The 104989-nt window shown below is 46.0% G+C and overlaps 9 protein-coding genes, 1 long non-coding RNA gene and 1 pseudogene across 13 annotated transcripts; 5 read left to right on the forward strand and 6 right to left on the reverse strand.

Moving 5' to 3' along the window:
- The first annotated feature begins 365 nt into the window (after positions 1 to 365).
- On the forward strand, positions 366 to 13860 carry snrnp200 (small nuclear ribonucleoprotein 200 (U5)). The gene is made up of 44 exons (XM_086207404.1): positions 366 to 660; positions 861 to 1024; positions 2489 to 2660; positions 2759 to 2951; positions 3069 to 3124; positions 3231 to 3329; positions 3440 to 3592; positions 3694 to 3793; positions 4009 to 4145; positions 4231 to 4308; positions 4638 to 4811; positions 4908 to 5045; positions 5135 to 5290; positions 5384 to 5554; positions 5659 to 5852; positions 5957 to 6080; positions 6594 to 6743; positions 6852 to 7094; positions 7175 to 7363; positions 7462 to 7659; positions 7748 to 7900; positions 7989 to 8069; positions 8193 to 8276; positions 8576 to 8682; positions 8775 to 8893; positions 8973 to 9127; positions 9209 to 9398; positions 9473 to 9646; positions 9760 to 9920; positions 10015 to 10242; positions 10331 to 10522; positions 10626 to 10804; positions 10871 to 11022; positions 11099 to 11207; positions 11290 to 11398; positions 11476 to 11665; positions 11756 to 11920; positions 12010 to 12131; positions 12215 to 12358; positions 12449 to 12625; positions 12707 to 12867; positions 12986 to 13067; positions 13195 to 13287; positions 13367 to 13860. Exons 1-44 carry the CDS (start codon positions 616 to 618, stop codon positions 13511 to 13513), a joined length of 6408 nt encoding a protein of 2135 aa, XP_086063530.1. The 5' UTR covers positions 366 to 615; the 3' UTR covers positions 13514 to 13860.
- Positions 13861 to 13952: 92 nt separating this feature from the next.
- ciao1 (cytosolic iron-sulfur assembly component 1) lies at positions 13953 to 17013 on the reverse strand. Its single transcript, XM_086207405.1, has 7 exons — positions 16605 to 17013; positions 15844 to 15992; positions 15663 to 15774; positions 15493 to 15581; positions 15215 to 15416; positions 14866 to 14935; positions 13953 to 14367 (listed from the first exon to the last, which is right to left on the reverse strand). Exons 1-7 carry the CDS (start codon positions 16741 to 16743, stop codon positions 14133 to 14135), a joined length of 996 nt encoding a protein of 331 aa, XP_086063531.1. The 5' UTR covers positions 16744 to 17013; the 3' UTR covers positions 13953 to 14132.
- Positions 15570 to 21295, forward strand: tmem127 (transmembrane protein 127). The gene is made up of 5 exons (XM_086207406.1): positions 15570 to 15798; positions 15872 to 16007; positions 18581 to 19405; positions 19484 to 19648; positions 19734 to 21295. The coding sequence occupies exons 3-5, from the start codon at positions 19168 to 19170 to the stop codon at positions 20042 to 20044; spliced, it is 714 nt and encodes a 237-aa protein (XP_086063532.1). The 5' UTR covers positions 15570 to 15798; positions 15872 to 16007; positions 18581 to 19167; the 3' UTR covers positions 20045 to 21295.
- A 202-nt stretch (positions 21296 to 21497) lies between these two features.
- gatd3l (glutamine amidotransferase class 1 domain containing 3, like) lies at positions 21498 to 24700 on the forward strand. The gene is made up of 7 exons (XM_086207407.1): positions 21498 to 21763; positions 21843 to 21895; positions 21971 to 22084; positions 22213 to 22344; positions 22422 to 22514; positions 23681 to 23846; positions 24344 to 24700. Exons 1-7 carry the CDS (start codon positions 21647 to 21649, stop codon positions 24476 to 24478), a joined length of 810 nt encoding a protein of 269 aa, XP_086063533.1. The 5' UTR covers positions 21498 to 21646; the 3' UTR covers positions 24479 to 24700.
- A 1067-nt stretch (positions 24701 to 25767) lies between these two features.
- igsf9b (immunoglobulin superfamily, member 9b) lies at positions 25768 to 57368 on the reverse strand. 4 transcript variants are annotated; one of them, XM_086207411.1, is made up of 23 exons: positions 57307 to 57368; positions 50186 to 50276; positions 48181 to 48276; positions 45784 to 45990; positions 38527 to 38673; positions 36660 to 36811; positions 36426 to 36543; positions 35951 to 36092; positions 35391 to 35536; positions 35158 to 35300; positions 34942 to 35082; positions 34657 to 34773; positions 34417 to 34567; positions 34207 to 34318; positions 33504 to 33679; positions 33159 to 33397; positions 32870 to 32954; positions 32559 to 32729; positions 32340 to 32376; positions 28130 to 31483; positions 27820 to 27977; positions 27437 to 27648; positions 25768 to 27213 (listed from the first exon to the last, which is right to left on the reverse strand). In XM_086207411.1, the coding sequence occupies exons 3-22, from the start codon at positions 48239 to 48241 to the stop codon at positions 27449 to 27451; spliced, it is 6057 nt and encodes a 2018-aa protein (XP_086063537.1). In that variant the 5' UTR covers positions 48242 to 48276; positions 50186 to 50276; positions 57307 to 57368; the 3' UTR covers positions 25768 to 27213; positions 27437 to 27448. The 4 variants fall into 4 exon arrangements, with proteins under 4 accessions (XP_086063537.1, XP_086063534.1, XP_086063535.1 ...); XM_086207408.1 differs by having other exon boundaries at positions 27820 to 27980; XM_086207409.1 differs by lacking the exon at positions 50186 to 50276 and having other exon boundaries at positions 27820 to 27980; positions 57307 to 57366.
- On the forward strand, positions 27602 to 38708 carry LOC147260700 (uncharacterized). Its single transcript, XR_015116660.1, has 3 exons — positions 27602 to 27727; positions 36687 to 36994; positions 38423 to 38708. It is a non-coding gene; the product is annotated as an uncharacterized LOC147260700 (long non-coding RNA).
- A 482-nt stretch (positions 57369 to 57850) lies between the features above and the next one.
- tmem230b (transmembrane protein 230b) lies at positions 57851 to 60023 on the reverse strand. Its single transcript, XM_086205510.1, has 3 exons — positions 59680 to 60023; positions 58162 to 58284; positions 57851 to 58090 (listed from the first exon to the last, which is right to left on the reverse strand). The coding sequence occupies exons 1-3, from the start codon at positions 59773 to 59775 to the stop codon at positions 57950 to 57952; spliced, it is 360 nt and encodes a 119-aa protein (XP_086061636.1). The 5' UTR covers positions 59776 to 60023; the 3' UTR covers positions 57851 to 57949.
- A 4862-nt stretch (positions 60024 to 64885) lies between these two features.
- Positions 64886 to 68258, reverse strand: LOC147260702 (exportin-1 pseudogene; annotated as a pseudogene).
- A 1933-nt stretch (positions 68259 to 70191) lies between these two features.
- Positions 70192 to 81408, forward strand: adra1aa (adrenoceptor alpha 1Aa). Its single transcript, XM_086207412.1, has 3 exons — positions 70192 to 70384; positions 73942 to 75415; positions 80354 to 81408. The coding sequence occupies exons 2-3, from the start codon at positions 74518 to 74520 to the stop codon at positions 80905 to 80907; spliced, it is 1452 nt and encodes a 483-aa protein (XP_086063538.1). The 5' UTR covers positions 70192 to 70384; positions 73942 to 74517; the 3' UTR covers positions 80908 to 81408.
- A 3221-nt stretch (positions 81409 to 84629) lies between these two features.
- Positions 84630 to 96369, reverse strand: dpysl2a (dihydropyrimidinase like 2a). Its single transcript, XM_086207413.1, has 14 exons — positions 96023 to 96369; positions 91034 to 91122; positions 90721 to 90905; positions 90360 to 90524; positions 90075 to 90136; positions 89873 to 89953; positions 89712 to 89780; positions 89500 to 89620; positions 89266 to 89422; positions 88880 to 89021; positions 88612 to 88782; positions 87481 to 87660; positions 87197 to 87395; positions 84630 to 87100 (listed from the first exon to the last, which is right to left on the reverse strand). Exons 1-14 carry the CDS (start codon positions 96062 to 96064, stop codon positions 87009 to 87011), a joined length of 1755 nt encoding a protein of 584 aa, XP_086063539.1. The 5' UTR covers positions 96065 to 96369; the 3' UTR covers positions 84630 to 87008.
- A 2190-nt stretch (positions 96370 to 98559) lies between these two features.
- On the reverse strand, positions 98560 to 104421 carry bnip3la (BCL2 interacting protein 3 like a). Its single transcript, XM_086207414.1, has 6 exons — positions 104301 to 104421; positions 102950 to 103211; positions 102789 to 102870; positions 102599 to 102705; positions 102364 to 102513; positions 98560 to 100031 (listed from the first exon to the last, which is right to left on the reverse strand). The coding sequence occupies exons 1-6, from the start codon at positions 104350 to 104352 to the stop codon at positions 99983 to 99985; spliced, it is 702 nt and encodes a 233-aa protein (XP_086063540.1). The 5' UTR covers positions 104353 to 104421; the 3' UTR covers positions 98560 to 99982.
- Positions 104422 to 104989: the final 568 nt, after the last annotated feature.

Consider the following 104989-nt stretch of genomic DNA (forward strand, 5'->3'; position numbering starts at 1 on the left):
AAAGATGTTCATCTGTTACCATTACATGTACACGGATTTTGCTTCTCTGCATTTTATTTATGTGGCTTCCCACGTGTAGTAGGAGTAAGAGTCAGTGCAATACTTGTTATACACAATGCACAACCTTCACGTGAGGCCGTAACAACACAGTGCCTCTTCCTGTAAAACGGCGCCACCGCTCTGACTTCTCCAACCGCCTCTCATCGTGACTCCACGGTTTGTGTCGTGTTCCTCTCGTCTACCCGTGAGGGGTTCGGCTGCTTGGTTATCTGGTGATGTTTGGTAACTGGCCTTTAGGGGGCGCTGCCTGATTTAGAAATATTTCCTCGGAAGCGGCGGTGACCTCTGACCCCGGAACCGGAAGTAGCGGAGCGTTGACTTGTTGTGCTCGTGCTAGCGGCGCTATTGTAACGTATGGGGAGCGCTTTTTTTTCACCGAAGCAAACTAGGAGCATTCCCTCAACAGATTACTGATACACATCTGATCACCGCGCCAATGCGTCCCGCGTCTCCTTACTAAGACCGTGTGGTTGTTAATTCTGCGGGGCTCTGCGTGAACGGCCTGCGTCACATTGAATAGAAGTGCGCTGAAAGCTCCGAGAGGAACCTCGCACCATGGCGGACGTCACCGCTCGTAGCTTGCAGTACGAGTACAAAGCGGTAAGTATGACTTTATAAACTAAACACGTCTGTTTGGCTTTGTTTGTTTCTCAGTCTTCAATCTGCTTTGAAGAAAATAAGACAACTTTATCTCCTTTTCGGCGAGTCCGGGACAGTGGTAGCTAACTAGCCGCTAGCGTCGCTAGCATCGCGGCTCCTCTGTGACTGCCTGGTCGCTTCGTGTCTGTGTGCGAATGTAGAACTCGAACTTGGTGCTGCAAGCGGATCGCTCTCTGATCGACCGCACACGGAGAGATGAACCCACGGGAGAGGTGCTGTCCCTGGTGGGGAAGCTGGAGGGGACCAAGATGGGGGACAAAGCTCAGAGGACCAAACCACAGAAGCTGGAGGAGAGACGAGACAAGTGAGAGCTGCCCTGAACTGGCATCACATTACACATTTATAATCTTATATATGAATTAATAATGTAAAAATTATATATAATGTAGAATTATATATGACATATTTTATATATATATGTTAAATCAGGGTTCACTACTAAATTATTTACTGATACTGTATTTCTGTATAATTTTGTTTTAACTGTCTTTTAATTCACTCTGATTATTTATTTGCATTAACAGTTTTTTTTAACCTTATGTCTTTATCACGTTTATATGTGGGTTTCATTCATAGAAACCAAAAATTTCAATTTTCAAACCTAGAAAATATATCAAGCCAGGAAATTTTAAGTTTCTTTATAAAAGCCTGCATGTTTCAGTATCTGTGAGGAAATATTGATTTACCTGAATACATGTTTAAGTTGCAACACACAAAGTTTGAAGTTCAAAATTTGAAATTAGGAATAAGGCATATTTAAAAAAAAAAAAAAAACATTTACATGTAAATATTCAAGATTGTAGACTGAGGCTCGCCTCTATCTGCAGTCCCTTGGTCGTTAGATGTAATCTACCTACGTTTGTACGAAGAAAAAAAACCATCTCCACACTGAGGAGTAAAAATAAAAACTTAGTATTAAGTTAAAGTTAAAGACTCGTGAAATAGACAAAGACACAAAATAGTGCAACAAAGAAAGATGCTCAAAGCAAACCACAATGAGAGGACCACTGGGATTAAAGTGCTAAAGTACTTTAAATGCTTAAGTGTTGAAATTGTCATCCCACTGCACATCAATCACTGCAAAGTTAATTGTCTAATCAAACTACACGGCTCCCTATTGGAGAAGTCTGTAAAGTGCTGGGTGTGTTGCAAACAGTTTGCTCACACAGATGTTCGGGTATAATTGTGTGAGGTTAACACGTGTAGATGCATTTACGTTTTTGCGACACGTACTCCAGTAAATTAAATTTTGTTTTCTCTGTTTATTTTTCATCTGCCTTCGGATCTTTCAGAGAATATAAAGAATAGTCATGAGATTTTGACTCCCAGTTGTGGAAATTTATTGGTTTAAGTCGGGTGTGTTGACCCTGGATGTAGTCTGAGCACCTTTCTTACAAGTTCATATGTCGATGGATTGTTGGGAGGATTTGAAATCTGTGATTTTGGGGTTGATCAGACAAACGCTAAATAACAGCTGCTGTAACAAGTATGCTTCATATAAACGGGAGCTAAATCACCCGTGACTGGCTTATACAGGCTGAAACATCAGGGCTACTTTCAAGCCAGCGCAAATGACCTTTGCTCCGCGGTTTGGGCTCTGATTACACACCTTCTGTACCTGAATGTACAACACACACACAACCCCTTCCACCACCATGTTTGAGTGTGGTCCTGAATATATGATGCTTTATCTGTCTCTTCTCTAGTTTCAGTGAGTTACATCAGATTTAACCTTTTCGTTTCGTGTGTTGTTTTTTTGTGTAAACAGGAGGCGGAAAAGAGACGAGGACAGACATGACATCAACAAAATGAAAGGCTTTACTCTCCTTTCTGAAGGCATCGATGAAATGGTGGGCATCGTGTACAAGCCCAAAACCAAAGAAACCAGGGAGACCTACGAAGTGTTGCTCAGCTTCATCCATGCTGCGTTGGGGGACCAGGTTAGCAAACGCCACTGCAACAACTTCCTTCAGTATCACAGCCCGTGTTTCTGATTAACACCTGAAATGACCCTTAACTTTGCTGTGTCCTCCTGCAGCCGCGTGACATTCTGTGTGGAGCAGCTGATGAAGTCTTAGCTGTGCTGAAGAATGATAAAATGAGGGACAAGGAAAGGCGGCGTGAGGTAGAGCAGCTTCTTGGACCCGCTGATGACACGCGCTACCATGTGTTGGTCAACCTGGGCAAGAAGATTTCAGACTATGGGGGCGACAAGGATTTACAGAACATGGGTAAAAATGAAAGAAGCAGTTGTACGGCAAAGCTCGTCGCAACTCCTCTCATGAGTGAATCCAGTAACTGTTAGCTAACAGAATTGACAGCCTGTAATGTCTGGCTTCTCTTTGCAGATGACAACATCGATGAAACGTACGGTGTGAATGTCCAGTTTGAGTCTGACGAGGAGGTACATTTTTTTTCCAACAACTGAAATTACCACAGTTGCAACACTGGAGTTGCACTAGACAAATATACTGAAATGTTTCTGTGCGGCTGATTGTCTGGTTCTCAAGGAGGGGGATGAAGATCAGTTCGGGGAGGTTCGGGATGAGCACTCCGATGAAGACAGTGAGGGAGAGGAGGCGGATGTGGGCTGCACTCTCTCCGCCAATGTAAGTGAAATATTCAGCTGACGGCAGCCAGAGTTTTCAAAATGTTTTGTTTTTATTTTACTTCACATTACATTTTACAATGAGCTAAAAGAAAAATACACCCCATTCAGCTCGGGGTCACAGGTGACGTGATGACTGTGAAGAAGAAGGATCTGCACCCTCGAGACATCGATGCTTTCTGGCTCCAGCGTCAGCTCAGCCGTTTCTATGATGACGCCATCGTCTCCCAAAAGAAAGCCGACGAAGTCTTAGAAATCCTCAAGGTCTGTGTGTCTCTTCTTTTCTTTTCGGTGATTGTTGTGTTTAAAGCAGATTTGAGTGTAACGTGGCAGATGAGCTGAGTCCTTGTCCCTGTTTTCCACAGACTGCCAGTGATGACCGAGAGTGTGAGAACCAGCTGGTGTTGCTGCTTGGTTTCAACACTTTTGACTTCATCAAAATCCTCCGCCAGCATCGTCGCATGAGTAAGTTGGTGTTGTTTTGGTTCTGTTCTGTGATGGACCATCTATCAGCGTCCAAATCATGACAAAGATCGATGCGTTCCTGCGACATTACTGGCCGAAAGATGTGGCGCCACAAGTCTTAGGGTTTTAATCAAATCCATTCACTTATTTGTGCTGCTGTCAAATGCAAGATGACAAATTCAAACATCTTGTGTTTTTGTAATCAATGACTTCAGTTCAGTACTGTACGATGCTGGCGAGCGCTCAGAGTGAGGCAGAAAAGGAGCGGATCATTGGAAAGATGGAGTCTGATCAGGAGCTGTCCAAGATTCTTTACCAGCTGCAGGAGACAGAGAAGGAGGATATTATTCGGGTGAGATAAGTTCCTGGTTCATGCATTCCACCCATCACTTTGTAGGATCTTTTAGTGTAGTCTCATGTGGTATCCTTGTTTTCAGGAGGAGCGATCACGCAGGGAGAAGGCGAGAAAGTCTCGTGTTGATGACTTGGAGGCAATGGACCTGGACCATGGAGAGGTAATTGGTTGATGTCTAGAAGATGACATGTGACTGCTAATTTTAGTTGTTTGTCCTATTTGAAATACCAAGCATTTTTTGGTTGACATCATGTTGGCCCTTCTGAGTAGTCATTTATTTTTATTAATATTTTTACTTTTTATTCTAAAGGCCACTTGATTACAAAAAATGTTTGTGTCGGCCTTCAGTGCAACAGTATTTGCACAGCCAGGCAGTATTTTCTACTCATTGGCTCACCACTGATTGCCTCATTGATTGTAATAAAGTGGCATCAGTGTGTCATTGACACTTGAAGGTGATGAGTTATTTCCGTTGTTCTTGTCCTCCAGTCAGTTGCTCCTAGACAGTTGCTGGACCTCGAGGACCTGGCCTTCACCCAGGGCAGTCATTTCATGGCCAACAAGCGGTGCCAGCTGCCAGATGGCTCTTTCCGCAAGCAGCGCAAAGGTTATGAGGAAGTCCACGTGCCTGCCCTCAAACCAAAGCCCTTTGCTGACGATGAGGTTTGTTTTCCTCAGATAAAACTTCAAACTGCCTCAAACTCTGCATGGCTTAAGACGCCATTTGATAATAATATGTATGCATGATTGTGTCATCAGGTTCTTGTTGCTATTGAGAAGCTTCCCAAGTATGCACAGGCTGGGTTTGAAGGATTCAAAACCCTGAACCGCATCCAGAGCAAACTGTTTAAGACCACAATGGAGACGGATGAGAACTTGCTTGTGTGTGCACCAACGGTAAGCAGACTTGATAAAACCGTTAACCTCACTCGAGTTTCTCACAGGTGTGTTTTCCCTATAATGGCTGTGTCCATGTGTTTATGTAGGGAGCCGGGAAGACCAACGTTGCCCTGATGGCGATGCTCCGTGAGATCGGGAAGCACATAAACCTGGATGGAACCATCAATGTGGACGACTTCAAGATCATCTATATTGCACCCATGCGCTCCCTCGTACAGGAGATGGTGGGAAGCTTCAGCAAGGTGAGTGGCGTCCCGGTTAATGTCGCTTAGAATGAAAATCTAAGCTTGTGTTCCTTTCAGTCATTTTGATTTATGCTCTTTACTCTCTGGCAGCGTTTGGCGAGTTATGGCATCACAGTGTCTGAGCTGACAGGAGATCACCAGCTCTGCAAAGAGGAGATTAATGCCACTCAGATTATTGTCTGCACCCCTGAAAAATGGGACATCATCACCCGTAAGGGCGGCGAGCGTACCTACACCCAGCTAGTGCGCCTCATTATCATTGTAAGTTTGGTGTATGTGTCGATGAATTCATAAAACGCACATTAAATGTGTGTGTTTGGTTTGAAACCAAACTCTCAGGTAATAAAGGTGAATGTGTTGTACAGGATGAAATCCACCTGCTGCACGATGACCGTGGACCGGTGTTGGAGTCTCTGGTGGCCAGAACCATCCGCAACGTGGAGCTGACCCAGGAGGACGTGCGTCTGCTGGGCCTCAGTGCCACTCTGCCCAACTACGAGGACGTGGCCACCTGCCTGCGAGTTGATCCCGCCAAGGGACTCTTCTACTTTGACAACAGGTATGTTGGCGGACGCTGGCTTTTCATTTAAGATTATTTTTATGGGTTAAGCTTACGTTGACTGACAAACTAAGTGCTTTTCATGGTTTCCGTCCTGTCTGCAGTTTCCGACCAGTTCCCCTGGAGCAGACCTACGTTGGCATCACCGAGAAGAAGGCCATCAAACGTTTCCAGATCATGAATGAAATTGTGTATGAGAAGATCATGGAGCATGCTGGGAAAAACCAGGTGAGTCTCATCCTTCTAAGGCTGTAGATACTAAAACGAGATCCGCTGTGACTCACTGATTACGTTCATATGGGCAGCAAAAGTCAAGGCTGTAGACCAGATATTGTAAAAATGTATTAACACAAGTTCCTTACAGAATATTCAAAAAAAAAATCTGTTTACTAGGGACATAACTTAGTCTGGTTAATGGCTGAAGACCCGCCCACATTTCTGTTGTGTCGCTGCCGTGATGTGTTTTTGGCAGTTTCTAGCTAAATATGCAAAATGCTCCAGAAAGTCTCACTTGGACCTCATGGACTCTGACTGACCTCATCCAGGTCATCAAAAAATGCATTTTACTTGGCAATATCTCATTCACTCTTGGGTTGTTCAGGTTAAAATCAGAATTCTGCCGTACCTGTAAACGTAGTCTTGGTGAATATATGATTTCTTTATTCCAGCTGACTGTCAGTAGTCCACACCAGTGTTGGCACAGACTTGGGAAGCTGCTCATTTTTATTTGTCTTCCAACAGGTGCTGGTATTTGTCCACTCCAGGAAGGAGACAGGAAAGACAGCCCGGGCTATAAGAGACATGTGTTTGGAGAAAGACACGCTGGGCCTTTTCCTCAGAGAAGGTTCTGCCTCCACGGAGGTGTTGAGAACAGAGGCAGAACAATGCAAGGTGGGTTACTGTCATTCATCTGAAACTGAACTGTGACTAGTCACAAGTTGAGCAGCTTCAGTGCTGAAGCAGAATCCTGGTGACCTACAATCTAAATATTCTTTTCAGAACCTGGAGCTGAAGGATTTGCTGCCTTATGGCTTTGCAATCCACCACGCCGGTATGACCAGAGTTGACCGAACGCTGGTGGAAGATCTGTTTGCTGATCGGCACATCCAGGTTCTGGTGTCCACAGCAACTCTGGCTTGGGGTGTCAACCTGCCAGCTCACACCGTCATCATCAAAGGCACCCAGGTGTACAGCCCCGAGAAAGGCCGCTGGACTGAGCTCGGAGCCCTGGACATCTTGCAGGTCCGGCTCTACAAGTTGCATACAGCTCTGCAGTGGCGTCGTTCTTCTACTAAGAACTGAATCATTTTGTGTGGTTTCAGATGCTTGGTCGAGCCGGACGACCCCAGTATGACACCAAGGGGGAGGGAATCCTGATCACATCTCACGGAGAGCTGCAGTACTACTTGTCCCTGCTTAACCAGCAGCTGCCCATCGAGAGCCAGATGGTGGGCAAGCTTGCTGACATGCTCAACGCCGAGATCGTTCTGGGCAACGTGCAGAATGTGAAGGTCAGTAGCTGCCGTGAACAGATGCTCTATGAGAAAAACGAGTGGAGCAAATATTGTCAAGCTTGATTTTGTCTTAAATATTGTAATTGTTGTGTCAGGATGCAGTCAACTGGCTGGGCTACACCTACCTGTATGTGCGCATGCTCCGCAACCCTACGCTGTATGGCGTCTCCCATGACGACCGGAGTGCAGACCCCCTGTTGGAGAGGCGCAGGATGGACCTGGTGCACACGGCTGCCAATGTCCTGGACAAGAACAGCCTGATCAAATATGACAAGAGGACTGGGAGCTTCCAGGTAGCTGGGCGTGTTTTTATTGCGTTTTTAAAGTCTTCATCGTATGCATTGATTTGATCGACTAAGGTTGGTGTGTCCTCATTCTAAGGTGACAGATCTGGGGCGCATTGCCAGTCACTTTTACATCACTCACGACTCCATCCAAACCTACAACCAGCTGCTGAAACCCACGCTCAGCGAGATCGAGCTCTTCCGCGTCTTTTCTCTGTCCTCAGAGTTCAGGAACATCACCGTCAGAGAGGTATGATTGGAAGGTTCTGATTAGAACTCATGGACAAATATGAACATGGTACCACATAGTGCATTAAACCCCTGGCCTCATCTTGTAGGAAGAGAAGCTGGAGCTTCAGAAGCTGCTGGAACGAGTTCCAATTCCAGTGAAGGAAAGCATCGAGGAGCCTAGTGCAAAGGTAGCTGTCATAACCAGTGATAAATTGACATTTATGAAAATAAATGTTTCCCTCTTGATCATATGCTTTCATTGCTTGTTTTATTTTTTTAAACATCCTGCATTTTGTGTTGTATCTGCTCAGATCAATGTGCTGCTCCAGGCTTTCATCTCTCAGCTGAAACTGGAAGGCTTTGCTCTCATGGCTGACATGGTCTACGTCACACAGGTACAGCACAAACAGCCTTTCATCGTATTCAATTTGTCCTCATAGTTTCAGTTTTAGATTCTTCCCAGTTATTTTACATACTATATGGACTTTTGAGCCGGATTGAACTTGAATGGAATCACCACACACAGTAAATCCCGGTGTGGTCCCAAGAAGTTCCCTGTCACAAGCGGCTTGTTGAGCTGCAACGTCTGACAAACTCGGTGGTCAACAAACCGCCCTTTTTCTTTCATGTTCGGTAATGTAACAAATTATTTAAAAAAGAAAATTCATGTTTGCAACATTACTTTGACTTTCAGAGTGCTGGCCGGCTGATGCGCGCCATATTTGAGATAGTTTTGAACAGAGGCTGGGCTCAACTCACAGACAAGACCATGAATCTCTGCAAGATGATCGACAAGAGAATGTGAGTGTGCCAATTTCCTGTCTCAAATACAAATAAAGCAGATTTATGTGTGAAGACAAGCAGGTAAAAGTCTGGATCTTCATTGTCCTCAGGTGGCAGTCGATGTCCCCATTGCGGCAGTTCAAGAAGCTGCCAGAGGAAGTGATTAAGAAGATAGAGAAGAAGAACTTCCCCTTCGAGCGTCTTTATGACCTCAACCACAATGAGATCGGTGATGATTCCTCCTCCCTCACATCCCATGAAATCCCTCATCAGCTGGAAGAGTCATAATCACTTCTGTCATTTTTCAGGCGAGCTGATTCGAATGCCAAAAATGGGGAAGACCATCCACAAATATGTCCATCAGTTCCCCAAACTGGACTTGGCTGTCCACCTGCAGCCCATCACCCGTTCCACGCTGAAGGTGGAGCTCACCATCACACCTGACTTTCAGTGGGACGACAAGGTCAGGAATGAAACGGTTAACGGTGATGGTGCACTGTGGCAGTCTCACTTCCGCTGAATCACTGGTATCCGTTTCCTGCAGATTCACGGCTCATCAGAAGCTTTCTGGATCCTGGTTGAGGATGTGGACAGTGAGGTCATCCTCCACCATGAGTACTTCTTGCTCAAAGCCAAGTACGCCCAGGACGAGCACCTTGTGACCTTCTTTGTCCCTGTGTTCGAGCCGCTGCCACCGCAGTACTTCATCCGTGTTGTTTCAGACCGCTGGCTCTGTGAGTATCTGGACAGAATCACTGTTTACACGTAGAAGTGCTCCAGGTAACCTTTGCTTTATGTTCTATTTCAGCCTGTGAGACTCAGCTCCCAGTGTCTTTCCGTCACCTGATCCTTCCAGAGAAGTACCCCCCGCCCACTGAGTTGCTGGACCTTCAGCCGCTGCCCGTCACGGCTCTCAGGAACTCAGCTTTTGAGGCCCTTTATCAGAACAAGTTCCCCTTCTTCAACCCCATTCAGACACAAGGTACAGAACACGCCCCTCAAGAGCCCTGCTGACTGCCCCTCATTTGTCACTCAACTGGTTTGTGTGGCCACATATTTTTGAGTTTCTCACTGTTCTTGTTTGTGTGCCCCCAGTGTTCAATGCTGTGTACAACAGCGATGATAACGTGTTTGTGGGAGCTCCCACCGGCAGTGGCAAGACCATCTGTGCTGAGTTTGCTATTCTTAGGATGCTGCTGCACAACGCAGAAGGTCGCTGTGTCTACATCACCCCCATGGAAGCTCTGGCTGAACAAGTATGATGTCATCTGAAACTAGACGTGTGTTTTACCAAATCCAGCTTTGGAAGCTCTCTCCATGAATGAAATTATTCTGTCTCTATCTCATCAGGTGTTTGTGGACTGGCACCAAAAGTTCCAGGACATCCTGAACAAGAAGGTGGTGCTGCTGACTGGAGAAACCAGCACAGATCTGAAGCTCTTGGGGAAAGGAGACATTATTGTCAGTACCCCTGACAAATGGGACATCCTGTCACGCCGCTGGAAACAGAGGAAGAACGTCCAGAATGTCAGTCTCTTCATTGTGGATGAGACGCATCTGATTGGAGGAGAAAACGGAGTAAGAGTGCTTTGCTGGGTTGCAGCATGTATTAGAATTGAGGTGTGATTCTTGTTTGTGGGCTCACTCCTGTATTACGTTTTGTTAGCCCGTGTTGGAAGTCATCTGCTCGAGGATGAGGTACATCTCCTCCCAGATAGAACGTCCCATCCGCATTGTGGCCCTCAGCTCATCTCTGTCCAACGCCAAAGACGTTGCCCACTGGCTGGGTTGCAGCACCACTGCCACATTCAACTTCCACCCGAACGTCAGGCCTGTGCCTTTGGAGCTGCACATCCAGGCGTGTGAAACCCCCATTCTCTTATAAACGTGCCAAATCTCCCTAATGCCATGAATCTGTTGCCTCCTAATTAGCTGTTAACGCTCCTTTGTGGTTTTTGCAGGGCTTCAATGTGAGTCACACTCAGACCCGGTTGCTCTCCATGGCCAAGCCTGTTTACCACGCCATCATGAAGCACTCTCCCTCCAAACCAGCGGTGGTGTTTGTCCCATCCCGTAGGCAGACGCGCCTCACAGCCATCGACATCCTCACATTTTGTGCTGCTGACGTTGTCCCTCAGAGGTGAGTCGGACGTCCTGATGATCCGCTCGGACTCTGGCGAGCCAGGCTAACTGTGTGTTCCTGCAGGTTCTTGCATTGCACTGAGAAAGATCTCACTCCGTTCCTGGAGAAGATAACCGATGCGACCCTCAAAGAGACTCTGGCCAACGGCGTGGGCTACCTCCACGAAGGCCTGTCTGTCATTGAACGCAAAATAGTGGAGCAGCTCTTTAACTCAGGTTTGACCCCTGACCCTCTCTCCTCAGTGGACATGAGCGTCCAGGTTTGAGGTTTAATAATTTTGTCTTCTTTCAGGTGCCGTTCAGGTGGTGGTGTCCTCTCGTTCACTCTGCTGGGGCATCAACATCTCCGCCCACCTTGTCATCGTCATGGACACTCAGTATTACAACGGCAAAATCCACGCGTAAGCCCCCCCGCCCACTAGTTTCATCATCAACAGCACCCAACATGTGTCGGTGACATTCTGCTCCTCTTCCCCTCCCTAGGTATGTGGACTATCCCATATACGACGTCCTGCAAATGGTGGGCAAAGCCAACAGACCCATGCTAGATGACGAGGGTCGCTGTGTCATCATGTGTCAGGGCTCCAAAAAGGTAGGTGGCTAACAGCTAAACAACATTTGGGCGACAAAAAGAGGAAATCCGACCGACTCTTCTTCCTCTCTTCCCAGGACTTCTTCAAGAAGTTCCTGTATGAGCCGCTCCCGGTGGAGTCTCACCTGGACCACTGTCTCCACGACCACTTCAATGCTGAGATCGTCACCAAAACCGTGGAGAACAAGCAAGACGCCGTGGACTATCTGACGTGGACGTTCCTCTACCGTCGTATGACCCAGAACCCCAACTACTACAACCTTCAAGGTCACCTCCTCCTGTCTGTTCAGAAGGTTTAAAGGACGAACTTCCGACTGGTCGGCCTCATTAATGCAGAGTTGTTTTTAATTTCTTCAGGCATGTCCCATCGTCACCTGTCCGATCACCTGTCTGAGCTGGTGGAAAATACGTTACATGACCTGGAGCAGTCCAAGTGCATCAGCATCGAGGATGAGATGGATGTCGCGCCACTCAACTTGGGCATGATCGCTGCCTACTACTACATCAACTACACCACCATCGGTTCGTTCCTCGCCTTCAGCTCGCGGTAGGTCCTTCAGCACGGAACAAAGGTCAAACGTAACTGTGTTGCTTTCCTGTTGTGTTGGCAGAGTTGTTCAGCATGTCCCTGAACGCCAAGACGAAGATCCGTGGCTTGATTGAGATCATATCCAACGCTGCCGAGTACAAGAACATTCCCATCAGGCATCACGAGGATGCGCTCCTCCGACAGGTGAGCAAGCCACAGTAAAACATCAACCACAAACATCTCTGCCGTTTCAGGGGAACAAAACTGACCTAACTTTTGAATTTCAGCTGGCGCAGAAGGTTCCCCACAAACTAAACAACCCGAAGTTCAACGACCCCCACGTGAAGACCAACCTGCTGCTCCAGGCTCATCTGTCCAGGATGCAGCTGAGTGCAGAGCTGCAGTCTGACACCGAGGAGATCCTGAGCAAGGTTGGTCCGCTGCTGGAGGAGTGGATGCCCAGTGGCATCTAGACTGGGGCAGTGTGAGTTATTAACCTTCAAATTTGTCTTTCTTGTTAGGCAATCCGTCTGATCCAGGCCTGCGTCGACGTGCTGTCCAGTAACGGCTGGCTGAGTCCTGCACTGGCAGCGATGGAACTGGCACAGATGGTCACGCAGGCCATGTGGTCAAAGGATTCATACCTCAAACAGCTTCCCTTCTTCACCTCTGAGCACATAAAGCGCTGCACAGATAAGGTATCAGCATCATCTCGTCTAAATCTAAAAAGTCAGGAATGAGCCTCTCCTGCCGCGTTACTGATCACCTCGTGTCGTCAGGGTGTGGAGAGCATCTTTGACATCATGGAGATGGAGGATGAAGACAGAACGGCTCTGCTGCAGCTGTCAGACGCTCAGATGGCTGACGTGGCTCGCTTCTGTAACCGCTATCCCAACATCGAGCTGTCGTACGAGGTGGCGGAGAAGGAAAACGTCAAGAGGTACGGCCTCCGGTCCCAGTTTCAGCTGATTCGTCATACTGGGGAGGGAGGAGGCACACTTGGTGCCCGTTTTTGATTTGTGTGCATGTTTTAATGTGACTTCCCTGTTTATTCCCAGTGGAAGTCCAGTTCTGGTTCAGGTTCAGCTGGAGCGAGAAGAGGAAGTGACGGGGCCTGTCATCGCACCTCTCTTTCCTCAGGTCAGGATTTCACATTGATTTCTATACTTATGGATATTTGTTTATATTCTGTACTAAATGAATAGGTAATTACACTGTTGATAAATTGATTTTGTTGTTGTTGTTGTTTTTTGCGTGATTGCTCCAGAACCGTGAGGAAGGCTGGTGGGTGGTGATCGGAGACCCCAAGTCCAACAGTCTCATCTCCATCAAGAGGTTGACTCTTCAGCAGAAAGCCAAGGTGAGTGACTCGCCTGCTCCTCTGATTCCCTGTCAAACACATTCAGGGCCTCATCTTCATCCATGTCCTTCGTCTTCAGGTGAAACTGGACTTTGTCGCCCCAGCGATGGGCGTTCACAACTACACGCTGTACTTCATGAGCGACGCGTACATGGGATGCGACCAGGAGTACAAGTTCAGTGTAGACGTGAAGGAGGCCGATAGTGGAGACAGCGACTCGGACTGATCCGTGACCAGGAAATCACCTTTTGTTTGGTATCGAGGAGTTCCTTTTTTTTTTAACTGTAACTATTCAGTCGTGGTCACGTCAACACCCTCAACGTTTAATCTTCTTTTTCTGAGTTTGGATCCACTGATGTCCATCAATCCGATGCACGTTACTCTGACGTGTCACAGATCCGGCGAGAACTCCTCAGCTCAGGAGGGTTTGTCAGTAATTATGTCATTTAATCTGGTTTGAGTGTAGAAAGTATGAACTTTTTTATTTCAGTTTTCAGGTTGAGAAGCTCAGAATCCAGATTGTCTTTTAAATTCCTAATAAAAATGTCCTGTTATATTTTTGGACTGAAGCTGTTCCAGTTTGTCGTCGTCTGACTGGCCTAGAAGTTTTAGTGCTGTGAGAAATCATTGTTTTGCAATAAAAAGAAGCCACGTAATTGTTCAAGTTTATTTATATAAACATTATGAAATATCAATAGATTCTTAATTTGAGACGCATGAGGAGACGGTGAGCCGAAGGACTTGGAAACGAAAGATGGATGACCATGATCAGATAGAACATTCAGTCAGGATGCTTCCAAACTTGACTGGGAATAAAATGTGTTTGTGGGGGGGGTGAAGCACATTCAGTCCTCCTCTTGGAACCTCCAGATGGCGATGTCACCGCTGTCGCTGCAGGACGCCAGGAGTCGTCCTTCCTTCGGGTTCCAGGCGACACAGTTGACGTCCTGACTGTGAGCTCTGTCCACATGAGCGGCCAGAGAGAAGACCGGCTCGTCTGGACCGGCGGTCTCATCCTCCTTGAACACCCTCACAGCGTCGTCGCCACAGGCAGTTGCCAGGGCGCCAGTCTGCTGGCACCTGAACACAAACACACTTGTCAGCTTGATGGAAGGAGGCTCAGTCTGGTGTTTCAGACAAAGACCGGCCCACAACCATTAGGATCGCGTGGTGTCCGTCTCATTAAAGCAACCAACAAATGTGTTTGACAGAAGGAGGCAGATGTGTGTGAATGCAGCAGCTTCAGCTGCGTCAGGCTCGCGCTCCTAAGGAGGAGGGCAACCCGTTGATCAGTTTGAGAAATCACAGTTTGGAAGGTGAAGACGTTCCTCCTGGAGAACTTCGTGTTGAGGTCGTCTGGTTCTGCCGCAGGTAGGAAACGTCTGACGTTATTTTAAAATTCCCCGACGTGACAGGGATTTGTTTCAACAGCATCACCGCCCCTCAGCATCACAGCCTCTCAGCTGGAGGTCTGAAGCCATCCCGTAATAGTCTGGGTTGCTCTGCCAGCACAGGGGTGTGAATGTGTGTGTGTCTTTATTCTGACTGGAGCCCTGGACGGAGCTGAGGAGGTCTCACCAGGCGACGTCGTACACCGAACGGCCGTGATACCCGGAGAGAGTGCACACACACTTCCAACAGAGGTCTCCTGTGGAGAGAGAACAACACACTCTCAGGTTCACAAGATACACACACACTCAGCTTCACACCATACACACACACTCAGCTTCACACGATACACACACACACACTCAGCTTCACACGGTACACACACACACAGTTTCACACGATGCACAGTCACATGACCGACACGTCTGCTATTTAAGGACTCTTGTTTTAGTTATGATATTTGCGTTAGCATCTGAAGCTAAGTCCTAACTGAAATGCTAACTGTCCGACAGCCTGGGACGCTCCGAAGCAAACTCACCCCGTCCGCTCTCACTCGGGTACTCCTTCCAAATCTTAACGGTGCGGTCGTCGCTGCAGGACGCCAGCCGCTCACCGGTGGCGCTGAAGGCCAAACTCCACACCGTGGATGTGTGTCCCTGCAGGGTGGCCCTGCACTCCCAGTCGTCATCCTCCTCCTTGTAGATGCAAATGTTGTTGTCGTAACTCGCCGAGGCCAGAAGCTGCGGACACGTGGAGAAAACAGCTGGTGAGAGCCAGCAGGTCAGCGCCAGGACACGTGACTCAGGTGTCACTCACTTCCTGATTCGGGTGCCACACAACGTGCTTGACATCTTGCGTGTGAGAGTTCACGACAGTCACACACTCGTAGTCGTCCTCCTCGTCCACTGGGAGACACAAACACAGGAGGTCATTTCCGCTGATCGCTCATTTCCTGCTGGAGATGAGACGCGCAGCTCAACACAAACCTTCCCAAACCCAGACGCTCTTGTCTCGGCTACAAGTCGCCAGCAGGTTTCCAGACGGAGCCCAAGCCACACATTTGACCTCATTTTCATGTCCCTCCAACACCGTCAAACTCTAGGGGACAAGAGGGGATTCTGGGTAAAATTTGAAAGGACAAAACATTCTCTGAAGAGGAAAACCAACCTCAAAATCATCATTCTTCTTTTTCCAGATGCAGGTGGTTGCATCGAAGCTGGCGGAGGCCAGGTAATTCCCACAGGGAGACCAGGCCACCTTCCTCACGGTGCGCTGGTGTCCGTCCTGAAGCACGCTCTTACACACCCAGGAGTCCCCTGGACACCGAGGAGGTACGACAGTGAAACACTCACCCAGAGCGCAAGCGATGTATGCACATTCCTTTTTCAGGTTTCCAACACAGATATCAGATAAAACCACACCGATAAATCTGCTCCTATCGGCCGTGTTGACTGCTTTCAGCTCATAAAAGTTCACCTCAACTGAGAGAGACTGGTTTGCTTCACGACCACAGGGCGAATAACTGACGCCAAGAACTGAAACCAAACTTAATAAACCATCAGTGTCAGCATGTGGGGGGCAAACATCCGGACCAACCCTCGTATTATTACTGTTTCAGAAGATCGTTTCTCCAGCCTTTCACATGAGTCAATTTGATCCATAATCACCTCTGACCTGCAAAAATGTCACGTCCTCCTTCCACTGACACCGGTCAAAAATGAGTTGTGCTCATAATTACTCATAATAACTAAAGCAATTACGATGTTCCCTGAACGACAGAGTTCATATCCATGAGGAAAACTCAAATAAAACTAAATTCAATTCGTCCATCTTAAATTTTAGAGCTCCAGCTTTACCAGAAGCTACTGTTAGCTTAAACTCTTGATCCAAGCAGAGCCGGAAACTTGAGCTAGCTGACGGCAGCTCACCCTCTCGTCCCCAGATCCGGATCGTCTTGTCGCCTCCACAGGAGGCCAGCAGAGTCCCGCTCGGGCTCCAGCTGACGAACCAGCAGCGAGAGTCCGGGTGTGCGCTCAGCCTCTGAACCAGGGTCAGACCCTTCTCCATTGCTGAGCAGGTCCGTTCGTTCGCCTGGTAACCCGCCGCTGTCACCGCTGCGTAGCCGCTACGCTGCGACGGCTAGCTGGCGCGATATTAACAGGCTCGGGTGTTTAACGCCTCCCTGCTCAAAGATCCCGGTTAACTTTGCAAAATAAACTGCAAAACTTTGCGTTAACAGCAGTGGACAAAGTACAAAAGTTCAGAAACACAAACATGACATCAAGGCCGCCATCTTTGTTATCGCCTCCTTCTTCTTCTACTACCTAGAGCTTCATTCCCGGAAGGCCAACTGTAAATCTGCGCATTATCGCCGCCAATTGGTGTGGAAAGGGACGCAGGCAAAGTTTGCTTCAAACGTGTAATAAATAATTATTGTTTTTAATAACTTGATCAGGTGGTAGACGCTTAAATGACAGGCAGAGAAGGCGGGACACAGAAAAGACATTTTATCAACTCAATATGTTTTTTCTTTTTGTCATCTATTTTGAATCCTGGTGAAACCAAATTTAGTTTGAGGGTGAATCACACGTTAGACTGTACCACTGAGTGCTTCTACTGCCATCCTCTGAACGTTCTCCAGGGGAGAACTCAGTCCCGCTCGCCCACTCATACACATGCAGAGATGTTGAAGCATTTTTTTGTGACACTGAGTTTCCTAAAACCCTCTGGTGTAGGTGCACTGATGCAGGAGGCCTTGCCCTCATTAGGGCCTCTTCTAGCCTCAGGACTCGCGTCAGGCTTCTTCTCTTTTCTTCACGATGGCGTTTTATGTCCACGACTTCTGATGAATCCTCAGTGGCTCGTGTGGTTTGCAGGCTCTGGAGCTCATTCCTGCACCGCCTCATTTCAGAAGCAGTCAAACTCATTTTAGCTTCATAAACTCGAATGACGGTGAACCATTTTCATACAAATATCACACGCGTGTCTCATGGGAGTTTCAATAATTTCTCAGTCATTATGACACAGACACCAGCAGACGTATGAACTGGGACCAGTGCCCTTCGAGTCTGTCTGTGAGTTTTATACATGTTTTGAAATGCTGGGAGTCTGTGGCACATTGAACAATCAGGAACAGTTTCTCCAACTTTCTGTTTCCTTTTTTACTGAACCCAGTTTCTTCTGGCTTGATGAAATGAATCAGCTTGACAGCTGAAATAAATCTAAAAAGGAAACCCTTTTTTAAAAATTCAAGACATCATTTCAGAATTTAGTCAATGAACATGAATTGTTTTCACACCTCGTGTGGCGTGGCCATGCTAACATTGTTTAACAAAGACACAGAGGCTAAAATGTAACTTCCAGAACTTCCTGTTATCACCAGGTGGCGCTATATTGAATTTGCCCCAAAATTGTAATGGATTATTCCTTTTTCTGTTATACAGCTCCTCCAAGCTTGGTGAAAATCAGTTGCGTACCCACATGTGTTACTGATAAATATATGATTGTAATTCAGGATTTGCTGAACGTCAATCAACATGTCGGCTCTCTTCTCTGTGGAGCTGTACGATAAAATTAGCTTGGCTCACAACAGAAGCTTCACTCTTATCAACTTACTCCATCCACTTTTTTCTTCTTTTCAGATATTATAGAATTATGATTGAGACAAATTAAAGTATTATGGTCTAAAAGATTTTTTTAAGTCAATTAAACCTTTTCGACCATCCTACTTGGCTCTGTCTCAGTCAGTATTTCTATCCCAGTCTGTTTGTGTATATTTACCACATGGCCCAGTTTTTTTGTCATACAAGAGAGTATTGATATAATTTCCACGTTTGATTGTGTAAATTACAAAACATCCATTCAATTAAATGAATATGAACCACAGGGTAGCGTCTTTCCTCAGGAGGCAACCGACTGTCATTGTGGAAGTCACCATGAGGTGGCAACACTGATCATCGTGCTCGTGTGAATTCGAGCGATTTGAAGCCACGAAGAAGAATGATAAGAACAAGGAAGTCAATATTTCACAGGAAGCCAGCGTAAGCTTCCTTTTGTTTTGTTTTGTCTTTGGTTTCTCTTTCTGATTGATCGTTATTTTTCACCTCGGCAGTCAACCATATCGATTCGTAGTTTGTAGTTCGTTTCACTTGTTCATATCAACTTTATTTTTGTATGACTGTCGACGAGATTTAGCGCTAGCTTCGAGCTAGCTTGACACGCTAACACCACGGAGCTAACTCGGGCCTGAAGGCCATCTGTCCATTGTCTGCCTGTCTGCCGAATATAAAACCTTGATTATCAAGAACGCATATTTCGTTGAGGCGTCGTGTGGAAATATTAGACACCGTTTTGAAGAAAACACCGGGGTCGCTGTCAAGTGTTCTCAGCCAGCTGAGGTCAGCCGTACCGGTGTTGTTTGGGTTGGTTTGGCTGACCTTACCAGCGGAGCCTTCGCCACACTCCAGCAGACGAGGGGGAAATCGGCCGACAATGTACGCCCCGCCGGGTTCTAATGCTCCTGGAGGCCGGAGGAGGAGAGCGGGCACCTCCCTGCCCAAGCAACCGGAGCGGAGCCTGGTCTCAGCGCTGCCTGGAGCCCTGTCCATCACCGCTCTATGCACAGCTCTGGCGGAACCGGCCTGGCTCCGGGTTCATGGAGGCACCTGTCCGAGACAAGAGTTGGGGGTGGCGGATGTCCTGGGGTACATTGACCCCAAGCTCTTGGACGGTGAGCACCAGCGCCCATTCATCGGAGGGGCAGTCGAGCGGTGACTGGTCTGGTGTAATGCTTTATGTTGTCTTCCAGATTATTGTGTGAACCCACAGACCATCTTACTGCTGCGGGTGATCGCTGCCTTCTGTTTCCTGGGCATCCTGTGCAGTCTGACCGCTTTCCTCCTGGACGTGTTTGGACCCAAGCACCCTGCTCTCAAGATCACACGTAGATATGCGTTTGCACACATTCTCACAGGTACTGAAAAATCACATGACCGTCCTGTCGTGATCAGAAGGCTCAAATGAAACGTGGTTCCAGTTACTGTGTTCTCTCTCGCCAGTGCTGCAGTGCGCCACGGTCATCGGCTTCTGCTACTGGGCCTCGGAGCTCATCCTGTCACTACAGCAGCAACACAAAAAATATCACGGTTCCCTCATATACGTCACATTCGCCATCAGCTTCTACCTGGTGGCGGGGGCAGGCGGAGCCTCCATCCTCGCCACAGCTGCCAACCTCCTGCGCCACTACCCCACCGAGGAGGAGGAGCAGGCTCTAGAACTGCTCTCGGAGATGGAGGACAGCAGTGAAACTTTCCCTGCTGATTATGACATTGCCAATCAGTTTCAGCCGCCGCCTGCCTACACGCCATAACGCCACCAGGCTGGCCTTGGTAGCACTCGCTTCTCTCTGAGCACGGCTGTTGGCTTGACGAGCAACCCCACTCTTTATCATGCGGATATCTTTGCAAATCCTCTCCATAATGAACACGGTGCGCAGGGTTAGCGCGCACGCTCGGCGACTGACGGCGCTCGGGTGCATGAGAGCTTTCTTGTGTGGCGGCAGAAACGCACCACTGAAGTTTCTAGTGATTTGCATGTAAATGGCTTTTAGGAATTGGTCCTTACGAAGTGCCCAACATGGCCGATCACAAATAATCGATGAAATAGCCGCAGCCTAATCAATGACAGTTACTGAAGCTGGTTATTGAGAGATGGTCATGGGTGGAGCTTTGTTGAGTTTTATTGTATTTTTGATATGCTTGCCATGTATATGATTTTATTTGACATCAGACACGTTTTTACATCAGAACTCCACTAAGAATGGTTTTAGTCATTTCTTTTATATACGATAACAGACCTTTATTTATTAGTCGTCTGTGCTGTGTCCTTCTGTTGCTTTTGAAGATCCGTCGCTGGTTTAGTCTCAAGTATCTGCACTTGAGGTGTCGCAAGAGTAAAAAAAAAAAACAAAAAAAAAACAAAAACTGTCAGTGTGAGTCAGGTGTTTCAAAAAGGTTGGTGTCACGTGTCGCAGGATGGCGAAACATTTTGTTTGTTTCACGTTAAAAGTAAGATGAAGTAACAGAAACGTCACCGCAGAAGTTGTCATGTTCTTGTGTTGTTTGAAACCACGAGTTGTGCTCGGTTGGGATGTGGCGGCTTGAGTTCGTCTTTCTATGCATGAGTTCATTTGTGTGCAGATTTTAACCCTTCGGACGAACCCGAGGCTTAAAATTGTGATTTGATGTGGTGATTCTAGTTGGTCGTGTATTTGTTCTGTTGAAGCCATTTCTACATTTTGTTCCTGGAATTGTCTCTATACTTTCGTCATCGGTATGTAAATATTGTTTATACATGAACAAAAAAAAAAGTCATAATAAAATAAAAGCCCTATTTTGCCTCATGTTCTTGGCCCTGAATCTGCCGCCTTCACCTCTCGCGCCTGCAGGTTTCCATTAAACGCCACATTGACTTTGACGCTTCTGTCTCACTGTGGTATTTGTGGGTCTGCCAGTCTAGACGCGGTAGATGCAGCATGGCATTACTGCCAGTAAGAGCCTTACAACTTAATGGACTTTAGAGGGTGTTGTGTATATGTTGTGTATCACATCCACACGTCCCAGCTACACAGACAGCAGGACACTCAGAAGCTACGTGCTAATCAAGCGCACCAGTCAACCAGTCTCGATGTGCGTCTTTCTGCACCGAGCACCAGGAGCTCCGTCTCCGCCGTAACGCCACAGTGTTTCCTGGGCTGAATTCCATGATGTTTGGACTCCAGGCTCGAGCTGAAGACTTGAGAGTTGCCAGAAGAAGAAGAAGACTTAAGTCAATTACTTGAATAAACAAGGTATAAATAGGGAAGTCAAGAGCTTACGTGGGAGCGTCACCTGGCCAGACTGCTGGTATATAAACTGACTTCACGACCATCGCACATCTTCACACTCTGAAGCTGAACCACAGGAGCTGAATCATGCTGGCCACCAGGAATCTGCTGTCCAAACAGACGCTGGCGGTTTTCTCCCGCCCCCCCGCCAGCTTTGTCCACCACGGTGATTACGGCAACTGGGGGAACACCAATGTTGCAGTGGTAAGTGAGCTGAGTCACAGCTGCGTCAGAGGACAAGCAGGAAGTCTGTGGTTGCGTAGATCGATGTGATGTGTTGCAGGTTTTCTCAGGATGCGGCTGGTGGGATGGGACTGATGTGCACGAGGGGGTCTAGTGAGTGTCCCGGCCGTGAGCTCAGGTTCGTAGTGTTCAAACGTGCAGATGTTTAACTCCCACCTGTGTCCTCAGCACCATGTACCACCTGAGCCGCAACGGCGCTCGTTTCCAGATGTTTGCTCCAAATCAGCAGCAGATGCATGTGATGGACCACATGAGGAAGCAGCCGGCCTCTGGCGAGAACCGGTAGGCCTGTGAGGACACGCTGAACGCACGGACACGAGCCGCTGGATGATGTCATTTTCTGTGCTGTACCGTCTGACTTGACTAATTTGACGAGGTAGTATTTATGATTATTTCTGGCCCTCACACAGGAACGTGATGACGGAGGCGGCTCGGTTCAGTCACGGTCAAGGAGCGATGCAGATGCAAGACCTGTCCAAGCTGGATGTCAACAGCTTCGACGCCGTCATCTTCCCTGGGGGCCACGGCATCGTCAAGAATCTGTGAGGCAACGTGAGACGTAGACGCAGGACGGAAATGTTGAAGTTGTGATGTCACAATGCCACTTTCAACCCTTTAGATCCTCTTTTGTGAAGGACGGCAAAGACTGCAAGCTGCATGGCGACGTGGAAAAGGTCCTCAAAGACTTCCATCGTTCACGCAAGCCCATTGGGTGAGTGAGTGTCACGAGAATGTTCAGTCTGTCAGTCCCAGGATGATGAAGCCTCACCGGGAGGTTTGCGTACTGAGAGCACACAAAGTTGCAGACCGTCACTGAACTTTGTGTGCTCTGCTTCACTGTACTCTAAATGAGATTACGCCAGGCTGGATAAACACTCACACTGAGACCATCCCTGACAGGAAATTGGGATGCAGAAGCTGTGAAAGAGTCCAAGAGTAAATCTCCCCTCTGAGTAACCGCAGCGGATGCGTTCACGCACGTCCGGCCATCTGTCAGAGCTGCAGAGAGCAACACGAAGGAAGTCGGATCAATCAAACAAGTCCTCGCAGAGCGCAGTGCAACTCAGATGACCTGGAGGAACGTGACTGATCCCTGAGCTGCTAGTCTCTGCCAGAGAGGGACTGATGAGGTGACAAGGGTCGCGGTGCAGACGTTCAGATGAGGACAGTCAGACGACAGGAGATGCAGGATCTCAGGAATTAGACGGAGGTCAGGGAGGGAGGACACAGGGGAGGATGAAGCAGCTTCTCCGAGCCAGAGAGCCGATCGTCACCTCTGACCTGGGGTCCGCTGGCGTCACCTCGCCTCCTTCTTTGTGTGGAGTTGGAAGGGAGAAACCTCTCAAATTAAAACTCATCAGAACTTTGAACTCACCGTCAACTACATGTGCAATGAATTTCCTTCCTCTCCCGTTTGTCTGTGGCCGGCTGCTGAACGCCATCACTGAGTGCTGTTGTATGTCTGATATCTTGAATAAATCTCAAGTGAAATCACCACTTAGCTCCTGTGCTTCTTTAAGCAGATTCACTTGCTGCCGCCTGCTCTGGGAGCTCTGCAGTGGTTGTGTATGCCGCTGACTCCAGGCCTGGGTTTCTTATCAATAATCTAATATTCGGATGTGAGGCAGGATATCTGTGATAGATGCTGGATATTGCGACGTCGTCATATATCAGCTTCATGACTGTTAAAAGACTCTTCCAGCTCTTCTTATTTTGCCGTGACCCTCATCCTATTACTCCTCATGATTGATGAGGACTGCTGTTGTTAGTTTTTACTGGGAGCACTGGCAGTCGCTCTCCCACCAGCTGTTCATGTCACTTCCTTGATGGCTGCTCTCTTTAACTTTGACTCACCTGAACTGTGTTCTTCTTTCCCAGTCTGGCCAGTATGGCTCCTGTGCTGGCCTGCCGCGTGCTGCCCGGCATCGAGGTGACCATGGGCTATGAGCGGGATGACAGCACCCGCTGGGGCAGCTGGCCGCACACAAGCATGGTGCAGGCTGTAAAGAGCATGGGAGCTCGCCACAATGGCCGCGACCCATATATATCCTTTCAAAGCTCCCCGTTTCCTACAGATGGGAGTCAACTTGGTCGACACGTCAGTGACCTTTGGGAACTTAGTTGTTGGAATGGTGAGCAGCACCTGAATGTGCAATACAGCAAGAAGTGGAGGCTGAAAGTTCTTAGCATCAGGCGGCGCACAGCCAGGCGGCGTGAGCCTGCAGGCCCACCGATGCCTGGCTGTGCAGCCACTGATTTGGAACTACCATGGAATTTGATGCTCGTGTGATGCAAAAGTACATTCACACACTCGAGATGTGAGGTGAGTGGGAAGCCCCAGTGATGTCACTAGCGATCCGCCGCCGTCTACCCCACACATGTGCACCGCCCATGAAGACCCACAGACAGGACCTCAGCCAGCACTCGCTGCATTTACACCACTGCTACACAGCTTTAAGTCAGTTTTACAAATGTTGTTGTTTTGTTTTGTTATTATGATTATGAATGACCTCCAGCTTTGACCTTGACCTTTCCCTGCACGAAGCTCACGTGGACGAGAAGAACAGAGTGGTCAGCACTCCGACCTTCATGTGGGAGACGGAGTATCACTATCACTACATTTTCGACGGCATCGGAAACATGGTGAAACACGTCATGCGTTTGTCCAGCAAGTGAGCAGAGCTGCTGCAGAGGAGGAAGCTGGCGTTGACGCACGCCTCCGACTCACAGGATGTAGCTTTAGTTACAGAGACACTGTCTTGTTGTTGTACTGTGGTTTTCCCTGAGTCGCGTGTGTGTTGATAGTCGCTTTATTATAAATGTATCGGTAGACGAGCCTGAACATAAATGTGACAGGTTTACTGGCAACCAGGGAGCCGCGACGCACTGGGAGGGCTTCATCCTCCCAGTGCGTCTCCCACTTCCTCTCACCACCTGTGGCAAAGCTGCGCTTCAACTCCAGCTTGGCACTGTGCGAACAGGAGCTCAGTCTTGATACAATCACGCTGAAGGATCATTTAAAAGCACCCAGCAATGCACGTCTTTAATCACTGGATCCAAATGGATCCCTCAGGCTGGATCAATATGTCGTTCTGTATTTACTGTGCACGTTTACTGTAGCTCAATAAAAACGAAGATCCCAGTAACCCCTGAAATAAACATGATGTGAGCAGGAGCGGGCAACCTTGTTTTCCTTTATTCTGAGTGAGACGGCTGACTCTTCCGTCTCCAGTCCTGACAGATCCTTCCATCCGAGCCCTTCCAGAATAAAGAGAACCACATCCTTCCATCCGAGCCCTTTCAGAATAAAGAGAACCAGATCCGTCCATCCGAGCCCTTTCAGAATAAAGAGAACCAGATCCTTCCATCCGAGCCCTTTCAGAATAAAGAGAACCTGATCCTTCCATCCGAGCCCTTTCAGAATAAAGAGAACCAGATCCGTCCATCCGAGCCCTTTCAGAATAAAGAGAACCAGATCCTTCCATCCGAGCCCTTTCAGAATAAAGAGAACCAGATCCTTCCATTTGATCCCTTTCAGAATAAAGAGAACCAGATCCTTCTATCTGGGCCCTTTCAGAATAAAGAGAACCAGATCTGCGGACCTGCTGGATGATAAACGCTACTGTGAACCCGCTGAACACACAGTCAGTGTTTGCTGACCACTCATTTCTAGCAATACTGTGTGTGTGTGTGTGTGTGTCACTAAATTCATGGGTGACTGATAAAGATGGGGATGATGATGATGATTGAATCAAAGAAAGGATGAGAGAGAAAAAAGAGGGAGGGATAACCGGCTGAAGTGGTTGTGTTAACCAGGTGCAAGTAGCTTGGAGGTGTGTTAGGGGCGTGGCCTTGCTGACATCAAGTCTTTAGAGCAACCATCTTCACAGTCGCAGTCTTACAGACAGAAAAATTCAACAGGTTCTCTCAGTTTGATGAATCAAGGATCAATAGCTACATTTATATAGAACATTTTATTCATTACAAACATATAAAAAATGACAGAACAACCAGGTGGCAAGATATAAAAATTTCCAGTTTGTACAAAACTCCCAAAACCATCATCAGAAATGCGTACTCTCTCCATACGAGGGTTGTTTGAGTAAATACAGTACGAATGCAGACCAACAACACAGCTTTCAACCTCTCAGTTTGCCAGGTGACGCACCAGAAAACAGCTTTTTGTCATTTTTCAGTACAAAAAACAAAACAAAACAAAAAGTTGGCTAATGGGCACAAACTTCATGACAGTTCAAAACAGAACTAGAGGTCAATTAAATATTCACAGTGCTGTCTTCACATGCAAGATGTGAATTGTAAACATTTTTGCATATCATAACTCCAAAAGACTATCCAGAAATCGTCATGTTCTGAGCAAAGCTTATGTAAAAAGTTCTTCAATCCTCTGATGAGTGTCATTATAGCTTGTTATCTCCCGTCGTCGAAAAACTAGCATATTTACATTACATTGTTAACAATAAGGCAAATCTCATTCACTCTGTCATTTTTTTCTTCATCCTTCTGCATCTGTCATTTATCTGCCGAGGCAAAGGCGAGGGAGGATGTTACAGGACGACAGCAGGATCGTTCACGTGGAAACGCGTACTCGAACAGCTACCGGGAGGATCTGTAGAACGGTTTGTGAAAACGTCACCGGAAGTCGGAAAGATTTCAGGGAATCGTGAGGTCAAAGTGAGAAATAAAGACACAAACTCCGATTCGAGTCAATTACTGATTGGAGTAAAGAGGTTTGACGTCATCAAATCGTACGAGACTTTGAACTAGAGGATAGGAAGATTAATTAGGTTAACTTTAAGTACAATTATCTGGGGACTTGTGTCAGATGGGGGGGGGGGGAATGCTTGAAGCACTGTTATACTGGGAACACTGGACATATCACATACACGGACCACCCCTTGGACTGATGTGGTCAGGAACATGGACCAACATAATTGTCATAAGCATTCCTTTGTTACCAAAAGGAAGTTCTCTGATAGATAAATAACACCTTCGTGGCGTAGCGTGCTCCCGCTCTCATGAGGCGGGTCATCCCCTTGTCAAGTCTGAGCACGTTTTTGTCAAAGGGGTCCTGTTGTGTGTCTGATTGTCAAGGTTTAACAAAACAACAACAAAAAAAATCCCTAAACGCAGTTGCACAAGCTTGATATAAAAATAAATAATAATCCCTTCTCAGCTTCATTGTCCACAGAGCAATGAAATAAGCATATTAGAAAAAGAACATCATCGGATGACAACTGAGGACAATCGGATTATTTTAGTCTGCTGTAACAGAGGGCCGCGACGACGAGTGATGTCACATCGCAACGTTCTGACGAGGTGTGGCACCGGTCCATACCGCAGTGCTGCTGTCTGCTCTTTTAACTGCTATTTGGTGTCTTTGTTGGACAAATCTGAGAGAGAGAGAGAGAGAGAGAGAGAGAGAGAGCATTAAAGACTAGCTGTCTGAACGACTACAAACTGAGCAGCGTTGTCATCGGCTTCTACATACAAGCAAAAGTTCACTGCACATGGATGATAAGAGTGACAGGAAGGAAAAGGAGGCAGGCAGGCGAGTAGTGACAGTTGGGGGAAAAAAAGAGGGAAAAGGTAGAGTGGGCAGGCGGAACAACGGACCGATTTAAGCTGCTAGAGCAGAGCTGAGTTGGAATCGGAGTCTGAATCGTTGCCAGGGGCGAGGCAGGGCTCACGGGAACAGATGGATTCCTGAGCCCGCCTGTACTCTTGGTACTCCAGGCGGAGTGCGTTGAAACGTGCCTCACTTAGGGAGTGGCTGTGCTGGCAGCGAGGTGGGTTGGAAACTGGTGGGCAGGCTGGGGGAGACGGGCCTGGGAAGGGCATCGGGGACAGGAAATGCATGGAATGGACACGTCATGGGGCAAGCTCACCAGGACACGTCACAACAAGGTCAGCACATGCAGCACAATCACATTACACTCACCGTGACACATGCAACATTAGAACCTCACACCACGAGAATGTAAAAACACAGGCAGTACCTTTCCTTGGCTGGTCCTGGAGGCCACCAGCTTGATCATACCTGCTTTTCCGAAAGCCCGTTCGAGACTGATCAAACCTCATTGCCTCCAGGACCTCCGAGTCCAAACCGGCATCAGCAGAGTCCCACTCATAACTCTCATCTACTGATGCATTCCTTCTACTGAAAAACACAAGACAAAGACTCAGGTAACAGAACAGCAACACACAAGAAACACCTACATAACACAATTATGTTATTTGGCAACATAAATGAATCCCTCCACCAAGGAGAACCTTCCAGTCTGTTCTCCAGGTGTGCTGGTGTTTCACCTTTTGACTCTCCTCTCAGGCAGCTCCGTCTCAGCTCTGTGCCGCTCACTCTCCTCAGTGGTTTCGGGGGAGCTGAGCAGGGTAGGGGTGATGGACAGAGACTGCCTGAAGAGACCGGCACTCCCCCTACCACTGCTCTGACTGGCATAGCTGGCCCTCCCTCCCTCTCTGACCTCCCTTATCTCTGTCTCACCTCCCCTTCCCATCATCCGGTCTGCCTGTCTGTAACTCTCGAGCTCCCTGGAAGGGAGGGGGGGATAGTAGGGCGAGGGCCAGCTGATACCCCTGGGCAGGTAGGACCTCGGAGGACCCCTCCTGGGGTCCATGGGTCTCATAATTTCTGCTCTCAAACCTGGGCCGTGTTGGTAGTAGGGCACAGGAATGGAGGAGTGCACTGGAACATACGTATACTGAGCAGACCTCAGGGTATCTTGATAAGAGGGGGACCAACGCGAGGACTCAGGGAACACAGTAGCTTGCCGTCGTGGATCGGACGGTTCTAGTAATGGGGAGACCGAAGTTTGTCTGGGGGGGTACATTGAAGGAGTGAGGTAGGAAGGACTAGCTAAAGATCTTTGTGTGTGGTCGGGTCGCTCTAAGCTCCCCACGCTGGGGCGTCTGAATGGGACATACTCCCTCCAGGAGGGGCCAGGCCTGAGAAAAGAAGACGGAGTGTGACCCAAACTGTAGGACTTCATCCTAACATCTGGATTTGGGAACTCGTCCCAGTAATATTTCTCAGAGATGTATGTCCGTGGGCTCTCAAAGTGCTCCCACCTCTGGGAGCCTAAACTGATGGATTTTTTCAGGAAAGGACGAGGTTGTCCCAAACCTGAGTGTGTTCTACAAGGGCCTAAGCTTAAGGATTTCTTCAGAAATGGCACAGGGGCTTGACATATTCTCGATGCAATATTATTAGTCCTGCTACCCTGAGAAGCTTGTCTTTGGGATTGCTCTGGTAAGAACTCACTACTGTCTCCAAAACTCTGAGAATGCTTTGAGACAATATCTGCCACGCCTCTGGCTGCACTGAACAAGGTATGAGCTGGTCTGGAGCCGAGGCTGGACTCGGGTCTGTCAGTTCTTTTACTGCCAGCTCGAATCTGTGTTTTCTCATTGTAAAGTTGCTTGCATGTTTTTTCTGGACCAGGTGACGGTGACCTTGACTCATCTGGGAATCTAACTCTGAGTAATGAGTCTCTTCCTTCCACATGGGGGGAGAGTCTATAGCGCTGTTGTTTGCTAATGTCTGCGCTTGCCTCTGGAGTACTTGCACAATGCATCGGTTCAAGGCACCCTTCCTTTTGACTTGTGTCGGTTTCCCGATTGTCCTTGACATGAACCTCCCAGTTTTTAGGGACTACATCAGGCTTGGTCACCGGAGATTTTTCTGGATTTAGTGTCAAACTTTGTCCAGCAGAATCTGAGGCTTCACCTTCTTTCACAGGCTCATCCACGCTCATCTCAATGAAACCAGGAAGGCTGAGATATTCAAGAATAGCACTCGTCTGCAGAGGGGACATTTTAGGAGATGGGGCTGCAGATTTGGCCTTGAAGGACCCTGATATTCTGGGGACAGAAAATTGGGATTGGTCACTTTCAACCTCCTCTACAAGAGTCAATGTTGAGATAGGACTGGGACTATCGGAGAAAAGACATTTGTCACTCCTTCTGGAGCGTGCTCGGACACCTTCTCTTTCAAATTCTGAACTTCTGCGTTCATTACAACCAAGAGCGTCCCTGTCTTTGGCCTTTGACCCTCCTGCATGATGGTCATACGGTAGGGTAGAATAGCTCGAGGGACTGGGATCCCTTGTAACTCTGTACGATGCCGTGGAAGCAGTGAAAGGCTGAGCTGGACTTTCAGGCCTCTCGCTGTAGACTAAAGGACTTCTAGAAGCTGAATCCCAAGGCTGAGTGCCGTAAGCGTATGAATTCCTGGACCTTGAAGCAACCCCTCCATCCTGGTTTTTTTCCATTAAGCCTTCCTGGTTTTTGGAATTTCTGCATACCTCTGAATCTCTCAGAGGACTCAAAGACCTCGCTCTGACAGGGGTTTCTAAGCACAGGACAGGGGGTCGTTCTGAGGTGACCTCAGGAGAAGACATGGGAAGAGATGTATTCTGGGTGACCGGAGAGTCCTCTGGGGTTCCTCTACATGGTTGAAGATGCTGTGACCTGGGCGATGTGGCCTCCAAAGGACTCTGGACTGGAATGAGACTGGTGATGGATGTCACAGGGCTAATATCCCACTGTATGCGAGATGTAGGAAGCCGGTCCAGCGGACTACTGGTGTTCCCAAAGTAGCATGCCCTCCGATAGTCTGACACCCGACTTGTCTGGCCTGAAGGTCTGTGTTTTTGTCTGATGGTAATGTCTTGTGGTTTCCATACAGGTTCTTCATCTGAAGTGGAAGCATCCCTTTGAGAGCACTCCGTCTTCTTCGACTGTTCATCTTTCCCATGACCTCCACTTCTCTGATTGGCTGTATAACTCTCGAGTTCCCTCTCCATCTCCTCCCTCTCCTTTGCCAGCTGGACGCACTTGTTGATGCTCTCCCTCTCCAGTTCACTGTCAAGTTGTGTGACCATGGTGCTGTTTTTGGTCAGCTGACTCTCCATAGCCTGGTAGCCTGTGAGATGTAGCCTGTCTCTATCTCTATCCAGAAGCTTGGTTCGCCGGCCCAGACTAGGGAAAGGGTCTTCAGTGTGGCCAGGGACGCGGTGCCTCCTCAGGGGATCGCTGGGCTTTTTCTCACTGTTGTCAGAATAGAAGCTTGCTCTTTCCAGTAGGGCCTCTGAGCCTTGTTCATCGTCAGAGTAAAAGCATCCGTGACGGGAAAAGTTCCGGGCCATGGTCCGAACTCTTCCAGGTGAGGAGGGCGGCCTGCTCAGCTCCTGAACATCCACAGTGACAGGAGAATCCCTCCTCTCCTCCTTCTCTGAGCTCACGATACTTGACATTGGGGAATCCCTGAATGATGTCCGGTTGCTTCCTGAGCCTTTTGCCCCACCATTTATTTGCAGGATGTCTTTCTTCAGGTTGTTCTTCTTAGACGGACTGGAACCTTCTAGCAGTGGTTGGATAATAAACCGTCCATCTGGGCCCCTGGAGATGGATTCCAAAGCAGTTGGTGAGGGGGCCTGAGACCCCAGGTGGCTCTCAAAAAGCGTGTAATGAGGCGGTGGGGATGAATTAGCCAGGAGTTGTTTCCGCTGGTCTTGGTATTCCCCTCGGCTGCCTTTGTCAAAGGAGGACCGATCAGACTGCGAGGAGGAGTTGGGGAAGAAGGGAATGGGTGGGCACAGCTTCAGCTTCAGGACACTGTCTGGGCTCCGAGGAGGAGAGCGAGCTCTGAGGATAACACAGACAGAAGGGAACACTTTAAATGAGTCTGACAGCTTCATAGATTCTAGCAAAAGTGCTTAAAATAAAAATGACCGCATAATCTGTAACTTTCTGAAATAAATAAATGTCAGCATTTAAGCGGCTTGTGGGGAACTTTCACGTCATCACTAATTACTGTCAGATGTTACTGATAGATGAGATCATTCAAATACTTCGTTTATCAGATCTAAATTAACTGATATTTTTGGCCACTTAGCGGCAACATATGTTGAACTAAAAGGCAACATGATCATTCATTCAGAGTTGTTTTTTTGGTCTCTATCACCTCCTCAAGGAAATATTGATTTGTTTTAAGCTGCTAGCTAAATCCTCCTCCGACCAGTGAGTCTTGGTTTGTGTCTGTTGCTGTTTGATACAGAGAAGAAGAGAAGACGCTTTTGGAGCACTTCTCTAAAAAAAAAAAAAATCAGCTGCCTGCTGCAGCCAAAATCAACATTATCCAAACAAAATAAAATATTAGCAAGCCGTACAACTTAACAACTGTGCTGAAACCCTGTGAAGCTCCATAAATCTGAGGGGAGATGGAGAGCGGCTAATAATTCTCTGTAGGTCCTTCATGATGAATGACACTTTAACATTGTCTTTTCATGTTGTTTTCAAAAATATTAATTTTAGCCACTTACAATTCAAGAGCTTGCTGATAGCAGAGTACCGAAATGCAATCCAAGTTATTTCCACCCTACTACCATGTGAGTGGGTATCATACCAACATTGTTCAGGCTTCAAACAAATCCTGATAGCCAAAAATATGTAGCAGTAGCAGTAATAGAGATGCAGGGACTGGACTGATCTGGACACTTACTCCTGAGACGGGCTCTTCTGGAAGGCAGATGGGAGATCTGGAAAACAGTAGGAAAATAATTAAAAGCTCAGATGTTACACACAGGGAAATTGTGCAATTATGCAAACTGTACATGAGATATATTTAGGAATCAACATTTCAGGCGTTCTGCACACCACCTTGGTTATAACATTGTTTGTGTAGAAAAAAAAAGAGCAATTATTTAATCAGATATTTTACCTTGTCTTCTCTTCCTGCGCCGCTGCTGTCTCCTGTTACTCATGTAGCATGCAGTCACCAGGGAGAGGATGATGGCCATGAACAGGAAGCACACCCCTCCTAACACGCCAGCCAGGAGAGGCTCGGGGACAAATTCTAAGAAACTTGGTCGCAGGGGGTATATCTCCATCCCTGTAATCAGAACATAGTCAGCGATGGTTGCTCTAAAATTCATCGGCTCAAAATTAAAGCTTCATTTTAATATTTAATACCCTCTAAAATGAATGTACCAGGAATGTAATGTTCATGGCAATCGAGACAGCGTCACTAACCTGTGGTGGATATGTTGACAGAGTCACTCGGCTCACTGAGTACTTTGTTGCTGCGGGACATTAGCCTCAGGTCATAACTGGAGTCCTGAGAGACAGAGGGATCAGGCATGGATTCAGTCTCTGAGGGAAAATACTGGGTCGTGTGTGTGTGTGGTGGAAGATGCTTCTATCATCAACAGCTCTCTGTGATAGTAGTTTTGTTATTTCATTTACAAGCAACCAGATAATAAAGAGAAAAACACAGTAAGATCTCAAGAAGGACGCGACACGAAGAAAGAAATACACGTACACGTAGTAGTCCTTGTACTAGTACTTCAGTTTGATTGGCATCAATGTTGCTGCTGAGGATGACCCACTGGCCCTGATTCCGACGGGCCTGCAGCACATAGCCCGTCAGCGGGGAGGAGGGGGCCTCAGGAGGGAACCATTGCAGGAGAACACCTTGTTCTGTCCGGTTGGCTGACAAGAGTGTGGGCGGCTCTGGAGTTGGTAGGGTGGTGATGACTGTGGGGGCTTCTGTTGGCACCGCTAACAAGAAAACACCAATAAATCTTCATACTGACACAGCACTTGCACCAAACAATATATAATTACTGGATAAAACAAACATAAAATATATCACACATTCACAAACCTTGAGTTCGAACAGAAACTATTTCACTAAAAGGCCCAGAGCCGAGTTTATTCTGAGGTAGGACACTGAACTGGTAGTAGGTGCCAGCGAGGAGCCCGGTTACCAGCAGGTAGTTTTTGGATGTGGGCACAGGCAGAGATGCCCACTCATGTTTCCCTCTGGATGCCTGCTTGACCCTGGAACAGACAAAAAAAGTGAATCAGAATTACTGCCACAAAGTTTAAGTTGCCTTTACCAGTCGGTCCAGCTGCAGGACACATCCACGTTCGTCCAGACTCAACTGCAGGTGGTGAACTGAATTTAACAAAGTTTTTAATTGCTTTTTTTTTTTTTTTTTTTTGCCAAAATGCAACTTATCATTCCTACCTCAAGGCGTCATAGAGACAGTATAGAGATAGTATATTGGTCAGAAAAGTGTTTTTTATTTGCAGAATATTATGATGGCATATTGAAGGGGAACTTTTTGGATATGAAATGTCATCACCTCGTCATTTCATGCCAACAGACATGTCAGTTCATCCTTCGGTCCGACTGAAGATTCATCCTAAATTTGAAGATATTCCCTCAAGGTCTTACTGGGATGTTGTGTTGACGAGAATGGGACGGACATCCCAAATACACAAACGCCCCCAGCCAGAGCAGCCGCATGTGCCGAGGTTTAAAAGCTAAAATAAGTGAGCGCATGAATCACTCAGTTACTGACCATACAGTGAACTTCTGGGTGTATCCACCATCAAAGCCAGGCACCCAGGATACGTTGGCCTGGTTCATCTCTGTGACCACAGACACTGAGGACACAGCATGAGGACTGGTGCCTGAAGAACAAAGACGCACAAGTTCGACATGCTCACAATGCACGTAAATACACGCAGGTGGTAATTTTTGTGTTCGGAGAGGTGGCGAGCCCACGTACCCAGCACCATAATCACAGTGCCTGCACTGACTGTGGCTACACGATTAGAGGCCAGGCACTCCCAGCCCCCGTGGTGGTCTTTACTGAGGGGCTGCAGTAGGAGGGAGCCGTTAGCTAACACAGAGTACTGGGAACGAGGAGAAGGACCAATCTAAGAGAAAAGACAGAATCCAGTTAAATAAAGGAGGAATTAAACTTGCTTATGCAGCTCCTCTATGATTTAGAGCAGGAAATCAGTACCTTGCTCCATGTTATGTTTGGAGCTGGGTCCCCACTGGCTTCACAGGGGATGATCAGCTCCCTGCCCACCTCCTGCAGATACTCTGGCCGAGGAGGCGATCGGAATGTTGGGGGGTCCTGGAAGAGGGAGACAGCCTTAGTCAATACCAGCCATGTGTGTGTTTGAGTGAGTGTGTGTGTGTGAGAGTGTGTGTGTGTGTGTGTGTATGTATGAGATTTTGCAACAAAAAAAAAAGAAAAAAGAAAAAAAAAAGCCTGACGCTGAGTTGAGAGGAGCAGCCTTACCTGCAGAATGACCTGGGTGGGCTCAGACTGGCCCATGGTGCCGTAGCTGTTGTAGGCCGTGCAGGTGTACATGCCCACAGCATTGTCGTTTGCCGTTGCTATGAAAACGGACCCCTCCGAGTTAACCATCCAGCCCGGGAACTGAACAGACCAGAGAGGTAAAATTATAAACACTGCATCTAAGTGTATGACGCTCTGGTGCAACTCAAAACTTACATTGTCAAGATTTAAATTATTCCCATCTTTGGTCCAGTTGACATAAAGCACAGGTGGGTCAGCCTGGACAGGACACACGATGACCCCCTCCATACCAGAGGGCAGGTATGTTTCCCTGGACATTCGGCCTACACGTGCAGGGTCTACAGTGAAGAGGAAGAAGAGTGACGTCTAAATGAATCGATGTATGGAACTAAAGCAGAACTTCCTCTTACAGCAGATGAAATACTTACGCTTCACTTTCAGATGTGCAGAGGCTGAGGGCGGGGTCAAGATCCCATTAGTCGGGATACAGGTGTAATTGCCAGCATCTTCTGGGATCAGATTAGGGATCAGAAGAGTTCCATCCACTAAAACCTTCACTCTGGACTTCAGGGACCTAAAAAACAAAAGATTCAAACCAACATATGACGTCATTAAACTGAGAAAGTGGCAAAAAACACTGTTTTAAAGTGGGAATAAAAACTCATTAAGTATTATCAGTAAGTATCAGAGACCATTTAATCAGAACTATAATCTCCTCTTCCTAAGGTTTACAGCATGCAAATGATGACATTGCATAATAGTCTCACAATTATTCTAATTAGAACTGATTGTATTATCAGTAGGCCTTGGAAAGAACACCTGTAACTGATCCCCTCTGTTTGCCAAGGCTTTGTTCTACTTTTCTCAGTACTCTATTAAAGTAAATGAGGCTATTGTGAATTAGTGAGACAAATCAGCTACAGTTTCCATTTGACAAACACAATTACACGTCATGTATCCCAGGTTTGTGGAGACGTTGAGGACTCACTCAATATGGTAAACATTCTGTCCTTGTTTCATCCACTCGTAAGTGAGGTTGGAAGGGTAGGCGTCAGCCTGACACTGCAAAACTGCATCCTGGGACATGTTGAGAGTTGTGTCCTCTGGAGAGATGATGATGATTGGGGGACCTTTTGGGAAAAATGAGAAAAAAACATGGGACACACGTGTAATTATTACAGCTCAGTATCGTGGCACAGTGACTGTCTATCCAGATGAGTCACTGAGTGACTGCAATAGCAGGAGACAGCCTGTAGCCGGCAGTATAGACTATATAACATGACGATAACTACAGTAACGCAGTATAATCACAAAGCCTCTGAGTAAAACAGCTTATCTGAATTTACTCGCTGTCCCAGGAACACGTGTGGATGGCTCTTTCTGACACACTTATATCCTACCTGCTCGTCAAATGTTTAACACAAGACAAGCGATTGTGTCTCGCTCCAAAGCACGTCACTGACCTTTGACCTGCAGCTGTGTAGAGTGAGTCAGGTTCCCCTCTGAGTTGGACACGTGACATTTGTACACTCCTGAAATATTTCTTGTGATGGAGGCCAAAGACAAGGTACCGTTGAGCACCTAACATGAAGGGTAAGAGGATGAGACACGGGTGAGGATCAAAAAGCAACATCAAAGCTACAACTCCTACAGAAAAATGCCCCTTCTAATGTATTCCATCTGTTAATCCTCCTCACTTTTATTTTTTCATGTTTCTCGATCAGGCTCTCATCTTTGTGCCACACAACAGTCGGTCGAGGGTTGCCGTGGGCTCCGCAGCTGAGAGTCAATGAATCTCCGAGAAGAACCTCCACAAAAGTCGGTGGGGTCTTGATGAACACAGGCGGCGCTGCAACAAAGACAACAGAGAGATGAAGCTGTTATTTCGTCATTCATGCGACTGTTCTCAACACAGGGCAATGACTTGACTTTGAACCCTAGATATAGAAGTCAAACTTGATGTAAATGCTTCAAGATAAACTTCACCAGCGGGAACAAACGCGGATAGCTTTGATGAGCCTGACACTTGGAGGTACAACCTATCGCTCGCCTCTGTAGAGTGGATCTTGAAGACAGCTGGTTTGATGCCATTTTAATTAAACAATCAAAAAAATCCAAATGATCACCTGACTGTGGTGAGCAGTTTAATTAAAGCGTGTGCACAGATTAGCGGCTTTTTTCCATTAAAATCTTCTTATTCAAGTCTCTTGGTTAACTGTCGCTGTGTGTTCACAGGCACTTAATGTTTCCAAAATTAGTATTTAGGAGCTTATCGCCAAATCTCAGCAAGTAATATCTGGATTGACACATCAGGTTTTCTCTTTTGTTGCTTGCTTCAGAGAGAACAGACTTCTGTACCATCCACACTAAAAATAAATGCACTCTTTGAACTGGAAAGCGCTTTTGGGCATCATCGTTTTCTGTTTACAAGCCTCTGTCAATCAAGTCCGGGGCTGGGATGATTTAACGTGTCCCTAGGTGACACGCATTTGAAGGAAATGCAACCAATACATGAACTGATGTAACAGTATTATGTGTAAAAATGGTGTTAAGTGTTCACCTGCAACCCGATGCTGCACATGCAGGCCTTTTATTCACTGCACTACAATCATATCACACTTTACCTACACTCTCAGTGACCTCCAACTCCATTGTGGCACAACTAGCAAGTGTATGACAAAGAGAGCGAGAGGCAGGTGAGTTTAAAAGTACTCCTATTTAAAGCAAAATTTAACTAAAAGGAGTATTTTGCCTTTCAAGTACTGACAAATATGTGTCCTGAGCTCACGAAGATGTTTTTTCCCCTCCTGCATCGCCTCTTGATGACTGCCACGCCAGCCACGTATATTTAGCTTGAAGCTAATGGAGACTGAGGTAATAACAGCTGAAGTGACAAAATAACAGCAAACCTGTCCAAAAGTGTCCGTTTATAAACTGTAAAGTGCACCATCGGGTATTATCCACATCTTATTCATCCAGCCATTTGCTCAGTAATCCACAAACACTTTGATTCAAGCTAAAACAAACTCTAACTCCCTTCCTATTTGTCACTCATTCATGGAAGGGACGGACGTTTTGGGGCAGTTTTATTATTTTGTTGCTTTATCTGTTGTTAGCTGCCAGACTCCATTAGCTTCAAGCTAAATATACACCGCTGACACTTTTGCATTATAAAGAAGTAATGCAGGAAGGAAAAAAATAATCTTCGTGAGCTCAGTACACCTGTTTGTTAAAATCTATGAAAGATTTTGGGTCAAGTATTGCTTTTAACATTTAACATTAATCCCACTCAAGCAGCCGATTCACTGCCCTGTTTCTGTTATTCTTTTAACGTCCTCCCACGCTGACATCACCTCACAGCAGGCAAGCGGCAGACATAGACACGATATGATCACCGTGTGCACAGAATGTCACAGCTCCTCACATACAGCAACAACACTCAGGAAAATCTATTTGCCAGGTCCTCTCTCGCCCCACGCTGTGCTTGTTCCAAACAAGGGCCGCACCAGCAACAAGCAGTGAGAGGAGCAGCTCCTGAGTCTCCAAAACCCTGCGGTGCTGCACCTGTGATGGAGAGGAAGGTCCATGTGCCATTTTGAAAGTCATCTGTTTTGCTATCCAGCAGCAGGATGCGGCATTCGAACCAGCCCTCGTCTTCCAGGGTCAGCCGTTCCACCAGCAGAGAGGCACCTCGGGTCAGAGAAACACGTCCTGGGGGAGGAGGAGGAAGGGGTGAAAGAAAGAAAGAAAGAAATAAAAGAGAGAGAGAGAGAGAGAGAGAGAGAGTGAGAGAGAGAGAGAGAGAGAGAGAGAGAGGGCCAGACAGCCACAGTCAGCAGATGCAGGAAGAGGGCTTACCATGCGAAGGACACAGGCATCCAGTAACACAAAGGCCTCAGTCAAAGTCATGCTCGCAAACAAAAGCATCCACACTGTGATCATCAGCTCCAAAGTTTGTGTGTTTATGAAAATAGGAGACAAAATATGCAGCTCGGGAGATAAGAAGTCAGTGGCACTTAGTAGGAGTGCAAAGACATGAATCACTTTTGTGAAAATTACAGATGAAGATAGTGTCCTGTCATTTAGGGTTTTGGTGGCGTGAGTGAAGAGCTATGACGAGCATGCCAAGAATATTTGAAAGCAGCTTAATTAAATCACCAAAAAAAAAGTAAAAAGAAAAAAGGAAAAGTGTGTTTTCTTCCTTTCATATTCATAGTTTCATCTTAAAGGGGATTTCTACAGCAGATGTGTGATGTAGTTAGTTTATCAACAAGGAACACCGGGCAGAGATTAACAGTGGAGTGTGTGGCAGATGCTGGCTATGAAGTTGTGAATGTGCACCTTCAAACAGGACACTCACATCTCTGTATCTCTCTTACACACACACACACACACACACACACACACACACACACACACACACACACACACACACACACACACACACACACACACACACACACACAAGCCCAATCCCCCTCTCTGTACTTCTAACTCCTTGTCAGGCTTTGAAACTTGATCTGTTGGTTGCCTGGTGACTGCAGCCTGGTTTTCAGAGTACTGAAGTTACCATTCCCCTCCCACTCCCCCTCTTCCCTTTTATTCTGTCTCTCAATGAACGCTTTTTTCCCCCCTTCAATCACAGGACTTTTAACGCTTGGAGGATGCGTGCAAGAGGGAAACACACACATTGCTCATACCAGGCCATGGCCAGAGAAGTCAGCGGGTAAAACGCATTCCATCATTCTTACGAACAGATTTCTAAGATTAGAAAGGTGATATGTTTCTCCGCAATGTAGTAAAACGGTAAGTGTTACTCAAAGAAAAATCTATATTCTCACAGTTTAATTTTCAAATTGAGGACCGATCGTCACCCCAAACACTGACTGAATGCCAAAAGAAACACCATCTCCTCACACTGCTTTCCCTGCAGATGAGCTTGTGCAGTCGTAGCTGAGAGCGATGAAATTCATTGAACTCCACACGCGGCCTTAAGACAGGGCCAAACCCACACTGAGTGTAAAGACAGGCAACAATGGCTAACAATTAACCCTGCATTCCTGACTGGGGTTGTTGCTGTGTGTAATAGTCAGGTTTAATGATTGACTGACCTCCTAAAAACAGACCAGCATTTGATGGGCAGTGCTCACTTAGAGGCTCCATAAAACGAACAGCTCTGATTTCAGGTCAGCGTCTGTCAAACAAGCGGGTGAGGCTCGCGGAGAAGAAAGGTGCAGACAGATGATAACAGGTGGGGGGATAACTTAAGGCATTTTCCCTCTCATCAGTCCTGCCTGAACTGTTGATTTCCAATGCAACCTTTTCCTATTTCGACGGGGAATTAACTGCACACTTAAGGCTCAGAGGAAAAAAAAAAACTTTCACGTGCAAAGTCACACAAACCTTCTTTAACGTGCACCTAATCCTCATGTGGCTAAATATTATGTGGCTAATAGCACCTATTACAATAACATCTGTGAGGACGACGAAACACGCCCCTGACTGACCATGTGCTCTGGTCTTGTGGGTTCAGCAGCACGTGGGTGCATGTGAATGAGTACGTGTTGATTTTCAAAATTTGGTGTGTGCCCTGCCCCTAGATCGACACTTGGGAATTCTTGTTTCCAACACTTAACCCTTTCCCGTTGCCTCCCTCTTGTCCATCACTACAAAGAGATGGCAGCCCCCCACTCCTCATTCTCTCAGGTTACCATAGTGATGAGACCAAGGAAAGCCCGGGCGGCAGGTTTAGATTTGAATTCAGTTGCTGTAGAAACACGTCTGGGCCAAATACGGGTAGGGGAGGGTCGACTGCATGGAGGGTGGGTTTCTACTGTCAGAGATTTGAAAAATGCCAAGACAGGGGGGAAAACATGTTTTGATTTTGGTCTTGTGTCACATCCAGCAGCATGTGAGGCACGAGAGAGAGACAGGACTTTGTTTTCCATTCAGCCAGTGCCGCACAAAAGGCCGACAATGAGTAACAAATGTTGCTTTATTTAAATTGGAGGGTTGAATCTCTCCAAAGGCACTTGGCAGGTGCTCTGGAGTGAAGATATTGATAAAATTGTTGCCGATGCACAAACATAACACGGGAGTTGAAAAATGATCATGCATATCATGAAAACGCACCCTTTTGCAAGCCAAAAGGAATTGAACAAGAGGTTATGGAGAGGTTAACCAAATTGTGCACATCAATAACCCACTGACAACCAATGAGAGCTTGACCTTTCTGACCCCGATGCTCCGTGACTCCCCAGCAGACACATTCATCACTCCCCTGGTCCTACATTGTGTTAATGTAGGACCAGGCCTCTTCAAGAGATAGACATTATCAAACTATATGGTGGACAACAGAGGGAATGGCTGAAACAATAGCTGCCTCTCCTGTGCCCATCCTCCCCCCTCCATCCCTCTCTCCCTCCCTTGGACTGTTTTTCCTCCAGCAGCTATCACATGACAGCTCCAGTCTACCTTCAAATGAGCCCTTGTTCCAACAGGTCGAGCAGCAGTGCAGCCAAGGGTAGAAAATGGAAATGCTAATCCACCGGTGGTGTGTGAACCTCTATGATGCATCCTCTCCATAAAAGCGGGAGTCAGGTTCTTGCCCAGTGGGTGGCAGGTTGGGAATAACTCAGCCGTAAGAGCAGCGCTGCAATCCGAGTGCTGGCCTTGTCTCACAGTTTTTGATCTATTTTTTTCCACACGAGATTGATTAGGCTTTTTCTCCAAGTGAAACCACTGCAGTGCAATTGAGCCCAGGACGCTGTGCACCACCGCATATATTTCACCCACATCGTTCCCACTTTATTATGGCTTACATGAAGATTTACAACATGTTCGTGTGTACGCTTGCTCTGGCATGTTGTATTTTTTGTTGTTTTGTGGTAACAAAAGCAGATGGTTGAGAATTGTTCTGTTCCACATGAATGAAATCAACACGAGACTTTGTCACGGTTGGGATTCCCACCGGAACTTTCTGACATCGTCATACATTTAGTGTAACTACACAGGAAGATACATTATTTTGTTTGGAGAAGCATCAGCACTGCTTTTCTTTGTCCTTCCGTATGTGCATAAGAGAGCCGGGCAGAGGTGCATTGTGGGATGTGTTTTGATTTGAAAACAATCATAAGTCCGGGTACGGCCCCCTGCCACTGACAGCTCACCCCTCCCATTCCCCTAAATTTCTCTCTTCAATCCTCCTGTCTCCCTAATCAGTTTAAGCCTCTTATGAATAGCTCTTTGTCGTGAGATAGATTACAGTTAACTCTGTCCCTCTCACTCTGTCCAGCTCCGTTAACCCCTGCACCAGCAAGCACATGCAGCTCACATGCCAAATTTCACTACAGCAGCAACTCAACGCACCACAGCATTAGCACTCCTACATGAACACACGGCAAAGTATTTATTTTAACAGTCTTGATTCCTCATGGGAGAACCACGTTTTCTGGCCTGGATCATGTACTTTATGTATTTTAATATTGGTCACTTAAACACTCACTGCTCCTTCATGGCGAGTCACAGAGGGTTCTTCTGCCCGCACAACTAAAAAGTCTACTGCCTTTTAGCAACTCGCCACCATCTCGGCTGGAAAATGTGACTTTGAGTTGATTCCATCAGGTGAGTCGATACACAAATTAACTGCCATTTGGCACAAACTTAATTTTTTATCTTTCTCATCCGTCTTGTTAGGGCCTGAGCCAGAAGGTACTTCTGTTTATTAAATATAATCTGTCTATAATATATCTCTATGGCCACTTCCACCCATCCTTTGCTGCTCATCCTGTCGGGGGGGGGGGTGGAGTCTATCCCAGCTGTTGGAGAGGCGGGGTCACCCTGGACACTTCACCAGCCTATCCCACACCACATATAGTGACAGAAAATCATGGGCAATTTAGAGACTCCAGGTAAACCAACTCGGTTGACGCTGTTCTTCTGGGTTCATGGGAGGAAGCCGGAGCTCCTGGAGAGAACCACTCAGGAACAGAGAGTACACGCAGACTCCACAAAGGCCCCAGCCGGCCAGCCAGCCCATTCAAACCCAGCACCGTCCTGCTGTTTAGACACAACACTTAAAAGGTGAGTGCAACTGTGTAAGCCAGACATGAAGCCCCGGACTCTCCAGCCACTGCCACCCTTGTCTAAATACATCCAGGGAAACCCTGCTGGGTTTGACAGGAAACAAGGATCTTCTATGACTACATGCACACAGCAGAACTCTGATCTCCTGCTCTTCATATAATTCTGAGACGTGACAGTGGTGAGGAATGAGGTAACAGGCTTTGTAATGGCCTGCTGCTCTAAGCCAGGGAATACCAAATTCCCAAGCTGCGGACATTTATTCTTCTTTCACTGAGTCATTGTTTGCTGCACATAATCCTCATCTCAGTGTAGCAGAAAAACCAGTTGGTGAAGGATAAAAGTGATCAGTTTCACATACTTACCAGGACATTTTCTGCTTTTTGACTCATCAAATAATCACGTTTACTAAAGTTTAGGGGCCGTAGAGTAATGTCTGCTGACGTTTAAGGAGAGAGGATATTGAGTTCATGGTTTGTGCTCCAGTAGATTCAAGTGTGTGTGTGTGTGTGTGTGTGTGCGTGTGTGTGTGTGTGTGTGTGTGTGTGTGTGTGTGTGTGTGTGTGTGTGTGTGTGTGTGTGTGAGACAAAAGCCAGGACATCTCCAGCACTCAGAGGACACACTGGGAGGATAATGGAGGCCCACTGAGATCTGGGGCTTTGCCCATTGTCATCCTGGCCTCAGGTCAGCTCTCCTGCTCAGAGTCTCTCCTGATTTTCCTCAGAATACAGGAGCCATTTGATCTAGCCCTGCAACAGTAAACCTCCCTGACACCACGAGATGTGAGCACTTTTTTCAACAAATTCACCTCAAACAGACTACAATAGTGTGCCAGTCAGAGTTTATCTGGCTGTTTCCTCTTCATCTTGAGTTTACTGATGTTCAGCCCTGCAGGGCCTGCTGGGTGTGAAACAGAAAGGCAGAGGGGTGGGGGGCACTAATACCTTTCTGATTCACTTAAAGCACACAAGGAAAGCAGACAGGCTGGTGTCAGACAGGGTCGACCAAGGGACGTTGTTCTGCAACACTCCTCTAATACAGAGTGCAATCTCAAATACACCTGATATCATATCAAGAAAATGTTCATTTAATGGACTGAAATAGTCATGTAAGATATCACTGCTCCAATTCTTTCATCTTACTTTCTAAAAATGGCAAATAGCATCAGCGAGCGTGAGACAAAGCAGCAGACGAAGGACAGATAGCAATTGTGGATGCTTTTATGTTTTATTTTAGCCTACTTAATTGAGAGGTATTTGCAATGCAATGAGTCTGCCAGAGGTAGGACAGAGAAACACTTAGACTTGCTATTATATATTAAAGCCTGACGCCTTCTACTTGGCACTATATTGGGAGCAATCGGTATGCTGTAAATCCACACGGCTCTGCAATGCCCATTATTTATTTTCTCGATCTTAAACTTTGCAAGTTCCAGCAACATCCCGGCTCTCCTGTTCCTCACATGAGACAAGCCAAGACAAAGATCAGGAAAGCTGTCGCCTACTAGACTGTCTAGTTAAATCCGAAATCCCCAAACATTTTAATTTGAGGGTGAAATACATCAGGCCGACAACTGCGATACGCTTCACATGCTGCCATCTGCCTCCAGTGGGAGGGGAGATATGAGGATCTGAGGCAGACGGGGGGTAAAGCTCACATCAGACGACTACAGCACACAGGGGGGGTGGCTATGACAAAAATATTGGGACGTCCCAAACAGTACTTCAGTACACAGACGCAAAACTTTGCAATGTTGTTTACTTCATTACTTGTGCATCAGATGACTGCTCCGAAACAAAGACGCCGCTAACGGCCAGCAGGAGGGTTAACATGCCAGACACATGTAGCCCCGTTTGTTTGTGGCTCTCTCGTCGTACACATTCAGTGTGGTTCCTCCGTGTTTGCCCCGTAACCAGACATTCTAAAAAAAATAAATAAAGTGGGCTTGAAGTGAGGGTCCCAGTGTACTTCTGTGACCTTCTGGGGACAGTATAGGATTTTGGGTTTTCTCGTAGTCCCGTTGATTTTGCAAAGGCAGGGGAGGTTGTGATACCCCTCTTTGTCTTTTGTCCTCTGGGAGACAATGACAGGATTAGAGGGCTTCAGCAAGAAAACTCCCATTATTCCCAATGCTTCATCCTTCCTTCTTCCCGCACAACAATCTGCCCTTATTGGGTCACCCCTTGCATATTAATAAAACACGGTCATCAGTCCACCAAGCCCCCACCAACACACTTAATCCTCCATGCACAGCACTACTGGTACTCTCCACCCCCTTACACTTACCCAGATACCCCACCCCCTCTCCTTTAACTGCCTCCATTAAACCACATTCTCGCCCTTCCCCTTTTCCCTGCTTTAGTGTGACAGACTGGAAATCCACCGACCGAACACCTGCTTTAATGACAGGGACTGTGGGTTGGTTGGATTACAAATCTGGGGTATTGTTTCAGCTTAACTTCCCCCCACTCAAGTCTTCATAAATACTGATGTGATCTCTGCCCACACAGGACAGATGTAGGGGACTCCAAGGGAAAGAAAAAAGTTGCTTGATCGTCTCCACCCATTGAAATCTAATGATCCATAAATAAAGATGTCTGTCACTTTGGAAGACAGGCGTTTCATTCTCTTCAGAGATGTTCGTTTGGCTTTGTCCTAAACTTTTCAAAAGTGACTTGGAGTCAAAAGATTCCATTGAAGGGTCTTGATTCTGAGATTGAACTGTGGGTGACTCTTACCCTTGTAGTTTGGATGAACTCGAGGAGCGTACACTCCAAATTTGATGAGGATGGGAACGTTGTAACCGAGGCGCACCCACTCCACCACATGCAAAGGGAAGAGGTTTGGGGTGGTGGCGTCTGAAGACTTAGGGGCGAGACTACAGCCCAGCTCTGCAGAGCCCCCCACTCTGGCACGAACAAGTGTTGACACACCTCGAGACGCACCTGCAAACACAAGAGGTAAATATAAAGCACATGGAGGTTTACTGATAACACAGAAGGAATAAACAATAAAAATGTGAAGAAACGCATAAATCAAGATTATATAGAGCAGAGAAGTATGAGCCGTTTAAGGAGAGTTATGGCTGCAAGAGAGGCCAGTTTAACCTCTCTGGAATTCTTCTGGTCATTCATTCCAGTGAAATTCTTTTCTATGACACAAACATGTTCATGAAAAGAGAGCGAGAGAGAGAGTAGCTCGACCACTCGGGCAATGAGAGGTCGAGCAAGAAAGGTGGAGGGGGGACAGATTGACGGAGAAGAGAGTAGAGATGCATAAATATTCCTGTTGAACTGGAGCTGGGATGAGCCTGACTACAACTTGATGGCATTAACTTCCCCAGAGTGCTCCCTGTTAAAAGCCGGGTCATCGGAGGACATGTAAAACAACGATGCGCCATTTGGTGACAAGATCGTATATCTGCAAATCCTGCAAACACACTGCAATCTCATTAGTGACACCTGGAGCAGTCCCCCCTCGCCATCTCCTCTACTTCCCTCGTGCTCCCATGTGCTCACGTGGGTGTGTGCGCTACTGGGTGCCAGTGTTTGCTCTGCTACTCATCTGGCTTGGTGATTACTTTAATCTCAGAAGGGGGTGGGGGCTGATGGTGATACTTTGATAGAGGGCAGCCGGCCCCTCTCTGCTCTCGCTCCGGCCGACCTCCCACCACCCCCTGGGGTACACACATGGTCTACGGACCAGCACAATCAATCCCTCCACCCCCCCTACAAACACATGCACGCACACACAGAAGCGTGTCCTGGGTTGGGGGCTGCGTAAATCCCAGATTGATCTAATTCCACACCCAGAGATATTATTCAAGTTGGATTTTGGCCCCCATTCTCTGTCACTCCGGCATGTCTGTGCTGTAAACCCTTCTCTTTACTTTCTCTGATGCAAAGCAACAGACGCTGAGCCAGAAACATCATCAGCTGTATGCAGGCAGCCAAACAGCAGCGTATGCTAACTGCTTTGCCATGTGACACATGCAGAGGTCCCACTGATGATGATGATGGTGAGGATGTTGAAGGTAAACAAACGTTTGGGCCTTGAGGCAATGCAAGAGTTTACAGATGATCAACTGATCTTTCATCAAACCACAGCGCAACTGGGACGAAGCTTTGTGACAAACTGGGTTAAATAAGCACCATTTCCAGCAGTTACCTGACTGATCACAACTACACTGCAAAACATCAGCACATTTTGTCCAACTCTTCACATAATTTTCAAAACATCATAATTCAAAGTTGTGCCTTTAGCTACACATCATAACAATCATAACAGAATAATCATGCAGAGTAAAAACACACAGATGACATCGATGTGAAATCAATCTGAAAAAGGGAGAGAGTGTCAGAGTAAAATGACATTAACACAATGGTGATCGTGGTGAGTTTGAAAAATGAGATTTAGTGTTTCAGCTTTCTAGTCTAAAATCTTATCATTTGGAAAAATTGCATGAAGTCCATTTGATTCAGTTCTCTTCCTCACTCCTGTATCACAATGTAGAAACTAAACAGCTGTTTTGGACGATTTATTGTATCTTGGAAGAAAAAAAAAATCTCCAAAAAGGATTTAAAACTGACAACATTTTATGAATGAAAACAAGTGGCTCTTGGGAAACATTTGTAATAAGGGTCCACACTAAAACCAGTAAGTCATCGGTATCTGCAAATATTGGTCATTTTTTAATCCATCGGTATCTGCAAATATTGGTCATTTTTTAATCCATCGGTATCTGCAAATATTGGTCATTTTTTAATCCATCGGTATCTGCCTTCCAGTTTTGTTAAAGTCTCCTCCTCTTTGCTCCTGATCTGTTGGTCACGATGAGGACACAGTGAGGCAAATAAATGATTCATGGGCTTATATATATATTTTAAAAAGTTCATATTCTCAAAGTTCACCTGTTTTACGGTATGAAAAAAAATGTAGATATCCTATAAACCTGTTTTTAATGACATTGGTAAACATCAGCTATCAGCCAATTAGCAAATAAAAAAAGAATAGCAGCAAAACAAATCATATACTGCACATTCCCCAACTGGTAATCAAAAACCCCTCATGCTTGACAAGGACCATCAATTATGAAAACATGTGTAATGTGTCCTTATTAGCATTAGCAGACTTACTTAGCAGACAAACGATGACAGCGGTGGTGACAGCCTGAAGCCACCGTCTCTCCAGTCCCATGGCCGTCCGTCACACTCCTTTACACATCTCCCAAGCTGGAAGAAAAGACCGCACATCCCGTTCAGTCTTCAATGGAACACCACTATACTACACACACGTTCACCGCAGGGACATCCCTGACATCCCCCCTCAGACAAATGTAATCCCTCAAGTTAACATCAACTCATAATCCAAGAAGTACACCACAATCCAGATGTTTCTTGGTTAATAAATAACTGTATTCTTTGAAAACACTTAATCCTTTGGAAAATTGGATGTCTGAGCTGTGGTTGGATTAAGGCAAATGAGCTATTCCAACAAGTTCTACATATAGACAGTAGGGCATGAGATTGCTTTGCATCATGTGGAGGTTTGCTTGCATTGGCCAATGTGTTGCCTAACCCTGTTCCAGGCTCCAAGTGTGCGTACAGATTAACCTGTGACTGGTCCAGCTCATCCAGATGGTGTCATCTCACTCTAAATAGGCCAACAGCAATTGACAGGTAGAAGGAGCAGTGTTGAAAAGTTGTGTCCTCCTGACTCCAGATGTTATCTCATTATTGGTGCTTTAAAAGGAGCTTAACAGCCATAAAAAGACTCAGAGACAGTACTTCAAATACTCAGGACTTGCCCAGGTACAGTAGGTGGACCAGCCAGCAGCAGCAGCAAATGCACACGCAAGCACACCAGCACAAGCCGCTGATCTTCATCTCCTGGCAGCCTGCTGAAATGGCAGGGCCGACCGACTTCAGAGTCTGAACGGCTAGAACAGCTGCAGCAATTCATGAGGCCCTCCACCTCAAATTGGAGGCACACGTTTAAGTTGTTGCCCTTCAAGCATAATGGAGGACCTCCCACCCTCCCCTTAAGTTAGTCCATTGAGTCCCCCTAATACCGGCTTATTACATTAAGTTCTTCTCAGAAATGTAAGAATGCGGCTATTCTTAGAAAGTGAGGAGGTGCTGGATATTAGCAGCAGCAGCAATCTGCAATGCACTCTGCACTTGAGTAAACAATTAGTCTAAAATAGAACAGCAGAAAGACATTTAGCACTTTGCACTTGACAATGCATAAATAAAGACAGTTGGGGCTGAACGTGCAGCACCCTAATAACTTCCCAGCAGCACTGCACCATCCCTACGATGCATTAGCACTAAGGAAGGAGCGACATTATTTCAAATGCATGTCATTGCTATGTTGGTTAAAGATTACTCCTACAAAGATTACTAGCCGTCATTATTCACCCAGCAGGGGCGTTAGAATAAAAGGTCTCAAAAAAATAAAGAAATAACTCTCTCAGTCTGATGATTTGTGTGTCACCTCCAGCAGCCAAACACTGATTGCACATCACTGCATCATCTTGGCTGCCGTCTTCACAGTCATGCCCTGACGTGACACGACAGTATATCCAAAACTGTAGCTCGTACCTAAACCTCAAGTAACTTCTGACAACCTCAAGACATAAAAAAAATCTTGTCTTTGCTCCTGCCTGCTCAACTGTGCTTTCACACCAGGATATATGACCGGCGTGTGAGAACAGACAGGCGCTCAGGAAGAGTCGTCATTTCATTCAAAGCAGACGCCTGGAGGGAGGGGCTTTGTCTGCAGGTGCAGGAAGGCAGCAAAGCAAGGTAACATTAAAAGACTTGAGCACAGAGGCGGATGTAAAAAGAGCCTAGACGGTTCAGTCAGCAGGGTCTTTTGTGCCAAACCTCTGGGAAACTTTCCACCTGTTAGCTAATTCATGAAATTAGAAATACCACGATGTGTGCCTACAACGGTGACCATCACTTTGAGCTCCAAAATATTGTGAGTTCCTCTCAAGTCCAAGTGGATATTTGTGACAAATTTGAAGAAACTGCCTCAAGGCATTCTTGAAATATCACATTAATTACATTAATATACACTTACATATCACATTACGTGATTGTGACAAATATCAAGTATGTTGGAGGGGTCACTGACCTCGACGGTGGACCACCACAATCTTTTCAATTCATTCCTAACTTCAAGTGGACGTCTGTGCCAAATTTGAAGACATTTCCCCAAGGAGTTCCTGAGATAAGACATTAAACAAAGATGGGATGAATAGAAGGAAAAGTGGAATACAGCGTCCATTCAAGCACCGCAGGAAATTAGAGATGGGATATCAGATCAGGACCAGCCAAGTCGGGTCGTTATTCACATGTCGGTTGACTTAATTCAAATATCAGATGACGGATGAAGGTGTCGCACCACGTACCAATCCAGCTTCAGTGTCACAGCTGGCACTGGATCATGATATCAGCAGAACATGGGACATGTCATCAATCCAAACATACAATACAAACAAGTATTTTCTGGAATTCTTTTAAATTTAATGGGTTTGAGTTTACATGCGATCTCTTTCACCAGAAATTCTTTGTAATGTACTAAAGCCACCTGATTTGACCTGAATGCCCACAACAATGATGATCACGACAATATTCAAGAAAAAAGAGCTCTGGTAAGTCATCGGTGTATCGGAATCGGAACTGAACCGGAAAACATGGACGAGTGAATCTCAAAAGGAAATGTGTAAAACCCCGTCATGAATAAAGAGCACGGCTTTATTACACCTGCTGCTGCACATTTAGCTCAGTCACACACGTGTGAACACTGCTAGCTGGTCCCGTGTTCCGCTGGATTTCACTGACACAAATTGCTTTGGATCTAGTCATGACTTAGCCTGCAGGATTGTACATTTGTAGCACCCAGACTAATCCTGCCCTGCTGCTCTGAGTGTTAATATTGTAATTGAATTAGAGATCAAACTGGTGAGACAAATCAAGGACACTGTCATCGGGCTGCACAGTCATCAATCACTGGTGAACCAAGTCGCCAGACACTTAAGATTATTGTGCTTACTGGGATTCCACCAAAGCTGGTGGAGATAATGTGGCTGGTTTATTGGATCCTGACTCAGTGGAAGACACCTCTTTTACTGAGGCAGAAGGGGGTTACACCTATTTACCTATTCGAGATGAAAACACTGCATCCTCAAACCATCATTCACTCACCCTCCAGAGAATTCAGGCTTCGTTAAATATGGATGGGTGGATGGTCAAACAATGGCACCACACCTCTCTCCTCCTATCATTTTGTAGCAATCGAGTCTGACTGTGATTCCAGGCTGTCAGCTGCAACAGCTGCTGGGCCTGGGCTCTCCATATGCATCTCAGCTGTATCACTCGCCAATAAACGAGTCAGCTGACACAAAATGAATAATGCAGAGGGCATGAAGCAATGACTTCATCCACGGACCACTGCTGTATGTGCATCTCTGGAACTTGAGTAATAAGCCACAATAAACTCACTACCATCTCAAAACAAAAGGTGAACTTTTGACCTAGTATGTCTGTGTGTGTGTGTGTGTGTGTGTGTGTGTGTGTTATCCTTAGTTATCCGAGCAGAGCCATCAGTGAACCTAGTGACAGATACAAGGCTGACAAGCAGCAGCATTACTCTCTTAGTAATCCTTGTTAATCCTGACAGAGACTGTAGTCTTAGCGCAAACCAGCCTGCAGCGGGAATTACAAGTGTCATTTCAACAGAGGCCGACACAGGTGTGCACAGGAGCGTCCAGCAGAATCAGAGTGAATCATCGCAACACTCTGGCTCTGAGGTGGAGCTCTCATTAAAACACACACACACACAAAATAAAACCTGTCAAGACAGAAAGCAAACCCTAAAGGTGATGAGGAATCTGTTTCCAACTGCAGCTGGAAGCGGAACAGTTACTCCCATCATCCACTCCCACAGTCTAAAAGATCAAACTCATTTCTGGTACAAATGACAAAAACACAGCAAATCCTAAAATTTAACAGTCTGAACAACAAAAGTTTGACAGCTTTACTTCAGAAACTTACTGAAACAATTAATTTATAACAAAAATAGTTGTCAATTCAGTTCTTCACTGAACTAATTGATGGATTATTGCAGCACTAAACAGTTTTTTTTTTAACACACATCTTTTTTTAAAATCTTTGTTGATAATGTACCACAAGAGGCATTGTGATATATTACAATACCAATGTTGCCCCCCCCCCCCCCATCACCCAGAATGCACCCAATCAGAGTGAAGGCAACAGCATACAAGTGGGTGTGGTTTCTCCACCTCAGAGGGGTGCAGGAGACTCCCTGAAAATGACCCTAGCATTTAGAGCATAACAGACAATAAAGCAGGGTGTAATTTAGGGCGTGGCTAATTTGTGAGTGACAAGTGGTAAATATGACATTGCTGCATCTGGACTGAGGCCTTTCACTGCAGGTTTGAAACAATCAATCCCCCTTCAGCTGGTTGGACCAGTCCACACCACCCAGAAATCCATTCATGGATTTTTGCGCTGGCACTGCAACCCAGTTTAGCGTTTGTATCGACATTTGCTTTAACAAAAGGAAATTAACTGGCACCCACTGGGCACGGCAGCGAAGGTCTCGTGAGAGGGGAAACCCTGTACATGGATTAACATGGTGATGGCTTGTAAACTCACGCACGACGCTGCAGGGACTAACAGTATTGACACGGAAGAAATGATGGAATGCTTGTAACGTTTCTACTCGTGTTGAGCTCTACCATTCTGACGGACACGCTCAAATAAATCACCTGCTTCCTTCTCACATTTCTCACAGTTCAAAGGTCACAGGGGAGTGTGTGTGTGTGTGTGTGTGTGGGGGGGGGGGGGGGGTTGCCTGTTTCTAATGGCAGCAAGGTGGCCAACATAGTTTTTAAACTTTGTGTTTGCCTGCTCCCTCCCCCAGGGACAGGTCCGTCCCATAGAGACTGAGCAGAACTTTGTCTCACAAGCCAAAGGAGCTGATGTCCAGCACTGAAGCACCACAGAGGGTTAAATTCAAAGTTTACATATGAAGTCTTTTGTATTTACTGTATATTTAAGCTAGACTGTTCTTCACACTGCAGCACTCACTGCACAACACTACACGTGTAGGCTGAACCGCTCATACAACAACAATTTGAGGAGACCACTTCCAGCTCATGAATAATTTGTGTGTCACTTCCTCCAGCATGACCATCAGCCGATATTGTGACACCCACCGTGAACAGCAAGGCCTCCTAATTACTGCAACATGAGGGATGTTGCAGGGTGCAATGACTCGTATCTGACACGTCTTTGGTCTCGTGGACTTGGATGACATTCTTGTCAATTAATGCAAAAAAAAAAAAAAAAAATCAGAAAGACGAAGAACGCCTCATTTCGAACAATAAACTGACATGTGATTTCACAATTGCCAGAGAGGATGGAACGGGAAAAACAGCCACATTTGACAAAGGACCTGTGTCCCTAAACGGCCCTGAACAGTGGTCCAATACATGGGATTACAGACCTCCGGAGCGCTGTGTCCGAGCTAGGAACCTCATTCCCCTCAGATCAATACTCGCAAGACAAAAAAACAAAGGGAACATTAGAGCTGGGAGAGAAGCTGTATGTGCAGCAGCGGCAGGCGCGTCAACTGCCAGCTCCAAATAAAAAGACACCAGGCCCTTCGGTTCTGCTCCCCTACAGTGACGCTCACCACATCCCAGGCCGCCTGCGAAGCAAAACAGGTGCATCTTTTGTCTGAGTCGTGCTGATACAGGCAGAGAGGTGGGAGCGTGTAAACACACTATATTCATTCACTATTATTCTCACTATTTCACTCCAGGAAGCAGAACACGCTGCTCTAAGTATTAGCAGACAAATGAACATCCACAGAGACTACAAGTGGTTCATGAGAAATCACAAACAAAGAGGGTGTAACGCAATGCATCGGTGTTGCTGCGGCACACTGACAGGGAGTCTGGAACTCGGAATCCCTCGAGGAAGAGTACAAGGTCCAAAGCAAACACCTGAGCAGCCACCGAGCACTTGCTGCTGCCAGCGTCAGGCGTGTTGTTAGTGGTCACAGGAGTCCTAGAGAGCTCCAGCGGACCTCAGTCCAACCCGCGTTTCCATCTGGTGTTTCGCTGGTTGGCGTGAGCCTGCAGAGGATGCCTGCGCCGCTCCTTACCTTGCTGGAGGCACTTTTTCACTTGAAGCAGAAGATGCGATCTTTCAATCCATTGATGCTCTTCCGTCAACGTCGCCTGGCAGGTTAATTTCTTTCACTTCTCATGTCACAAATACGACTTTTAAGATAAGAATATATAAAAGGCAGGTGGTCACATTTCTCCCTCCCTCCCTCCCTCTCTTTCTCTCTCCTCTCAGTTCGTGCTTGAATCAAAAGGAAATATAATTAATCCTCAGCGGTGACCAGACTTCCTTAAAAACACTTTTCAAAAAAATCCAATCAACCTCGCTCGGCATCAGGCCATTTAAAGTCCATTTAAACTTTCCACGCTGTCTTCTGAGTCCCCTCTCCTCTTCATTCAAACTTGCTGGAAGTCGTTTAAAACACAAATAGGAGCCCGCAGATTCACTCGGACGCGCAGAAAAGTCTCCCTGCTGGGCGCATGTCTCCCCGGACGGGCGCTCGCTTCATCAGGCAGAGAACCCGCAGCACGTTTTGGCAAAAGCCTGATGTTGATACTCTCCGCGTCTCTCCTCCCATTATTACCATTCCCTCCTCCCACCAGACGCTGCTACCACACCTGTCAACCCCGAGAGACTCAACCACCGCACTTCCTGTTCTGCTTTTTCAAAATAAATGAAAGCGGAACACAAGCTTGCTGATGGGTGTTTACAGGATTAGTTATTGATTTGGTGGATCACCAAGTATGTCACAACCGTTTAAGTCAGTTTATTTTGTCTATCTAACACAATCGCCAGTGTCCTTCTGGTTGTACAGCGGGAGAGTTCATCCATCAAAATGTCTCCTCAGGCTCTGGGAATTTGTGATGGGCTTCTATCACGAATTAACTCAAACAGTAATCTAGAGGGATTTCCACTGTATTAAAACTTACATCATTAAAAATTGACAGACTGATTGATGTCTGAATTCAGGTTAGCGTAAGGTTGTGCTATTGCAGCGTAAGGTTAATCAATTAATTTGAGGGAAATTAGCAGAAAAAAGACTTTCTGCAGCAGGTTTTTGTTGTTGTTGTTTGGACCTGCTCCACGACAATGTGGCGTCTGCAGGAGCTTTGAACATGAGCATGGAACATTGGCAGGTTGTTTTTGTTTATCATGGTTGTATTCATTCATTTTTGTTTGCTTGCTTGTTGTTTTTGTTCATTACTCTTCTCTTTTCTTGATGATTTCTCTCCGGGCAAAGGATACTGACTTTATGTTGCATTCAGAATCATGTGAAGAACATTTATCATATCCTATGCAGAGTATCCAGATTCATTCCTACCACATATCCGACCTACAGGAGACCTTGATCCTTTTCTGTTATAAAATGTACATGCAGTATGTATTTGTTTGATCACGGTTTAACCCTTTTAATGGGCTTGTCAGATAAAAGATAGTCAGAAGGCAGTAATTGCTGAGGCTTTCAAATCAGCCGCAATTAAAACAGGAGAAATGTTAATAATGAGGCTAGAGTTTGAGGGAAAGGGAGCACAGCTGGGAAGATGATGCAGACCTGCAGCCTGGATTATACACAGTGTTGTACTTCACCGGCATTAAGAAGTGGTACAAAATCAAACACATTTGTGTGGTTATTATGCAGGGTGATGCTCATTGCTGAGTATGATATAGGTTTTTTTTTTTGTCCTTGATATTCTAATCTCAGTTTTTTACTTATTCCATTTATCACTTCCTAACCCACCTTTACCTCCTAGCTGCTATAACTGGGAATTTCCCTTTTGAGGGATCAACATGAATTCATCTCATCTGGTTTATAACCAAATAAGATCATCTACTCTGATAAAAGAAAACAGGCAGGTCCTTGCTATACTGAAATCTGGCTAGGAGTGATTATACTCAAGGTTTCAGGGAGTGCGTTGGTCTACACTGTGACCTGAAACGTCCTCAGACGATGTAAAGTTGAGGGCTTGATGCAGACTCGCCGCGCCCTAAAGTTGAAGGTACAAAGACCCACTTCCGCTCTCCGCCACCAGTCCGCACCAGCTTGATGCTACTGGTGTTTGAGCGCCTCACACAAAGCGCCTTTCCGTGGGAAAGAGTAGGGGATGGTAACAAAAGGCAAGCGCTCCCCAGAAAGACAGATTTAGGAGCAAACTGCCCGGTGCAGGACTCGCAGGTGTCCCACACAAACGTCCCCAAATGTCCAAAGACGACAGAATCACACCGAAAATTTGCAAAACTGGGCCTGGATGGTGTTTCCGTCATAGGTTTACCGTGTTTTACCAGGTTGCATCAGGTACTCAGAACGTGTAATAGTAATGTTTAATAACTAGTATTTTCTTGTCATATATGTATAATTATAACTTAACCTGCATAAACACATATAGTTTGAATGTTATCTTAGTTTTTTACTGGGGGGGGGGGAACACTTGTCAACTAATACATCACATTAAATTCACATTCATGCCAGCAGGATTCATGTTAAAGGGGTCAGAAAACAAAGTTGTGGCTGTTCAGGCAGGTTCTTTAGCTAGCTAGCTAGCAAGCTAGCTGGCGGCTGCCGCCTGCCTAGCACTGATACACTGACAAGCTAGAGCAGCTGAACCAAAAGACAGAAATAGGGTGACTTTTAGGGTGAAGGGAGCAACCCTGAAACCAAAGACTATTTGATTTAGAACTTGTACATGAGGATTTCAACGAATTAAAACACCAGTGTAATGAGTGGACAACAAAATAAACAGTAGTAAAGCTGATGCTAGCTAATTTAGCCCGCCTCCGGTGCTGCTCCTACAACTTCGAGATGGCTTCAAGGTGAACATACCAGCAGTTTGACCCCACGCCTCTCCCTTCCCAATAAAACTTACTTTAAGATAAATGCACTCTCTCAACATTAGGAAAAAAAAATCACTGGGCTGACAGAACAAATTCCAACGCACTAATAACTGATGTTTGTGTTGCTCTCACTGGGACCCAAGAGCCTCAGAAGCAAATTCTCCTGCCAGAATGTCAGGAGACAGGAGTTCAGATGATAATTTCATACGTCCATGGGGACACTTGCAGACAAGTGAGTGTCTTTGTTTAATACTTCAGTTGTCTTACCTCGTTTAAAAGATCAAGGAGTCCTGAGATCTGGTCGGTTGGCCCATCCATCAGTCCTGTTTACTGGACTCTTTCAAAGTAGCCAATCCAGAGCCAGGAAGCTACATCACCACCAGGGGGCGGTAGCGTCCCTGACTGGAGGTCCAGAGCAGCTTGACTACTACTATAATATATAATACTGCTCAGATTACAGCACGAAGCAGAGGAATGCATTCACCTTCTTATGACAATAAAAATTTGCAGAATCATTTGATCTTAACGATGGACAAAGATTAAAAATAGCATGCGTGGGGCCAAACACAGCAGCAAAGCTAATGTAAACATATTCTTGGTTTGTACCAACACACTTATTTGACTGCTGTAGTTTTATTATAGTGTAGATACCAGGAATATTAGTCCTCCTGTCATTTTTTTGTTTTTTTTTGCCCTTTTGACTCCTGGTAGTTTGTTGTTTTCAAGGACATTTGATAAAAGAACCAGACCGGCGAACAGACCAGCGTTCATCATGAAAACCTCCAGGAAAAAGCACTGCTTCCTCCAAAAATGTAGATACTATAGCCTTTTATTAAACATGTAAATAAATAGATTTAATTCAAGATGCTTTCAAATCAAGCGTGTAATTACAGGTTGCATTTGAAGATTTCTAGTCATCAAAGTCTGGGATATCATCGTAGGAGTAACCCGGGTAGCCCTTAGATGCGTAGTAAGCTATCCGAAGGTGATAGATTCCAGGAAGGAAGACAAGAATCCCGATGATGAGGACGGGAACGGTACGATCCAAATGCTGGGAGAAACAAAACATTTCAGTACATGTGTTGCTCACTTCATGAAACGTGGTAAAACCATTTTACTCACGGTGACTCCAAAGTACCCAGCCTGGAGCAGGGCGCCGATGACGATTAGCAGAGAGCCGATCAGGAAGAGGACTGTCGCCAGAGCTATGGCTTTGTATGGGACTTTGGGAGGGCTCCTTTTGAACTGTACAGGAGGAGAGATGTTTCATTAAAAACCCTTTTCTCTAACACAACAGGCGTTCAGTGCCACTGCTGGTTTTCCCACTCTCGTACGGCGCAGGCTGGATTAATTTGTCTCGTTACACACCGACACATTCTGGAAAAGTGCTCCACATATTTTCTGTCAGAGTTCACTTGACAAGACATGAAACTGAGGTATTTGGACGAATTAACTCTCGTTTAATCACAAAACTCTACGTAATTACAACAAGACACCTGTGTTACTAGCAGATGATGTGGAGTTTGGGGGAAACAACCATCAATAGTAATTTTAACATTATAAAACATATTTTTCAATTTAAAAAAAAATCTAACCGTGACACATGGGAAAGGATCATAGCATGCATGTGTCATCGTGCATAAATACAGTGAGATTTAGTAATTTATGCGTGACTGATAATATTTTAAATGGTAGGATTTGTACAGAACTTCATGACTTTATATAGAATTTCTTGCTAAGTTTGATGATTGTATCTAATCTTTATTTAGCCAGGAAAGCTACATTGAGATCAAAAGTCCCACTTGCGAGTGTGTTCTTGCCGAGAAAGGCAGCAGCGCATAAAACACAGTGACAGCGAATGTCTTAAAACAATGAAGGGATGAAAACAGATTCGGTAAAAACCTTGACTAATGAACTGAACTGCCTCTGGGAGGTCAGCGTGATCTGTAAAATCCACCGAAGAGCTGCACCTCCATCGACACTCTCATTTCAAAGTGAGTTAAAAGCTTCTCAGCTTCCTTTTGATTGACTTCAATGTTTGTATGACTTTCAAGCTATGATTGTGAACACTTGATTTGACATTCCTGTAATGGTGTTGGGTGCCCAGCTGTTTTATGTGTAACTTTATTTCATTGTAGTCTCTCTCGGTTGTGTTTATTATTATTATTGAGCCACAAGGGGGACAACAGCCCCAACCCGTGATACCCACTGGTGCAGGGTCTGAAACCGTGACATTTTTAACTGTGCAGTGTCTTACATGAGGAGCAGGTACCTGCTGCTCCTCAGGAACAGCAGGGTCGGTGTTTAAGATCTCATTTAACATTCGAAGCCTGATATTTTTGACCTGTAATCTTGGATCATTCTTATGTCCAATCCTGACGAGTCTCCAAAGCCTAACGATGAAACTCCCACTGTATGATTCGGGTTGGTGTGCAGCATTCCCATGAATGAGTGACCTGTGACCCCAGCTCGAAATGAGACCAAGAAAAACACAAATGTGACATCCGAGTACAACGCAGCCGTAGAAATGCGTCTGATGACGGCTTCGTTCCCTCCTCCCGCCGTCTTCTACATACAGAAACTATTGTTGATATTTCATTTTGGTTGTGTGGGTCAGAGCTCCGTGTGTCTGCGGCTCACCTGCAGGTCAATGTAGCCGTCGTCGTCGGAGGCGAGCCGGGAGTACCGCACCTTGCTGTCGGGAAGCCCGTTAGCAACGACGCTGCGGGCTGGCATCTCGAGCTGCTAGCGGTTAGCACCAGGCAGGTTCGGCGTCGAACGAGGCGGCAGCAGCTCGGCTACAGGGGCATTAACAACCCGACAACCATCGTCCGGGTCACTCGTAAGCTGCCGTTATCAAATGAAAGCTCGGTATTAGTTAATAACGAATTTAAAAGAGGCTCCGGTAGGATGTTGTTTATGTCAGCCCTCCTCGTGACCTTCTTCCGTGGTTTTGGTGCGCTTGTGTGGATTTGCAGCACGCATGCGCAAAAGTAAGCGTCAACATCGTGTCTCGTGTGCTCCACTGACGAGTGCGGTTCAAACCAAATCTTTGGCACTCAGAACAACAGAACGATCTTCAGAATTACAACCAGGGAATTCTAAACCAGGGTTGCTTAAGGTGAAGCACGACGGGTGTAGTGAAGTGGAGCCCGCCGCCCGAATCCCGATGTGAGATACAAGCTGAAGGAGAAAGTGATGAAACACGATAAAAACTAATAAAAGAGAAGGACTTGATGATAACGCATTAAAAACAGTGAAGCAGCCATACAGTAAATCACAAAACTGGTGTGTGGTGACAAATTTTAAATTTCAGCACAATTGAAAAATAGTCCTTTTTTTAATCGACCTAAGTCTTAATTAAGAAAATTCACGCTTAAACGCATTAATGGGACATTATTTGGTCAAACAGACAATGTGTAAAATTGAAATGTTCCAGAATATAAAGCTGCACTTTAGACACAGGTTCAAAAACCATGATTTCATACTGTGTTGAAATGTTAATTTTATGGGTTTGTATGGAGGACAGACAGGAATAATCTAGCCTGAACATTAATTTTCGCTGTTTATTCTTCTTCTGTGCGCCTTTTAGCGGTAGAGGCTGCGCAAGATACTCTGAATGGAGAGGGGGGGGAAATGCAGAAGATGATGATATAACAAATATATATCCAGGATGGAGCTGCACGACTCCCTGGCAACCACTAGAGGGAGCTGCGAGTCTCAGTCCAAATGAACAGCAGGTCAAAGTGATTGAAAGTCAGGAGTGATCTACGGGGAGGGGTATCGTCTCCTGGGGCGTTCTCTCAGGCCAGCTTCGTCATCACACTGTGTTCTCGGAGGTCAGACAGAGTTTACGTTCAGGCTGCAGGTTTTAAAAGAAAATCACGTCAAGGGTGAAACTGTCAGTCTGGAGGCTGCGTTGAGATTCGCAGATGCAGTCTTGTATCAGACACCCCCAAACGAGACTCACGCACCGTTAATCAGAATTATTATGTAATAAATTTGCTGAATTTTCCATCAGCAAAGCCTCTTCAATTTCAATTAGCCATCAAAGTCAGAGATTTGGAGTTCAGCAGTAATCCACGAGTTGGAATGGGAAGTGTTCATCTCTGACAGAAGCTTGATAGGCAGTGTTTGTGTGCGCCACGTTACCCTGCCAAATATTGTCATCTTTCTGGTCATGCACGGCAATAACCTGCACCATGAATGACTGACCGTGAAATAGACAAAACACACAAAAAAACAACACTTGCTGACAGCTCCCCTGACATGAATAATTAAAGCGGCACTGCCCCCCCCCCTTCTTTTGTTCAAAGATGTTTGCCGAATCTTCCTGCTCGGTTGTGGAAAATTGGATTGTCACATAGACAAATACAGACTCCTGTAGGCAGACTTCAGAAGAGTGCATCACTGTGAGGTCTCCATTCAAGGATAAATGTCCTCAGGTTGGACACACACCACCTTTCATGAGCGGAGACAGTACCGTGTATTCTGACTCCTGGGAGCATTAATGATGGACTGTTGTTGGCAGAGAATGAGTCTCAAGTGATAATCAGTGCACTCACTGACCTTGACTGCCAGTTGCATTGCTGTGCTTTAAAGCCATACTGTCATTCTCGAGAGGCACAAAGCCCAAAAATCATTCCTTTGTGTTTCTTATTGCTGCAGGTTGTGGGCGCTTGTCGTATGAATCACTGTTCATCGTTGCTGAACTGTTGTTGTTTTTTTTTCCCTCTTTCTGCTCAGTTTTCTGATGCGCACCGAGAGATACATGCATAATCTCGTCCATCCACCCTGGATTAAGCTCAGTTTCATCTTTGTTTCAGGCTGCTTTACCAGCAACGTGAACCGCTCTCCATCAGCTGATCTAAAACTTTCCTATCAACACCCTTTTTACTTCAGTGACAGAGAAAAGTAGTCAGACACAAAAAGACGGACCAGAACAAGGACAGTCTGTCATGATGCCACATGCATGAAGCAGAATTAACCAGGATGAAATACTTAAGACAATTAGAATAATGATGTGTGTTTATGTGTATGATGAAGAGGGAAATGAATACATGAATAACAATTCATTTCTTTTCCAAAGGGAAATGAATCATATTAGCCATAGATGCTCATACGGTAGCTGCTTGTGCACACATTCACGCACCTGCTCTGCAGCCTCACATCTCACCGCGCTGTCTGTGTGTCGGCTGCATTCATCTGCCGACGGCGTCACTGGTGCACATTCTTTTGCCGGCTGAATCCGACCCTCTTATCTGTCCCTTCGGTCTCCTCAGTTGAGGTCCTGCAATCAAGGTCACTGCCCAAGCAGCTTAATGCTCAATCTGATTTTTGAGGCAATGCATATAAATAATCTGCTGCTCAACCTGCAAAACAGCACGAATCTGTTATTCTTTACATTCAAATATACGAAGTGAATGACTGCTTGATGAGGAACCCTGCTGCTCTGTTGTGATGGTTGGCTGTCTTGTCGTGTGTTGTTGGTATTTTGGGTTTTTTTTCTGCTGGAGTCGGTTTGTCAGTTCTGTGTACTGCAAATAACAACACTGCTTTGACATCTGGAGATGTGATGAATTAATCAGGTGCTCGACAAGACTGTCTCCGGTCAGAGGATGACATTAGAAAATCCCTGCCACTAGAACAGCTGATCACACTGAGCCCTCAGGGTGTTGGTATATGTACACGTGTGTGTGTGTGTGTGTGTGTGTGTGTGCGCGCGTGTGCATGCATGTGCGTGTGTGTGTGTGTGTGTGTCGTAAGAAGATGGCAGCAGTCACCCCTCTAGTAACCTCTGGGAATGACACAGAGCAGCAAGAGAGCAGCGTTTAGGCCTTAATTAGTTCAGAGTGGCGTTCTGTCTGCTGAGATAATGAGCTCTGTCTTCATTACAGAAATTGCACATTGCACCACGACCAACTGGAGCCCAATAAAATGCTCAACCATTATACCACTTGAACATCATGACACCCCCCCCCCCCCGCTCCATTTTTTTACTTTAAAATCCTTCAGGTTCCAGAAATGATCGAATGTAGCAGGTGCGTGCAGCACAGGTGCTTTGAATTCTAAAGCAGCAAGATACAATTTCTGTATTTTTATATTGGCAGAGGAACGTATGGAGGAGATAAATCATTCTGCTAATGTGTGATTCTGAACATATGACAAGCAGTCATGGCGCACGCAGGATGGATGTGGGTATGAGCCAGTGCAAAATGTCTCAGTCAGTCTCTAAATTCTGAGGCAAAGAAAATCATGAAAAGGTACAGAAATATTCTTAGGAAAAGTTGCAATACCTCGATAACAAAAAAAAGAGATTCAAACAATCATTTCTTAAAAGAACACACCAGCTTTATTTGTGAAATATGTTTCGATGTCATCTGAGCGGAGCTGATTGAAGCTGAGTAGACAACAGTAGACTGACCTGCCCACCTGCTACCACTCACTGTGCTAAGCTAACTAGCAGCACCATAGCACAGACAGAGGGTCTCTGTCCTCTTGTCTGGCTCTGGGGAAGATGGACAGTAAGTCAGACTTTCTGCATCAAAACACAGCCTCTCATGCGAACCAGAGTGATGTAACTCACTGAAGACCAACGGGGACGGGTCAACTTTTGAGTGCTGTGACGAAGATGATGATGATGATGATGATTACTTGTTAATCTTACATAAGGAGCGGGTTGCTGGAATTCTTCTTGTAATTGTGTCCTTTTCAGCTGATGAGTCAAGTGATTTTTCTTTGCTGTGAACATGCGTTGCAGGTGCAGCATTAAGCTGCGATTACATGTGGGTGGACATGTGACTGGACGCTCCACGTGGTGCGATTCATCCCCCGATGCCCAAGTCTATCACCTTTATTTCACAACGTCAACCCACCATTTGAAAAAAACCAAAACAAGTGACTGTTGAATGTGATTTCAATGCATTTCCATTTTGAATTATGCTGTGAAATGGAAATGTGCAGTGTCAGGCGTAGCCTTTTCCAGCTGCATAAACAAATCTGTTTAGCATAATATCAACTGCCAGCCTGTGACTGAAATTGGTGTCGCTTTTTTGGAGGATCTGGTAAGAGTCAGAACCAGAGGAGGGCAAATTTGTTGATATGCGATTAAGGTGAATGTCACTGTAAATGCCAACAATAGTGTGAAAGCTCTGCTCGGGTTGTTGTCTCGGTGAAGGGAAATGATTCTTCCAGTGCAGAGATATTGATCCAGTATCTCTCAAACTCAGCAGCCCACCCGCAGCATGAGGCTCTGACAGGTAATTGCTTTCCCCAACAGGTCTGAACAGAGCCTAACAAGATGCAAAGACACAGCAAATGACAAGAATGTAATTTAACTGCTTCATTATTTTGTCTTTTTTTTTTCTTTCCAATGCGCAGGATTGTTCTGCTCTCTCGTAATATGTTGCGTGCAATTATACAAGCATTAGTAACACATTGATCACTTGCTGCAGCAGACACGTCTTGTGTTGGTGATGGGGAATCATCCATGCACAATAATGCGTACGTGATCACCAAGTGTTAGCACAAGGCCCTGTGAGCAGTTATGAAGGAAACCATCCATAACATTGGCTGTCATAAAACAGTCTGTTTATTGTGCTTAACACAGTGATCAAGGACTACATGATCTCTGGGTCTCTTCTCTAGTCACTCACCTGGAACTCAGATCTCCATTAAGAAACTTTAGTGAAGTAAATATTGTCTGCTATCAAGTCGTTCCTGATTCCATGCCTGTTCTTCTTCTTAATGAACTCATTACAAACAAATCATTAGCTGCTGTTGCAAAGTTTGACAGTTACTCATGAACTGATGATTAATAAGCAGTCAGTTCATCATTTACTCCTCATTTGTTCCTGAGTAACTACTCGTTGTTTTGTGTACTGTCATTTTTAGTGGTTTTTTTTAATTCATGTTTTCATCTTAAAACATTCCAGAAATCCAGCGTGACGTAGACGAGCATTGACTACGGTTCAGGTGTCAGTTGACTGTACACACGACTGTGTAAAGTATGGGAGCCAGAAGCCGCTGGGGAAGCCAACACCAGTTGTCCTGCGTGTTCAATGGCGTCCCAAGGATGACATTAATGATAACATGTAACAATAATGTGAGTCGAGGAGAAGCTTCCTCCCTGCAGCACCTGACCTGACGGAGTCCTGGACAGGTGTTGTGGTGAATGTGTGACCTCACTTCCTTTTTCTGAGTGTTGCCAAAAGTTGTGCTTTGCTTTGGTTTTATTAAAGGTTAGTCAAAAGTCAAAAGGTCAGGTGTTGTTTACAATTTTGTGACATGATTTACCTGACCAAAGGTATGACTTTACTCAACTTGACACTCACAAAAATGACTCAAGGCTCAAGGGTAAAGACTTGGGACTCACTTCAGACTTGCACATGTGACTTATTCCCACCTCTGGAGAAAAGGTTTACATCAATAAATTTAGGCCATCATCAGGATAAGGTAACTACAATGCATGAATACTAATATATTATCACTGATAGGGTTCCCTTGTATGAATGCAGATTCTTCTAATTTAATCATCTTGTCGTTTCCTTTTTGTAGATTTTTTTTATAAAAATTTCCCATTTTCTCACCAACTTCATGTCATTTTCATTCAACTCAAAAGCCCAAAATGGTCTTAAGAAGTGAGTTACACACAGTAATTATATACTAAATTATAAACATGACAACACACAAACGAAATATGACATTTGAAGGGTTAAAATCCTGAAAATGAAGATGTGTGTTTATTATGACCAAGAATAAAGTTGTGAGAGTTTTTTAAAGATATTTTTTCAATTTATTTCACACTTTTGAAAAACAAGTTTACATCATTTCCACATTTCATGAAGGACCAGAATGGCCGCCGTCCTAAGTCTTGATTTTTGGGCTTCAGAAACCAAATCCAGCTTGGCTGAGCTCCTGCTGCCGCCCGTGGGGACCAAGAATGCCGGGCACAGACATTTAGAGGTTGTGTTAATTTTCCTGGGCCTGGAGCAGAGCCAGGTCCCGCTCCTCCAGGAACAGGTTTTAAGCGTCCTGGCCGCTAAATTCCTGGATTTGAAGAAGGAAATTCCTTAGGAGCTCCGTGAAAGCAGGGATGTCCTTATGAAGGCTGAACAGCCCCACGACAAACACCTCCAACTGGGAATCTGTCAGACGTGGGAAGACCCTCTTCAGCTGGTTTCCAAAGTATTCCAGCACATGAACCTGCTTATTGACTGGGGTGGCCTTTTCCACCTCCTCTAACATGCGGGCCAGGATGGCGGCGTATCAGTGACCACAGACAAAATGTGCTGGAGGATGTCGGTGAAGAAGGTCTGGTCTTCTCTCTTGGTCACTGCCTCCCTTGCTGACATGGTCTGCAGGACAGTGTAGAGGGTCTGTAGACCTGCGTTAGCTACGTTCCTCATTGTGTGCTTGAAAGCCCAGAGTATTGTGTATCGGACGATATTGAACTGGGCGGGGGCGAAGCTCAAGAAGGCCTGGGAGCACTGCGACATAGCAGCTTTGAGGAGGCTGAAGAAATGAATCCTGTGCTCCGGGAACGCCTCAAAGTCCCTCTTCATCATGTTCCAAGTGCAATCGAAGACGGCGTCAAAGATCTGGGGAATTTGGCCACTGACGCGGTCTCCCAGCTTATTCACAACAGTCGCAATGGTGCAGAGGACCTCGGGATCCCGAGCAGCTGGAACATTGTTCTGGTAGTCCAGAAGTACTGCGTCCAGCAGGGGGGGCACAAACGTGTCTGCCACCACTTGAGGGTCGTCTGAGCAACTGACCCAGCCAGAGATCAGCTTCAGAATCTGTCTCTTAACCATCATCATGCTGTGGATGTGAGGGACCTTGGTCACCGTCTCCCCGTTGTTCCGGATGGCCGTGGAGATGGCGGCACTGAGAAGCTTGTACACATGGAGCATGTCCAGGTAAATTTGTCCCAGCTGGACTACAAACAGGTGCCCAACAGCTCTGCAGGCTGTGACATTGACCTCCAGGATGCCCGCCAGCTGACCCAGCGTCATTTCTTCCGGGAGGATGTTGACATTCTTGGTGGCGGCCACGATGATTCTCCTCCACTCCTGATTAGGCAGCCTCATGTACTTCTTTATCAGCTGCACCTGAACCTCCTGGTCTTCCTGGGCCTCGATCATGCAGCCGACTGCCTCATAAATCACGTGGACCTGCTGTGGCTGCAGGTCACGGATGATGGCTTGGATGTGGTGGAGGATCTCATTAATGAAGGGCACCGTCTCACCCTCCTGAACCTGAACAAAACTGTGCCGACACTTCTGTGCAACTGTTAAAAAGGTGTTGCAAGCCATGTCTTGCACACCATCTTGAGTCTGGTGCATGAACTCAAACAGTTTCTTGACAACAACTTTCAGCAACACCCAGTGGGCTCTCAGGAAGCCCAGCACCACGTTGTGAAACATGGGCACGTTCAGGAAACGGATCAAATATTCAGTGAGGTTGGTCTCACCGATGTAATCCAGAAGCCCAAACTCAGCTCCAAGAGCACAGTGAAGCAGGAGAAGGAGCGTCTCCAGTGTGGCGTTCACCAACCGAGCATTCTGGGAGTTGTCCATCACAACCAAGCACAGCTTGAATAATTGGGGAAACTCACTCCGCAGGTGGTCTTTCAAATGTTTTGCCTTCAGGTGGGTCGTCTGGCCTCTGGAGAAGTCCAAGACCTCCTCACAGAACAGTTTGAGGATGGCCATGTTGTTCTCACAGAGGCTTTCACTGATCACACTGGCACCCACGATGTCATAAATGAAGTTGGGCCAGTGGTCGGGCCACTCCTGCTTCAGTATCTCCACTACTACCGCGTTGAGTCTGAGAAGGCACGCTCCCTCTTTCTTCATGATTGCGGGATGATGGGAGATCTCAATAATTGACTGAACCACAAACTTCTTGACTGCTTCGCTCTGATTTCTTGTCAGAGTCTTCCAACGAGTTTGGACGAGTCGCTCTAGCGTCTGCAGGGCGTAATACTTGGTCTGCATGTCCTTAGAACTCTGCAGGATCATGTCAACCTTGGTCCAGGCATCTGGATGCTCCATGAGGTTGTTCAGCAACTCCTGGGCTACTTGTTGCTGAGATCCAGTGCCATGGTGCATGGTGTTGATGACGTTCTCCAGCAGGTTGATGTCCAGTTGCTGACTGAAATCCAGCAGCTTACTGGCTGGATGGTTTGCAAACATTGTCATTTTCTGAACAGAGATTCTAGGAAGCAAAGACTTAGAACACAACTGAACTAAAATGTTTCGCTTACATGTCCCTCGATGACAGTGAGAGATCATCACAGGTTCACTCACCTGACAGTGATGTGACTGTGTGAGTGATGTGTGTGAGTGATGTGTGTGAGTGATGTGTGTGAGGCTTTGATGCTGAGTAGCTTGCCACATGGTGCCACTGCCAGACTTCCAGACTATGTAGAGTTTGTCCGGCATTTTTTTGTGACATAAACGCACCAGCACCCAAGCTATTCTCCCACGCTTTGGACGTGATGCTAAGTTGCTAAGTAACGACAATCTCTGCCTTCCTCTGGGTGAGCTCACCTGCAGGGTGGCCTGAATGAACCGTTCTCCCCCTGAAAATCCATCCAAACTGCTGTCATAAAAGCAGAAGCTAACTAAGAAGATGCTGCAATGCTTGTGATGTCTCTGAGGTCACCAAGCGTCACTAGAGAAAAAAAAATCACACACCACACACGAGTGCGCGCACACACACACACACACACACACACACACACACACACACACACACCCAGGAGAACCTCATTGGTTCTTACTGGCATTTATTGTGTTTCTTCTTCTTCTTTTCATGCCGCGAGAACTGCAAACCCACAACATTAACAAATGAATCGCTAATACACAGAAAACCCCTCAGTAGCCGCTTGCTGTGAGGGAGGCCCTTGACAACTTCGGCCGCGCATAGCAAGTAAGAGCATCCATTAGATCTTCCGTGGCAGCACACAGGTACCAAACATTAGTTCCGGACCAAAACATGAAGTACACAGCAAATTAAGTACACGATGAAATCACCTCATGTTTTATCTTCTAACACACAAATGAATTTGCTTGTTTCAAATTTTTAATCTAAGTTATTTATCAACGTGAAATCATCAATCGTTGTTTTTTTTAACATAAATTCACCAGCACTGAGTCTATGTCACAAGCATTAGTCAGGATGAGGTGGGTTGTTCCCACTGTGCACGCAGGGAGGCAGAAGCCATGCTCACTCGATTCAAGATTTACTTGAATAAAACCTGTGTAACTGGTGAAGAGACGCAATTTGACAACCGACTGAACTGGGAAATAAGGAATCAACCACCAGCAGGACTTCCATTAATTTGTATTCTTTGCTATTATGTTTTTATTGTTTCTGCTTCATTTGGACATTAAGTGGAAAAAAAACCCCCACCAACAACAGGGGGAGGAGACAAATAATGATGTCCCTCGTGAAAATGCACCGGCAAATTAATCGTGGTTGACTGTTGAGCTTCAGGCAACAACAAATGTGTATTGACTGGATTGTGCAACAGAGCACAAACACACTGGTACAGGCTCCGTGTGTGTGTTGCATGTATAATCACTGGGTGTAAAACACAAACTGAATACAGCAAAACTAAATCTATACAGTTCATGAGAAGAGGAAGGATTTAAATGAAATATAGTTTCTTGAGAAGAAAAAGATTATGAGAAGAGAGAAGAGAGAATTGCAGCAGAAGGAATCTTGTTTTCCTGTCATTTTCGGATTTAAAACCATTTTAAACTGCGATTTAATATATTAAAACACAAACAAACCCCCCCCCCCAAAAAAAAAAATCAAAAAACTGAGTTGTGAAAGTTGATGAGGAGGACGATGATACAGTCCATGAGAGCGGTTCCGATCCTCGCACAGAGGAGAAACCAACGCACTCTATAAATAACGAGCGACGCTCCGCTGCTCAGTTCTGTCTGCAGGTCTCCAGTCGAGGTGAGTGACGCTTCTCATTAATGTAACATTTGTGAATGAAAAGTCACTTTGGGTGGACAGTGACTTGTCGCGATGACGCACAGACAGTGATGCTGGAGGGTGGCGGCGGTGCGGGGCGGGGTGGGATGAGGATGAGGATGAGGATGGCTAGTTGCTTGGTGGGGCGCTGGGGGAAAGAGTGAGTCATTTGGTACTCATCCTCATCCGGAGACACTTGGAGCACCTGAAGGTCGGCCGATGATCCAGGCGGATGAGGGCTCTCCACGGTGAGCGCACTTGGCTTCCCCTTCACCGCCTCAAAGCGCGTCTCGGCCGGCGCAGCCGCCTCCACGGCAGCCGGCGGGATGTGAAGAGCACACTCCAAAGTTCGGTGAGTCCGACGAGGATCGATTTTGAAAACTGGGCTTAGTTAATTCATTGTTGGCTTATTTCAAATATCCTAATAGATTAGATGCCGCCACTTGGAACGCGGACTTTGCTGAATTTCTGACCCACTGAGCGGATGTCGGAGACAATAATGGGACCAGTGTTCCCATAGCGGGCGAATCAGAGTCCAGAAAGAATGAGCTCATATTAGAATAAAACTGTTAAGTACGATTTATCTGGTCGAACAGGCTTTTCTCCTCTGTGGGAGCTGCCTGCCTGCCTCCCTGCCAGAAAAATATCAAAGCTGCTTGCACTGCTCCTAAAATAGTTGATCTATATATGAAGCTATTTTTGTTGTTCGGAAATCTCTCTTAAATCTCCAGTAAAGCTTCTGCAACACCAAGTGCTCCTCTCTGGCTCTGGGGAGGTTTTTATTAATGAGGCAAAAAGATGGATGGATGTGAATGACAGTCGACCGTCACAAGTGCCAGCAAGTCCCAGCCGGTGTCAGGCGGACGCCCTGCTGACGCCCGGGTCATGCACACAGTTTACAGCGCTGGGATTCACCCCGCCAGAGCAGAGAGGATGAGAGCTCCTGGACCCACTGAAGACACGGGGTGTCCCGAACTGTCCTCAGCGTGATTGTGGATTCCGGTGCGCCACTGCCGCCGCTGCCCATCCACCACTTCAGCATATTGCTGTGCGTCTGGTTGGAAACCCGCCAAAATGACAAATGCTTAGTCGGCTTTTGTGTTGTGGCTTGTAACTGAACAGACTTCCAACATTTGAGTAAAGGGGGTGGCAAATATTACAAGCTCCGGCAAAGAAAGCCCAAAGCCTCCAGTAGGGTGGTGAGGACGCGCCTGCTCCCTCTGTGGAACCCCTCCGTGGATGTGCGCTACTCCCCGTGAATATGAAGCAGATCGATGCAATCACGCATGCACATACATTAACTGCAGCTCGATGTCTCATTGTCAATTTCAACGCAATTTGTCTCAAAACAGAAAGCTTAAGGAGTCGTGAGCGTCAGGGACAAACCGAATGAGCCGAATAAAATATTCAGAAAACGTCTCAACTCATCAGAAATCTCCCCCAAAAGGTTCCATCCTCAAGAAATAAACCCCCGCTGAAGTTAAATGTTCCCTGCCTCAGGATGGGAGGCGAACCCGGAGGATGACCGTGATGTGTAACCACTTCAAACTGGTACTGAAAGGCAGGGAAACGGTGATAAAGCATTAATGAGAGGGGTTAAGGCTGCAGCTGGAGTTTACTGGAGAATAAATAGAAAAGAGAAGCGAATCGTGAATGAATGAAAACCAAACTAACGTGACTCAATCCAATATTCCCCTCTTCGGTGAACATGGCCTACTGCAGAAACAGAGAGGCAACTTCAAGCAGCAGGGCCAGATTTGAAGAGGAGGAGGCGGAATCTTTCTGCAGTGTAGAACACTGATGTGTGTGTGTGAGCTCCTGCAAGGCTCCTGCGAACAAACATGTATGTCTTACTTCCACAATCCCCTTGAAGTCGTGGGCCCCCCACGCGTTTCTCTGGGTGAGTAGGTGGGAGAAGCGGCCAGGTGCTGGTTCACGATGCCTGCTGAACACAAGCCGTGCAGCACGGTTGCAGCAGTGGGGAGAGCGGGCTAGCGTGGACTGCAACATTTACGTCGGGCCGTACAGCTGTACATCAAATGTGGAGCAGAGATCTGCAGGAAATGTCAGCCTGTGGTTAATAGTGTGGGGGGCTTGAGACGTGAGGGGACTGCAGGACTGCGTAATGATCACCATGCTTTTACCTTCACCATCTCTCTCTGCGTCTCCCCGGAGAGGAAGGAAGGTAGACAAGAGATGGACACAAAAGAGGACAACTCAGATGAACTTTTACTTTAGTCTCAAATAAAGCAGCTTAGCCAAATCCCCCAAAAAAGAAGAAATCATCAACATGGCCGCACTACTTTTACTAATCTATGTTTAGTTAAGGAACATCCACTTTACAAATGTCAGTAATCTGCTGGGACAAGATTATGCTCACATCTGTCAAACTGGAGGACTTGGAACTAGATATTGTTTTAAAGTCAAAGGACAGAACATTCAAAATGAAATTAGTTCCCATGTCTGATGGAGCCGCTCAGCCTAAATTCAGCTGGAGGTACTCAGCGGAACAGGAATGCTAAGTAAAAAGCTGTTTCCTCATTTGCCTGTTTAAGGTATAGCCTGACATGAAGACGTGTAAAGTTCGAGCCAAAGTTTGACACTTTTATCTCCATCCTCTGCCAGCGGGAGTTTACATCATGGCGCTTACATCACAAGCTTTGACGTGGCCTGCTCCGTTCTCACTGTTGCAGCTCTACGTCCCCATCACATCTGGAACATCTGGAGGAGCCACATGATTAAAATACAGACCTATATTATAGTTATTCTAGTCACTGTCTGGACCGGCCTGGTGGCTGTCCACAGAGCATGCTCAGTCTCCATCCCTGGGCACAACTCTGAACTTAGGACTTGGCGATAGGACATTAAATCAATATCCCAATTATTTCAATACCCCAATTTTTATTCACGAGTGATTATTCTCTACGCATTTACACTGTCGTATTAGTTCTCTTAGGAGATTAACTTCATGTGCATTGTGTGAACTTTGTTTGGCCAGGGCTTAAGAGCATGGGATGTTCATTTACAAGTATTTGTGCTGCGGCTTTAAATAACAACAAATGTAGGTCCCATGAAAAGCGCGACATTAAAGAAACACTCAGCGGTTTGTACCACATGTAGCTCGCGGCTACTTAGCTTAGCAAAGCATGCAAACTGGAAGTAGAGGAGACAGCTCGCGTGGCTCTCTCCAGCAGCAACAAAGTTCTCCTGCTGGCGGCTCAACATACAGGACTTGGAGTGAATGAATGACTAAGTTTGTAGTTTTGCAAAGAAAGTTTGCAAAGAGCTCTAAAGGCTGTTTGTTTTTTTCTCTCCATTTCCATTCACGCTACACTAAACTAACTTACCTTTGGTTGTAGCTTCCCGTCGCCTGCCAAGAAGACCAAGAAGCACATTTCTAATAATCTGTACCTGTAACACCCTGACGCAGTAAAGGCACAGCACACACCTGATTGCAGGCACATCAATTAATGTCAGCCAGTGACACTGAGAATTGTTTTGACCTCCACGTGCACAGAGGCCACAGTATCGATTCGTCCTGGGATTAAAAGAAAGATCGGGTTTGTCATGTTGTCGGTCAGCTGAAGATCATGTTCACACCACAAATGACGATAAAACCCACGTCTGGTGTGAGGCTTCAGCTGTGGGGTGTTTCAGATCGCTAGAAAAGGCAACTGGCTAATTGTGATTTCTCTCTTTACCAATCTCACATTGTGTCCAGTCGATATTTGCAGAATGAGGCTGTGGCCACATTGATCTGACAGTCGAGAAGGATCTGAACCACAGCAACATGAAAACAGTTCAGATGTGTTACAGTCAAAACAAGGATGAATGATTTTCTATTTATGCCGTGAATGATGGATGTGCCAGTTCTCTAAAAGACGATTATTTTTTTCTCTTTTGTTCAAGGTTGTGGATTCAGTCACAGTCCCACGCTCGCCGTGCTCACGCTGAAATTGCCGCTGCATTCAACAGGAGGGATCGAAATGTTAACTACCGCTCACCTGCAAATGCATCGAGGAGTTTTTCTGAAATTGGCTTTATGGTTGAGAGAAGATGCAAAGATGTTTCCTGATGCGTGCATCCGTCTCTCAGCAGAATGATAATGCTGTTCTAGAATTGTTTTTGTACCCGCTGCATAAAAGCATTCAGTTTTAAGATCAGTAACATTTTCAAGATGTATGACCTGATCTGCGCCTAGTAGGCTTCATCTGCATATATTATGCTTCTCCCTCTGTGTTTCTGCATGCACCCCCGTAGTTTTATTTATTTTGTGTCTGCATTACCAATGTAATGGCTCATTTGCTAGAGGCATCATCATTCAAAATGCGTTTTGACAAGAGATACTTAATTCGATCATTACACTAATGGCTTCCATGAGAATGCCCTGATGTCCTTGTTCTCGTCTAGTGACTTTAGAAAGGTGTGTGTGGTCTCCTCTCGCTACACAGGACAGTGCGGTGCATTAGCAGGGTCTGGGGACAGATGCTTCCGGTGCTGGACAGCATGACCCCAGAGCCTCTGACTCAGAACTGCTCCAACTGCAGCCAGGCTATTGTACCAGAGCTCAACATGGTCAAGGCTGTGGTTCTGGGCTTGGTGCTTGGCGTGTTCATTGTGTTTGGAGTTGTGGGAAACATCCTGGTAATCCTCTCGGTCGTTTGCCATCGACACCTCCGGACAGTGACTCACTATTTCATAGTTAATCTAGCAGTGGCAGACCTGCTGCTGAGCTCCACTGTTCTGCCCTTCTCTGCCATATTTGAGATTCTGGATCGCTGGGTGTTTGGACGGGCCTTTTGTAATGTTTGGGCAGCTGTGGATGTGCTCTGCTGCACCGCCTCCATCATGAGCCTCTGTGTGATCTCTGTGGACCGCTACATCGGAGTCAGTTACCCTCTGCGCTACCCAGCGATAATGACAAAGCGCCGGGCACTGCTGGCAGTGATGCTGCTCTGGGTGCTGTCTATCATCATATCCATCGGACCTCTGTTCGGCTGGAAAGAACCAGCACCAGAGGACGAATCCATCTGCAAGATTACAGAGGAGCCGGCCTACGCCATCTTCTCTGCTGTGGGGTCCTTCTACCTCCCTCTGGCCATCATACTCTCCATGTACTGTAGGGTTTATGTGGTCGCTCACAGAGAGAGTCAGGGCCTGAGGGAGGGCCACAAGACTGAGAAGTCAGATTCAGAGTTTGTGATACTCAGGATACACAGAGGCAACACCGCTGTCTCAGAGGATGAGGCCCTTCGCAACCGCACTCATTTTGCCCTGCGACTTCTCAAGTTTTCCCGTGAGAAGAAAGCTGCCAAGACGTTGGGCATCGTTGTTGGCTGCTTCGTGCTTTGCTGGCTGCCGTTTTTCCTGGTCCTACCTATCGGTGAGTACCGCCGTGACTCCCTCCTTGTGTGTGTTCATCACACCGTTGCAGACTAACAGTTTCCGGTGTGCTTTCCTATTTCCTATTCCCCTTTGTTTTGCATCAAGATTCAATTCTCTGTTGGCACATTGGTATGATTGATTGGAACATGGTGCGCTCACGGACAGACGCAAAGAAAACAGCACGTTCTATACATAAAAAGACTATCAGAGAATTTTTTCACGAATATAAGTCACAACAATAATCTTGCAGAGATAAAACAACTGTGTCGAATGAATAAACATCAGTATGTAATAAGTTTTGGTAAAGAACTCAGACCTGCAGGGGAATGAACAGCAACATCCAGTAGTTAAAATGCTTCAGGCACACAATAAAACGATCTGTTTTCTTCCCCAATTATTCAAAACTCACCAAGTAGCCTGCAAATTGGGAGCATTAAGGAGACGGACCAGCACCACCAGTGGGACTGCTGGAATGGTAAACATTGCACCGGCCAGTACAGAGAGTAGCCTACGGTGCCAAAGCCATGTTTTTTCTTTGTTGCATAAATATAGTTTTAGTTTTGTGAGCCAGATGAAGTCCAAGCCCTCTGGCTGCTCAAAACAACTCAATATGGTTCAGACACTTTTGTTTTCAACAGGTTTTATTTCATGAGTTTACAGGATGAATATTTCAGGAACACTTAGAGGGAATGATGGCTTTCTTGCTGTGGTTTAGAGGTGTAACGTCTCTTTTTCTCAGTCAGGTGATGTGTAGCTTAGCTTAGCATGAAGACCTCCAAAATGTCCACCATTTTACTGCTTTAGGTCAGCAGTAGGCTGCAGTGGCGCTGCTGATGTCAGCACGATTGGACCGTCGTGAGTAATAATTGTCACTGCCAGAAGAGGAGACAGACGTCCCACATTAAAGCTTTAATGTACGACAAAACATTAAGAATGCCTCTGTCTGGACGAACCATCCCCTGTGGGCACCAGGAGGGGAAGTGCTGGTGCAGTTTTAGTGCAGGATTCACTGCACCTGCATAGTCGAGTTCCAACCTGCTGTGAGGAAAAGCTCCATGTTCTCAGGCACAAATGAAGGCGTTCCGCCGACGGTCACCGTTTACCTGCCCTGTGCTGCAGACCCTCTGCTATCTCCATGGCAACATGCCTATCAGTCACAAGGGGGTTGAAGTTAAGTCAATAAGCTCTGATCTCTTGTCTTTTATCTTATTTTGTTATTGTCATTGTCTATTATTCATTCTGCCCTTTTCATCTCTGGTCAGCTTTAATCAGCAAACCAAAGTTTCTAGGCGCGACAGAAACCTCCCTGTGGATGTCGAAGGGACGATGGCGTTGGTTTGGGTTGCAGCATCTAAATCGATGGATTCCTGGTTTTGTCAGGGAAGCTTAAGACTCACAACCCAATAGTTTATCGAAACCCAAACGTGAACGAGAGCGGTGCTTATTCAACAAACGTGTCGGATTGGTGATTTTAGTGCATTACAACAAATTTTTAAGCAATGTTTAACAAAGGGGACTGGCTTTTTATATCTGGAAGACAGATTTTAGGATCCTCAAAAAATATACCTGTTTCCAGATGAACTGAAGCAGGATTGTGTTTTTGCATCATATTTGATATTTTTGTAAATGTTTTTTTGACAATTGTGACAGCGGAGACGTCTGGTGTATGACACCAGGACAAGCGGAGGTGGTGATGTCATCCTCCGCTCTGACATGTGGTTATCTCCAAACATCCCCGTTTAGCCTCATGCTAGGCTAAGCCATCTGCTAGCTGTAGCTTCATAGCTGTCACTCTTTTCCAATGCTGAGAAAAGTCTTTTCTTTTAAGATGCAAGGGACAATAAATGGGCAGCATTTAAAAAAAAGGAAAGGAGGAGGTTCATATATCTGAGTTCCTGCCTGCACACACACACACACACACACACACACACACACACACACAAACACACGCTCACACACACACACACACACACAAACACACGCTCACACACACACATAAACACACACACACACGCTCACACATAAACACACACACACACGCTCACACACACACACACACAAACACACGCTCACACACACACACATAAACACACACACGCTCACACACACACACACACACACAAACACACGCTCACACACACACACACACACACACACACACACACACATGTCAGGCGTCTTTTAGAAAGCTATTTACCACCTGGATTAAATCATTTTTACAGATCCAGTCATTGATTTCTGTCACCGGCAGCTTTTTGAGTGTTAGCTGATTTAGTAGTTTGATGAGGTTGCTTGAATTTCTCCTCTGTGGGGCTGCACTGAAGTTGCTACTCCAACAAGCCTCGCGGTGTCTTGATAAGCAGACTAAATACTTTGACTCGGTCAGGTTTGACCCTCCATAAATAGGCTCTATAAATCTTTCAGCTCTCTGACAGCCTCCAGTGCTCGCCTGCCTGTAAACAAAAGCACAGAATATCTGACCAATATGTATTTCGAGCGCAGGCTCCTGAATGAAGTGTCAAGCCCTCTGCTGCGTCTGGGACTCATCTCATCTCATTGCCAGCTTGAGAATGACATAGAGCCACAGCCAGACCTTATTTGATGTTCCCTTCAAGAACACCCAGTTTGATGAAGACATGCTTGAAGAAAATCACTTGGATTGTCAGCCATGTATGCAATAATGGGATGGGTGACAAAAATGAAAAAAAAAAAAAAACAAACCCCAGAATAACATAATGAAGGAACAGGATGGCGGCGCTCCGACCCTGGAGGACACACAGGCTCAATAAATGGTTTAAAATGATGTGAATCCTTTACAGTCACCTGATCTCACTGCAACAGTCCACCACCGCCGAACGTGCTCCGTCATTATGGACGGACTCTGAGGCGGAAATCCGCACCACGTGAGCTAACGCCTACAAATCCCTCAGGTTTCTCTCTCCATTCACTGCTCTCATGCTTTTAAATATAGCTGCTACCATTTGGCCAAGACCTTGGCTGACTGGGAAATGAAGAAGAGCTTAACAGCGCTCTCTTACTAATGGCAGCATTAGATGACAATAATCCCTGCACATCTCTGCCTTTTAAATCTGTAAACAATGGCAGATTCTTTATTTGTCGGATGTTCTCGTGGAGTTAACAGCATTTTGTCATCAGAGCAAAGGAGATTGGAATTTGTCATTAACAGTATGTTGCATGCTGTTGCTATTTTTACATCCCCTCCTGATTGGCCCGCTGCAGTGCGGCCTCAGTGACGTCACGGTGTGCGCCGCTACATCACGACCCCGTAGAGTTACACAGGGATGACGCATTTTTTGGAGGCTTGCTCGGAGGTTAACATCACCGTCGGATCCCTTGACCAAAAGCAAAAGATACTTTTACATTTAATTTTGGATTTTTGCTGAAAATCAGCTTTGCGGGGAAAGTTTGAGAGGCTCTGTTTAGCAAAGTGGGCTTCGCAGATCCACTGCTTCTTCGATTTCTGTCGCAAAAATGCAACTGTTGTAAGTGCAAAGCCGCAAACTCCATGGATGAACGACCACAACAAACTTCAGGCTTCCTCTGTTTTCAGCATTTATTTTTTAGCAGGTTTTGTTCGTGGCGTTTTCTGACGTATTTTTATGCAGAACTTTGAAGTAGGTTAAGTCAGCGTTTTTACCACAGGGTTTACTCCAAGAATTGAACTGAAAACTCGTTCAGACGTCCCACTGACTTGGAGACGAGGGACCCTCACTTTTTATGCCTGGGTTTTAGGATTCATTCGTTCTGCAGAGATGTTAAACCACTCAAATGCAGCAAAATCAAGATTTACTGCTGGTGTGTACTTGTCCATGCGCACATATTAATACCTTTATTTTAGGTGCAGTGACAGGGGTCACTCCTGGTGATGAACTCTAAAAGCATTATAAAACAAATATCCCATCAACTCCTCTGAACCTTTCATTGTGCTCCTGCTGCCTGCATCGTCACCGTTCACTCTGAAACATACATTTTTTACAGATTATTTTAATATTTATAGAATTACAAGTCTCACATTGGTGGCAGCTGAAGTGGTGCAGCGCTTGAATGCTTAATGCGAGCAAGGAATATAAGAAATCTACCCATTCTGTCTTTTTTTTAATTTCATGTACGGGTTTGCCAGTCAGGTCAAGGGCTTGTCTCTGGACGGGAACATCTCATTTTACTCAACGTGAAACACGAAATGTGCAACAGCTGGAGTTACACATCTTGTGCACAACAACAGCCACGAGTGTTTTATTGATTTTGCATCAAAATACGTTCATCCAAAAGACGTAATACCCTTCTCTTCCTCTTCCAAGCAGGATCTATCAGGAGTCCTAGCAATAATAGAATTGTTGATTTTAGCGCAGCTGGGGATAAAACGAATGACTGGTACAGTGAGGCACATCTCTGCATCCAATATCTCATTTTTAAGACCATATTTAACGCCTACAGCAGCGAGAACAATAAAACACTTTACAAGGCTGCTTCCCCTCTTCTACCTCCAAACATGGATGAGAGCCATTAAGGCTGTTCTCCCTCCTCTTCATTAAGATTCCGGCTCACACAGTCTGCTGCGAATGCTTCCTCTCATCAACAGTCGCGCTATTAATGATCTCAGTTGCGATGAAATCTGGAAGCTTAATGGCTTCACCAAACATCCAGATAAGCGAGTGTGAACGAGACGTTTGTTTGGTATAAAGAAGACATTCTCTGGAACTGATACCAGATCATGGAAGTGGAGTTTGTGGTCCCAGATGATGAATCTCTCATGAATCTGGTGACCCTCTTGTTTTTTCCTGCGGTGCAACCGTGTGATTGACAGCTCTGGTTTTGAGTGAGTTTTCTGGTTCAGCATGAAACATTGTAAATATGTCTCAAACATTTAGTGTTCCCAGAGGATAAGTTCTAATAAGGTGGCGTTTCCTCCCTACAGGCTCCATGTTCCCTGCCTACAGACCCTCAGACACTGTCTTCAAGATCACCTTCTGGCTGGGTTACTTCAACAGCTGCATCAACCCCATCATCTACCCCTGCTCCAACCAGGAGTTCAAGAAGGCTTTCCAGAGTTTACTGGGAGTTCGCTGCCTCAGAATAACTCCCAGAGCCCATCATCAGCATCTGAGTGCAGCTCAGAGTCAACCGCAGGGCCCCAACCAGCCCCTGACTCTGGCTCTGGACAGCAGGGGGGCATCCTGTCGGCTCAGCCCCTCCTCCTCAGTGGCCCTGTCCAGAACCCCTTCCTCCAGGGACAGTAAGGAATGGAGGGTCTTTTCAGGAGGCCCCACCAGCGGAGCCGGAGCAGCAGAAACAAGCAGGACTAAAGTGGCCAAACTCTGCAGTAAAAGCTTTCAGCGGACCTGCTGCTGCATCCAGGATGATGGGAGCCCCCCAAATGAGTCCAACTGTACCCAGGCCCCTCCAGTGGGAAACCTCCCCACCATTAAAATCCACCAACTGTCTCTGTCGGAAAAAGGCGAGCCTGTATAACCACCGCATTCCTCATCCATCAGTCAAGCCATTCTAACATTTAGTCAGAACCCGCTTTCAAGATATCTGTGCTTAGAGTTGAACTTCAGCATGGCTTTGGTTTCAGAACTGCAACTTTTGATATCTGCAATAACATTTACTTCCTGCTGCCATCCATGTGTTGGTTTCTCATTACAGACCTCGAACATTCAGCGGCGGGTACTCATAATTCACTTGTTGTTATCTGCAGGTTCACTGGTTCGTAGCTCAGGTTCTAATAATCTCCTAATCCTGACAAGTCAGTTCCAGGGCAAATTATCTTGGGTATTCCTCAATTCCAGATACCCACACTGAAATGAGCAGAATTGTTAGGAGGCAAAGAGGCCCTTTAGATGTCTCTAACTGGAACAACTGGTCAGCTTTTGTAATATACATCAATCTATCCATCTATCTATCAATCTATCTATCTATCTATCTGTCTATCTGTCTATCTATCTATCTATCTATCTATCTATCTATCTATCTGTCTATCTGTCTATCTATCTATCTATCTATCTATCTATCTATCTGTCTATCTACATTGATAGATAGGTAGATAGACAGATAGATAGATAGATAGATAGACAGACAGATAGATAGATAGACAGACAGATAGATAGATAGATAGATAGACAGACAGATAGATAGACAGACAGACAGATAGACAGATAGATGTACACACATATGCATAACAACTTGGATGTCATAAAGACATGAGAGAGATCTGCAGTTACCGTTAAACAAGTAAACACGCAGTTACAAATGGCTGCCGTTGTCGTTTAGGCTGCCTGATGAGCTGCGTGTCGTTTCCAGCAGCGTCATTATAGTTTCCGTTCACGTAAATCTGCTTTGACTTGTCGTGAATGACGTTAGAAATATCTCAGATTACAATTCTGACTCGTCCTCAACGTATTGTGACTTGCCAGGAGGATATCACGGGTATTCATCATTCTTTGCTAATTTGTTAAAGTAAAGTAGAAAAATGTTACAGTGGCTTGTTCTCACTGAAGGAGAGTCGATGGCGGCAGCTGTGACACTTTAAACTGAAACATGTTTGTCCCGACAGCATTCCATGATATTCTCGTAGGTGAGATCATCAAAATCACTCAAATTTGAAGTGGAAAAAAATAAAAATCTGTACATCTGAGAAGCAGCTAAAATACTTTGCAACAACGGTATCGTGTTTACATCTTTTTACTCAGATGAGCAGTACAGATGTACAAATATGTAAATAAATGTTTCTACGCTGCATGACTTCCTCAAATACTACAATAATGCTGCTCAGTGGTGCTCCGGTTGTTTGCCTACTGCTGTTCCTCCTGTCAAACTGCTGTTTGTGTACTTTGGTGTACACGGAACAAACCAAGGAACCTCGCCTACTTCCACGTCACATCACAATAAATTTGTATGACAGATTCCTAACGAGACACTCTTGTGGACTGTTGTGTTGTTGTTTCTTTCTCTTTTTTTATGAACTAAAAATATAGCCCCCCCCCCCAATTTTTTTTTTTTTTTTTTGAGTTCATCTCCCTTCATTCCCACAATTCCATGTACCTCCGAGCAGTGCCAGATGGATGTCTTAATATGCCTCTGTGGTATTTTAACTGACCTTGTGGTTGCTGACCTAAATCCTGACTGGCCCCCAAGCCTCTTAAAAAATCCACCAGATTTAGCGATGTCAGGATAAGTCATACACAGTCTCAGACATTCTTCTCTCAGGCCTTATTTCTGTTATTTGCATAAATTCAAACTAAACCCTTCACACAATCTGTGAGGGCCGTTCACCAGCAGAGACCTGGAGTGGGTTTTTTTTTTTTATGCGTGTACCAAAACTGCAAAGTGTTTCAAAAGGGCAAGAGGACAAATTCCACCAACAGCATTGATTTTTACCCTCCTGGCTGCTTTGTCTGTAGTACCGTGATGTTCTCCCTCTGAGGGCGTGAGAGGGGAAGTCAGTCAGTCTCCTTCTCACCTTAAGCTCAGACGCAGAAGTGAAGTTGACATCATTCCCACAGGGAAGCGGCGGGTAATGCAGTGAGTGCTCGCCTGTGTCCGCCTTGTCATTGACTGGCACGTGAACTTGTAAATCACACCACCTCTGCAGATGCCATTAGGAGAGAGCAGCACGAGCAGCAGCAATAATGGCACAAATGACCTGCTTCCCACCCCCCTCTGCTGTCTCTAGCAGTGGGATCATCAGAAATGAACCATCAATAACTACCTGCATCCAGTGCTTTATGAAGGTTTATTAGTTTCTATACGCAGCAGTTGCAATGGAAACTGTAATTATTCAGGAACAGAGCCGTAACACGCAAGTTTATTCATCCCTGATTGGATCCTGAAGTCCAATCCATGGTACGTTCTCCTGAGGTGAAATTATTAATAATTCCTCAACAGGCTGTTCTTGTATTTCTGCTCTGACAGGTGCAAACACGGCGGCGTTGAGTTCCAAAAATAGTGAAGTCAGAGGCTGCTGGTGAGTCATGCTTGCCCGCTTCCCTGGGAGGTCTCAGTCTGCTTCAGGCTTTATCTGCCTGTCATTAGATGCTCTCATCAGTAGGTGAGGATGATGATGATGACATCAGGACCCCCCCCCCCCCCAACTCATTGTGCTCTAATTGGTCAAGTGTTGAACAGCTAAGGGGCTTCGCTCCGACTAAGTTTTGCTGACGTGTGCAGCCACTGTGACGTAGCCGCCGTCAGAAAGGGTCCCGGAGGCTGAAGCGTCTGAAGCGCTGCTCTCCTCTCTGCCTCCACCTTGTGTCCACATGTCTCATCGCCTCCACCTGTGAGACGGCTGGGGTCTAACCTGGAGAATGTTTATTACAATGAAAAATATTTGACAATCGGGTTTTTCTGGAAAGGAATTTTTTCCCCCTGTATTTTCTATTAACCTGCAACAATGCATCCCATTTAATAAATGAATTTAATGTTGATTAAAAATTGTTAAGTAAGTACAATGCTCGTTTTGATCAGAACTACGGTGGATGAAGCACGTTTGACTTCACACCGACACCTGGATGTTTATTGTCAAAGAAAAATCAAAGGCTGTGAAATAATTAAATGTATTAACTCAAATATTGTTCTTCAGTACAGTTTTGAGGTAAATCTGTGAACTTGAGGGTGTCACTGATGTTACACACACACACACACACACACACACACACACGCTTGTGAAATACATGCAGGCAAGCTGCTTGTGTCCAGGCTCGTGGCCACTTGAGTAATAAAAAGAGAAGCAGCAGCCTGTAATATTTCCAGCTGTTTGCAGTTCTCCAAAGACTCATAAATTATCTGTTGCATTCATGTTACACATCTAGCGATCAAAATCGTCTCTCTTTTGAACTAAAGTGAATTTAGAATCCAAGAATATCTGTAGTGGAGTATTTCAGATACTTGTATTTGTACTTTTGTGTGTATAAAAGTGCTGCTTTTTATTTTTAAATTGATACTACATTACAATTCCCTCCAGTGTCCTTAGTAATCATGTAACTACCATTAAAAAATATCCCTTCCTGCACCCACCGGGCAGCGCTGTGACTGCTGGTCATCCGTCACCTCGCCACCGTGTTCGGTTGAAAGCAGCCTCCTGTTTTTTTGTGTAAGCCTGCTGACAAACAAACGCCCCCAGACTCATGACTTCCTCAGAGCAGACACTTGAGCCAAAAAAAAAAAAAAAAAGTAGCCACAAGTTTAACTTTTTTATTTTTATTTTTTTTTAATCCACTGAATCATCACAGATAGGGTCAAATGCTGACAGGACCGGAGATTTCCGCCCCCCTCCCAAAACCCTGGTATCCTAGAAAACACACACGACCGCGTAGCACACTAGCTGGGACAGGGTCAACAACAGTGCTCGACATTACGACTCAATAACCATCAACAAGGACCCTCGCAAATGTAATTCACGTAATAGCGTGGCGCAAGAAGAACCCGACACTTGACGAGGCTACGGAGGGGGAGATCATCCAGAGGTGCCTTACTGACCACCTGCAGTGGTTTGTGAATGTCAGGTGACCGTGGTCGGGGGGTGGAGGTGGGGGTTGGGGGGGGCTAAAGGGGCAAGAGAACTGGATACCTGGTAATTCATTCACTACACAAACACCGAGAACAGTGGACACATCATCAGCACGCTGTGAGGGATTCATATACAAGCATTTTCCATCAGGTCTCAAAGATCATGATGTCACTTCCTCAAAGAGCCTTCATAGATACAGTGTGCTATCAATATCTTACAGAACAGGCAGGGAAAGATCCGGAGAACACACCGACAAATCAAAGTAGCAAGCTCACAAACATCTTTACCATTTGGATTGTTACGGGTGCAAACATACTCTATCACAAGTGGAGGAATGGAGAGGCGATATTACAGAGCCGCTGTAACATCCTCTGCACGTACGTAGCGATGGTCATTAGCACCAGATGCAGAGAGGCTGAGGGCAAAGTTGCGTAGTTTGAACAGCAAAGACCGTTATGATGACTGGAAGTGTGATGCCCTGATGACCTTTGACACTAACATGAGGTGAAAGAAAGACAGTGAAATGAGGTAAAACTGTTTCTCACGTGAACTGAATGTGACTCCCAAACCCAGGGGGAGGTGGGATGAGAGATAAACTACCCTTTCTTTTCCTTTCAGTGCACTCAGCGCCTTCAACAACAACTTGATGCGATTAAAACATCCAAAAACTAAATTCTAACAGGGAGGAAAGGGAAACTTTAAAGTGACACTAAACCCAAAAAATGTATTTTGCCTTTCAATAACAGCAAAATAGGTGTGTTGAGCACACAATGAGGATTTCCCCCTTCATCGGGTCTCTGCGACCCCCCGAGTGCAGAAAGAACCAGCCACGCCTACTCAGCTTGACGCTGATGACTGGTGATGGCTAACAAAGACAAAAGTATCCAACATTTCTGTTTAAACTCAAACAAAACTGAATCAAACAACACTTTGCCACAACAGTTACTGCTAATAGAGTGAGCGACCCCTGCTGTTTTAAACAAAGTACCGCATTTCTTTACAGATGGGTGAAAACCAGGTTGCCAAGAGGCCAATTCCTATAAAATAACCCGCTAAAATTCAAATTTTCCAATTAATCAGATAAACATTCCCGACCAATAGTTTATTTTTAGTTCAAATCAAAGTGCTTGTGGATTACGGAGCACACAGCTGGATCAAGAAGACATGGATTATGCTGGATTTTTTTTTTTTTTTTATTGACGTTTTAGCCGTTAGTCAGTTGCTACGAGCTTCAAGTTGAACTTGCATGGTTGGCTCGGCCTACATTCTGGTGTCATAAAGAAGTGAAGAAGAAGAAGAAGAAGAAGAAGATGTCTGTGAGCTCAAGACACCCATTTGTGAGAACTTGAAAGGCAAAATACACTTTTTGGGTGAAGTATCATTTTAACAACAAAGGAAGACCAGGCTGAATTGTTCAGCTGCCCCCACACACACACACACACACACACACACACACACACACACATACGAAAAAATAAATTAGGTTCTATGAGACGCAGAAACAATATCCTACGGTCTGCTATTCAGTGATAAGTTGTGTGTGTGAGTTCTGTATCAAAAATGTCAGACTAAAACCGTGATGTTAAATCATTATAACACTGTAATACAACACAGACAACGCAGGTTCGGTTGAAGATGGCGTTGCTCCACCTCCAGCACATTCCATCAAAACAAACTAATGTAAAAAAACCCGCTGTGCTAAAATGCCCCTAAGACAACTGACGAGACTCCTTGTCGGACTACTTTCACAGCCAGGGCGGCTCGGACATGGACGGTAACAAATATACAAATATGTAAACAAATATCAACCCGGCTTTAAAAAAAACGCCTGTTTCCATTCATTTGCATCTTCAGAGGGAAATGGCAGGAAATGTTTCACATGATGACAGAGTAGTGCTTGTTTTTCTGCATGGGAAAACGGTATGTGAATGAGAATGGATGGAGGGCTTTGGGTGGGGTGCGAGAGGGGGGGGGTCAGAGGTGATGTGACGGGGTGAGAGTGACCTCTGGTCCCACGCTGTCCTGCAACCTGGTGCAGTTTTGAAAAAAAAAAAAAACAAGCAGCTTAGCCGAGGCTGGTGATGTTGGCTTTTCCTCCAGGGGGCGCCACAATGCGCTGAGTGGTACGACGGGGAACGTTGTCATCAATTTGAGCACCTAGAACATCAAGGATAGAATAACAAGCTCAGAGGGTGGTGTTGGAGCGGGGGGGGGGGGGGGGGTCATCGCAGAGGCGCGTTGGACTGGACTCACCAGAGAGGCTGAAGCCGGACTGGTGGAGGTTGCGAACCGGCTGGTGAGTAAACGGCTGCTGCTGCTGCTGCTGCTGCTGCTGCTGCTTGGCAGGAGACGCCTTCACCGAGGAGACAGTGGACATCACCTTGGGAGTCACAGCCACCTCACACACTGGCCCGTCATACTGGCCGCGGGGGACGCCTCGCAGCTCCGTTAGCTGCACAGACATGCATAAGACTGAGTGAGATGACGAGCGACCACCTGAGGATTTTGGCTACTCTGAGGGGGGAACGTGGACTCACCCTGCTGCGAGCCATTATCCTCTTGTAGACTTGGTCTGGGAAGGGTTTACGGCTGATGTAGCGGCCACAGCCCTCGGTGGTGTGAAGGCTGCCCTCCTCCAGCACTATTTTACCCTGGCTGATGACCACCAGAGGACCACCACGCACCTCGGTGCCCTCGAAGATGTTGTACTCCACTGCCTGGGAGGAGAAACGGTTCCAGTATAACATCTTCAATATGTCCAAATCATTTTCTTCCCTCTACCAAATGCAGGAATCGCTCTGGTGCGAGGACAAGTACGCTGCATCTCATCTTACTACAGCTGGGAATGGACATCCATTGTATTCTAACAACGCTCCACTGCTGCGTGCCTCTTAATCTGCTTCCTTCTCTAGCCAAGTCATATTTGATGTGTTTGTGCGTATTTGTTAGCTCTCCTGTCTCAGTGGGTCACGCTGACTTTCCTCAGCAGGGAGATGAGCTCTTTGAATCCCAGCTCAGCAGCCAAATATATCTGGAAGATAAAGTTTGTTTGCCAGTCAAATAAAAGTATAGAATTGGAGAGTCTTTCTGTGTTGCTCAATAAGATATTTTAGTGACGAATAAAAACAATGGAACGTAAGCAAATAACTTGTCTTCTCTCTTTATAATTACCAGTGTGCTTCACGATGTGATTATCTAAAATACAGTGAAAGAGGAAGATGTTTATTTACTTCAAAACACAAAAATAGAAAGTAAAATCTTTGTCATATGAAACAACCTTCCTGCCTTTAGAAGAGACTTCCCACCATGCGAGGTGCAATTCAACGCTCCATAAGTCTCACACTTTGGTTTGAATCTACCAGGTGCTCATGGATGCACCAGGAAGTCGCTCTTTTACAGCCACGGTCAGCTGCTGCTGTTGCTACGGAAATAAAAATCAGTGGAGGTGCACATCTCCAGGAGCTGGGAGACCTGGCAGGCCGTCGGCAGCCGGAGCTCAGACCATCTCGCTCCAGGTGTAATCATGACTGATATTTGATTGTGTGACTATTTTGGCTGATTTATTAATGAGGGAGATAATTAACAGACACAGTCGATAGTTGCAGCCATACATAAATAATTGAAGACATGGTAGTTGTGCGTCAAGTCATGCTGAGTCAGCGTCTCACCAGGTTGTGGTTCTTGGCTGAGATGATCTTGGTGATGTCCGGGTCCCACAGCAATAGGTCGGCATCGGACCCCACGGCGATGCGGCCCTTGCGGGGATACAGGTTGAAGATCTTGGCTGCATTGGTGCTGGTCACTGCAACAAACTGATTCTCGTCCATCTTACCAGTCACCTGACAGGACAGGAAAACAAATCACATGATCAAGGTTCTCTGCTTGATGACAGGACTCTTTCTATGGCGCATGAACAGAGGGCCTCCTCTCCCTCACCACACATTTGTCCCAGATTAGGGACATCCTCTCCTCGGTGCCGTTGGTGCCCTCTGGGATTAGGGTGAAGTCATCCTTGCCGACTGCGCGCTGAGAAGTGTGGAAAGTGCAGTGAGCGCTACCAGTCACCTGCAAGTCCCCGCTAGACAGAGACAACACAAGACGATGAGGGGAAATGTGCAATAACTGTCATGGCTGTTCCACAGCAAACAAAGAGTCCTACATTTAATGATTCTATCTTTGGATCTGCTTCAGCAAACATAATTTCATTATGAATTTGGCCACAAAATTCAGAATCACAGCGTAAAACTACATGGTAGCACACAGCAGTGACACATGTCACGATGTGCTGCAGCCGTCTTCAGACCCAGCCAGCGAGCACCAACCATGACAACAGAGAGTTGAGGTAGTCGGGGGTGGTGGGATCCGGGCTGAGAGGCGGAGAGGTGACAAAGGCTGCTGCCTTGGCCCAGTTCTTGCTCCAGTAATGAGTGCCGTCTGTGCCCAGGCTGGCAGATACGGGCTCTCCATAAACCACAGCACCTACCAGATCGGACAGAACGCCATCAGTGAAACTCACGTGCAGTAGGAAGCACAAACTGGTAGGATTAAGTTCAGACCTCTTTTCCTGGCGAGGGCGATGACATCAGCAGCACTCTTGCTCATCACCTTGGTGATGTAGAGGGGGCAGTTGGTCTGGTTGGCTATGGTGACAGAGCGATTGACAGCCTCCGCCTCCACCTGCAGACCAGCGCCCACACCATTATCACGCCACCTGTTATCTTACAGCGAGAGTCATCATCACCTCAGGAGGACGGTTAGCAAGTCTCACCTCCTCCGGACGGCTGAGCACGTGACCTTCGGGTCCAGTGATACCCAGCTCCAGGATACGTCTCTGCTCCTAAAAAACACAAACCACGAGAACATCATGCTCCGCAGTGGCAAAAACTGCATACTGATAAAACCTTAAAAGGACTTCAGGTGTTTTTTTACCTCTGCAATGATGTCTCCATTCTCAGCGTGCACTTGAGCGATGGCCCCAAGGTCTCTGATGACGCTGAACACCTCGTAGATCTGTAATATCAGAGCGGATGCAGGTGAGCTCGAAGGTCAGGACAGTGACCCATCTAACAGTGTAGAAAACATGCCCGGTGACAGACAGACCCTTCTATGAGCAGCCAGCAGCTGAGCGTACCTGAGAGTCAGAAAGTTGAAAAACATCCTTATAGGCCAAATAGACCAGGAAAGAGTTGACACCTGAAGGAAGACAACTCATGAGAGAAAACTGCCAAAGGTGGAATAAAGAGAGCAAAAGAGGGAAAACCCAAAGCAAAGGAGAAAAAGTAACAGCAGGGATAAGAAATTCCAAAGAAGAAACATTTAGTCTGTGAAAAGATTTCTACCCCACACGAAGTCAGAAAGAGATATTTTCTGATGCAAAGTAACTAATTTTCAGTGTCGTTTCATGTAGACTTCATACCGTGTTCCTTGACCAGAGTCTCCATCTCTTCCTGGGTGCCTTTGCTCCAGTCGGTGAGGTCCACATGCAGCGAGTAGTCACAGCAGGACTTGCTGTCAGCCCACTCCCTCCACTGTTTGAAGGCTGCAACCAGGCTGACGCCGGGCTCCGGCACCACGTGGTCGACTACACAAACAAGCAGGCTAAGTTTCATGTGCTCGAGCGAACGGTGTAATTAGATCACACGCCTGATGACATGCACACATGCAGTGTTATAATCTCAGCAGCAAGACCGCAGTGCATTACTGGGATGCGTGTGCGAGCGCGCGCGCGTGCGCGTGTGTGTGTGTGTGTGTGTGTGTGTGTGAGATGTGGTACGTACTGATCATCGTTGTCCCGCCAGCCAGAGCTGCCCTGGTGCCCTGGTAGAAGTCATCAGCTGCCACCATGCCGCGGTCGGGCATCTGGAATCGGGTGTGCACATCAATCCCGCCGGGCATCACCATTCTCCCATGAGCCTCGATGATCTTGACTCCCCCAGGAACAATGAGGTTGTCTCCTATTTGCCTGGAAGTGGGGGATGACGGAGTGGATATGACTGCTGTGTGTTTCAGTTTTTGTTATTATGATGTCATATTCTGACTCTTAGTTCATCCTCATATTAGAGCTGCTGAGTGGAACTGTTCTGATCTTACTTGATGACTCCATCCTCCATGTAGATATCAGCCATGAAGGACTGATCATCGTTGACTATCTTTGCCCCCTTGATGAGGAGACGGTCGCTCTGAAAGGCAGAGACAGCGTTTCATTTCAAACCTAAAGTGAACAACAAATAATAATGGCACCTATTGGGCGCACAGAGGAAAAGAAAGATAACACATTTTATGGCTGCACGATCAGTTTGATCAAGTTCACAATCTATGATAAGAGCCTCCGTGAGAAGTGCCTCGCTGTCCACGCTAGCTCATAGACTGGTGCTATTATCAGGGTTCATCCCCACTTTTACCATATAATCCCACTGACTTTAAGCACAATTATCAAATCCCCTTCTCTCCTCTGTGCTGCTTTCCCACAGACACCTGCTGACCACTAGTTAGCTTAGCATAATGAATGCTAGTGGATAAGCACGTTAGCATACTTCTGAAGTCACCAAAAACACTTTTCTACCGAACGCTCTTTGCCTGCATTGACAGAACTGAGTTTGAATGTAACATCTATTCAGAAATAACTATTTAAAGTGGTGAGATATTATAATTCTAGAATCAGATACACGGCCGGAACTACTTCCTTGAGTGGGTGCAGTGATTTGACTCAGCGCCTCAAAATGACGACTAGAGGAGTGACTGCTGTCACAGCTGACTTTGGAAGAGAGGGTGAGGAGGATTCCCTCTGGACAGCTGAGCTCCTGAACCTGATCTATCACACTGGATTTTTAGGGGGAAACAAAACGAGATCATCCTTGCAACATGGAAAGCATAAAAAAAATAAATAAATCATCTAACCTGGACAGATAATCATGTTCTCATCATCCCTAGAGGTCAGAATGAGAGGTGATTATTTGCCCAGCTCCTATATGTACAATCTACTCATAGCCATTCAATGGATAGATATGTTTACCCCCCCCCCCGAGAACTCAACAGCTGCTATTTTAACAATGACAATAAAGTATTGATTAAGTATTGAACTTCAACATTGAAAATCAACACAGCATTATTCAAAAAATAAATCTGATCCTGTGGAATGAAGGCCATCGGTTGGATAACAAATCACGAAGGGAGTTTGTGATGCAGGATCTCGTGGGTTCCACCTGTTTGAGCAGGGGGGCGCCCTACTTCTCCTGCAGGCGTCTCTGAGGACAGCAGGCGGAGATACCGAAGACAGAAGTGGGTTTCTGAAACCACCACAGCAGGAGACTCATGTCCAAACGGGACGGACATGACATCAGGATCTCATTAGGTCTATATTGTTGCTGTATGGATGAACAGGGTCTTTATTATCTTTTGTCTCCTCCACGCTCACTGGGTTCTGGAGGTTGAAGAACATTACTGAGTAGGACAGCAAGGACAGCAAGATTAACTGTAGCCAGTAATGGCCTTGGTTATTATAAATGCTGGACATGAATGTATCAGGATGTGAATAAATGCATACGCTTGGTTGTAAATGCAGCGCATCAAGGTTAGACAACAGCGCAGGAGCTGAATCGTGAGAACTCACTGAACTTAGCAAAAGGCTAAATGTCGAGCAGGCTAGACAGAACTACACAGCCGAGGTATTAACTCTCTTTTACTTCCATCTTACATAAACTTGTCACGTCCTTCGCTGCCCGAAGCTGTACTCAGCACTTTTGTCTCCATCTTCTGGCAGAGAGAGTTATTACAAACAACTCCTTGCGCACACACACACACACACACACACACACACCGGTGGCTCTCCATCGTGAGCCTACTCTATAGTTACTGTTTGATGATTCATCATCAAAGACTTCCAGGGTGTTACTGGTCAACCACCAGGCAGGCAGGTCATCTCAACTACTTAACATCTGGTTCCAGTCAGTCGAGCAAACTTTACAATTTCCAAGGACTTTTATCAGTACACATCAGTGAGGGAAAACACTGGGAAAATTCATTTCAAGTATTTCCAAGAACAACAATAGAAAGAACTTCAGATGGAACAAAGCATCTCCAGGACACTGATGTAGATACTGCAACAAGCTACACTCCTCTAGCTGCACATGCATGACACAACCCACATATCTAGACTGCTAGCTTGTACTAGTACAGCAAATCTGTATACTCACAGGTACAACATTGGGATACATTCATGTTTGTCCCAGGAAAACATGGTTTGAAAGTAACGGAGAAGTGGAATTTGTAACTCAGTAGTCCTGCTGGCTACTGCAGAAAAAAAAGTACCAAATCAAAGTATTTGTGAGGCACTGAGTGAACTTTGTTCAAGTATTTGATCAAGTATGTGATTATGTGAAATATACGATAACTTTGTTTGTCATTATCAAGGTTTGACAGCAACCCTGGTAGCTTGCTAGCAACTAGTGGCTAGCGACTGATGTGTCCAGGCTACTCAAGTATGAGTTAACTAAGCCAACTCAAACTCATAGTTGAATTTTTCATGGCTGGAAACTCCACATCGCAGTCCAGAGGAGAGCGGATGATGATTTAGCTCTTTACTACACGGTTCTGTTCGTAACAAAATCCTATTTAGAGCTTTTCCTGAGCTCACATTAACCCTTTTTGCACCGAGGCAGTTCTGGAACAGACAGCCAGCGACGGACATGAAAATGAAGCAGCAGTGGTTCATTGTGGCTCTTGTCGAGTGGAAACCGGTTCTCAGAATGTTTGCAAGTTGAACCAATAACAAGCACAAGCCCAGAACTAGTGCACGGTTCATTTGGGTGGAAAAGAGGAAACTGGAGCCACCAAAAATGTAGGTTGGCATTCAAATACAGGAGCCTGGTGGTCGTGGAGATGGCGCCTAAAAATTAGTGATCACCGATTCACCGATAACGCAGACGTGATCGTTGTCCTCAGCCATCAGCCATCCTCAGTTGTCCTCAGCCATCAGCGCGTCCACCGAGGAGGTCGTGGTGTCACCGGTGTAAGATTCAGTTAGATGAGGTAGAACTTCACTGATCCTTTGGGCAGAGCCCTCGGGAAATTCAGGCTCCAGTAGCAGCACAGACACCGAGAATAAATACAAGAAACCCCCGAGAAATACACCAAGTAATACAAAAGTAGCGCAATAGCGTAACTATCAAGTATCAGAAAATAGAACTATCACCAAACAACAAAAGCTGTTAGCACAGTTGCGAACAAAACACAACACGACAACTGCGCATTGCAGAGAACTGACAGGAACACGTGGCAAAGTAGCAGCAGTAGCGGTAATAATAAAGGTTGATACGCTGTATTATGACATAATATGTAATCTGTATTATAGTATAAGTAATAGATAAATAATTAACTTACTTATTCTGTTGTAATCCTTACATAATCATATATAATATTATAGTATTGTAGGTGCATCGGTTTTTAGGGGCACGATCGTTACCTGGTGGTAACAGAAAATTAATTTATTTTAATCCACTGATCAGATCATCTCAAATTTGATCAGAAACACCGCAACAACCGGGTCACGGCTTCCTGTGAACACTGAGTTTTCACTACATGGCGTTACCGTGGCGATTGAACTCAATTCTGCCATCGAAAAGCAAACTGTTGCTAACTGGACTCCACGTTCAGGTCTTTTTCGAACTTCACACATTTCTTCATAGGCCTGAAAACATCCACAAGCAGAATTTAAGGTCACAGCGCCACCCTGTGGTTACAGGAAGCCTGACGTGACAACATCATTTGGTTTGCATCAAATTATTGTGTTTGCTCGTGACACCTTCTGGATGCAGTAAGTGATATCTGCGCCCAGCTCGTCACTGCTTGCAGGTTTAATTAGACGAGGGGTGGAGGTGTGCGCTCTCTTAAGTTTAGCTGAATTGGTTAATAAAAGACACCACAGCCTAAAGTGCATACATATCACACACACACACACACACACACACATACACACACACACACACACACGTCACAATTTGCTGAAGCTGAATTCTGTAATGCTTCTTGTTGGGTTTCAAAGGCCAACTTTTTGTTCAACGGTGACTTGAACAAAGAGAAGGTAGCGCGGTTTTGTCATGGTGTGTGTCACCTGCCTGCACTGACAATATGGCTGCAGGACACAGAGGCTTGAACGAGGACCACCGTGTGGCCGTGACAGGAATCCCCGAATCATTTCATTCTGACCTCGGTGATTCTGTTCTGTAGTCCAGGTTTAGGACTTTGTGAAATGCTCAGCAGCGTAAAACTCGCTGCCTCATCCCCAACTCCGGGGTTGCGTCTGAGGGCCTCGGGGGCTCCTGCTGATGCCTGAATGTTGTGTCTGGGATGTCAGGGCTGTACATTTGAAGCGTTTCTTGTACCCTACAAAACGGACCTGACAGCTACCTGCTGTGATAAATGCACATGTACTATACATCCTGAGTCAGTACATACTGCAATACTTCACTTCCTGTCAGCAATGTGGCTTTAACAGCTGCATGAGGAAAGCTTAGAGAGAAAGGTTTGGATGGGTGCTGTCCAATGACCTACTTTACAAAAGAGGTTTTGCTTCTTTTGACTATCACGACATCCTCACTGTACACTGTTAATACCATGCTCTCTGTTTCAAATGTGCAATACAAAAGAGACAGATGTCTCATTATCAAATGTCTTTTGTTTTGTAATTTTCCACCCACATATTCAGAATTGAATAAACAAAGCATGCACTTGCTGCAGAATATGCAGATTTGATGGAAAAAAATCAAAAAAAAAATCTTAGGGATGGAGGATGATGACACAGGAGGGACCTGATCTCTCCAGCCTGCAGGGATGCTGTCAGCCTGCCTCGGCCACTGATGGCAGCTCATGTAGGAGGACTGAGCTGCTGAGGGCTTCCACCAAGCTAATTCTCCAGTTTCTACAGAGGAATGAGCAGCTCTGGATGAGGGATCGTTCAAGAGCAGGACGGCTGGTTGTCCACCCCGGGCTCTGTGCTGCTGCTGCTGCCAGCTAGCTAGCTTCCCAAGGCTCACCGCAGCGTGGCAGACAATTGTGTGGTCGAACAAATGAATTAATACTCACAGTAATTCGAGGAATGTTCTTCTTTCCCTGGTAACCCGACATTTTGAGGAGCCCAGCTGTCCCCTGCCTCCTGGCTAACGCTAGCTAGCTAGACTGAAACCCCCAGCTGCAGGTGAAAGGATGAATGGATGCTCTGCTTGGTGGCCAGTCGACGCCCCGGGGAGTTTTCTCACTATTACTGTCGCTAGCAACAAGAGTTAGCACCCTAGAGTCTAGTAAATAGTCTGAACTAAGAGGTTTTGTCTTCGCGAAACAGTCCAGTCCCTGTAATTACGGCTACAATAGGTCCCTGAAGACCAGACAAGCTCCAAGAAGAGATGGGCCACAAAGAGGAACCGCGCATGCGCACTACCCCGCCCTGCTCAGCCTGAGCTCCATGTTTCTATGATGTGAGTGAGCTCAGGAGGAATGATGGAGGAACAGGTTCAATCTGGCATCACCTGTTCACGCCACATGTCGCTTTCACCTGTGTACATGCACATCTACCATCACCGCACCTGTAGGTGTCCTGATTGCCTCTTTTTCCTCAGTGGTGGGACGTAACTGAGTAGTTTTACCGAAGTACTGTACTTAAAATTTAGTATTTGCATAAAATGGAACAGCATTTCAAAGGAAATGTACTTTTTACTCTATTACATTTATCTGAACCTACCAACTGAGAAGAGGATTTTGGATATTAAATACAAGACGATGACGACCATGTACTTTCAAATCTGAAGCTGCCAACATCAAGACGATGTAACCAAAGCGGCAAAATACAAATTCACATGAAATTCAGAGGACAGTAGTTCATGGATTAAACATAACCAAACTCTGGAATACACACACACACACACACACACACACACACACACACACACACACATTGTGTACGTGTACTTTTACTTTAAATACTTAAGTGAGCTCAATATCAAATAGTTATCCACACAATTATCTAGTATCTATGACAATATTCTGTGCTGCTGTCTGAGAGGCGCTACATCGGTCACTGGTCGGTGTCGTGGCTGTGATTTGTGAAGAACTCATCAGCTCAATCTACCTCCTCCCACCTTTCAGCACCTTAGGCACCTTTTTATAAGGCAAACAGCCACTTTACTCTTTTTTTAACCTCCATTCTAACATTCATGTATATTTCTGTATATTTTAAATCTTTATTTTTTATATTTAATCTATACACACACACACACTTTTTGCTCTATCCTGACAGTTTCACAGTGTTGTTTTTACACCTCTGTTGTATGTAACAGGGTTGTTGTTTTTCTATTCTATTCTATTCTATGTAGAATGCTGTAAATGGTTCCTGTATTATATTGCATCAGTCTAATGTACTTGTACTTCATAAATTCTCAAGGGGGTTTATACTTCAGAACCCTGCTAATTACTTTAAATTATTTAATTTTGTCCTGTTACGTCTTATGGCCTGTTTTTTTTTTAAACATTTTTGGGGGATGTAAAGTACTTTGTCCTCTATGTTTGATACATGCTACACTAGATGATTAGTAGCAGTAGTAGTAGTCGTAGTTTTAGTATTTTGTGATCAAAAGCACATGCAGTACTAGTGGGCACATGAGACAAACGACTCCCAGATGGTTGATTTCTTGCAGGTTTGTCTCGTTTCAGCTGCGTAAATCATAAATCATCATAAATCACCACAGGTAAAGCTGATACTTGTCTTCCAACATGCAATTTCTCTTTCCTATGATTTCCAAATAGATCCTCCCCAACTTGGCCGTCATTTTTATCCTCTCTGTCCTAATGATACCTGGACATTCACCCTGAGGTGCTCTGTGAGAGAGCGACGTTCACTCTACCAGGGTGTAAACAGGAGCAGGGGAACGTGATCGAAAAGCCGATACCAGACTTCTCAGATGCAACATGATGAAATACGCCATTTCTAATTTGCCAAAGCTTGAACTGATACTGATGGTTCTGAGGGTGACAAGGGGGGCTTGCCCCTCCGTTGCAGCGTCACTGAGGATCTCACCCTGGCGTGAGAGTGGTCCGCTGCTTTGAACGTCCTCCCCAAAGCAGAATTAGCAGCTAACAGGTTTGTAAAACAGAGGGTTCATTTTGATTCATGTTGATGTAGTCGTTAAGTACCCACAGGAGTGCAACCCTGTTTGAAGACTTCATCCATAACAGATGAGGTCAATTAATTGTGAGTATATTAAGATGTAGAAAAACTGGCCAGGAAGAAGGAACAGCATCAACCCATCATCACATGGGTGAGTGGATGGTGGCAGAATTTTCAGTTTTGGTGAACTGTCCCTTTCAGAGCCAGGAGAACACACAGCGTTCCCCTTCAGTTCAGCACAGTTACTTTGAGTAAATGCGATGACGAACTGTGAAAGAAGGGATTCCCTGTCAGCTGCATTTGTATCGGAGTATTTAGTAGAAAGTCAAGGTTTTCATCGCTCGCTAACCGTGCAGAAGTCGGCACTGATGATGATAGGTGGATTTTTGGAGTTCATTAGTTCAGTCTTACATTAAAGTCTCTGGAGCTTCTCCTCTGTATTTATTATCTCAGCCACCTTGTACAGTACAAACTTTATTCAAACTCCACATTGCACACTGATCAGCTACAAGCTCGTCATGTGATGTACAGTTCAGAGTTAGCAGGAGTTATAGAACGCTTCAACGCCTAACTGCACCTTGAGGGAGTTAAAACCAGTGCTGTACACGACGGTTTCCACGTGACAGGAAGGTCTTCTTTTAAAACCTCTGACAGACGAATCCGCTTCACTATAAAGAAATCACATGCGTTTGCTTCAGGAATTCTTCTCTCTAGTTTCAATTTCTATCATTTTGCACATTTTATTGGATCATACCATTTGAAATGATGGCACAGTGAAATCGAGATAGAATCAGACAACACTCGTAAATCAGGCCCCTGGAAACGTCTTCCTCTGTGGCGGGTTCAGCCGCCGCCGCCGCCGCCGCCGCCGCCGAAGCAACTAAATGACAGCAAAACACATCACTGACACTGCCACGACGCATACACTCATATTATATGCGGTAACATCAATGTAAAAACATATTCCACAATGTCAGAAGGTTTCCATTAAATGGGGTGGATCACAGCTTAAATTATTTTCACATCTATATTTTTAAATAGCTAAACATATCAGAGAAATCCAAAAACAGTCTAAGATAGATCACTAATGTGCAATGGTAAAAGATACAAATTTGGCACTTTGCCATTGCTGCTATATTATGAGTTATAGAAGAAGATATGTAGGCAAAAGTAAATAAAAATAGCATATGATCTGGTAAATTTGCCGCCCAGCAGTTCTACTCTCATAAAATAGCCCCAATGAAAACCTGCTTAACTTTCAACAAACAAGGCTGCAAACACAAAAGAACCCACAGGAGCTAACGTGATAAAAATTTCTGTTTTGTGTGGAATATGAATCCCACTGTGCAGCATTCTTCATTTCTTCCTCATAACTGCACCTCCATGTCAAAAGTTAAGGCGATAAAAGTCACTTCTCTTCCCAGAGCCAATTAAGTAGGTTTTTGGTGCACAGACTGCATACTGAGAGAGCCGCGGGGGCCGCGCGGCTTCAGGAGAAGGCCGGATTCTCATGACGTAGCATCAAAACAAAAGACAGGACTTCTGAAACGCATCTCTGAACCTGAGGCCATCTGACATCAAATCCTTGTCACATCGTTTTTAGCTGAACAGGATGACTAATATTCTCCAGCCGATTCGTTATCTACTGGATTCAAGTCGGCGACAACTGGAGGATACAATGTTGCCCCGTGTCCCGACGTGATGGAGTGCAGCCACATTACATCATGTGTATAAATATACCTACAACTAGGATGTGACAGAGTTGAATGCAAATTGGGAGGGAAATGTGGGCGTGCGATGAATGCAGTGAGACAGCTTGACTACAGGGGGGGAGGTCTGAAAGACTCGGAGACAGGAGGACATCCAGGCACTGCTTCATGTTCTACTCAGTAAGAGCTGGTCGATGCCGTGGCGATTCTTTTACCAATGTACACCCTAGAGAAGAGAGAGAGAGAGACAAGAAAACAAGTTCAGACAAGAAAACTGACCATCCAGAAACCAAACGAAGGTGGAGGCTGGATGAGCAAATGACCTCAGCATCAAAGGTCACGGACATCCAGGAAAGTTGTCACTCCAAAAGTAGCTTTTAGTTTTAGGGAGTAGCTGCCGTCACATGCACGTTGTAGCTGACAGTTTCAGCCTCTTCATATTTGGTTTTAAAAAGATCTCAGGTGGACCGAGGGACACGTCTCACTTTAAACCTCTCGTCTTTCATGAGCCTCTAAATGTGTAAAGATTACTGCCCACGTCACATCCATTTCAAGGTCAAAGTACACACAGTATCCATGTCATCGGTCAAACGCCAGATTAGCCTAGCATGGGCCAGCCATGGAGACAAGATGGAGCAGGTCCTGGTCCTGCAAACAAAGTTCTGACCTGAATAACTAACCAGGTCCCTGCAGCAACCTGATGCGTGTTTATCAAGTAGGGTTGTGGTGCGAGGACACACACACACACACACACACACACACACACACACACTGAAGAGAGACATCAGTGAACACACACGAGTGTTGTTTGTTTTCTCTCTTTGTTATTTCCAGTTTATTCAAGGGCTGAACTTTTTCTCTTCTTTGTTTCTGTTCCATAAAACCAGAACGAAAGTGTAACCATAGCATCTCTGTAGCACACAACAACAACAACTACACAACAAACACTTTCTTAACCAACCTCTCTCTTCTTATCTTATTTTGTTATTCGCAGAAAGAGATGTACAGATGCTGTTCTGCATAACATAAACAACTTTGTGACATCAATTTAAAACACAGACGAGGAGCTTGCAAAGACGTATCAATCCCAAATGAATGGAAACATAAATGGCAACTCCAAACATTTATGAAATGCTAATCCTGCTAACTCAGCGTTGCTGTGACAGCAGGAGAAGGTGAACTCCAATAGCTACCTGTATGCACTGTCACCACAACAACCACCACGTCCTGGGCTGATGATGAGTCCCTCTTATCGGGAACGCGTCAGGACACACGAGCGTTTACACGTCCATAAACATGTGGTCAAACATCTGGGACCACCTCAGGAAGTGCTTGGAGTGACTGTATCACTTTGAGTCCTGGTGGCCATCTACACTTAGACTTTAAAACCAAGTGTCAACAGGCTCCATGCTTTCCCTCGTTCCTCTTGTCCCTGAACCTGCAGCGTGCAGCCCCCCTGGGCATCGTCCTCCGAGCAGACAGGCGTGAGGACACAAGGCACAGACGTTAGTGACATCAAAGCTGCAGTGAGACCTTCGTACCGACTCGTTCCTGAGCATACATAGAGTCACTCAAACCCCCAGCTGATGAAGAGGATCGAAAATAACACCAGTTACTTCTTCAAAGCTCCAGAACATGGAGACGAAACTTGGAAAACAGCAGAAGTCACCTGCCCGACGATCTTACAGACATACGAAGCTCATCTTTAACGCTAAAAGTGCATCAGGTTTTATGCACCTCCTGGCAGATCACCATGTTGTTTCTTTCCATCATCAACTATGACCAAAACATGACTGCCCTGAACTGGTGGACGTCCCATTGGAGGTTAAACGCCCACATGTCTCTGGCGTGAGCGTCACCTGGATGCAGGTAAAACAACTAAACTGTGAGCAGGGGAGACGACATGAGGCGCGCGCAGAGTGTCTGAAGATAGTGATTTAATTGAATTAAATGGTTAAAAATAAATGCAAAGTAACATCACAACTTTTTAAAACACTTGTTTCCTGAATGGAGTTTCGGTTTGAAACAGTCATTTATGTCATTTCATGACACTTTAATTCTGAGTGTTTCCTGATTAACTGTATTAGGTCGGGCAGGTTTTGCCGTCCGTCGTGTTCAGAAATGTTACGTATTTCATCGGGATGCACGGTATCGGATTTTTTTGCCGTTATTCCACAATAAAAATTGAAATTATTAACTGTTTACAGACAAATTTAATTGAAATCATTATTTTGCTCATACTGAAGTAAACACATGAAAAAGTGATTTTGAAAGCGTAACATTTTTCTTCCTCCGATGACGTGGTGATACAACCACCATCCAGAAGATTTTAGATTTGTATTAACATACAGATCTTGAAACCTTTGTTTCAGAATGAGAGTCAACTTGAAATCCTACTGTGTTTATGAGTTTGAATTTGTCGTTTTGAAGGCCGGATCTGGCGATCTGACTCATGACGTGAGCCGGCAGCTCTCATCTGTCTCTTCACACATTAGAGGTGCTCTGGACCTGGATCAGTTTGGTGACCTCTGACCCACGTGGTATTAATGTCGTCTTACCCGAGGCCCAGAGCGAGGATGTGTGAGATGAGTAAGGACGGGATGAAGACTTTGAGGAACTCAGCGGAGAAGATGCCCCCTTTCTTCATGACGCCACTCTTTCTCATGCTAAGAGACACTGAGCGTCGAGGGTGCCTGAAGTGGAACTCCCTGAGAAGAATCATTTGTTCATACAGTCAGTCACAACTCTGGGATTTTAGCAAACTGTCGCAGCTGGAAGTGAGAGCCCGCTTACTTTGGTGGAATGTTTTCAGGTCTGCTGGACCAATCAGCAACCCAGTCGACCTCCTTGTTCATCAGGATGTCCTCCTCTCTGTCCCTCTCCAGGACGTCATCCTCTGACTGCACGTTTGGAAGTAAAGCAAAAAGGTTTTACTGTGAAACGAGTGAGACGATCTGAGCTCTTCAACGGTTGGTGCATTTACCTGACTACCTCTTGGGCTGGACATGTCCACATCGAAGGTTATCTGGCCCTCATCCTGGTCTGGACTTGGTGGCCTGTGGGGGCTGAGTCAACACATGCTGGTTAGAGTAACGCCTCAGTGCATCCCCCGTCTGATGACTGAGGAAACGTCTTTAGTCCCACCTATCGCAGGAGGAGTTGCTGGGGCTGGACTCGTGCTGCGCGTCCAACAGGATCTTTTCCATGTCTCCGTTGTGAATGGAGGAGGAGGACGGCACGTGTTCTAGTCCCCCCATCAGGCTCTCATCGCTCTCCGGCACCACTTCCAAGGTTTCGCTCATGCCAGCATTTGCATTTATTTGGTCTGCAGCAGGTGCAATTACAAGGCCGGTGTGCACCACCTGGCCTCCCGTGTTTCCGTTCAACTCCAGCTCGACCCAAGAGCCTACGCAAAGGTCAAGAGAATGGGTGGGGTGGAGGTGTGGGGTGTGGGGTGTGGGTGGGGAATTACATTTAATGTGTTACGGTACTACCAGTGGAAAGACAATTCTAAAGGTGACCTACATTTCCTGCACACCCCGCATGCTGCATTGGAATTAACCCTTTGAGTGCTGCATCCCTGCCAGCATGCATTTCTCTGTGCCACTGCCCCACAAACAGCCTGCACATTTTTTTCCCAGACAGGAGGGGGGTTATGTAATCTGCTGGACCCAATGAGTGCGGCTGAGAAGTGAATGTAAACCTTGTGATGGAATGAAACGCCCTTCGCCCCCCCCCCCCACCTTGTGATCTGGGTGAAAATAGAATTTAATTGTTTCATGTTAATTTCGACGTCAGCCCAAACACTCACAGGAGGGGTTTTTGTCCCCCCCCATCAGTGCAGCTCTTGCGTAACTGAGACCATCGCCGAAGCATGTCGCTGCTCCAGCTGTGACGGTGTCACACAGGAACCGCAACAGCCCGAGCTGCTGTCCCGGCCAAGGGTTCTGCCCTTTAAACGCTTGATTCTATCCGTAGTTTGGTGTCACTGCACCTTGTGATAATTCATGTTTCCACACCTGACACAACTTGAGCTATCAAGCCCCTCCGTTATTTTTCTTTGCTAGTGATTTTTTTTTAATCAGGCAGAGACAGAGACAACTTTGCTAAACTCAAAGACCGAGTGATAGCAGCCAATAGCAGGAAATCCTGAAATAAAAGACAACAAATCAGCAAATAGAAGCAAAATATATCTCGCCTTTTGTCCCAAACTTGTTTTCATTTTGGCTAAACCCCGCCCAACGCTGACTTCTGCTCACGATTGGTTACAACCCTATCAGTCAAAGATTTAGCGCAATGCGATTGGCTGGTCTTGCGGTGACGTCAAACAACATCACCCGCCACCCCTCCCAGAAGAAGAGGAAATGCCATACCCGATATAACTTTAACAATAAAACCATGTTACATAATTATGCTGGAAAACACGCGCGGCCAGTCGGGAAGTCTACAGCGGCTTGTCTGGCGTGAAGCTCGGGGAGCTGACGTCGGTACGCACCGTGCAGTCCGGGCTCCTCGTTATTGTTGTGTTGAGCAGCAGCGGTGGACATGTTGACTACCCAGTTGGAGCGCTCATCAACATGACACGCACACAAACCGCGAAGTGCGCATGCGCCAGATCTGTCCAGGGTCCAGACAGCGAAGGATGCCAAAAACACACATTTAGAATGGCGATTAGCACGTTCCCTCTGTGACGTGTAAATGTGTGGGACTTGGAGAGAATAGTTCGGTCACAAAATACAGGGCTTTTTTTCCCTTTTTAAAAAAGAAACAAACATTTTTGGTACCGTTTGCTCCGTTCCGTTACGGGAGGGATTCCCAAAGCGTGGTGTGGGGACCAAATTTAGCCCACCAGATGTGTTAAGCACATTTTAAACATATTCTGTTCATTGTTTTCCATTCATTTTATGAGGCAAAAATACTCTTTTTACATTTACTACCCTATAATTATTACTTTCATAATCAATTTCGTATATGAGGGAACTAGGTTGGGGAGGATTTGAGGACCCTGAAGGACTCCTGATGTCTTTGCTCCTGAACAGTTGAGGTCACCAGATGATTGCAGTGTAATGTTAGTAAATGCAGAGCTGTGGCCACAACCCCTGGCCCCGCCTCAGGGACGACTTGAATCTTACAATAAATCTAAATTCTCAGATACGCATTGGAAAACCAGCTTTCAAGCACGTT

Source organism: Aulostomus chinensis, chromosome 6 (genome assembly GCF_037954235.1).
Source record: "Aulostomus chinensis isolate RoL2024-O1b breed Wild chromosome 6, RoL_Achi_v1.0, whole genome shotgun sequence".
In the NCBI taxonomy this organism is placed as follows: Eukaryota; Metazoa; Chordata; class Actinopteri; order Syngnathiformes; family Aulostomidae; genus Aulostomus; species Aulostomus chinensis.

Excerpts from the sequence above, each read along its gene's own strand:
- snrnp200 (XM_086207404.1), top strand. The coding sequence starts at position 616 with ATGGCGGACGTCACCGCTCGTAGCTTGCAGTACGAGTACAAAGCG. Across the intron at positions 3,125-3,230 it reads AGTTTGAGTCTGACGAGGAG|GAGGGGGATGAAGATCAGTT; the intron begins GTACATTTTTTT and ends CTGGTTCTCAAG. Across the intron at positions 10,805-10,870 it reads GCTGACGTTGTCCCTCAGAG|GTTCTTGCATTGCACTGAGA; the intron begins GTGAGTCGGACG and ends GTGTTCCTGCAG.
- ciao1 (XM_086207405.1), bottom strand. The coding sequence starts at position 16,743 with ATGGAGAAGGGTCTGACCCTGGTTCAGAGGCTGAGCGCACACCCGGAC. Across the intron at positions 15,993-16,604 it reads CCGGATCTGGGGACGAGAGG|GGGACTCCTGGGTGTGTAAG; the intron begins GTGAGCTGCCGT and ends CTCGGTGTCCAG. Across the intron at positions 15,582-15,662 it reads GAGCGTCTGGGTTTGGGAAG|TGGACGAGGAGGACGACTAC; the intron begins GTTTGTGTTGAG and ends TGTGTCTCCCAG.
- tmem127 (XM_086207406.1), top strand. The coding sequence starts at position 19,168 with ATGTACGCCCCGCCGGGTTCTAATGCTCCTGGAGGCCGGAGGAGGAGA. Across the intron at positions 19,406-19,483 it reads TGACCCCAAGCTCTTGGACG|ATTATTGTGTGAACCCACAG; the intron begins GTGAGCACCAGC and ends GTTGTCTTCCAG. Across the intron at positions 19,649-19,733 it reads GTTTGCACACATTCTCACAG|TGCTGCAGTGCGCCACGGTC; the intron begins GTACTGAAAAAT and ends CTCTCTCGCCAG.
- gatd3l (XM_086207407.1), top strand. The coding sequence starts at position 21,647 with ATGCTGGCCACCAGGAATCTGCTGTCCAAACAGACGCTGGCGGTTTTC. Across the intron at positions 21,896-21,970 it reads GATGTGCACGAGGGGGTCTA|CACCATGTACCACCTGAGCC; the intron begins GTGAGTGTCCCG and ends CTGTGTCCTCAG. Across the intron at positions 22,515-23,680 it reads CGTTCACGCAAGCCCATTGG|TCTGGCCAGTATGGCTCCTG; the intron begins GTGAGTGAGTGT and ends CTTCTTTCCCAG.
- igsf9b (XM_086207408.1), bottom strand. The coding sequence starts at position 48,241 with ATGGGACTGGAGAGACGGTGGCTTCAGGCTGTCACCACCGCTGTCATC. Across the intron at positions 35,537-35,950 it reads CAGAATGTTTACCATATTGA|GTCCCTGAAGTCCAGAGTGA; the intron begins GTGAGTCCTCAA and ends TTTGTTTTTTAG. Across the intron at positions 34,774-34,941 it reads CCACCCAGGTCATTCTGCAG|GACCCCCCAACATTCCGATC; the intron begins GTAAGGCTGCTC and ends TCCCTCTTCCAG.
- tmem230b (XM_086205510.1), bottom strand. The coding sequence starts at position 59,775 with ATGCCAGCCCGCAGCGTCGTTGCTAACGGGCTTCCCGACAGCAAGGTG. Across the intron at positions 58,285-59,679 it reads ACGGCTACATTGACCTGCAG|TTCAAAAGGAGCCCTCCCAA; the intron begins GTGAGCCGCAGA and ends CCTCCTGTACAG. Across the intron at positions 58,091-58,161 it reads CTGGGTACTTTGGAGTCACC|CATTTGGATCGTACCGTTCC; the intron begins GTGAGTAAAATG and ends TGTTTCTCCCAG.
- adra1aa (XM_086207412.1), top strand. The coding sequence starts at position 74,518 with ATGCTTCCGGTGCTGGACAGCATGACCCCAGAGCCTCTGACTCAGAAC. Across the intron at positions 75,416-80,353 it reads TTTCCTGGTCCTACCTATCG|GCTCCATGTTCCCTGCCTAC; the intron begins GTGAGTACCGCC and ends TCCTCCCTACAG.
- dpysl2a (XM_086207413.1), bottom strand. The coding sequence starts at position 96,064 with ATGTCGGGTTACCAGGGAAAGAAGAACATTCCTCGAATTACT. Across the intron at positions 89,781-89,872 it reads ATGGAGACATCATTGCAGAG|GAGCAGAGACGTATCCTGGA; the intron begins GTAAAAAAACAC and ends TGTGTTTTTTAG. Across the intron at positions 87,661-88,611 it reads CAGCCAAGAACCACAACCTG|GCAGTGGAGTACAACATCTT; the intron begins GTGAGACGCTGA and ends TTCTCCTCCCAG.
- bnip3la (XM_086207414.1), bottom strand. The coding sequence starts at position 104,352 with ATGTCCACCGCTGCTGCTCAACACAACAATAACGAGGAGCCCGGACTG. Across the intron at positions 103,212-104,300 it reads CGAGGAGCCCGGACTGCACG|GCTCTTGGGTCGAGCTGGAG; the intron begins GTGCGTACCGAC and ends ACCTTTGCGTAG. Across the intron at positions 100,032-102,363 it reads ATCCTCGCTCTGGGCCTCGG|GGTGTACATTGGTAAAAGAA; the intron begins GTAAGACGACAT and ends TCTCTTCTCTAG.